Raw genomic sequence first — 143,072 nt, forward strand, 5'->3', positions numbered from 1 at the left:
ATGTAGATGTGGTGAGAAAATAGAGGGAAAGAGGGTGTATCTGGGGCACAGACCAGTGTCCTAGATTTTAGAAAATCAGATACAAAGAAAAGAAAATTTGTTTTAATAGTTAAAAATTCAAAAAGGGCTCAGGAAAAATAAGTGTAAAGAATGCATGTTCATGGACTGGGAGACTTAATGCTGTTAAGATGTCAATACTACCCAAAGCAATCTACAGAGTCAGTGTAATCCCTGTGACACTTTTTTTTTTTTTTTTTTTTTGCAGAAATAGATACATCCATCCTCAAATTCATATGGAATCTCAAGGAGCCCTGAATAGCCAAAACACTTTTGAAAAAGAACAGTCTCCCTGGGAGGTATTTGGGCCCGTGGGTGTGTTTTGGTTGCCACAATGATTGAGAAGCCCCACTGGCTTGGATGGCCAGAGATGCTGGGCACCCCACAGTGTGTGGACAGCCTGCACATGGAGAGTTGTCCCACCTCCCACGCAATTTTCCAAGACTGTCAGAAATTCTCATAGGCACAAACCCTTCTGTGCTTATCTAAGCCTAGCTGTGAACTCTATTTTACACATTGCTGTTGTTCGGTCGCTCAGTCGTGTCTGACTCTTTGCGACCTCACGGACTGCAGCACGCCAGGCTTCCCTGTCCTTCACCATCTCTTGGAGCTTGCTCAAACTCATGTCCATTGAGTCAGTGATGCCATACAACCATCTCGTAAACAGGCACAAGACATTTACATGGTTTACCATATACTGAATTTTCCTCAAGTACAACTGCTAGTTAGATTGAGAGAAGACTGCATATTGTTTTGTTGGGAGTTTTACCAAGAGCTGTTCAGAGTTTCAGAATATCATGTCACTGGTGGCGACGTTGCTCGTGGTATTTGAGTCAACACACCTGTATCAGCCTATGTTTGTGTCTGTCTGATTCATATGTAGAAGCATATGCAGAAGCATATTTGTTTAACCTTTCTTTCTAAATGTTAACTACAAAGATGAAAGATCAACAGTATTCAGATGAGTATTATCTTCCTCTTCTTAAATGCAAACTTATTCATTACATGTAGGCACAAACATCTGCCTGTTTTACTATATCTTTAGTTAAGCTGTGCCTGAGTATTTATGTATTAAAATAGAATTTGTTTTATTATAAATTACTTGTATTTATTGCTGTTTAAAGTCATACACTATTGTTACTGAAGTCACTCAGTTGTGTCCGACTCTGTGACCCCATGGACTGTAGCCTACAGGGTTCCTCGTCCATTGGATTTTCGAGGCAAGAGTACTGGAGTGGGTTGCCATTTCCTTCTCCAGGGAATCTTCCCAACCCAGGGATCGAACCCAGGCCTCCCACATTGCAGGCAGACACTTTACCATCTGTGCCACCAGGGAAGCCCTTTTTAAGTCATGAATATACATCAATTTTAGGAAATCATGTGATTATGTAGGCTACATTGTTTATGAATTTCATTTCAGTATGTTACAAATATTTTTAATAAAAAGTTAATGTTAGTCTTACAGGATTGAAACAACTGTCTTAAAATATTAAATGAACTTTTAAATACAACTGTAGAATTATAGTCTACACACACACACACACACATACACATACACATAGATACTTATGTGTCCATACACACTGCACATACAAAGCAAATCCCCTCTTATAACATAGCTTGTTATTGCAAGCAATCAGGTATAACATACATCAAATGATATACCCCAAGACATAACAACTTCCTGTGGAAAAATTGAACCTAACTTGTCTATAAATATTCTTCCTGGCCAGACTTGAATTCTTGGAATGGGACCAAACTAAAACTGTTTTGATATATATTATTAGTTTCCTAACTTAAAAGGAATCATGGCTCTTGTCCTGAAGATCTCATAGTCTACATAACACTGAATTTACATAAAACAGTATACATTACATTGTGCTATGTTACAGTAGTTGCAATTATAGTAGCGTCTTCTAATAGCTTCAGTTCCCTTTTTCTTCCAAAGTCCAGACATCAAACTGGACTGCTAGGCTGCTGTATGAAGGCATTTCGTGCCATCATGTTGTACTTTAATGACTGCAGAGGCCATGGGCATGAAAGCCCTTTCTAGACTCAAAGTTCAGAGAGCTTGGTTCCTTTGTTTTTTTCTCTCCTTCTTCCCTCCCCCCATCTGTGTTTTCCTCTGTGTCCCTCTACTCCCTCCCACTCTTTTCCATTTGCAGTGCCTCCACAGTTTGAGTCACAGGCTGCATCCGTCTTGAAGGCGTGATCATTAGTCAGGGATGCAGGGCCAGCCCTCCCCTGCTTTTCCCTGGCTGCGGAGAGCTGTGTGCAGGCGGCCCTGGCTCTCTGTGGGCACCTGGGGAGACTGCAGAGCCCGCTCCTCACAGCCTGGCTCTTCTGGAGTTGTGGCGATGATGGTGGCACCAGTGACAGCAGGAGAATTAGTGCTGGAAGCAGACTGTGGCTCTGCCGGGCAGGCAGGAGGGGCTGGGCTGCGTGGAGGCCAGGCAGGTGCACAGGTGGAACAACGGAGCAGGAATCTGCCTGCCCGGAGAAACCTCTGAACACGACCCACAGCGCAGATACTAAGCTAATTATTAAGCCTGTGGTGTTGCTAGTCCCCATGACAGCCAAGAGAAGGAGGGAGAGGCCACCCCCAGCGGTGCCTGGCCCTTAACCCTCCCTCTCTCTGCTGACGCCTCTTTCACACCCCTCCCCCAGGCCCTCTGGGGATCAGTGCCCCTGGTACTTGTTAATCTTTGCTATGAGGTAATGCTCTGGAATCCCCAGGTACTTAATTACATAAACCAGGGGACTCAGAGGAAGTAAATTGCTCTCACCATCCCATCCTACGGGCAACAAAGAAGCTAAGTCTCTTTTCCTTCCTTTCCCTAAGCTCACCAAGCTTTTCTTTTGAAACTTATGATCATCGCTCTTGTGTGTCTTCTTTAACTTAGATTTAGAGTTCAGGGCAGAACTGGGATCCGTGCTTTGTTCCCTGAAGGGGGACACAAAAGCTGAGAATGGCTGGAAGGCTGTGGCTTCCTGCCTGACAGAGATATACCCGCTTGCGCACGGGGAACCACGGACATAGGCTGGAAGGGAGAGACGCTGTTCTTCTCTGTCTCACTTCACTGTTCTGAGCCAGGTTTCTGCCTCTTCCCTATGGAAGGAATTTGGCAGCAAGGGTCAGAAAAATGAAAGTCCGGGTTTTCAACTTACTTAAGATTCCACCTCTACATAATTTCTCAAACATCAATAAAGAACTAAACGAAAGTGAAATTCTTCATCTCTATTTACTTGCTAACTAAATACGAAATGTCATGGAATCAGATCTTATATGTTTGTCAGAATTTTGTCAACTTACAGGGTAAGAGGGAAGGGAAGTGTTTAATCATGTATCAGGAAGTCTAAAACATGACGCTTTACTACCGTAAGATCCAGCAATCCCACGCTTGGTAATATATCTAGAGGAAACCATTCTTGGAAAAGATACATATACCCCAATGTTCACTGCAGCACTATTTACAATAGCCAAGACATGGAAGCAACCTAGATGTCCATCGACAGATGAATGAAGAAGATGTGGTATATTTATACAATGGAACATTACACAGCCATAAAAAAGGATGAAATCATGCCATTTGCAGTAACATGGATGGACCTAGAGATTATCATACTAAGTGAAGTAAGCCACAAGGAGAATGACAAATACATATGATATCACTTATATGTGGAACCTAAAAAAATGATGCAAATAAAATTATATACAAAACAAAAACAGACCCATGAACATAGAAAACAAACTTATGGGTAGCAAAGGGGAAAAGGAGAGAGAGCGATAAATTAGGAGCTTGGGATTAACATATACACACTACTATAGATAAAATAGATAGCCAACAAGGACCTACCATATAGCACAGGTAGCTACACTTAATATTTTGTAATAACCTATAAGGGAAAATAATCTGAAACTATACATATATATATACCCACACATAACTGAATCACTTTGCTGTACATCTGAAACTAACACAACATTGTAAATCAAATATATTTCAATAAAAATAAATTTTAAAAAGTAACAGCTAGGGCAGAGTTGAAAATTGCCAAATTTGAATTTTTTTTAATGTATGTTGTGTAAAAATAGTGATAGAAATAGTGTTCAATGGAATATTATATAGCAATTATATGGAAAATTAATATGTGCAACAGTATGGTTTAAAAAAACACAAAACATGACTCTTCAGAGGTGACTGGGTTTAGGGGTTTAAATAATGTCACTAGTTCTATCTCCCTTTTGTTGACTTGTTTGTCCTTGCGGTGGCTCCATTCTCATGTAGCCTCTTCTCATTGTGGCAAAGGGGACTCTGCCAGCAATGACTCTTATATTGTTTTCCTTGCTTGTCTTTCTCACTAGCTCCTTCAAAAGTCCCAGGACGGCTCTAATGGGCCTGGCTTAGACCAACTGTCCTTACTTGAATCAACCACTGTGGCCAGGAGGATGAAATAAGTCCTCTAACATTTAGTTCATGTTACGAGTCCAATTGTGTGGGAAGACCAGGCAAGGGATTGGCTCTCCTGTCAGGCAGAAGAGGAGCAATTCTCAAAAGGAAAATATACTGAGCAGATAAAAAATAATACAGCCATATTTTTTAAAAAATAAGTGTCAGCCTTCTTGCTTCAAAGCTAATTCTAATGAGCGAGCAATAGGGTGAAAGGGGTGCACAAAATGAAGATTTGTAAGACTAGAATTTGGCCCTTAAGAGAGCATATATTCTAGTTATTCTGGAAGCTGGTCACATTCTTTACTTAAGAATTTGAGTCAGTGTGAGTTTCTTCATTGGAAAATATTTTCTGAGTCCTTACTTAATGCTAGACATCATGCTGGATTCTCGTCTTCCAGAAATGAAAGACAAACCTCTTTCACAAAAAGCATCAATCAGGTGGGAAAGACAAGCAAGCATTTTCAACTTGAGGTCACCCATGCAATGATAGATGTGTGCACAGGTGTCATGAGAGCTCCCCACAAAAGGCACCTGTTCCACTTTAGGCTCAGAGGGGCTGGTGCATGAGCCAGAGCTAGAAACACAAGAGAGGGGTCCGATGAAGTTGGAGGGTGGGGAAGGGTCTCGCAGGTCGAGGGACTAGGGGAGTGCAGAGGCCCAGGTGTTAAGTAAGTGCTGTGGTTGAGAAGTGTAGATAGTTTGAGTAGAGAACACGAAGGGCTGCAGAGGGAGATGAATCCAAAGAGTTAAGAGGGGCCAGATCACAAATTTGAGCTTATCCCTGAAGGATTTTAAACAGGGTATGAATGTGTCCAGATCTGCAATTAAGCATGCTGCTTCTGGCAGCAGATGGAGTGAAGTGAGCCAGACTGGAGGCAGGAGGAGTAGTCAGAAGATGGCTGTGGGAGAGCACATGAGACTCGTTGAAGACTTCTGCTTGACAGAGAATGCCAGCTAATAAGAGAAGACAATTAGCAAAAGCACCATTTTGCAACCCCAGTTCAGGCAAGGATTATTATCATCAACAGATGCTAAGATATTCATATGGTCTCAAAGAATCTCTCCACTGATTATTAATTACAAAGAGGAAACCGTACCTTTGCAATAGAAAGATCTGGTGGCCATCACCTTAACCTGGAGGTCAAATTCAGCAAAGGGGGACAACTCGATGTTTTGTGCCTTCTGATGTGATGTGTTAAGAAACACAGAACATCGCCTATGCATCAAAAGTATCCTTTCTAAAGGTGTTTAATCTGAATCTAATCATAAGGAAATAATCAGACAAATCCAGAATATGGGAGATTAGCTAAGAAAACTGGCTGGAATTCTTTAAAACGTCAGCATCATGAAAAACATAAAAACAAAATGTGAAGGTTCTGGTCTAAATCAAAAGAGAGTAAGGAGACTCAACAGCCACATGTATATGTGACCCTTGATGAGATGTTTAATCAAAAACTTGAAATGGCTATAAAAGAGATTTCTGGGGACAATTGGGGAAATCTGAATACGAACCAAATGTTAGATAGTAGTTTTTTAAGGTGTGATAGGACTTCCTCTATGGCTCAGTGGGTAACGAAACTTCCTTCAGTGCTGGGAGACAGGGACGTGAGTTCGATCCCTGGGTCAGGAAGATCCCCTGGAGGAGGAAATGGCAACCCACTTCAGTATTCTTGTCCCATGGACAGAGGATCCTGGCAGACTACTGTTCACAGGCTTGCAAAGTTGGACATGACTGAGCAATAATATTTGATTTGTAATTATATCATAGCTATACAAGAGAATGCCTTCTTCTTAGGTGACGCTGAAGAACTGAGGAGTGATGTGTCTTGCAGTCTCCAACCTAATTTCAAATGGTGACAGAAAATATGTAATATATGTGTGTGTGTGTGTGTGTGTTAAACATGGATGCTCTTACATATATATGCAAGGCATGTACAAAATAAAAAAAAATATTCACCAAAATCCAACCCATCCATCAATGTCTGGCATAAACACCTTCTTTCCAAAAAACCTTTGCTCATCGCTGGAAAGTCATTCAACTAACACATTTTGAGAATTTGCAGAAAGCCAAGTGGAGGATTAGGTTCTAAGAATATTAACAATTTTTCTGTTTAGAAGAGGGATACACGAGAGTTCTTACACTATTTTTTCAGCTTTATTTGTAGATTTAAACACTATGGGAATGAAAAGGAGAATTTATCTTTGATAAAAACAAAGGCAAATTAATTTTTATTTTAAAAAAGGAGTAGAAAAAGCAGGAAAAGGAGACAAGCTGAGAGCTTGTCCCAAGACCCAAGCAGTAGGTTTGGGGGAGCAAGTTTAGAGCCAAGAGAACTACAGAAATACCGTGAATCCATCCCAGTCTGGAATAACATTGGGAGTCCACCTGCAGTGAAGTCAGGGAAGCAGCCCCTGTCAGGATTTCCAGTCCTGGTCAAAGATTATGTGATATCCTTTCATCATGAGAACAGCGGCAGCAACCACAGTAACAAGAGCACTTAAGTCACCACCCTGGGAGGCAGGGAGCCATGGAGTAGCTTTGAGGGAATGAGGTGAGCTTTTCTGAGGCTCTTTTCTGACAATGAGGAGATTGCAGCAGAAGTCCTCCAAATGCAGAGTCACAGTTAAGCTTCCTTGCTGATGCTCCGCGAAGCCATCTGAGCTAAGCCTTAAAGAGCTTTTGTCTCATCTGCCATTTTACCTTCTCAGTCCTGATTGATTTCTCCAGCCCTTTCTGACCACCCTCTCTTGAGAGTCTGTCCCACCCCAGATGAGGTCCTCTTTGACCTCTGCTCCATTAAGAGGAGCTGTGATAGCTGCCGGCTCCTGACCCGGCTGCCCCTTGACCTAATGGCAAGGCTCCTTCCCAGACTCTTGGTATTGCTTTCTATTAATAACTTTTCTTATTTTTTTCTTGTGATAAAGCTAGCACACACTTATGAGAGAAAAGTAGAAATCTCCTTCTATAGTCTGGGAAATTTTATAGAAGAAAATCTAAATTACAATTCTACCATTTCACTGACAGTCACTATTAAATTTTCTGAATGCACGAATATCTATGTATGTTGCAAAATTGATCTCTTATCATACACATTATTTTGTATTCTGATTTCTTAATAATGTATCTTGAGTACTCTCTCAGCGGGGAATGGATCAGATCACCATTCTGTAGTTTCTTTTGCAGAATTTTACAAGCATCATTTTACAGATGTCATTTTGGAGCCTCATTTTTCACAGCTTTCAATATAATGAAACACATTATGTTTTTGAGAAATATAATGTTAAAACTCAATGTTTAAATATGTTTTTATCATTATATGATAATGATATAATTATCTTCTCTATAATTAAAGATTCACTGTTTTCATACAAAGTGTTTTCTGAATGATTTTGCAACTCTGCCCATTATTTTCTGATTCTGAGGCAAGGCTGGCCTGTTACATTACCACTGGTACTGGGAAAACCCCGGATAGGGAAAGGACAAAGAAAGAAAGAGACTTGGAATTTCTCAGTTTTCGGTATCATATCATTAATGGCAGAGCTGAGATAGGCTGGAAACTGGAACCTGGGACCCTTTGCTGCAGTTCTTATACCTGGACAAATGTCTCCTCAAGCAATAGACTACAAAAAAAGTGTAAGGGACTAAAAGTAACTGTGTCCATACACAGTTGGGGCAAATTATGAACAAGATACAAAAAGACTAAAAACCCAACTGCCAACTCTGAAGTACGGCGAGCCAGAACAGGGTACTGTGCACCATACCTGCATACAGGACTACCGAAGGGGTGGGCAGACCTTCGAAGCCAACCCTCTGGCCCAGCCCATGGTTCTTCTCCTATCTGCAGCCCATTTAAGGGAGGAGCTTTCCCCTACCCTGCCCAACTCAGGGAGCAGGCAAGGGCATCTATTTCCTGTTTTTGCTTCCTCATGCTCTAGCACGAGTCCCAGTAAAGACTTGCCTGAATTTCTCATCTGGCCTCTTACCAGTTTCTATTGATTAAGGAGTTCAAGAACCCTGGTTGGTAACAGATCCACAGAACCCACTTCTGGGTGGTGTTCGTGGAATTTGTAGGATGTGTGTGTGTGTGGAGCGTGTACAGCAGGGAAGAGCCAAGTGGGAGGAGTAAGGAAATGAATTAAATATGATAGGTGTGGAGGCACATATGGTAACTACTTTGGAGATTCCATCTCTTCCTTTCTTACTAATGCCAAATAATAAGTTCTAATTTTAATGTATTGTGGATGTGTATATATGATGGAGGGGGTGGGGGAGTCATGTGGGCGGATACATTCTAGAATCTTTAAAAAACAACAATATAATTAATCATGTGTTTTTTAATGTCATTAAATTAAAACATCATAACAGTTGACAGATGGATATTCTCTGATGTCTCCAAGAAAGTACCTGAATCATTCACCAATTCAAGCATTTAATATTTTCATCCAAGAAGTTCAAACCACTTAATTCATCCTTATGGCTCCCCTGGGAAGCAAGGAGAAAAAAGAAATTATTCCCACCTCATCTTTTACATGATGTATGTCTATATACACTTTCTATTATGCACTTATCTTTACAGAAAAGGAAACCCATAAACCAAGCACACCTGTCTAAAATCACTTCTAACCCACCTTAGAATGTGCACATTCACTTGAAATTATTGCCTACATATTCCTTGTTTTCCTGTGTTTTTTCCAAATATACCCATTTCAATGACCATCACCCTTACTCTTTTAATGGCTACATAATATTCCATTTTATTGACATGTCATCACTTATTCAACCATATCTTTATTGTGAGAGCTTTAGGAGTTGTTTCTGAATTATTAAAGTATCATAAGTAATACTATCAATACATCATTGTGCAAATACTTTTTCCCTTTGTATTCTTTACTTGAATCTCACTGATGCTGGCTTTTATTATTTCACTTTTGCTATACTATAAATATATAATAGATTCTCTAAGCTTTTGGTATTTACCTAATTTCTATCAATAGTTTAGAGTTAGATAGTTTATCTAGTTTCTATCAGTGGTCTCTATCTATTTTTCTGTGTATAAAAGTCTATTCTTTTTCTTTTCTACTCTGACCAATTGCCCAATAGAAGCTAAGGATTAGCCATATAAATTTTCATAGATCTAGACTTTTTTAGAAATGTAAACTTCAATGAATTGTATTTTCCATGAATCATTTTCACATTCTGTGGTCTTCCTTTTTTTAAACTTTGTTCAGTTACAATATTTTATATTATTATTATTTCATTTTATTTTATTTTTTTGCTGCTCTTCTTAGCTTGTAGAATTTTAGTTCTCCAATGAGGGATTGAACCAGGCGCTCAGCAGTAAAAGCATAGAGTCCTAACCACTGGACAGCCAGGGAATTCCCTATCTGATATATTTTTAGATGTTAATAGCTATGTGTACAATATATAGCCAATGAGAACTTGCTGTGTGTCTCAGGAAACTCAAACAGGGACTCTGTATCAACCTAGAGGGGTGAGATGGGGAGGGAGATAGGAGGGAGGCTCAAGAGGGAAGGGATATGTGAATACCTATGGCTGATTCATGTTGAGGTGTGACAAAAAAAAACAAAATTCAGTAAAGCAATTATCCTTCAATTAAAAACTAAATAAATTTTTAAAAAGGGATTGTAACAGAATTTACTCATGGACTCTTTCCCAGTGATTTCTATTGCTCTTGGAAACCTCCATATCACCCCTCTAAGTCCTACCACTGTATCCTCTGATATTAGCAAAACAGCATTGGTTCAAGGTTGAAGTGGAACCTGGGACATCCCAGGAATGTGGCCTCCACCATAAGGAGTGTGGCTGAGAGTGGGTGGTCAGTGTCCAGGGATATTGCTACCAGCCCTCTGCTTTCCCATTTCCTTCTTTGTTCCAAAATAGTCACCATGATATCTCCGAATAAATCTCTGGCTGTCCTTTAAACCATGTGCCTAGGGGCCACAACTGGTTATTCCCAGAGCTGCCTGTGGGTCACAGGGAGAAGGGAGAAAGGAGAAAGGGAAGCGTGTTTCTGGGACTCAGACCTGCTTGCTCCAGACCATGGCAATGACACACTTGTCTCCTTTGCCTGATGTTGAACCTGAACCAGGCATTGCACATTTCCCCGGGCTTGAGGCTAGAGCCGTGAGATAGATCCTGGTTCCACACAGAAGGTTATCTTTGTGGTCACTGGAGTGTGACTCTGTGTGTGTCGCCTGTCTCTTGCATGTTAAGTATTCCCTGTTGCATGTCATGCTTGTGTCACAGCCCCTCTTCTACATCCTTGTTGGAGTATGGAGTTGTGGCATTTGGATGAATGCTTTGTCCCAGCAGCAGTGGGCAAAGAGTATGTTCAAACACTGAACCTTATTCACAGACCCAGTCATCCTGCTCAGCTGTGCTCCATCTGAATGCAGTAGGTTATCACTGCTGGAACTGAGGTCTAATTCTGCTAAGGTGTCGATAGCACATCCTGGGATGAGAATTCACAATGATGCTGGAAGGACTGGGAGGTACAGGTGGGCTTGAGAACAGGAGTCGGGGGTGGTGGGAGGAGTGTGGAAACTACCAGACAATTGTTTACCGCTGTGTTTATATAAACACATCTATAAAACTTTAAGATAAAGGGTAAAATTTTTTATATAAAAAAGGAGAAACTCATATTAACAGTCTGAATTAGAGGGCTGTAAAACCCAATGATAAGGAGATGGTGAGAGAAAGCTCTTCACACAGGAGCAGAGAGAGAAATAGCAAGAACAAGACAAAGGAGGGCAAGACCTGGGGCAAACATTGCGAAGAGAGAGTCCAGGAGGTGGGGGAAGGGGAGGCAGGACAGGACTGTTACTGGCGGGGCTGACCCCGGGCCATGTGGTACACCCAGCTAACTCTGCCGCCTAGCTCCCCACCAAGTGCTCTCTAAATACAATGCCACAAGTACCACTCCTTGTTTAATAATTTTAATTCACTTTCTTTTTAAAATTCAAGTGTCTTAACCATCCTAAGTTTCATCTTAAACAATCCTATCTGGGTAATCACAGGCTTGATATGCTACTTATATATTTTTCTGTGCGTGTGTGCTAAGTCAATTCAGTGGTGTTCAAGTCTTTGAGACCCCGTGAACTGTAGCCCTCCAGGCTCCTCTGTCCATGCATATTCTCCAGTCATTGGCAGGCGGGTTCTTTACCACTAGCCCCACCTGAGAAGCCCGTATATATTTTTATAATATATATTAAAATAAACACACAACTAGTAAAAAGGATGTATATATCTCTGAAGCACTTGAAATAATCTCAAGTATTGATTGATGGTATGCATGACATTCTTTGGAAAATCCATTCTCTTTTCACCCTGTAGCCATCATTGTCTCTTACTGGAATTATCTGAACAGCTCTGCTTGCTGGAAAATTCTTTCATTTTCCATCCCTTTCTCTGGGAAAAATCTTGATTAATTCTTCAAGTTTCAACTTGGCCTTCACTTCCCAAGGAAATACACACCCACCCCCAAACTTCGACCCCACTAGACTGGGGAAGGTTTCCCTACTATATGATCCCATAGTTCCTCTTCTTTCCTTATTCATCAGCTACACTTGTTAATATCACTTATTCTATTTTTCAGTCGTTTATTGGAGGTTACCTCTTCCAGGGCAAAGAAATAATAGCCTTTTTCAACATTCTGTTACCAGGGCCTACCACGTTGTCAAGTACATTGCAGTACTCAATAAACAGTTGTTGAATGAATCAATTCTGTCTAGCACCCATGGGCAATTCTCCCTTTTATCAAAATCTTTTCTCAGCTGACTTTCAATTTGTGAAATATTTAGATATTTAAATTTAGACGTAAAAGAACTATAAAAGTCAAGTGCATCAGTCTGTTTGTACTGTCCAACTAACCAGTGAAATGTTTCTCTGCAGAGGATCAGCCCAGAGTCTCTCAAATCACACTTACATGGTGGGGGTGTTTATTTTGCTTTACAAAATAGAGAAGTGAGTGGGGTGGTTGACAGATGTCTCTAGGGTTGTACTACTGGGTTTCAGTCCCAGTTTTCAGTTGTGTAAACTTGAGGAAGATATTTAACTTCCTATGACTCAGTTTTCCCATCTGTAAAATAGGTATACATTTACGCCTGTTTCATAAGTTTTTAAATGTTTTCAGCGTGGCACCTAGTACATAGTAAACACCCAGCAAGTTATAGTTTTCAGATGCCTTTCTCTGAATGCACTCCATTTTGTTAATATCTCTTCTGAGGTGTGTTCTTTTCAGTTGCTCAGTCATGCCAGACTCTTTGTGACCCCATGGACTGCAGCACACCAAGCTTCTCTGTCCTTCACCATCTCCTGGAGCTTGCTCAAACTCACATCCATTGAGTCGGCAATGTCATCCAACCATCTCATTCTCTGTCATCCTCGTCTCCTCCTGCCTTCAATCTTTTCCAGCATCAGGGTTTTTTCCCAGTGAGTCAGCTCTTTGCATCAGGTGGCCAAAGTACTGGAGCTTCAGCCTTAGCCTCAGTCCCTCCAATGAATATTCAGGATTGATTTCCTTTAGGATTGACTGGTTTGATCTTGTATCAAACCAGTCAATGCAGTCTTCTGAGATGCAACCAGTCAAAATTAAACCCCAAACTCTATTTAGTCTGACATGGCAAAAGTTACAAGGGGCTAATACCATACAAGATCTAGATTTTTACTAATTTCAATATAATCTAAGATTACACTTGGATAGTTTTTGTTTTTTAGCAGCTATACCATACTGTTGAGTTATATTGACTTTGCATTTGACAAAACCTTCAGACCTTTCTGTGTGAATTTCTGTCCAAATAGCACTTACCCTTTCTGTCTCTGGACAGTTGATTTTTTTTTAAGCAAATACAGAACTTTTAAATTGTTCCTGTAAGTTTTAATTTTGTTTGTTTGGACCAAGTGTTTTAGCTCATACAGATAATTTTGAAGTTTGATAACATTCTACTATATTTGTTATTATTCTTAGATCTACCTCGTCTGTAAGTTAAGTATGTCTTTTAATGTTATATTTAAATCATCCATAAAGCTGTTGAACAGAAGAGACTTTCCTGGTGGTCCAGTAGTTAAGAATCCACCTTGCAATGCAGAGGATGTGAGTTTGATCCCTGGTAGGGGAACTAAGATCCCCACTATGCCACAGAGCAACTAAGCCAGTGTGCCACAACTGCTGAATGTCACAACCATTGACCCCAAGCACTGCAACGAAAGATCTGGCATGACACAGCAAAGTTCCCATGTGCTGCAACTCAGACCCAATGCAATCAGATAAATAAATAAATATTAATACTTCTCCTCTTTAAAATTATTTTTATAAGTTATTGAATAGAAAAAGGCCAAGGAAAAATCAACATAACTTTAGTAAAGTCTCTGTGAATCAGTATCAATGAACAGCAGCATTTTTCATATGTAATCCACTCAGCCTACAAGTTCCCAACTTGTCTATAAATGTTCTATAAAGATGACCAAAATGACCACTCCTTAATAAAGATGTCTGCAAAAATTGGGCTCTAAGGAAGTTTGCTGAGGCACTGTTTATAAAGCAAAAAATAGAAAACAACCTTAAAGTCAATAAGAGGTCATTGATAAATACATTTTTTTTTGTACATACTTTCAATGGACTACTCTTTACTATTGCAAAACAAAAAAATAGAATTCTGCAGATTCATAGTTTCCAAACTTATTTTTAGCCATAGATATTGTAGAAATCTGGGGTGGTTTTCACTCTGATTTTTATTCCCTCTTCTGATTATATCACTGACTTTCTTAGGGGGAAATTTCCCTTTCTCACTGGGGTACCTTTGGTGAAACTATCTAATACAGTATCTTTTGCTTCCCTAGCCAGAGGGTGTATACCTGGCCTAACTTAGGACAGGGGAGCTGGCTCTGTCTTCTAGCACCAAAGAAAAGTTGGAACAGATGCATCATAGCAGGCATGCCCTGATCCAAACGGCTCTTAATTTCTGCTGCCAGGAGCCCAGAGAACCCTTGGCTTCTGCCCTTTCTGATTCTGATTTGTCACCTACGCTTTTGATGTCGTGAACTACCTGTTACCTTCTAATGAACTGCGTTTTTGCTTATGTTATCCAGGGTTAGTTTCTGTTGCTTGTAATTAAAAAATAATCTAACTCTAAAATCCTTAAAAAAGTTAAAGACACTTTAAAAATGCCAATACGTAAAACAAAATAAAACAACAGTGCTCTTATATGTGGGAGCTTCCCAGTTGGCTGCTTCTTGCCTGTATAGTAAATTCATATGGTTCTACAAATGCTGTGTAAAATAAGTCATCTTTCATGGATATAGAATCTTCTCTCTTTGGTGATATAAAATGTAAAGTTTTCTTCTGTCTCTATATCCTACAAGTCCTTTTTACTGTTTATTTGCTTTGTGTTTTGTTCTCTGTCCTTCATGTTAGATGCTTTTCTTAAAGGTCTGATTGACTGTTTAGCTTATATTTAAAAGCAACTCACTAAGATGATGATTAGAAATGTAAACAGGCGGGGCTTATACCTGGTTCTTCTGTTTTTAACTCTACTACTTACGTCTGAGGTTCATATTGCCTTTTCCTGAGCCTTTCTGGGGTTCTGCTGCCCAAATCGTCTTTCTTCCTTTGGCACCTTCAGTATGCACCTGCTTTCAGCTTTTTTTTTTCTCTGCCAAATCAGTTACCACTCATCCATTTATTTTTCACCTTCCAAGCATTTGTTGTCATTACTGCTCTTTTTATCTTCTCTCCTAATCACTTTATCTTTATGAATTTTCATCTTTCTTGTTCCTTTATTGTAATTTTAGTGTTTTTCAGTGGGAAGGAAGCACATAATAGTTGGGGTTATTAAACTAGAAAACTCTATCTACCTTTTCTATAATGTTCATATTTTACTTTTATAATAAAAGCAAATTAAAGGTATTTTTAACTCTAAAGTTAACAATCTTTATAACAACCTCCTATTTCCACCAATGGTCTACAAATCTGTTAATTGATTCAAAAAGGAAAGAAAAACATTTACTCTGATTTGTCCTTAACAAACTCATACTGGCTCCAACTGTTCATTTAATTACTTTCTAGGTGTTCACAGCAAGCAACTCTGTTTAACCAGGGGATTCTATTAATTGTCAATATTCACCACCAAGCTGGTAATTAGCAGAACTTACTCTTTCCTTTCATACAAGGTCAACCCTGTTTCAAGTCCTCTCTAGTTTCTCATGAATTTTTAAGGTTTATCAATAGTTACTCTGCAATCCACTTTCCAAGTCTGTCTTCTTAACATCTTAGGAAGAAATTTGTCTAGACATGGAAAGTTTTAATTATCAGTTTTGAATAAATTTTAAAAAATTAAATATATTAAAATAAATAGCTTTAATCAATTATGTTGCTTTAATTCTTTCTTTGCAATGTTTGTTCTAAATCCTTTCTGTTTAAGGATTACAGTAGACTTTTTCTGGGATGAATGCAGTGGGACCACTAGCATTCAAACACCCTTCTCATTTAAAGGAATCCAAAAGATGTGAGAGGGCTTCCCTGGTGGTCCAGTGGTTAGGACACAATGCTCGCAGTGCAGGGGGCACAAGTTCAATCCCTAGTTAGGGAATAAAATTCTACATGCTTCACGATACAGCCGAAAAAAAACCCCAAAAGATGTGGGAGACAGAACTCCACCTCCCACTGTAGAAACCAAAGGGGACAGCTCTTGTTCTCTACCAAAGGTATTAGCATGTGATCTCAGTTTGATGAGTCAGATGCTACTGCACAGGATTTTTAATATTGAGGGAGGGATGTGAAGACAGGAAAGGAGAGACTTCTATTGTTGCAATAGTAGAGAAGTGTTGAGTATTAATATGGGGAGGGGGCATCCTTTGTGACACCAACAGTGACAGCAGCCAGCGGTGGTGGTGCCAATGACGGTGGCCTTATTCTGGTGGCATAACCTTGACTGTATTTGGACGCTCCGTCTCTCTTGGTTCCTGGCTAGATTTTTATCTTGAGCTTCCCATTGACTCTGTGATCCTATACCATTCCAATGAATTTCTTTTCTGCCTAATTAGCCAGAGTTAGTATATGCTATTTGGACCAAGAGCCTTGACAAACACAGAGAAATTGGTGCTGGAAGACGGTTGTAGGCAACAGGACCTTGGGGAAATGGGTGGGAAAGGGACTATGCTGGCTGGTTACTTAAGACCGAGAGCAATAAACGTTATGTTAGTATACAGCATAGAGATGATATGTCCATGACATACCGTGGTAGAAAAATTAAAAGATAAATAAAGTCTTTGATTGTTGCTCATTTAGAAGCAACTATTTGCTCCTGCCAAACTACAGGAAAGTCAGAAAGAATTAAAGGATCGTGGATGGTGTCACTTTTTCTGTTGGATCTAGTTTACTTAAATAAAAATAAATGACAAGCTCAAATTCTTAGATTTTCAGATCATAATAGAAATGGTAACATTTTCTAAGACTGTGCCAAAAAAGAAACTCATTTCTCACAGAACAGAGGTAACTGAAAGCCAAACTCCATGAGTTGTCAAATGACCAAGTCCACTGAGTCCACAGCCTCATCAGGTCACTTATGTGAATGGGCACTGATCAAGAAAGTGCTGCCCCTCAAGAACTACAGTGGGGATCCATGTGAATGTTTGAAGAACTCATGGACCCTTGTGCCCCTAAACCTCACTGGGCACATCACCAGTCCAAGCACAATCTACCCCTTTTTTAATGAGGCTATTATTGCTTTATGTGAAGCGTCACCAAAGGGAGTTATTGAGCAGAAGGAAGCCGATTATCCTTATTCTCTACTCCCTTCCCTCCTCATTAACTCCAAACATTTGACTAAAATTAGGTACCAGCACGCTCAGGGAGGCCAATTATAAAGGATAACCTGGGATTACTGATCAGCACATACTGTAGACAAGGTGCACACACACACAAGCATCCACACACCGAGACGTGCTAATTTACAAGAAAACAGGGGAAACACACATGGGGATGGATTTTCTAAAGAGGAAAAAACCCAAAATTTTAGATTCAGGCTGAATTTATCGACAAGAATGTATTTGCTAGAAATTTGAATTTAACTTGTTGGCTTGAGTAGTTGGAAGTGTTTCTAAATATTTTCTTGGTGGGTTGCCTAAAACCTAGTCACAGTAGAAAACACTAAACAAAGCTGAGGTGTAGTAGGGTATAAAGTTGAGAACGAAATTCAAAGACCTTGAAAGACAGAAATATCAGAGTGCATTTATCATGTCCTCTTTCTGTGTCTCTAAGGTAGCCCAGAGAATGCTCATGAAGGAAGCCTTAGAGAGTGCTTTAGTGGCTATTCTAAGTAAGCCAGGAATGCCTGTGATATCTATGGCAAAGCTCCCTCCCCACTTATTTCAATTACAATGGACAGATCCTGGCTCAGCAGAGGATGTATGTTGATGCTTAATTGCTAGTGATACGGGACATAATTTCCATCTAGGGCAGCAAGGTCAGCATGATAATCAGAAGTTTCACACCTTCATGGTTTTGTTTTGTTTTGTTTTTAACCATGGGTCCTCAGTACCAAAATAAATAATTAACTAGTGGGATCTCATTTGACTTAAAATATATTTTTAAAAATAAAATTCAAAAATTTAAAAACCAGACTCGAGTCGAAAACATTTGATTCAGGCAGAGGCTCCTGCAGTGGTCACTGGCTCTGGGGTATGAAACTGTTCTCTACCCTTCGATCAGACCCTTCCAGTGCCTGGCTCCCATGCCAGCCTGGATTGCTTCTCAGTGCCATGACCTCTACCACCACCTTCAAGGGCATCAACCTCAGCAGGAGGAATAGCTCCTGGGTTTTGCAGCCTCCACAGCCTTCAGGTGGTGGATCCAGCTTTTCACTATATATATATATATATATATTTTTTTTTTTTTTTGTAATATTTATTTGAGCTTCCCAGGGTGGCTCAGACAATAAAGAATGTGCCTGCAATTCAGGTAGATTTGAGTTTGATCCCTAGGTCAGGAAGATCCCCTGGAGAAGGGCATGGCTACACACTCCAGTATTTTTGTCTGGAGAGTCCCATGGACAGAGGAGCTTGGTGGGCTACAGTCCATGAGGTTGCAAAGAGTTGGACATGACTGAATGCGACTTAGCACACACATCTCAAGAATTTTAGGGTTTTTTTTTCCCTCTGAGAAAAATGCCATTGGAATTTTAATAGGGATTGCATTGCATCTGAAGGTCATTTTAGATACTATGGACATTTTTTCTGTTTTTAAACTTATTTAACTGTACTGGGTCTTAGTTGTGGCACACTGGTTCTTCTATCTTCATTGTAGGATCTTGGGATCCTACATGTGGGATCTTGGGTTGCCGCATGCAAACTATTAGTTGTAGCCTGTGGGATCCAGTTCCCTGACCATGAATTGAACCCAGACCCCCTGCATTGGGAGTGCAGAGTCTTAGCCACTGCACCACCAAGGAAGTCCCTGGACATCTTAACAATATTCAATCTTCCAATCCATGAATATGGATGTCTTTCTATTTATTTGTGTTTTCTTTAATTTTTTAAAGCTGCATTCCGTAGCTTTCAGAGTCTACATCCTAGGACTATTTTTATCTCTCCTCTGACATGTCATTTTTCTGTCTTCACTTACCTACTCTCCTAGACTGTCACTTTTCTGGATGGCAAGGATGTTCTTAGTTCTCTCTCCTCACTGCATCTTACAGAATCTCTTGCATGTAATAGGCTCTCGATAAATGTATGTTCTGTAAATTAGAACACAAGTCATCCTGACCTAACAGGCATCAGATATTAACAGGTTCAAAATCAAACTGACTTTTTTGGTTACATGCGTGTTGGTATATATTAATAGATATCTGAGCTTCTCCATTATTTTCGCCTGAGAATTGCTAAGCATCCTGTCATGAGACTAAAATGAGCTGTCATCCCTGAGCCAGCAAAGAGAAAACTGGGCTAGAGATTTAGAAGCTGATAATTGGACTGATTATCAGAGGAGTCTTGTGGCCTCGAGTCCAGGGAGTGGAAAAGGAGCCAGGGATTTCTAACTTCAGGGCTGGCAAAAGCTAAGCAAGTAAACCAGCATCATTTGGGGGAGAATGAGGGGTGGTTTCAAGGTCCACAGCCACTGCGAGGCAGTGAAAAGACACGGCCAAGGAGCCAGGGTTTGGCTCAGACTGGCCAGGGTAACTTCCTCGGAGTGTTGGCATCTGGCTCCATTGAGGTCCTAGGGCTCTTCCTCCCCCAGTGCCACTTTTCAGGTCTTAGAGTTCAGCATCATCTTCTATTTTCTTCCCCAGTAGCCAGGTTTGTAACTTTCTGGAGGTGTTTTTCTCCCTCTCACCCAATTTCATTTAAACCACTCTTTAGCCAGCTCAATATCTCAGGTTGGCCAGCCTCTGGTCAAGCCTGTTCCTTCTGGCTGTGGTTTGTTTGATGCAGTTCTCCTTAGCCATGGCCTGGAAAGCCAGATTTGATCTTCTGAGATCATCTATCTGGCCAACTATATGTTTTTTCCTTTCCCCAGCTGTGCATTTTCCTGTGTTTTCTTTTCTAAGTCACATCTATCAATAAATGAAAATGACACAATATGGGCTTTCAAGTCATTCAGAGTGTGGGTGGGCTTGGGTCTCCCTGTGAGGGCAAGGATCACACTTGGGGATGGGAGGTAATTAGTGGGGAGTAGGTGCCTCCCGACAGCTGGGACCAAGGAGAGAGTGCAAGGATGAAGAGTCAGGCTAAGGGCGTGATAAAGCTTGAACTTCTTAACTGGAAGCAACATGGACATGGATTTGAGCTTCAAGTAGAAGAGGAAACTCTTCTCCAGGGACCATAGGGAGTCGCAGCCAATGAAGGGAGCCTGACCTGTCTGGAGAGTAAACACAGGGTAAACAAAAGGCAGAGAGGAGGATGGTGGCCGGAGATCTGACTCAGTACTTTTAAACCTCAGCTTGTCAATAATCAATATCTCAAACTTCACAAACTCCCTGGTGAACTCTGGCTTAGAGGAGGTAAAAATCTGTCTGCAGTAGCCTTCTCCACCCTAGACACTCAGGTCTTGCTCTCCCAGCAGCAGGCAGCTCTGTGCCCCCTCTAGACCCCTCTTCAAGCCAAAGCAGCTCTCAGGGATCTGGCCAAGAACATGTTCCCCTGAACCAGCTCCTGAGATGTCCTGTGTTGTGGAGATGCCGTCTCAGCCCTCGGATACTTATCTGCTACTGTATTTGGCTATAGTTTTTATAGGCTGCTCTTTCCCAGCGGCTTCTGAGAAGTAGGTCAAGGTACCCGCTTTAAGGGAGAGGTGCCAGGGGTTCAAGTCACCAGGCCTGGAGTCAGGAATCCTGACTATTTCAAGCCTCACAGCAAATCAGCTACCTGGTGTCTCAGGGACCCATTCTCCCCTCCGGTTCTCCTTCAGCCCTTCACTGGGTCTCCTGACATATTTTCCCTGAAGATGAATTCCCTGGAGCTGTCACTTTCTTCCCTCTTGCATCCCTCTGGAAGGCCCTTTAAAGCTGTTGGCCGCTCAAGGCTGGTACCCAAGCAAGATCTGCTGCAGTTGTGTGACTGATGGGGAGATGAGAAGCTTCTGCGCAGACTTGGATGAGTTGAGGAGTGGGGGTGGGGAGGGAGGGCCGTGGGAGGCTGGAGATTCAGGAAGCCGAAGCTTGGACTAAAGAATCGGCCTGTTGGCATGGAATCCTGGGTACAAGTGAGGGACCTGTGTTTTGTGTGATGGTGGGAGACTGCTTCCTGCTTCTAAGCCTGCCTTTCTCTGTTACGAAGGGCAATTTAGTCTCTGGTTCAAAAGGAAACTGGGAATTGTGGTGCTTGCTCACGGCAGAGGGGATCCTTTGAGCTGCTGCAACAAAGGACATTGTTCAGAGTGACTGTGCTAATCAGGGCAAGTTTGGCCAAAGAATAATAAGCTTTTCTAAGGCAAGTTCCTCTGGCCTGACCCAACCAGTCCCAGGAGGGTCCTGGGCTCTGAAGGCAGTGGCTGCCACAGCAGGTGCACTGCTGTTGGCCCAGGAATGGGGTGGAAAGTAGAGCAACTGCTTTGGTCTGTTCAGCCCAAGACCTTCTCCAGTCCAAACGCAAGTAATGAGGGAGGGAAATACAGATGAAGAGGAGGAGCAAATGCCAGTTAAATTGAGGAGAGGGGGCACAGGATTGAACCTGCATCCCCTGCAATGGAAGGTGGATTCTTAACCACTGGACCGCCAGGGAAGTCCTTGCTCTTCTGTTTTGACCTGTGAGCTGGAAGATTGTGTTCCAGCTTCCTTGGATGTAACATCACTACCCTAGCCTTCTACACCACCATCTTTTGCACATATTTTATCTAAACATCTTGATTATACTTCAGAGAAGCTGGGTATGGGCCAGATTCCTTCACCACTGAATGTATGGACCCAGAGGGACCTGAGTGCTCAGGCCAAAGCACCCCGGCAAAGGGTGCAGGCTGGCCAGAGTGACTCTATCCCTGGGCCCTTAGGGGCCACATACCAATGGGATCTAATTGGGAATACAGGTTGAGGGGAGGGTGAGGACCACTCCAGGCCTGGTTCAGTTATAAGAATCCAGAATCACTTTCGCAAAGGATGGTACCAACTAAAGTTGCCAGATAAAATATAGGTTGAATCTAGATTTCAGATAAAAAAATTTTTTAATATAACATGTCTCCCATATTTCATGAGACATACACTAAAAATTATTCCTTATTTATTCAATATTCAAATTTAATTGTTAAGTCTGCCAGTCTTTGATCTAACAGGGAAACCTTTGGATTGGGTGCTTAAGGCCCCAGACCACCTTTCTTGCCTCCCTTCCTACTTAGCAGCTTGTGGGTATTTAGTTCTCAGACCAGGGATTGAACTTGAACAGTGAGAGCAGTGAGAGTGCAGAGCCCTAACCACTAGACAGCTAGGGAATTCCCCTCCTTTCCTACTTCTGTTCCTCATCCTTAACTCTGTTCCAATCAGATGAAACTCCAGGCTGTGTCTCACATTCTCTCTCCCCTCTACCATCTTGACCTTTGCAAACTGTTGTCCCTCTGGCTGAAATTATTAATGTTTACATTATCTCCACATCTAATATCCTACCCATTCCTCAAAGCCCATCGTGAATGTTTTTTCCTTCCTGAAGCTCTACTCTGCTTCCTCTATGGATCTTCACCATAGTAATTACTACATTTTATTATTATTTTTGCATGTCTCCCCTCTCCTAAGCACTTTCCACTGTATAAAACAGATAAAACAGAGTTATCAGTAAATATTTGATTAAAAGAATGAATTAGCCTGAAGGCCTAAATAGGGTCTATATTGTAAAGTCTAAATAAGGTCTGTGCTATATGTCTAAATGAGATCTGTCTTCTTATGCACAATTTACCATGTTCTTCCTTGTCATGTAATATTGTATCAGCATTTGTCTTGTCATTTCTGCTAGAGATTTCACTCTAAAGGCAGACACTGCGTTTCCCACTGTGATGCGGACACCAGTGTTTAATGAATATATTTTGTGCTGCACAGATTGCAGGGGCAGGAGTCTCTCTGTGTGTTCAGACCAAGCTAGACTCCATTCTCTTGCTTCTGCCCTGGTTCAAGGGCATAAGTGACTCTCAGTAAATCTCAAAGTCACCTGACCTGATCCTAGAACTGAACAACAGAAGATGAGCTTCTTTGAGCCACCTGAGGGTCTCCGTTAAATGTGAGCTCCAGGAACCTTCTCAGAATTTCCCATGGGGCCCCTAAAACTTGCATGTGCTGCTAAGAGAGGTAAAGAGACAAAGGGACAGGTACAAAACTTGGAAATATCAAGGGAGTGGGAGAGGGTGGTGAGGCCATAGAGGAATGGGAAGCATGGGTTTGGGATACAATAGAGAGCACTGTTCCAAGAGTCCAGTGACCTGGATTCTCTCCCTGGCTCTGTCTCTGCCTTGGGTGAAAAAGGAAAGAAAAGGTATACATGAGTGCCAGTGTGTACTTATGTAGGTTTTATATTAAATTTCTAACAGCCCTGTAGGAAGCTGAGGCTCAGAGAGGGAGATAACTGGCCTATGGACACATAGCTCAGTGTACCAAGGAAAAGAACACAATTAACCTCTCACAGCCTCAGGTTCCTCTTCACTAAAATTAGAGACATGCTATCATCTTTAAGGGTCAGTTCAGTTCAGTCACTCAGTCATGTCCAACTCTTTGCGACCCCATGGATGGCAACATGCCAGGCTTCCCTGTCCATCACCAGCGAGCCTACTCAAACTCATGTCCATCAAGTCGGTGATGCCATCCAACCATCTCATCCTCTGTCATCCCCTTCACCTCCTGCCTTCAATCTTTCCCAGCATCAGGGTCTTTTCCAATGAGTCAGTTCTTCGCATCAGATGGCCGAAATATTGGAGTTTCAGCTTCAGCATCAGTCCTTCCAATGAATACTCAGGACTGATTTCCTTTAGGATGGAGTGGTTTGATCTCCTTGCAGTCCAAGGGGCTCTCAAGAGTCTTCTCCACCGCAATTCAAAAGCATCAATTCTTTGGTGCTCAGCTTTCTTTAGAATCCAACTCTCACATCCATACATGACTACTGGAAAAACCATAGCCTTGACTACACAGACATTTGTCGGCAAAGTAATGTCTCTGCTTTTCAATATGCTATCTCAGTTCAGTTCAGTTCAGTCACTCAGTCGTGTCTGACTCTTTGCAACTCCGTGAGCCGCAGTACACCAGGCCTCCCTGTCCATCACCAACTCCCAAAGTTTACTTAAACTCATGTCCATTGAGTAAGTGACGCCATCCAACCATTTCATCCTCTGTTGTCCCCTTCTCCTCCTTCCTTCAATCTCCCAGCATCAGGGGCTTTTCAAATGAGTCAGTTCTTCACATCAGGTGGCCAAAGTATTGGACTTTCAGCTTCAACATCAGTCCTTCCAATGAATATTCAGGACTGATATCCTTTAGGGTGAACTGGTTGGATCTCCTTGCAGTCCAAGGGACTCTCAAGAATCTTGCAGCACCACAGTTCAAAAGCATCAATTCTTCAGCGCTCAGCTTTCTTTGTAGTTCAACTCTCACATCCATACATGACTACTGAAACAACCATAGCCTTGACTAGATGGACCTTTGCTGGCAAAGTAATGTCTCTGCTTTTTAATATGCTGTCTAGGTTGATCAAAACTTTTCTTCCAAGGAGTAAGCGTCTTTTAATTTCATGGCTGTGGTCACCATCTGCAGTGATTTTAGAGCCCCAAAAAAGAAAGTCTGTCACTGTTTCCATTGTTTTCCCATCTATTTGCCATGAAGAGATGGGACTGGATGCCATGATCTTAGTTTTCTGAATATTGAGTTTTAAGCCAACTTTTTCACTCTTCTCTTTCACTTTCATCAAGAGGCTCTTTAGTTCTTCTTCATTCTCTGTTATAAGGGTGGTGTCATCTGTGTATCTGAGGTTATTGATATCTCTCCTGGCAATCTTGATTCCAGTTTGTGCTTCATCCAGGCTGGCATTTTGCATGATGTACTCTGCATATAAGTTAAATAAGCCGGTGACAATATACAGCCTTGACATACTCCTTTCCTGATTTGGAATCAGTCTGTCGTTTCATGTCCAGTTCTAACTATTGGTTCTTGACTTGCATACAGATTTTTCAGGAGGCAGATCAGGTGGTCTGGTATTCCCATCTCTTTAAGAATTTTCCACGGTTTGTTGTGATCCACACAGTCAAAGGCTTTGGCATAGTCAATAAAGCAGAAGTAGATGTTTTTCTGGAACTCTACTGCTCTTTCAATGATCCAACGGATCTTTAAGGGTCTCTCCTCCTTAACTTCTGTTGTTACTGTTCAGTCGCTCAGTAGTGTCCGATTCTTTGGGACCCCATGAACAGCAGCACACCAGACTTCCCTGTCCTTCACCAACTGCCTGAGCTTCCTCAAATTCATGTCCATTGAGTCGGTGACGCCATCTCCGTCATCCCCTTCTCCTCCTGCCTTCAATCTTTCCCAGCATCAGGGGAACTTCTACTAGCAGAATTTTGAGGACAAGCCCCTTCAACCATGCGGTAGATGTGAAATGGAGGCTGGGTGAGAAGCCTTAGGGAAGCCCTGAGTTAGGCTAGAATTTGTCTTCAGGCTATTGGCATGAGCCTTCTGCCCCTCTCTGTCTGAGTCCAGAGAGTGATCCCTGGGGCACAGGTAGAGAGTATCCTGGACACGGAGCATGTGAATTAACCGTGTGAATCCGGGAGAGGAAGAGCAAGTGACTTCCTGCAGCGCTTGAGGGGTAGGACGCGGTGCATTTCTTGCATTCCTGGCCCAGGAAGGACGCGATTTGGTAGTGAGCACTTGACCAGAGAGTGGCTGGGAGGGTAATAGCTAAGGGCTTGATTAGGGAACGGGGGTTTATTAAGGGGGCCAAGGGAGGGGGTGATACTCCCCCCTAATTCCTCTTCCTGGCGCCCCCTGGCTTAGCCAATGCATTCTGGATAAATTTGGGGGAGGGGCTACATCTGCAGTTTCCAGCACCCCTACTGACCCTTGGGGCCCCCGCACGTTACGACAGATCTTAGCTTTCGGCCTAAGCATTCCAACCGGAGCAGGGCGGGTCACTTCCCGTAGGGGACGCTGCCGCTGGAAAACGCTCCACCCAGCACCTGGGGGCGACAGCCTAGGAAAGGTGCTTCTAGGGATCTGGGTTTCTAGGAGGGTGGGAATTGCAGGGGGCGGGGCGGGGTGGGGTGTGGGCGGGGCAGCCAAGCAGTGACTGAGCCCGGGGGGAGGGGCAATATTAGCATAGCCCCCGCCCCTCTCGGCGCAGCCCAGCCCAGAAACCCGAGCGGAGGCCGGCCGCGCTCAGCCCGGGCTGCTGAATGGGCGCGCGGCTCCAGTCCCCTGCCCTCGCGCGTCGGGCCCCTGCTCTCGCTCCCGAACCCGGTCCGGCTCTCGCCCCGCCCGGGCCTCCGCCGCCCGCCGACATCCGCCAACCCGGCTGTGAATGAAAGGCCGGCGCCGCCGGGGGCTGGCTGCAAGCGACGCGGCCTCCGGGGAGGCGCTCGCCCCGCCAAGATGTACGGTAAGGAGGGCTTTCTGCCTCCGGGCTGGCAAACTTGCAGGACGCGGACCATTGTCCCTCTGCGGGGCCCCAGCGAGGCCAGAGTGTGCGGACTCGGTGCCCGGCTGGGCTCTTTCTGTCGCTCGGTGTGCGCGCGCCTGCGTTGGGAGGACAAAGATGCTCAGGACCGGAGACCCAGGGGTCTTTATGGTCCTTCGGGCCGCTTGTTTGAGGGCTCTGGGGCGAGTGGGCGGTGGTCCGTCGGGGTGCGGCGGGGCTCGGGGGATCCGAAGCAGCTGGGTTTTGGGGAAAGCGAGTCTCCCTTGGTGCCGAGGAGACAGGAGGTGTTGGTGAAGGTGGTCGTGTGACAGCATTTGCAGAATTAACAAAAGCAGGTTGTACTGGGGAGTTTTATGCGGGAAGCCGGTACGGAATTGCGGGGAGACGCTCACTGGCTGCCTTGTGCCGGCTTCAAGGATGTGGGAGGCGGCGCCCGCGGTGCAGAGAGCTGGCCAGAGAGCCAGTTCTGGGAGACAGGTCTCGCCGCCCCTGGATGGACCTGGCCTCTGCCCGCCCCTGCCGCCCGTGGGACCCAAGCTCCCGAACTTCCGGGTATGCCCTCGGCAGTGCTGAAGGGGAGAGACGCTGCCGAGGGTGCCAGGCAGCTCTGGCTGGCCACCTCTGTCTGTCACCCGATCTCTCTTGCCCCCTTCCACGGCCATCCCCTCAACTGACGTGCAACAGTTAGCCAGACCCTCATGATGCCCTGCTCTGCCTTAAAATTTTCCAGGAATTCCTCTGGGTTTGGCGGCAGTGTGGGTGAAGAAAAGAGCACTCGGGGTCCAAATTGCAGCCTGGAGGAATGGAGCACGGGAGACCCAGACCAGTTTAGAAATCAACTGCGTTATAGAGCCTCCAGCTGCTGTGTATGTGTCAGAGACAGACAGACAGAGACAGAGAAGAGAGAAAGGATACCCGTGGACCAAAGTCGTCAGAACTCAGGCTCTGGTAGCTATTTAGGGCCAGCAGAAGAGCTGCAGCTATGCTCAGCTCCCACCCCCGCAGCCAGGTAGGGGCTCAGGTGGCACCTGAGGGGTGAGTTGGAAGAAAAGCACATTCTGAATTTAATCCATCACCGAGTCTGCTTGGCTGCCTCACTGTGCAAACACTGAGTCACAAAGTTTGTCGGAGGCACAGGAAGCTGAGAGTGGAGTGCAGAGATGCTCAGCAGTCGGTGGGCCTCGTTATTTAGAGATACTTCACCTTATGATCAGCCTCCTCTCCTGCCCACTTTGGTCACACGTGCATTTCTGAACCTTGGGGAACATCAGCAGGTCCCTTCAGCAAGTATCCTTTCTCTCCCAATGGGCCGAGGTTGGGGAGTAGAGTGGGAGGGGATTGACTTCAGAGCATGTGCTGCTGGCCAGTGGGGACTCTGCAGAAATGGTAGCAAGGCAGTTATGTTTTATAAGCTAGAAGCTTGTGAGGTTCCCAGGAGAGAGCTATATTTTTTTACTCTCTGTTCCCCACCCCCCCCCACATTCTTTTCTGCAGAGTGAGCAGCCTAAGGCTGCAGATCACTTGACAAAAGCATGTGACTGCAGGGGCACCTGCAATGGGGAAGGAGTTAGGACAAGGCCCATCAGAGTGAGTAAGAATTAGGAATGCTAGTTCTGCTGGGTCACCTGGCAGCATTCAGTCCAAGACTGTTTGATGACTGATCCCAGGATACCTGAGCGGTGGGGGTCCCAATTTACCCCTGTTGCGTGAAGCAAGTCAAGGAAGAGTTGGATGGTACAGAAAGGTGAGCTGGGAAGCTGGCGTATCTGGGTGCTATTTTTGGATACATCATGGATTTTCAGGTCTCTTTTATAATATGTTCTTATTCCTCCAGACATAAACAGCGATGGTCCTCACCCCTGAATCATTCATAGAAAGATTATAATGAAGGAATCCTCTGGGCAGTTGCCTGCAGCAGTCTTGCCAGTGCTGGTAGGGAGATGATTACTGAGTTTTAGGGCAAAGCCTTGTCTCAGGAGTTGTGAGAGGCACCCAGTCGCCAAGGGGAGGGCTTGTTGGCCTGGATTTTAGTATTTTCTTGATGCTTATGAAAAGAAAAGGTCTACGTCATACTTTGAATCATTCTGTCCTCAGAGGCAGTCGAATGATGAAATAAGAAGTGAATAGGGAGATTGGGAAGGTGTAGAATAATAGACTTCTTATATTTGGTTCTTATTTTTCTAGTGATTTATCCAGGGTGACACAGTTATATAGAAAGGGGCAAAATGAAAATGGGGGCTTCCAAGCCCAGTACCCCTTCCCTCCCCTAATGCCCTAGGTAAGTGCTCGTTAGGAAAATGCCACCAGGGATTTCATTAACTGATGGGCAGTGAGGCCCCCGTGTGGAGCCAACAGTCACCTAATAGCTTTAGGTAAAGGTGTCCCTTGACCATGCACCTGGTTACGGGATCCATTATCAACGTGCATAACCTCACTCCCATTGCCGCCTTTCAGCTGCATGGTGATGCTGGAGATCTTCATCTCCCCTCTTGTCTCCTCCTCACTTCCCTCTGTCCTCGACATCTCAGTCTCTCTGGGTCCTCAGTTTCTCCCATCTTCTTCCTCCCATCTATGGGAGAATAAGGGTCCCTTGTCTTTGCTAAAGGACACGGTATCATCTGGGACAGAAAGGATCCTAGACCTGGCATCAGCCCATCTCAACCCACAGTCAGATCATGGCTATTTCACCTTAGACAGGTGGGTTTGTCTCTTGGAATCACATCTCTGTATTAAATGACAAGATACTCATGTATCTCCCAGTTCTGTGCAAACCTCAGGGCTGGCACCTGGATGTGACAGTGCATTATAGGAGGTTCTGCACTCACAAGGCAAATCACTCAAGAGCCTGTGCCCTTCAGGTCCTCCTGGGCCTTTGCCCGTCTCTCTTCCTCTTTGAGGCTCCTGAAGATGCGTGTTTGCAGCATCTCCCCCACCTCCCACTTTAGCACACAAGTCACCTTGACCTAGCTAACCACTCAAGCCATTGAACCGCTTCTGCTTCCCTTCACCAGACTTACCCATGCCGCTCTGAACCATCACTCATTCCTAAACCCCAGTCACTTTTTGGAAATGGCTCTCCAAGAGGTCACAGGTGACTCCCCACAATCTTGTTTATACCTATGAACATAGATTGACAAGGGACCTGGGTAAATAAAAAGCACTTTATACTTGGGTGGGAAGACTGTGGGCAAATTCTCTGCAAAAAATGGATTCCCATTAGGTTTTTCTGTGTGTGTGTTATATGTTAGAATTACGTAATTAAAAGTTTCCCTAACCCTTTCCCCGGGGATGAAGCCACAGTGGTCTTACCTGGAAGCCCCCCCACTGACCCCCCGAGGTGAGTCCAAGCTCTCTAAGAAATACTGCCCTCGGAATCAGGGCAGCTGGATATGAAGACGATTGGGATGGCTTTTCCCAGAACCCCTGTCTGGGTGGCCCCATCCCTCTAAAACTAAATCTGCCCTAACGAACCTCTCCTCACCTTTAGGTGCTGCCCCATCCCCAACACATGCCTTTCTTCAAGCTTTGTGATCCAGAAAGCTGACTGTGGGGAAAACAGCCATGACACACAGTTTCCTGTAAATGTGCCTTACAGAGCACTTGTGTGTGACTTGTGGATGGTGGGGAGACCTGCAAGGAGGGGCTGACTCCACCTGCAACACAACGGCTCACCTTTGCAGACAGCTCCATGGATCCTGCTGCTCCTCATCACAGGAGACTCCCACAACATGCACACAGGCACACATGCTCCACCCTCGTCCCCTGAATCCTGAGGTGGCCCCATGATGCAGCATATGGTTCAAGTCGGGGTTGTGAGACTGCTCCCCCCTTTCCCTCCGACCCCTGTATTCCCCTTAGGAAGGGATTCAGGATGAGTAGAGCCTATTTTCTCTCTTGTTGCTCACAGTTCAGTGATTTCAAATGGTTGCAGTTTTCTTCTTGCACATAAATAAAAACAAAAAGTTCACATCACGTTATGGAAAACCTGGAAAAGTGAGGAGGGGGAAAAAACCACCCGCAATCTTACCCACTAGAACCACCTGTTTATACTGTTCTATAAATTACCCCTGAGATTTTGTGCTTACCTGCCCTTTCTTTTCTCTTTCTCTGCCTGATCCTGGCATAGTAGCCTGGTTGTGATGGCGCCTCTGCCCCTCAGGTAACCTTGAACTTGACTTTCTGAGCCTGTCTCCTGGCTCTACAAAGTGACAATGCTTGTTTCATGGCAGGGATTAATCAGGGTCAGAGAGCTGCCCTCACTCTCTCTCTCCTTCCCTTTCTTCAGCTTTCTCTTGTCTCTCTGTTTCTTAGTTTTGAAACAGGTGCAAAAATATAATAAATGAAAACTTATGTCTCAAAGCTCAATAACGGTGCTGTTCCTGGTATAAAGAAAAGGAAAAAATCTACTTGAAAAGCATCTTTTGGGAATTCCCTGGTAATCCAATGGTTTGGACTCTGCACTTCACTGCAGGATGTGGGGGTGGGGGTAGGGACAGATTTGATCCCTGATCAGTAAACTAAGATCCTGCAAGCCAGGGCACACTGCCAAAAAAGAAAGAAAAGCATCTTTTCTGCACCCTCTCCGGTAGTCATCCAATATTTCTAGAAAACCTGGAATGCACAATAAACTATAAGCAAGTATAACTGCTTTTACTGTTTTGATATATTTTCTTTCATGCATTTGTTTATGTGGTTAGAATTATTCATTTCCTATAATCTTGTATTTTATTTTTTTCTACTTAACTTTACATATAAGCATTCCCCCAGCCCCAAGTTAACACAGAATCATTGGCTGCCATTTTTAATGTCCTGTAACAGTCCACTTAATGGACATATAATTTCCTTATTGTACATTTAAGTTATTCATAAAGATTCAGTATTATAACCCTGGGAGGAGTCCCTGGTGCCCAGGGCTTTCTCTGGACTTTGAAATATGTCCCTAACACTCCAGTGAGTTGGGGCTTCCCGCCTGGTTCAGCAGTAAAGAATCTGCCTGCAATGCAAAAACTGCAGGAGATGTGAGTTAGATCCCTGGGCTGAGAAGATCCCCTGGAGGAGGGCATGGCAACCCATTCCAGTATCCTTGCCTGGAGAATCCCATGGACAGAGGAGCCTGGCAGGCTATAGTCCATGGGGTCGCAGAGTCAGACACGGCTGAAGCGACTTAGCATGCATGCATGAACGCACACACCGATGTGTATAGGAATTTTAAAGCTTTTATATATTGTCAAATTGTTTTCAATTTGTATTGATTACACCAGCAGTTATGAGAGTACCTATCTCCTTTCACTCTCAAAAGCTTTAAAGATTGAGATTTTTTTCCTTATCTTTGTTAATTTGATAGCAGACAACATTTTAACTTGTATTCTTTATTACTAGTGAAGTTAAACACTTCCTATGTTTTCTAACCTTTTGCGTTTTAGTGAATTATCATATGAGTATGACTAGTTTATTTATTGAGGATTTAACCTTTTGTCTGTCATTTGCTTTATGCTTTGTATTTTGAAGGGAAAGAGACATGAACTGTCAAGTATTTGTGGAGTATCAACTTTATATGATACTACACAGAGCATCAAAAAGATGCCAATTCCAGTGGGCAAATGAGTTGTAAAGATCTGCAAAATATTGAACAATACAGAGACAGTTTCAGTAAAATTACACAGTTTTGCAAGGTGGAATGGAGTTACTCTTCAAATAGTCAGCCAGCAATATTTTGATTTGGAAGAGACCCCTGGGAGGTGGAGCCATTAGGAGAGCTTCAGAGGACAGCAAGCATTTGTGTGAGGTTTTGAGGGCTGTGAGGATGGGTCCCCGGGGGTGGGGGCAGGCGTGCCAGGCAGACGCAGCAGTGTCAGTGCACAGAGCCGGGGAAAGAAAAGACATATCCAGGGACAGTTAGGGGAGCTACCTGGGATTGGGCAGAGTTTAGGTGATAAAGTGTGTGATGAGAAGGAGATTTTGTCAGGATAAGGAGTTTTCACTTATCTCTATGAGCAGTAGGAGCCAGGGAAGAGTTTGAAACTGTCAAATGGCTGATTTTGCTCAACTGATGCTTTAAAGAAATGAAAACTAGGGGGCACTGTGCAGAATGTATGTGGGCGGGGAGGGGGGCGATGATGGGAAGATGAAGAAAAGAGGGAGATAGATGCTACAGCTGCAGGAGTGAGAAAGTTTTGGACCAGTTAAAACTGTGCATATGTAATAGAAGATGTTTGCCCCTTAAAAAAAGTAGTGATGGGAGTGGGTGGGTGGGAGTGGGCGCAGGTAGGGATAAGGTGAACTGAAACTTAAAAAATTCCCATGGTACATAAAATGTGGGTTATATACGAAGATATAAAAAATAGTTTGTTTATTTTGAAATAGGTGCTAAATTACCTCAAACAGTACATTTATTATAATCTAGCCAGTACTAAAGAGGATTTGGAGCATATATTTTACACATGCACACACACACACACACCTGTGCTATGATAAATAAAGAGATCAACTCAAAGAAAATCTAAGAGTAAAACAGAGGGGAAAAAGCCAGAAATAAAGTCATATCAGGGAAAAAGTACCTACCACCTAGCCCTGTTGCAAATTCAGTTTTGAGCTTCCTGTAGCTCACGAGAGAAAAGTCATTTGCAAAACTCATGGCATCTATAAAACTTTTAAAATGCAGTTGCCTAGGACAAATACAGCTTTTTGAGATGCTAAGATAAATTCCTCCCCGAGTTCCTCCTTAAGAGGAGATATTTCAAAAGTATTGGCCTAAATTCTTTTGAAAATATAGTTCCCCTCATTGGCTGTATCCCAGTTCGTAAAATATGAAAGAAAAGAAAGAAAAAGAAAGTCACTCAGTCTTTGCAACTCCATAGACTATACAGTCCATGGAATTCTCCAGGCCAGAATACTGGAGTGGGTAGCCTTTCCCTTCTCCAGGGGCTCTTCCCAACCCAAGGGTTGAACCCAGGTCTCCCATATTGCAGGCAGATTCTTTACCTGCTGAGCCACAAGGGGAGCCCTTTGTAGAGTATGAAGACTGGTCCAAATTGGAGTTGTGGGTTCTGACTCCTCCCTCAGAAATAGCCGCAGACTCTGCTCATGGCTTCCTTCCTAGTTCCGATAAGCCAGGACTTGCCGAGGCGCTTGCCCACCTTGGAAGCGGTGGATATTATTTTCTCCCTCCATGGATGAATGTCACTCCACGTGTCTTTTGAGAATTTGCTCCCTGGAGAAGCTATTCTTGCCTCTAGAGTCCATGGAAGCTGTCTATCCTTCTCATTCGCTTGCCTTACAGTAAGTCCCCTACATACGAACCTTCAAGTTGCAAACTTTCAAAGATGCAAACGTGTATCTGGTTCCAGCAAGGAACCTGAACCTGTGCCATCATGGCATGAGTTAAATTGCAGCTTTCCCTCCATCTCCTTTTGCTGAAGATCCTTCAGCTCTAGTAGCATCTCCCACCTTGTCTCCCTCCTCCAGTCAGTAACTCTTCTTGCCTGTTCACTTGAAGCCAGCTCCTGGATGCCAGCCGTTGTACTATACTACTGTACTTTTCAAGGTTCTATACTCTAAGATTTAAAATATTTATTTTTTGTGTTTGTTTTTTATGTATGTATTATTTATGTGAGAATTATTAGAAACCTATTACAATACAGTATTACATAGCCAATTGTGTTAGTTGGGTGCCTAGGCTAACTTTGTAGGACTTATGAACTTGCTCTTCGAACCAAACTCACTTGTATGTAGGGGACTTACTATATTTTAATTCACTGCACAGCCATTGAGCACAATCTAATATTCCTCTTGTCTGTGTTTCCCATAGTCCACTTCTCTTGTTCTCTACTGCATCTTTAGGGCACAGAGCACTGCCTGGTAAAGAGCAGATGCTCAAAAACCTGCTCTTTCATCCTTGTTGAATGAATGAACCCTGAGCTAGAGGTCTTTTCTAAAATTTATCTCTTTATAACTTTGTTTCCATTCATTGGCCACCACTATGTGTCAAGCAGTAGTCTAAGCACTTTTTAAGTATTTACTGATTTTTTTTTGTTGTTCAGTGGATAAGTCATTTCCGACTTTTTCTGACCCCGTGGACTGCAGCACGCCAGGCTCCTCTGTCCTCCACTATCTCCCGGAGTTTGCTAAAATACATGTCCATTGAGTTGGTGATGTTATCTAACCACCTCATCCTCTGCTGTACCCTTCTCCTTTTCCTTCAGTCTTTCCCAGAATCAGGGTCTTTTCCAATGAGTCAGCTCTTCTCACCAGATGGCCAAAGTACTGGAGCTTCAGCTTCAGCATAAGTCCTTCCAGGGTTGATTTCCAGATATTCAGGGTTGATTTCCTTTAGGATTGACTGGTTTGATCTCCTTGCAATCTGAAGGACTTTCAGTAATCTTCTCTAGCATCAGAATTTGAAAGCACTTATTGATTTTTAGTTCAGTTCAATTCAGTCGCTCAGTCGTGTCCAATTCTTTGCGACCCCATGAATTGCAGCACACCAGGCCTCCCTGTCCATCACCAACTCCCGGAGTTCACTCAAACTCATGTCCGTCGAGGTGGTGATGCCATCCAGCCATCTCATCCTCTGTCGTCCCCTTCTCCTCCTGCCCCCAATCCCTCCGAGCATCAGAGTAATCCTCCCCAAATTCTGGGGATTGGGAATTATTATTCTCATTTTAGAAATGAGAAAATTGAGATGCTGAGAGTTTTAGTGACCCACCTGTGGCTGCACACTTAGGAGACTGCACTGGGATTGGAACCTCGGCATTCCAACTGCAGACTGTGGGCTCACCCCCGCCCCCACTCCTACACTGCTGTCCCTTGAATATTCCAAATGTTTCAGAGAATATGGGTCTTTCCTTTGCAGAGCTCCCTGTACCACAGAGAGTGGTACATGTTAATCTGGGGAGCGAGGAGAGTGCACATAACAGACATGAACTCCTGAGGGGATATGCCTTCTGGTTGGTTACAGGCCAGTCAGCAGAGAAGCTGGGAGCTGTCGCTTCTGGTTGGAGCCTCTGCTTCTTGGCAGCCTGCCCACCTGCTTTATGACTGTTTACTTTGTTGGAGAGAGAAAGGGCCCCAGGAAGAGTCTGGGGACCTGGATGAGGAAAGGGCAAGTAAGAGAGGAGTCAGGAGAGTAGGTTGGTGAGAGTGGAAGACAGAAGGCAGGTGCCAGGGACGTCATGAAAAACGGGAGCATGGGCTGCCTCTCGAAAGAGAGAGAGAAGGGGATACATGTATCAGATCAGATCAGATCAGATCAGTCGCTCAGTCGTGTCCGACTCTTTTCAACCCCATGAATCACAGCACGCCAGGCCTCCCTGTCCATCACCAACTCCCGGAGTTCACTCAGACTCATGTCCATCGAGTCAGTGATGCCATCCAGCCATCTCATCCTCTGTTGTCCCCTTCTCCTCCTGCCCCCAATCCCTCCCAGCATCAGAGTCTTTTCCAATGAGTCAACTCTTCGCATGAGGTGGCCAAAGTACTGGAGTTTCAGCTTTACCATCATTCCTTCCAAAGAAATCCCAGGGCTGATCTTCAGAATGGACTGGTTGGATCTCCTTGCAGTCTTATTCACATTGAGGTTTGACAGAAAACAACAAAATTCTGTAAAGCAATTATCCTTCAATTAAAAAAATAAAATTAATGATACGAAAAAAAAAGAGAGAGAGATGGGCAGACAGGGTGGGGCTGTCAGCCAGCACTGAGTCACACATGTGCCTGCTTTGCAGTGTTCTTAACAACATGGTCCATGGTCAGGGCTTGGAGAACTGAGAAAGACTCTGGAGATTGAGACGTTCGTTCATGGGAGGAGCTTCTGCTTTTCTGATAGTTTGACCTTGAATTTAGAACTCCTTCCCTACATTTTCAGGTCCATCCAGTCTAGAACCAGCGATTGTTGCCTCTGAGAGGCGGGGTTGGAACTTGGCTGTGTGTGTGAGAGAGGGATGGTGGTCCAAGTCCCCAGTGGCCACCTGCAAGCCATAGGTCCCTAGTTCCTCTCTCTGAGCATATTCCTCCCTGATAACAATGGGGATAATTAATTTGCTTTGTATGTGCATGCTGCATGCTCAGTCACTTCAGTCATGTCCATGTCCAACCCTTTGCGGCCCCATTGACTGTAGCCCACCAGGTGCCTCTGTCCATGGGATTCTCCAGGCAAGAATTCTGGAGTGGGTTGCCATGCCCTCCTCCAGGGGATCTTCCTGACCCAGGAGTGGAACCCTCATCTCTTACGTCTCCTGCATTGACAGGCAGGTTCTTTACCAGTAGCAACACCTGAGAGAGGGGTCAAATGAGAAAATGTCGCTGTACGTGTATTTACTTTACAAAACATGATACCTATGAAGGGGGATATTATCACCATCTGAGTAATTCTTGTGGATGCTTCTGGGGCATGGCCATGCCCTCTCCAGAAACAGTGATAATCCCTGCTTACGAGGATACTTATGTCATACTTCGACTGTATTTGTTAAAACCCTTAGACAGAAGTTTTGGGTAATAAGAATACAAACCTGAGAGCTTCTGCAGAATTGGCAAGCTGAGCCCCTGACTCTGGGAAGTCTGCTTGCCAGATGGGAGCCCTGAGAGGGGACATAACACCTATTCTGTTGAGCACTTGTTTGTCTCCTAGAGGACCATCTGCAGATTGGTGGGCCATGACTGTGTCCCTCTCATCTCTGTACCAGAAAGATGAGAAAATCTCTTAGACCACAAAGAGGACAGGAATGACATCTTCATCTAAGTCCTTAGAATATGCTAAATCCTTATGCGTTACAAAACTGTAGCGATGTTTAGTCATTTTGTGCAGTATATGCACTCAGAACAACCGGTATGGTGATGGACGTCGTTACATCAGTGGCTAAGCTGGGGACACAGAAATTCGGAAGACCAATCATCTGGCCAAGGTCACGCAGCTGGGTGAAGTTCATTCTCTCCACTGTCTCCTGAGCAAGTGTTCACAGAACTGCATGCGAGATTTGTACCTGATGGCGTTGACGAGTGTCTTATGCCAAACAGTACATTTTCCCACAAGAGAATTCCAAACAGAATATTTCAGTAGCTTGTATGTAGTTTAGCTGTGGCTTTACATCTAGGAATACGGGTGCCTGGTGAGGACTTGGAAGCTCAGTGCCCTAATGCACATCCTGAATCTGCCTATAAATCTGAGAATTAAGATTTCTGGGCTCAAATGCCAACTTTTTCCTTACCCTACAGAACGACTCAGGTAAATTCAAGCACCTGGAACCAGGAGATTCGTAGCTTGGTAGGACTCCAAGCTTTATCATAACTATTCAGAAAGACTTCTCTCCATGTCCCAACTTTGTTTTTAGGTGAATGGTATGTGAAATAGCATTTATAAATTAGAACCTCTAAGGTACAAGCACATTTATAAAGATCTTGAGTGAAGATCTGTAGAAAGGCCCTGCTTGTAATAAAGTGATGCATTCCTAGCCTCACTCCTAGCCTCTCACTATTTGTGCGGGAGGTGCTCCTGGAGCTGAATCATACAGGATGGATGCTGAAAAAATTCAGAGCTCTGCAGCCTCCGCCAAGCCCTCTTTGTGTCCCCAACTGTATCTTATACTTTGCTGTTATTTTTATCATGTATTTGTCACACTAAATGTCATTTATTTCTTTACACAGTAGATCTGTGAACCTCTTGAGGACACAACCTCTATCTTAATCTTTGTTTTTCCTGGCACCTAGGGGAAATCTCTGGTATATAGTAAGAGCTCAGATATTTGCATTAAACTATAAAATAGTTATATGTATCATTCATCCAACTATACATACACATGTGGCAATCCAGGTTTCTAAGAAACCAGTGCTGGTGGGCTGAGGAATCTCCCCAAGGTCGGAGACAATAATATTTTATCATCTCACTTTGCCTTCCTGCATATATTATAATTTTGTATAGAATAAAATATTCTTTATAGAATAAAGAATATGCCAGAATATAACCACTTGGCTTTTCCTCCAGATTTTAATGGTGTTAGTCATGAGAAATAGCCACTTGGCCTACTGATGAGATGGTTAAGGCAGTTAGAGAGTCATTCCTACACATTTCTTTCTTGGTTTGTGGATCTCAGAATAAATGGTACAATCATTTTCTTCAAAAAGCAAGGTTACTTAGTGGCATAATTATGGGCAAATCTTTATTTTGATTTCCATTCATATCATCTGTGCATTATTCCTTCACAAAACATGAAAGATGAAAAGGCCTTTTGAAGCAAAAGCAATGAAATGTCTGTTTCTCATTGCTTGGAAGCACTGGCCAGAACGTTCCCAGATAAAGCACTCTGCTCCCTTGTGCTCCTTCCGTCTCAGGGCTGGAGCGCAAGGGCACCTGCAATAATTGGTGTGCTGACCTTGGCTGGGGGGCTTATACAGCAGGGTAGGAAGGGGAAAAAATACCAGCATCATCCCACTGTTTTCCTCAACCCCCGTGAGAGGCCTGGCCCTCCTAGCAGGCCTGGACCCAGGGGCTGCTAAATAAACATGTCCAGTTGTCTGTCTGTCTTGAGAAATTTCACCCCCAAAGCTATACTGTTCCCCAGCACCGCTGAGAATGTCCTATTCTCCCCCAGACAACACTGTCAGAGGAGAACAGGCCTGAGCGTTCCGGGGAGGAGTGGGTGGTGCTGGACCTGGAACAAGGCCTCCCTTCTGCTCTCTCAAGGGCATTTGTTGCCGCACTGGGAGGGAGGGTTGGCCGGCAGGGTGACTCAGGCAATGTTGCTGTGTGAATCTGGGCAAAATTCTCAACCTCCCTCATATTCTCTCATCTGTAAGTTGGGAGAGCTGGACTGGATGGTCTTTAAGGGTTTCCCAGTTCTTATGTCTGCACTGGGGTTGAGGCGACTGGTCTGTCCTATGAGTGAGACAGCAGGGACCGGGGGTGAGGGGCACACCCATAGCAGAAGATCTAAGTGGTAACTGTGTAGGCGCTATGGTCTTGGGTTCTTTATGTAACCTGGCCATGCACCCGTTTCCTCATTGATAAGACCAGGATAATGATTCCTTTGTTGTTAATTCAAACAGTGCCTGTCCTGGGGTCCTGTTGAATGAACTGATACTTGCTGACAAGTATGCTGGGGTAGGCGTGGAGAAGAGGCGTGTGTCTTCCAAGTGCTGGGCACTCTGATTCTTGCTCTGTGTGCATTCACATTTCACAAAAGCCTTACGTGGTAGATATTCTTTTCCCCTCTCCCATCTTCATATAGGGCTTCCCTGGTGGCTCAGATGGTAGAGTTTGCCTGCAATGCAGGAGACCAGGTTCAGTCTCTGGGTTGGGAAGATTCCTTAGAGAAGGAAATGGCAATCCACTCCAGTATTCTTGCCTGGAAAATCCCATGGACAGAGGAGCCTGGCAGGCTACAGTCCATGGGGTCACAAAGAGTCAGACATGACTGAACGACTAACACATGCAATCTTCAAATAAGGATAATGAAGTTCAGAGAAATTAAATGCCTTGTCCAGGGTCATCCAGCTCATTGAGTAGCATAACTAAGAAAAAACCCAAGGCTGGATTTTTTTCCAACACTTTTTACTTCTAGTCCAAATGTATTCTTATTTAAAACACCATTATTAATTGGACTACATAAAAATTTAAAACTTTGATGTACCAAAGGACACCATCAACAGAGTGATAAGGAAGCCCATGGAATGGCAACCCAGAAAATATTTGCAAATCCTGTATCTGATAAGGGAATTCTATCCAGAATATATAAAGACTGCCTACAACTCAGCAACAGAAAAACAACTTGGTTAAAAATGGGAATAGGACTTGAATAGACAAGCCGGACACAACCGAGCGACTTCACTTTCATGCATTGGAGAAGGAAATGGCAACCCACTCCAGTATTCTTGCCTGGAGAATCCCAGGGACAGAGGAGCCTGGTGGGCTGCCATCTATGGAGTCGCACAGAGTCAGACACGACTGAAGCAACTTAGCAGCAGCAGCAGCAGACATTTCTTCAAAGACAATATATAAATGGCCAACAAATACATGAAAAGATGCTCCATATCACTAATTATTAGGGAAATGCAAATCAAAACCACGATGAGATGCCACTCCACACTGATTAAGATGGCTATTATATATTTTTTTAAAAAGCGGGAAATAACAAGTGTTGATGAGTGTGTACAGAAACTGGAACCCTGTTCACTGCCAGTGGGAATGTAAAATGAAAATAATTTCCACAATGGAAAATGGTATGGCAGTTTTTGAAAAAAATTAAAAACAGAGCTACCATATGATCCAGTAATTCCATCCCTAGATATGTATCAAAAAAAGCAAAAGCAGGGCCTCAAAAAGATACAGTACACCCATGCCCACAGCAGCATCACGAGAAACAGCCAAAAGTGGAAACTAGCTAAATATATCTAGACAGATGAATGGATAAACAAAATGTAGTATGCACATTCAGTGGAATATTATTTAGCCTTGAAAAGGAAGGGAATCCTGACATGTGCCATGAAAGGGATGAACCCCAAGGATGTTGTGCTAAGTGAAGTAAACCAGTCACAAAATGACACACTCTGCGTGATTTCATTCATGTGAGATACCTAGAGCAGTCAGCTTCATGGACAGGAGGTAGGACAGAGGTCACTAGGGGCTGAGGGGATGGGGTGTGGAGAGTTGTTTAATGGGTACAGAGTTTTGCAAGCTGAAAAGAGTTCTGGAGCACAATTCATGCTGGGAAGATGACCTAGCATTGGTTACCTTGTTGCTTGGGATGTATATAAAAGAAGACTCAGCAACTAACACCATCATATTCTTGGGATCCTTAGAAAAAACTCCTCCAACTTAAGGATGTTATTAAAGTGCCATCTTTCAAAGAAAATCTATATAATATCAAGGGTATGTCTATGGCTGCATTCTTATGAAAGTAGCTAGAGAAATGATTGTCCAGTTTGGAGATTTTGTTGCAGATGATCTGTGTGTGTGCTATGTCGTATCCGAGTCAGTGTGACCCTATGGACTGTAGCCCACCAGGCTCCTCTATCCATGGGATTCTCCAGGCAAGAATACTGGAGTGGGTTGCCATTTCCTCCTCTAGGGGATCTTCCCGACCTAGGGATCGAACCTGCATCTCCTCTGTCTCCTGCATTGGCAGGTGAGTTCTTTACCAACAGTGCCACCTGGGAAGCCCACAGATGGTCTGATTTAATGGCAAATGTGTTATCCACATTGTGGAGGTATAGCTCAAGGTATGTCTCAAGGAGCTAGCCACTGTCTTTTGAGAAGTAAAACTGAGGTACCAGGAGAGGTCATATGACTGCCAGTGGAAAAAAGAGTGTCAGACATATCCCACCGAAGAAAACAAGCAGTGAATTCAGATATTGGCCCCAAATGAACCACAAAAGTTGGTGCTTGAAATTGCAGATTGATATTTGGTGGAGCTGTCTCTTACACAGGCAACACCAAATGACCTGCTCTGAGGTCAGCAGCAACAAGCTTTATTTATTTACAAAAAAAAGCTAATGCCACGCTAGAGAACCTGTCATCGATGCATGTGTACTAGCCCTGAAAGAAACCCACTAGAATACTAATAGTGGTTATTTCTGGGTGATAGGATCCCAGGTGATTTTTAAACTCTTTTAAAAACTTTTGGTATATATCTAGGGATGGAATTACTGGATCATATGGTAGCTCCGTTTTTAATTTTTTGAAAGTTTTTAAAAGAGTTTATAAGAGTTTTTAAAAGAGTCACAGATATAGAAAGCAAACTTAGGCTACCAGGGAATAAATGGGGGGGAGGAATAAATTGAGAGATTGGGATTGACATATGCAAACTATTTAAAATAGATACCTAGTAAGGACCTACTGTAGAGCACAGGGAACTCTGCTGAATACTTTGTAATGGTCCATATGGGAAAAGAATCTAAAAAAAGAGTGGATATATGTATATGTGTAACTGATTCACTTTCCTGTATACCTGAAGCTAATACAAAATTGTAAGTCAACTATGCTCCATTAAAATTGTTTTTAAATAAAATAACACATACACATACAAACCCCCTTATTTCATATTTTTCACATGTTGTATAGTAAGCATGTCTTTTAATGGCAGAACATAGATATGATCCAAAGTGTTTTTCATCATCAAAGGCCTGTGGATGGTTATCGAACATCTTCTAATTATGTTTTAGATATAATTAGGCAAGTTCAATTCAGTCACTCAGTCATGTCTGACTCTTTGCAACCCCATGGACTGCAGCATGCCAGGCTTCCCTGTCCATCACCATCTCCCAGAGCTTACTCACACACATATCCATCGAGTCAGTGATACCATCCAACCATCTCATCCTCTGTCATCCCTTTCTCCTCCTGCCTTCAATCTTTCCTAGCATCAGGGTCTTTTCCAATGTGTCAGTTTTTCGCATCAGGTGGCCAAAGGATTGGAGCTTCAGCATCAGTCCTTCTAGTGAATATTCAGGACTGATTTCCTTTAGGATGGACTGGTTGGATCTCCTCGCTGTCCAAGGGACTCTCAAGAGTCTTCTCCAAAACCACAGTTCAAAGCATCAATTCTTCGGCACTCAGATTTCTTTATAGTCCAACTTGCACATCCATACATGACTACTGGATAAACCATAGCTGTGACTAGACAGTCCTTTGTCAGCAAGTGATGTCTGTGCTTTTTAATACACTGCCTAGGTTGGTCATAGCTTTTCTTCCAAGGAGCAAGCATCTTTTAATTTCATGGCTGCAGTCACCATCTGCACTGATTTTGGAGCCCAAGAAAATAAAGTCTGTCACTATTTTCATTGTTTCCCCATCTATTTGCCATGAAATGATGGGACCAGATGCCATGATCTTAGTTTTTGAATGCTGAGTTTTAAACCAACTCTTTCACTCTCCTCTTTCACTTTCATCAAGAGGCTCTTCAGTTCTTTGCTTTCTGCCGTAAGTGTGGTGTCATCTGTATATCTGAGGTTATTGATATTTCTCCCCACAATCTTCATTCCAGCTTGTGCTTCATCCATTCCAGCATTTCGTGTGATGTACTCTTTACATAAGTTAAATAAGCAAGGTGACAATATACAGACTTGATGTACTCCTTTCCCAATTTGGAACCAGTCCATTGTTCCATGTCCAGTTCTAACTATTTCTTCTTGACCTGCATACAGATTTCTCAGGAGGCAGGTAAAGTGGTCTGGTATTCCCGTCTCTTTAAGAATTTTCCACAGTTTGTTGTGATCCACATAGTCAAAGGATTTAGGGTAGTCAATGAAGCAGAAGTAGATGTTTTTCTGGACTTCTCTTGCCTTTCCTATGATCCAATGGATGTTGGCAGTTGGATCTCTGATTAGGCAAGAATACATGCAAAAACAAATCAGGATGGGGAACACATGTATACCTGTGGCGGATTCATTTTGATATTTGGCAAAACTAATACAATTATGTAAAGTTTAAAAATAAAATAAAATTAGAAAAAAAAAAGAAAAAAAAATCAATGCTGATAGAAGTTAGAAATCAGATAGTGGTTGGGTGCAGGGGTTGGCTGAAAAAGAGAACTCTTTGGGGACATCCCAAAGTTTTGTCTCTTATTTGGGCGGTGGTTACACAAGTGTACAAACAGTTGTGGAGGCTCTCAGCACTGAACTGGGAAGATCTGTGCATCTACTGCATGTGAATTATGTTGCAATAAGACAGCAGGAAAGCCGGGGAAGGAAGAAAACAGACATGCAAACAATCGCGGGTCTGTTTTGCATCGCTGGCAGTTGGTGTGCCAGAAGACAGCCAGGGATCTGTGCCAGCCAGCACCGAGCTCTTACCCGAAGCCCAGCAGGGTCCCCAGCACCCCAGTGAAAGTGCTCATTGAGAGCTGCTAGTCAGGGCTCACACTGCTGGAAAATTCACATACTGAGTAGAGAGTAGAAGAAGCTGACCCAGGAAGTCCAGCCTGGCATTGGCAGCTGGGAGGCTGATGGAGCCGGCTGGGCAGTGGGCAGAGAGCCTATAAAAAAGAGCCATCTGGTGCAAGGCCTTTTGAGCATTGCCAATGGCATCGCTGAATCTCACTGGACCTTAAAGACAGAACACAGGCCAGCTTGACCAGGCCTGCAGCCCTGTCTCAGCATCAGCACAGACACGGCCAATGGCTAAGCAGGGCTGGGTGTTTGTGCAGGACTGATTTTTCCATTTCTTCCTTGAGGCTTCTGTGACCTCCCAGGGATGTCATTCTCCTAAAAATGCATAGCCTTTTAATAGCCTTATTATTCACCTGTTTCTTAATAATGTGCTGGCTTGTGACGTCTCTGCACAAAGATCTACATCTCCCTAGCTAAAATTGGATTTTTTTTTTCTAATGGCACATGAAAGTGGATAAAACTCAGTATCTCCTTTATAGCCCTGGGGTGAAGTGTGAAAACACTATAGTCAGATAGGCCTGGATTTGAATCCCACTATCTCAGATAACAGTTGTGTGATTTTGGGTAAGTTTTTCAACTATGCTACGATTTGTTTTGCTCATCTGTAAAATGGGGACATAGATCCCACCTCAGTGTTGTTGGGAGGATTGAATAAAATAATTCATTCAACCCTCTTAACAGTTCCAGATGCAAAGAGCGAGCTTAATGTTAGCTGATGTAGATGTTAATAGGAGAGGTCATAATACATATTTTACTATCAACAGATCCTTTTTAATGACAACATAGCAGTAACAGAGCCACCCCTCCAGAGGCAGACGGTCTGATTTAGAGAATGTAATCGCCACCCCTCATTTAGAACTTTTTAAGAAACTGTCCCTGGCCAGCTGGGTTTCTGCTTTCAGGACCCAGCCTGCTCAGCTGCTTTTTCACACTGTCTGCTTTTTGCTTCTTGCAATGTGGGCAGGCCCTGCTGGAGGGACACTCTTCTTCATGCAGGTATATACCCAGTAAGCCCGTGTGCACTCGAACTGCATCATTAAAAATGGGTCTTGGCTGTGATTGGACTGCTGCTTACATGGCAGTTTTAGTGTGGCTCAAGCTGGCACTTGTTTTAGTTTTGTTTGGTTTTTGCAGAATTCTGGTGCTTGCTCCTAATTCTGTTTTGCATTTCAGAAGTGTTGCTTCTGAAACTCCCCTCTGGCGCCAGGGTCACCCCGTGGTCCGGCTTTATCTTTTAGCAGCTCCAGGCACAGTGCCTGTTTTGTGTTCCAGCACCACTGCTCATGCTGTGACAGACTCTCTGATTATATATTTGGACTTTTGAATGATTGATCTTGGAATCTTAGCCTTTAAGAGTCTGCATCTTAAATCTGTTAGTTCATCTGTATATTTAAGGCATTCACTCTTGCTCTCAATCATTTTGGCTCCGTAACAATGAAGCTTCCTCCGGTTTCTATATTTGATACGGTGTGTTCAGTTGGAAAGATAGAGGTGAGTAACCTTATTTTTATAGGCTGCCTGGTGACCATAGTAGGAAACTGGACATATAAATATCATGGGAATGGGGAAAGCATAAATGGTAAATCCCAAGTCCTGGTGTATGGTTCTTAGCTCCAAACTTAAACTAAATCAGCAGTGAAATTTCTAACACTGTATTGTTTCCATGTAATGGATTCTACTCCCTGAGCTGTAGACCCTTTGAGGGCACGAGTTATCCATCAGAAGGCTTCTTAACCCCATAGTTTCTGTGTTCTTAGGGGAAAAAAAAAAAAAAAAGAATGCCTCAGTGTGCTGAGTTGTAGATATCCAGATGGATAAATTTCAGATGAACAAATTCTTATCATGAGCTCAGAACACCTTACAGACAGCTATGTACAAAAGCGTTATTAACCCCCACCCCACCCCACCCGCCTTGATCTCATTTATTTGGATTCACTCAGTTTTAAAGGCCCACAAAGTACTTCCTTCCATATATGTAACCAATACACTGCTTATACTGATGAAGTTTATAAAGTAAGTACCAATTAAATTATAAAATGCCAACAATGCTCTGTTAGCGGTAATTCTATCATCAAAGCTATAAAAATAGCTCCAGGGTCCTAAGGCCACAGTGGAAGCAGGTCTCAAAGCCACCTCAGAAGTTCACCCTCAGCCCCGGGGCCTGTGCTGCTGCTGATCTTGGAGGCAGCCTGGACTTCTTCAATTATTCACACCTGGTAAGGGCTGAGCCTCCAAAGCCCTGTGTTCCCATGAACCACATAGAGGCAGACCAAGCACTGTCGGTGGTGGTGTTTTTAAATCAATGTTTCATGTAATATTTCCCGATGCTTCTAAACCAGCAGTCATGGAAGCTGAGATTACCTCTTCTCTTCCCTTAATAGTCATTTAGGGAATTCCCTGGTGGTCCAATGGCTTAGACTCCGGGCTCTCAATGCAACAGAGCCTGGGTTCGATCCCTGGTCAGGAAATTAGATCCTGCATGCCTCAACTAAGACCCAGAACAACCAAACAAACAAATATTAAAAAGAAAAGTCATTCCCCACTTGGCTCATTTTATTTGAGATTCTGAGGTCAACTCTACTGAAAACCTGTCTGGAAGATCACCAGTTGAGGCCTGATTGCTGGGTCCTTTGCCTTTGCCTTTGCCTTCTCAGTTCCCACTGTTTTGTTTCCTCTCTGGACTTTTTTCACTTTTCGAAACTCACTCCCTGCCCCAAACTGCAGTGGCCCGGTGCCCTCCGGGTTCCTCACCTCCCTCTGTGATGGTGGATGCTGTGCCAAAGCCAAGAGGCCCGGCCATTTCTGTCTCTAACGTGGCTCCTAGGAAACCCCTCCACTCCCGCTTCAGCTGTCAGCTCTGTTTGGTGGCCCTCTTGTGTAAAGGAAGGGAGAGAGGCTGAGGTTAGCCTGCGTTCCTCCCACCCCATCTCTGGTCCTGCTCCCAAATGTCGTCCCTCGGCTCTGGGGCTGGTGAGACCCCCATCAGAAGCCTCTGCTTCCTCCTGATTCCCCTTTCCACTTATTTCTGCTTCACCACAGGCCAGAGACTGAATATGTGCCGCCCGCCTGCACTGCAGGCTCACCCTGTGTGACTCCCCTACATACCTAGTTCAGGGTCTTGTCTTAATCCTCTGCCAGGGCCGTCACAATCTTCGTGACTTCCTGGGCATGCCCCAACCATCTAGACACTGGAAGTAGATTCCTTATGCATTGTAAAGCACAATAAAAGGTGACCTGGTTGTTATTTAGTGTAATGACAGTCCTCCCCCTTGGCCTGGCATCCGCGGTAATCTTACCACCTGGCCCTTCCCTGACACCCCAGCTTCCCTGCATCCAGGGGCATCTCACCACCTGACCCTTGCCTGACACCCCAGCTTCCATCACACAGCCCTGGACAGACTGGTCTACTGACTTCTCTCAAAGGCTCTCCTGGACTTGGACTTGGCTCCTCTGAGCTTTTACAGATGCTGTTCCCCTTGTCTGGAAGGCCCTCCCTTCTCTTTGTCACCACCTTATCTGTTCCTCATTTCTGTTGGGCAGCACCTAAGCTGAAATGACACTTCCATCCTCTGATGTCCCAGCACACTGGCTCTCTGACTCAAGTGATACTTGTCCTTTTGTTATGGCTGCTTGAGAGCATGTCCAAGGGGATGAGGACTTGTGCATCCTGTTTTGTCTTTTTTTCTTTTCCCCATCTATGTCTAATGGACTTGGTTCATTTGTGTTGTTTGCCTGGTGTGTGCATGAATAAATGAGATGACGCCAGGTCTTTAGTCAGCTGCAGTGAGAACCAAGCTGAGCAAGTACAGAAAACGGTCCGTGTGTGTGTGTATGTGTGTTTTGAACTCTTGGATTCCATATCTTTGAACAGAAAGTGATTCCAATCAGATTTTGTGAGGAGTTTCATCCCAAAGAAAAAAATGGGAGAAACATTAAAAATTATATTTTATTTTATTTTTATATTTATTTTAAATTAGGTGAGGAGTAATATAAAATCTTTTTGTTGGGGAAGGAAATTCAAGTAAAAAGTAAAGCTTGAAATCAGAGCTTCTCAAGGACCTTTGTGCAATGATGCAAATGTTCTTTATCTACACTGTCCAATGAGGTAGCCACTAGCCAGCTGTGGCTATTGGACACATACAGTGTGGCTAGTGTGTCTGAGGAACTGAATTTTAAATTTTGTTTGATTTAAATAACCACGAGTGACTGGTGTCTCCCTCATCTCCTCATTCCACACTGGAGGTAACCTGATGACCCTGCTCTGTGTGACCTTACAGGTCTTTCTTTGTGTATCCACAGCGTATTTCACACACATATTTACACATGCACCAGTGAGGGTTTGGCCAGTGAGGGTTTCGCACACAACATCAGGGAGAGCTATCATAGTGGCGCTCTCAGCTCTGCTCTATTCATCTCAACTGCTGCACAGTGTCCATTGCATGAATGCTCCTTGGTCTATTTAGTCATTTCCCTATTGAGGTACATTTAGGTTATTCCAAACAAAGCCACCAATTCATTCATATCTGCTTCCTTGTACATATGAGCAGGTGCCAGTACTAAGAATGGGATTTCTGAGCCAAGGAGAGGAAAAGTGCTGATATTCCATCTGTGAACCTCCTAGCGCTGGTTCTCCTGGGCTGATCGTACAGGGTCAGGGTTGATATGACCTACCAACCCCCATATCTGAGACTGTTGGGGAGCCCTTGTTATTATTATTACTTTTTTGTAGGAAGCTGGAAGCTGTGTTCTAGTCTGATCTTTGTTTTCACTCCCCATGCTGAGAAGCTGAAACCTAGATTTTATCAAACAGGCTGTGATGAGCTCTGAAAATACTGAGATATTAATAACAGTTTGAAGATGACAGGCACAGACAGCATCCATCTACAAGTGAGTTCGGTGCAGACTTGGATAATCTGGAATGTTGAGTGCCTCATATTCAGTTAGATTTCCTGAACCGTGTTCGCTAGACCCATCTTGGGACACAAATATACTGATAAGATAACTTGGTTTAAAGATCTGTGTATTTGCTAGCATTTGATACTGGGTGTTGAGCAATGGGTAAAACAAAGACTCATTGTTTGATCTGTACCAGAGTCACTTTCTAAATGAGGGAAAGGAGTCCAGGCCCTAGGGATGGCTGGGAGTCAGTGACATTAAAGTGAGAAGAGAAGCCGTCGCGCACTTGTGGCGGCCACCGTTTATCTCATGCCATACTTCCCCCCCCCACCCCTCTTTTCAAAGTGTGCTGAAATAAAAGTTATTAAAGATTCCACAGCAAGTTTTTCCTCTCCCAGTAGTGATTTAAAATTCAACCCTGGAGGGGTTAGTGATAGCTGAGCTGAAATGAAAAATGGAGGAGGAAAAGGGTGAGCAGCCCATAGCATCCTTTAAATTAGAAACGTCCCATCACAGCCAGGAGTGGGAGTGATTCCCTGTGCAACAAAGAGCGGGGGAAAGGAGAGAGGAGTGAAGTGAGCCCAGAAAAGGGAGCAGAGGCTTAGAGAAAGCAGACCCTGCTCACCAGACTCTGTTGTTGTTGTCAGTCACTCAGTCGTGTCCGACTCTTTGTGACCCCATGGACTGTAGCCTGCCAGGCTCCTCTGTCCATGGGATTTCCCAGGCAGCAATACTGGAGTGGGTTGCCGTTTCCTTCTCCAGGCTTACAGACAAGCAAAATTGAGGCAAGAGGGAATTGCAAATATCCATACAGTGTTCATGGAAATGAAAATCAAGGAGAAAATTCCCTGTGGTTTGATACACCAGCAGGTCAAGCTGTTTTTCTTTTCTCCAAATCCCCTGTCCTAATTTAATCATAGTTTTCATGTGAAAGTATATGAAGTATATGAAAGTGAGTCTCTCAGTCATGTCCGACTCTTTGCGACCCCATGGACCATACAGTGCATGGAATTCTCCAGGCCAGAATACTGGAGTGGGTAGCCTTTCCCCTCTCCAGGGGATCTTCCCAACCCAGGGATGGAACCCAGGTCTCCTGCATTGTGGGTGGATTCTTTACCAGCTGAGCTATGAGGGAAGCCCTTAATTTTCATAGGTTGGCCCATACTGTGGATATAGTTTTGTGCGTATATACCTTTCTCATCCAACACTCCACTCTAGGCATTTTTCCATGCTGTCACCTGGTCTTCCAAAGTCTGCCAATAAGGTTTGCACTTAAATTATTTATTCAAATGCGTTGCAGCCAGCTGGCTAAGTTACACTGGGTTCCTTCATTTGCAGACATCATGGTGGTAGTGTATGCCTATGATTAATAGACATCAGAAAACAGAGTGCGGTGCTACAGGCTTCTCTCTGTTGTTTGCCTTCCAGATTTGTAATTGGCTTTCGGTGCGTTGATTTTACTGGGTGGTGTTCTGGCCCTAATCTACCTTCTTTCTTATGGTTGGTCCCCAACCTCTCATGTCACTGTGGTGATGTGATATTACTGACATTGTCATTCCACAGTGGCAGGAAGAGTTTCTAAGCCCATTTCCAAGACCAGTGTGGGCAGGAAGCCACCGCTGGGGGTGAGACATCCCCATTTCTATCATTAATTCCAAGTTCCGGACCCCTCCCCCCACCTTTGTGCTGTCAGTCACGGCTGTGGGTTGTTCTCACTCAGGTTTGGCCCATCTGGCTCTTCCTTTCTCTTTTGCCACTACCCATATTTCCCTATGTCTTCATTCCAGCTCCTTTAAAAGAAGAATTATTTATGTGGCTGCCCTGGGTCTTAGTTGTGGCACGAAGGATCTAGTTCCTGACCAAGGATCAAACCCGGGCCCCCTGCATTGGGAGCACAGAGTCTTAGCCACTGGACCACCAGGGAAGTCCCAGATTCGGCATCATCTGGCTCTTTCTTTCTCTTTCTTTTCCGCACCACCTGTATTTCGCTATGTCTTGGTTCCAGCTTCTTCTCTTGATGGCCTTCCTTCTTCTGTTGTCTCTAAACTCAAACTCCAGTGGTCATATTACTCTTGATTGGTCTTCCTAGAGTACACTAGTCTCATCCTCTTACGCCTCCTTTTCAACAAACCTTCAAATAATTCCCCCTTACCTAGAAGATCAAATCTGGAATCCTTACCTGGGCAGTCAGAGCTTCTTGTATCCTAAGGACTTGAGAGGCTTCTGCTTGAAACCTCTCTACCTAGTCTTGGCCATTTTCTGTCCCTGAAGAGGCAGTTCAAAGTCTCAAGTCTTAAAAATATCCATATCTCTTGACTCAAATTCTGAACATAATCCAGAAAGTGAAACAATCTGTAAGGTACACACCCTCATTTCAACCTTATATTTTTATTTTTTTAATTTTAAGTTTATTTATTTTTTAATTGAAAGATAATTGCTTTACAGAATCGTGTTGGTTTTTGCCAAACATCAACATGAATCAGTCATAGTCAACCTTATTTTTTAATAGCATGAAAATATAAATGAGATAAATGTCAAATAATATGGAAACAGTTCAGTAAATGGTTATAGATCTTCTTCCTGGAAATTTAAGCCACACTAACAATGATAGTTCTGATGACAATTCAGCAACAGGAAAAATGCTTATGAAATAGGATGAAGGGACCAGAGAGCTCACCTTTATGGAGTGCCTACTGTGTGATGGCTTCCCTGGTGGCTTAGCGGATAAAGTGTCTGCCTATAATGCGGGAGACCCAGGTTCGATCCCTAGGTCGGGAAGATCCCCTGGAGAAGGAAATGGCAACCCATTCCAATACTCTGAAAAATCCCATGGACGGAGGAGCCCGGTAGGCTACAGTCCATGGGATCGCAAAGAGTCGGACACGACCGAGCGACTTCACTTTCTACTTTCCACTGTGTACCAGCTCATGCTAGGTGCCTTGCTCATCTCCCACAGATGAAGAAATCAGTAGAGAGCTTGGATGACCTGTCTGAGGTCACACAGCTCATAGTCCCGTGCTAAGTCACTTCAGTCGTGTCTGACTCTGTGTGACCCTGTGCACTGCAGCCCACCAGGCTCCTCTGTCCACTGGATTCTCCAGGCAAGAATACTGGAGTGGGTTACCATGCCCTCCTCCAGGGGCCCCAGATATCAAACCCACATCTCTTATGTCTCCTGCATTGGCAGGTGGATTCTTTACCACTGGAACCACCTGAAAAGCCCCATGTAATCCTTTACTTAACAGTTTCTCTTGCCTGGGCTGCCCCTCCCCTGCACTTCCTTTAAGACTCTGTTGAAATTCTACCACCCCTGAGAAGTCTTCCTTAACCAACCCAGCCTAGGGAGCATGCCTTTACCTTTGAGTCACTGCTGTAACACATGAAACTTTCCTTGAGAAACGTCAAGAAAAGTACACCCAGGCTGGCTTAGATTTTATTGGCTGACTGCTCCTTTTCTCTCCAGCTAGACTGTAAGAGCCCCGAAAGCCAGACTTGTGTCTTGGGAACACTTCACATCCCCAGGAAGCCTTTGGCACAACAGGTGCCTGTGATAGGTGCTCTGTATATGTGTTGGCAAACCTTAATTCTCCCTCCATTGTAGGCAACTGAGTGTGAGGCTGGCTGGCCACCCAAAGGACTTGTGAGAGAGGCTCTTGCCTTGTCTCACGGTGTGACACCGTGCTCCCCACCCCACGAGCAGATCAGTCCTGTGTCAAGTCCCTCTACTAGTTACTGTCTCCACTCAAAGGAGGTGAACTCTGCCTTTTTTATGCGCCAGCCTTTTTTTTTTTGACAGACTTTCTGTAGTTGCAGTAAGCGGGGGCTATTCCTGTTGTAGTACCTGGGCTTCTCCTGTTGTAGCGCACAGGGTCTAGGTGGGCAGGCTCAGTATTTGTGGCAATGGGCTTAGCTGCTCTGCAGTATGTGGAATCTTCCCCGACCAGGGATCAAACTGGTGTGCCCTGCATTGGCAGGTGGATTCTTACCCACTGCACTACCAGGGAAGTCCTATATGCCACCCTCTAAAAAAACACTTCTTATTTTGAGGGCTTCCCTGGTGGTCCAGTGGTTAAGAATCTGCCTTGCACGGGTTCAATCCCTGATCCAAGAACTAAGATCCCACATGCTGCGGGCAACTGAGTCCCCGGGCCACAACTACTGAATCCTGCACACCCTAGAGCCCATGCTCCCCACAAGAGAAGCCACCGCAGTGAGAAGCCCACGCCCTGCAACTAGAGAAAGCCAGAGAATGGCAACAAAGACCCCAACGAAGACCCAGCTCAGCCATAAATAAGTTTAAAAAAACTTATTATTTTGAAATATAGATTCCTAAGTAATTGCAAAGAAATGTACAGGAAGGGCCCCCATACCTTCTACCCAGCCTCCTCCAATGTTAGCATCTTGCACAAGGATAGTTCAGTATCAATACGAGGAAACTGGTGTGGGTACAGTGCACAGAGCTGGCTCAGATTTCCCCCATCATCAGTTATACATAAATTGTATCATTTTCTGCTCAAGTACTTTTTCTTCATATCCATGCCTAACATATTCACTCTCCCTTCAAATTGTATTGCTCTGAAATCAAAGGGCCTTCCTTGTTCTGTTCCTGGCCCTGTTCGTTGCTCCCTGAGTGATCTTGGGCAAATTAATTAACCTCTCTGAGCTCTGCTTTTTCTCCCCTGAAAAATGATAATACTTCATGGGATTTTAAAAAAAAACAACTGGAAAGTGTTTAAGTTAGGCGCATAATATAATAAGCACTCAGGAACTGTCAGTGTTTTCTTTCTACCCTCTTGCTTCATGGAAAGCCCTCTTTTTGTCACAATTAAATGGGATCCTTCTCTTATAAATAATGTTCAAAATTAGCCTCCTCTGACATGTTCCAATTCCATTTCTTAGCAATCCTACTCTGTGGATGTGTAACACTTAATTAGAGTGATCCTGATTGTTTGGTCCGCATTTCTGTTGATTGTATTTTCATTTCTGTTTTTACCTATCAACAGTATATTGTATTTGAGGCCTAAGACCTCGGTGCTTTATTTTCTACAAGCCAACACGTTGAAAGAGCCTTGGTTTGGTGCCATCTACAGAACAAGGATACTTGTATCAACTGCATAGACTTTTGTAAAGAGTAAATGCATGGACGCAAGCGAGACAAGTAGGGTGGTACCTGGCACAGACCATCTGAAAACACAGTAGCTGCTGCCGTTGGTCAGAATAACCCCCAATCAGTTGTGCTTCTGCTCAGAGATTTGTCCTTGGGCATCCCAGAGGTCATGTTTGTCTTGTGGATTTGGATTTAGATTTCTTAATAGCTGTTTGTGCACTCCAAGTATAAAATGAAAACAAAAGGTTTTAAGGGCCGTTCTTGCCCTAAAATTCCACTTTATTCTATCCTGCCTTCTCTCTCCTAAGTAGGTGGCGCTAGTGGTAAAGAACCCACCTACCAATGCAGGAGACACAGGAGACCAGGGTTCGATCCTTGGGTCAGGAAGATCCCCTGGAGGAGGAAATGGCAACCCGCTCTAGTATTATTTCCTGGAGAATCCCATGGACAGAGGACCCTGGTGGGCTACAGTCCATAGGGTCACAAAGAGTCAGAAGCGACTTAGCATACCTTCTCTCTCCTAAGTTAGGGAAAAGATTTTAATAATAATTACCATATTGGTATTGATGATGATAACAGCTACTATTTTTTTTAATGCTTATTATATGCCAGGAACAGTTCTAATAACTTCACTTGTGTTACCTTATCTAGTGAGAGTTGAGTGAGTGCAAGTCGCTCAGTAGTGTCCAACTCTTTGTGACCCCATGGACCATACAGTCTATGGAATTCACCAGGCCAGAATACTGGAGTGGGTAGCCATTTCTTTCTCCAGGAGATCTTCCCAACCCAGGGATAGAACCTAGATCTCCTGCATTGAAAGCAGATTCTTTACCAGCTGAGCCACCAGGGAAGCCCAAGAACACTGGAGTAGGTAGCCTATCCTTTCTCCAGCACCTTATCTAGGCTTCACCACAAACCTCTGAAGTAGGTTCTATTGTTCCCATTTTGCAGATGAGTAGCCTGAGGCACAGAAAGCTTGAAACCCTGCCTAAATTTGCACAGCTTGTGAGAGCCAAAACTATGGTTATAAATTAGGCTGCTTGGTTCCTGAAAATAGTTGGGATACATTTTTCCTGCTGTTAGTGTTTCCAAGAGACAAGGAATGGAAAAACATTCTGTTTATTTTTATCTATTATTTGCTTGAAGTGTGATACCCAAGCCCAGGGAAGCTTACATTTAGTAAAGAATAGAAGCCCAGCTGGACATATTTCTCTGTTTTTAAATGTCCATCCTCAATTAAGATGGCAATCAGATTAGCCAAGATTGGCCAGAAAGCAGTGAGCGTATTGGAAGTGATGGAATTCGAAAAAGTCAGGCTACGGACAGCTACTGGTTGTCTGTGAATTCAGACACAGCCTGGTCCAAACTGTCTCCCCAGGGAGAATTCAGCTGCTGTTTAATTCCACTTCCAATAAAATCTGTCTGGAAACTCGGACTCTGCCTCATTCCCCAAACACGTTTGCGTCAGCACCTCCTCTTGGTCTTTCGATCCTGAATCATCCTTGGGCAAGACAACCAGGTCCTGGTGCCTAGAGATGTCCCCTCCACGGCACTGCGTCCCCTCCACGGCACTGCTGGCCTCTCAGCCACCTGGCGCCGCTTGAGTTCCTTATCACCAATAAAACCAGATCAGGCTCTCCCTGTACAATTTCTGGCTTTAATTATCGAAGGCAAATACTGTATCATTCAGAATAATGAAAAATTGGAAACAGCCATGAGGATCTGGTCAAAAGATGGAATAATAAGTAACCTCTAAAATGAGGTTCTGAAAAAATTTAGTGAGATGACAGGTACAGTATAAGAACATAGGTTTTAATGCTATACTGTATGATCCCAATTTTATGTGCATATTTTCAAAATATGCATAAACACAGAAACTAGAACAAATACATTAAAATGTTAATAATCACAAACAGTGCAATTATAAGTGATGTTTGCATTCACTTTAATTTTTTTTCCTATTTTACACTTTTATATGCATGAGCATGTATTCATTTGAAAATCTGAAATAAGGGAAAAGGGGAAAAGAGAAAAGAGAACCTTTATTATTTTCTTAAAGTTTTTCCCTTTGAAGACCTGTTGACTTTTCCTTTCATGGGTTCACCAGTACTTACCAGCTCTCTCTGCCTCAGATCTTGCCTCTTTCAGGAAGCCTTCCTGGACTCATCAAACTCCCAGAGATTTCTTCAGTTTTGGGGCTTCTTAGTCTCATTGTGAAATATCATCGACTTTAAATGTGGGTGGGTTTTATGTCCCAAACTAGAGCTTAAGTTCTTTGATGGCAGAACCTATCTATTTCAAACTTTTTCCTCTTCCCCACCCCACCCAGCAAGAATACTGTACAAAGTGCTAAAGTTCAGTTCACATCAGCTGGACACAAGACCTGGTCCTCATGGGAGGTACTTGAATCTAACGCCCCTTTCTGTCTGAACTTTGTTCTGTTTCCTCCAATTCATTTCAAAGGAGTGTCTGTGCCATTAGCCATGGGTTAAGTTTTATTGTAAATTGTTTAAAAAGAATTCAGTTTTCTTTGGTAAGGACGAGCAAGTCCAGCCCTTGCCTTTACAAGGGGATTGTGAAGCTAAGAAAATAAATATGAACTATTTTGAGCAAAAAGGCATTTTTCTTGGTGAATGGGGATAATGGCATTGATGTTTATAAAAAGGAAACCAAGGTCTAGGAGAGGAGGTGACTTCCCTGGATCTCACGCTGATCAAAGGCACCACGCATCATGCCAGCTTTCCTCAAGTCCTGCTGGGCTCCACATACTGTACTGAGGTTGGGAGGAAATGAGACCTGAGGAATTTACAGTTTATTTGGGGGTAGAAAATACAATTCACTGAAAAACAGCTTGAGCAAGCAGGAAGCAAGTAGAAGATTGTGTAGTGTAACATGGGACTGGACTTCCCTGGTGGCACGGTGATTAAGAATCAATCCTCCTGCCATTGCAGGCAACGCATGTTTGATTCCTGGTCTGGGAAGATTCTGCATGCTGGGAAGCAACAAGTCCTATGTGCCACAACTGCAGAGCCCTGCTCTAGAGCCCATGCTCTGCAGCAAGAGAAGCCACCGCAGTGAGAAGCTGGCACACCACACAAAGAGTAGCTCCCACTTTCCACAACTAGAGAAAGCCATGCTGAGAAGTGAAGATCCAGCACAGCCAAAAATAATTAATTACTTAATTTCTAAAGAAAGATAATATGGTACAAGGGGCATACAGAAGTTAGCTGGCAGAGGGGAAATAAAGCCGAGAGTTGGGGATGTTATCAATGAAGGTCTTCTAAGGAGGACTCAGCAGGAGCTGGGGTCTGCCAGCCCCTCAGCCCCACCCAGTGTGATGACTTCTAGGCCCCCAGGACACTCTTGGGGCTCTGACTCTCTAGTTTCTGCCTGGTCCCTATCACCTGAACATCCTCTCCTCCACAGTTGTGGGCCTCACCATGGTTGCATGGCCCCCCTCTGTCTGCTCCGCAAACTACCCCGTCCTTCTCACAGCTGGAGTCTGCCATGACTTCTGGCTGCTGGACAAGAGCTGTGCCAAGAGGAAGGACGTGAAGGCGGAACAACCCCCACCTTTGCAGGGCATCCCTTGTTGAATGCTAAGTGGCAGGGTTGACGTGTAATGGAATGGTGAGTCACGTTCACGGCTTGGCTGTGCAGCAAACTAAATCAAGCGAAGATTTACCTCAAAACTACCCAGAGAATGAATGGAAGCAAGGAAATGGGCCCAGTGGCATTCACAAGGACTGGATATCAGGTGTCAAGGAGCTGACCTAGCACGGCAGCTGTGGCAAAGGAGAGCGCAAGGTGGAAATGAGAAACTGTTGAGGATTTATTTTGAGGGAAAGTGATGGGAAAAAAAAAAATTAGGGGAGCCTTGTTGCAGAAATGGAGAAGGAAATGGCAACCCACTGCAGTATTCTTGCTTGGGAAATCCCATGGACAGAGGACCCTGGTGGGGGTCCATGGGACAGTCCACGGGTTTGCAAAGAGTCAGGCATGATGGAGTGCACACATACACATGAGTGCACACACACACACATTGCAGAAGAGCACATGCTGTGTGACTTTGAGCAGGGCATCTGACCTCTCTGATCCTGCTTCTTTTTTGATAAAATGAGAATAATAGTACATACCTTAGTGCTTTGTTATGAGTATTATACATACGAAAATGTTTGTGCAGTGTTTGGCCTAGTGCTTTGCACAGAGGTGGTAAACCGTGGTATTTTTTAGGTATTAAAGATCAGCATGACAGAGGCTGGATTGGCGATGAATCAATCTAAAGAATCTAATATTATATCTCAGGGGGCCTGGCAGACAATGCTGGGTTAGAAATAGGGAATTGGAGGGAAAGTGGCCTGGATGTTTAGAAGCATGATGTGCTTGGTGTTTTGAGAGCGTTTGCTTGTTTCATGCCTCCCATCACCCTAGGTAGTGAGTAAGCTCTGATCAAGGGGTCAGTTGAGTCAAAAAAACAGAATCAGGCAAGCAGAGCAAAGGAGGCCAGGGCAATGGCATGCGGGAGGTGTGAGCACACAGCTGCTGCCAGTGAGAGGTCAGAGTCCACAGACGCTGCCAGCAACCGTGAGATCTGCCGTCGCATGCTGTCAGGCAGAGAGCTGGGCCAGGGCTTATTGCTCTGGCCATGCGCCAGAGTCACAGAGGATCACCTCGGGCCCCTCCTCGGAGACAGGAGGAGATTCTGATAGCAGGCTGGACTGGAGCCAGCAAGCAGGGCTGGGGGGCTTGGGGGCCGGCAGGCAGAGGGCCAGCGGGAGGTAGGGGCAGAGTAATGGAACCCAAAGACCCCCTTCCCCCACTCACACACCTGGAGGGAGTTTGGCCCCAGCGAGCCTGGCTCTGAGCCTCAGGTGCTAACCCCAGAAGACAAGCTGGGCAGGATTCAGGAATTGAAGCCAACAGGTCTCAATAGAAACATTCCCCTAGCCCTCCCAGAACAAGGTCTTGTGAGCACCCGGGGATCTTTTGCTAAATGCCCTGTCGTTCCCTTAAAGTGAGTGAAAGTGTTAGTCGCTCAGTCATGTCTGACTTTGCAACCCCCTGGACTATAGCCCACCGGGCTCCCCCCTCCATTGGATTTCCCAGGCAAGAATACTGGAGTAGATTGCCATTCCTTTCCCTTACTGACTTTGAAATCCATGATTGCTTTTCTCCCAATCACACACTCTTTTCTTCATTCAACAGACGTATGTGACCATTCCCCACCACCTCCCCGCCACAGGTTACTCCCTGTTCAGACTCTGGGATGCACAGGGTCAAATAGGCATGTCTCCTGCTCTCCAGGAACTTACCTTCGAAGCGGGGTGAACAGAGTGTGGACACAAACAAAGGATGTTGATTGGTAAAAAATGCTATGAAGGGAAATAGGGATAGAAAATTAAAGGAGAATGGGAAATTCTCTAGTTAGGTGACACTAGGGCAAACCCTTGAGGGAAATGAGCGTGGGAGCCTGGAGGAAATACAGAGAAACCCTCCAGGTGGGTAATAGTAAGTCAAGGGCCCTGAAGCAGGATGGTGTGCAAGGAGGCCCCTGAGGTTGGGGCAGGATGAACTATAGGGAGATGACTGGGGCAGGTCTAAAGATTCTTAGAGTTTGCAAAGTTGGAGGAAGCCACTGAAATGAAGCCACTGAGTGTCATTAGACACCCTGTTAATCTCACTGATTTGATTTTTCAGTACAACCAGCTGTATATTTACTAGTGGAACTGGCCACATCATGTTTCCCTCTCTTTCTTAAAAAATAAGTATAAAAATATTAGGTAAGACAAGTCCTAGTGACAGAAAAGCATCCTTATTAAATTTACCTTTGGCCTCCATGGTTTAATCTGCCAGACCTGATCCCCAGAAAAGGGGAGAAGGCCCTAGTAGAGAGTGCTTCTCTCTTAGAAATAAAATGGCTCAGAACCTAAAAGATTCTTTTAATAGGCACTTGGCTGTGAGTTGAACTCCATATACTTCTATGTATGAACATGAAGAATAAATACCATTAGAAGCCGGACTAAAGAAATATGTATCACAATCTCTCATAACAAAGAACTGTTTTCAATTTCTTTTAAAATATCTTCTATTCTTTGGGCTTTTTTCCCCTTGGCCTGGTTGTGGCTACTTTGAAATGACCTTCTCCTGGTGGGAAGCTTTCGAGGGGTGCCTGTGGGTTCCGGTCACCTCCTGAGCTGCTGTGGCATGCAGAGGCCAGGGGTTCCTGACCGAGCCCTCTGTCTCTTTGCCTTATCAGAGAGGAGATCTCTATCTGCTGCTTTGATTACCTACCCAGGAAGCTTTCGGTGCCACTCAGGGTTTTCTGCCTTCTGACTGAGATTCCAAATCTCTTTTCTTATATGACTGATCATCTACTTTCTAAGTAGAGCAGATTTAAATTGTAAATAGCTTTGGGTTTATTTCCCTCAATGATCCTTTCTTGTGTATCTTTCCTTGAATTAGGATATGGTCAGCAAGGAAAGTTATGACCAACCTAGACAGCATATTCAAAAGCAGAGACATTACTTTGCCAACAAAGTTTCGTCTAGTCAAGGCCATGGTTTTTCCTATGGTTATGTATGGATGTGAGAATTGGACTGTGCAGAAGGCTGAGCAATGAAGAATTGATGCTTTTGAACTGTGGTGTTGGAGAAGATTCTTGAGAGTCCCTTGGACTGCAAGGAGATCCAACCAGTCCATTCTGAAGGAGATCAGCCCTGGGATTTCTTTGGAAGGAATGATGCTAAAGCTGAAACTCCAGTACTTTGGCCACCTCATGCGAAGAGTTGACTCATTGGAAAAGACTCTGATGCTGGGAGGGATTGAGGGCAAGAGGAGAAGGGGACGAAAGAGGATGAGATGGCTGGATGGCATCACCGACTCGATGGACGTGAGTTTGAGTGAACTCCGGGAGTTGGTGATGGACAGGGAGGCCTGGCGTGCTGCAATTCGTGGGGTCGCAAAGAGTCGGACACGACTGAGCGACTGATCTGATCTGATGGCTTCATAGTTGTCTACCCCATACTCTTTTGAAAGTTACTGTGATTACTTAAAAACAAACAAAAAGTGATCAACATTTTCTATACTCCCCCCACCCCAACCCCTGGCCAAAACAATGCTATTAACTTTGCTTCTTACTTTTCTTAAAACTGGGTATGTAAAGGGTTAAAAAACAAACTTTAGAGCCCAACATAGCAGAACAGTTTTCAGACACTTGTATGCTGATTTCCTCATGTAAATGCTCTCCACTACCTACATTTTACAAAGTTCAACTATTAGACGTTATTTTACTTGGCTTCAAGCCTTTATAAATGCATATGAGGAAAAATGCATAAACCCTCTGAAAGACTATTGATCAGCTACCAGCATCTCTTGAATTAGATAATCAGACAGGGATTTTGATGGAGTGGGGGCTAATAAGGGAGTAATCTGGGGTCAGTGTGAGCAGCTTGAAGTCCCCAAATGCCTTAGCTTGGAGGACCTTGGGGAACAGGCAGAGAAATGAGCAAAAGAAAGGTGAAAGGCTTTATAGGAAAGTAGTGGGTGGGGAAAACAGGAAGGAACTGACAGATGAAGTGGACAAGGCAGCCATCCTTGGGGATCTGCTCCTCCATCCTGCTCCTCCTCCCCTGAGCAATCAGGTTCTGTCTGATGCACCAGTGCTCACTGAGCGCCAGGGACCCTCAGATCTTCAGTCTGGTCTCTCCCATGAGTCTCAGCACTCCCCATGACTAACTGGATGATCCGAACTAGTTGACGCCGCTCACCTAGTCCCAGCCACCTCCGTCTCCTCCATTTCAGTTAAGGGGGTTGTGATCTCCAGTCACTGGAACAGAAAGCCCGCAGTCATGTTTCGTACCTTCCTCTTCTTCTTTCCCGCAGAACCCCTCACGTCTTGCTGATTCCTCTGATATCACCCAGTTCAGGTATCTGCCCCTCACCTGGGGCGATTCACGAAGTTCCCAGAGCTCACGGTTCATCTAGGCAAAATCTAACAGCTTCATCCTGTTGTTCAAGGCTGTGCTCAGTCTGGCCCCAGTCTGGTCTTCTGTATTTTTCCTTCTAGAAATTTAGAGGAAAAAAAGAAAAAGAGAGAAGCCAGGAAGATGTTATCATTTAATCTCCAGCCCTCTAAGAAGGTGGGAGAAGAAAATGGCAACCCATTCCAGTACTCTTGCCTGGAAAATCCCATGGATGGAGGAGCCTGATAGGCTACAGTCCATGGGGTCGCAAAGAGCTGGACATGACTGAGTGACTTCACTTTCACTTTCTTTCACTTGCCTCTAAGAAGGAACCACATCATCTTCATTTTTCATATGAGGAAACTTGGATTTAGGTTAAGTAACTTACTCAAGATGAAACAAGTAAGAAGTTAGGAGAGCTGAGGTTTCAACCTGAGCCTGCCTGACTCCAGAGCCCAAATTCTTAGCCACTGTGCTCTGGTGCCTTGCAATCTCAAAGTGTGGTCCCTGGACCAGGGCCATCAGCATCACCTGGAGCCTGGTGGGAGTGCAGAGCCTCAGGCCCCAGCCCTGGTCTGCTGAAGCAGAATCTGCATTTTAATAAGAACCCCAGATGATGAGTCTGCTCTTTACAGTTTGCAGCTGTAGAGGAGGAAAAAGTTTTCTTTGACCCTCTTAGGGTCCCTGGCTGGGTCTGAGAAGGAAGCTGACAGAGAGATAGATTAACAGGAGAGACACAGACAAATGTGATTGAATTTTCACATGTACACGGAAGCCTTCGCAAGAGAATGAAAACCCAAAAAAGTGACCGGAGTGAAGAGATTTTATACCTTTTAGGCAAAGAAACAATGCATTTGTAAAGAACTGACCTGTGGGTAGTGAAGGGTGAAGAGATAAGTGGGAGGATAGGGTTAGTTTAACAAGGTTTGTTTGCAGATTTCTCTGGTGACTTCTTAAAAATCTGCCTCCAGTTTGTCGTTGTTGTTTAGTCGCTAAAGTAAGAGAAACACTTATTTCCTGTCTTTAGGCAAAAAGAGGGGAGCTTTTTCTGCCGTTTGCTGCCACTTAATTGCTTTCAGCTCAAGACAGTTTTTTATGTCAAAGAGGCATATTTGGGATGACATCCTCTGGTTTCCTTCAAGATGCACTGCCCTAGTGGTCCTTGCCTTTCTGTACAAGCCTGGTCTAGCTCCCTAGCTAATGCATCCCTTCCCTGAAATAGTGCCTAAGAACATCAGTGTCTCTAGAGGTAGATTTGGGGGTTTCAAATCCTGCCACTTATTAACTGTGAGGCTCTAGGCAGGTAACTTAACCTTTTGGTGCCTCAACTTCCACATCTGTAAAAATGGGAATAAAAATAATACCTACCCCATGGGGTTGTAGGCTTAATGAGTTGATGCTTGTAAAGTATTTCAGCACTGTGTCTGATGCATAGGTCCATCTAGTGTGCCAATAAAGGTCCATCTAGTCAAAGCTATGGTTTTTCCAGTATCATGTATGGATGTGAGAGTTGGACTGTGAAGAAAGCTGAGCACCAAAGAATTGATGCTTTTGAACTGTGGTGTTGGAGAAGACTCTTGAGAGTCCCTTGGACTGCAAGGAGATCCAACCAGTATCCTGAAGGAAATCAGTCCTAAATATTAATTGGAAAGACTGATGCTGAAGCTGAAGCTCCAATATTTTGGCCACCTGATGCAAAGAACTGACTCATTGGAAAAGACCCTGATGCTGGGAAAGATTGAAGGCAGGAGGAGAAGGGGACGACGGAGGATGAGATGGTTGGATAGCATCCCCGAGTCAATGGACATGAGTTTGAGCAGGCTCTGGGAGTTGGTGATGGAGGGGGAAGCCTGGCATGCTGAAGTCCATGGGGTCACAAAGAGTCAGGCACGACTGAGCGACTGAACTGAACTGAACTGAACTGACACATAAGAAGTAAAGCAGCCACTGCCCTGTGACTCCTGCCCCTCATCGCCTTGTCTGTCCTCTCCTGAGAAGCCTTCTCCAACCAGCAGAGCTCAAGGTGTTTTCTCCCTTTCTAGATTCTATTGCAAATGGTCTGGGACTTCAGTCATAGGATTGTACCTTAGGGGAAAATCTTCTCTTATTATATTAATGAGAAAACTGAGTCTCAACTTGAACTCAAAACCTTTTAAACTCCAAAATTAGCACTGTTTCTGTTAATAGTGACTCTGTGGAGCATAACTGCCACCAATAACCCCTGTTTTTTGAAGAGTTGACAACAGTCACCTTGGTACCTTCTGTAGAGACAGATTAGTAATACCATTTGGATTTCTTTTCTGGTCTTGGTCTATTCAAGTATACTACTGGGCCAATTTCACTAATTTTACACTTTTAAAAAAGCGTGCATTTCATCTGATATTAAGGTGTTCCTTTTTCAACACCTTTCTCCCCTTGTATGTTCCATTTTTGTTCCTAAACTTATTATTTGGTGTATCTCTTTTTCTTTGATAACTGACCATGTGTATCTTTTGGTGTTTGCCTATGAGTATTTTCAAATAATGAGGTCGTATTTTGTGATTATTTTGCTATTTGTTTTCTGTTTCCTTAACATCTGCTCATATTTTAACTCTGAGTTTCTCTTTTCATTTTGTTACGTTTCAAACTTAATCCACTTATTTTAATTATTTTTTATATTCTAAAATAAAATCCTATATAAGACCTTAAAAAAAAAAGCACTGTTTCCAATGTACTCTGTTTACAGTAGCGTATAGCTTTCTGTTTCCATCCAGTGCATGCATGTGAAGTTGCTTGTGTCTGACTCTTTGCAACCCTTGGACTGTAGCCTGCCAGGCTCCTATGTCCATGGGATTTCCCAGGCAAGAATACTGGAGTGGGTTGCCGTGCCCTCTACTGGGGGATCTTCCTGACGCAGGGGGTCGAACCCGTGTCCCTTGCATCTCCTGCATTGGCAAGCGGGTTCTTTACCACTAGCGCCACTTGGGAAGCCCTCCCACATAGGAGGCAATACATATGCCTTGAAAAAAGAATATTAAAAGTATTCATCATGTTGCTATTTATAACAGTGAAAAATGGGGAGATGTTGATTTGAAATTTTAAATAGATTTCTTTGCCTTATGACTTTTCAGAGGCTTTAGTAAGCTTATTTGCCTGTGAATCTAAAATGGGGGATTTGGTGTGCATGGTTTCATAGATTTATTTGTCCTCAGACCCTTTTTCTGAAGAGTGCTTGTTAGTTTCCCACCACAGCTGCTCTCCTCGTGACCCTCCAACAGCCAGCCAGTCCCATGGGCTCTCTCCAGTGAGCCTCTTGCTTTATCTTTCAACAGCATTTGACTCTGGTCTGTTGTGTACGCTGGAAATATGTCATATTTGCGTTGAGGTTTGTGGAGCTGATGCTGAGGTAGGAAAATTCGGGAATGCTGACTTTGAGAAGCTGGCCGGCAGTGACTGGAGGTTCAGATCAAGTTATCACTGCAGACCCATAGGCCAGTGAGGTTAGGTCTTCTGAAGCAATGTTCTGGGACTCTCACTTCTTAGGCCTCCAGTTGTCCCTTGGCCTTGGTCACCATTACTGAGTAAGTGAATGGTGGGGAAGCTGCACTAAGATGTACCAGCCAGCATGGACCAGCTGGCAGTCTGGGAAGGGCTCTGCCGCCCAGGGCTGGGGAACGCGGAGGGAAGGGCGGCTGGTGGTGATCTGCCCTGAGTGCTTTGCAGCATAAACTCGCTTCGGTCTCACAGCAGCCCCAAGTGCTAAACCAGGACACCCGTACCCACAGAATGCCACTCCTTGTGCAACATCACATCTAGGAAGTGGCAGTGCCAGGATTTGATTTGAAACTTATGCTGTTGCCCACTTGGCCTCAACTAGCCCCTGCCCTCCAGGAGTCAGAGGCTGGAATGAAAGAGTGTACAAGAAGAAATCACTAGGGCGTAGGTCCAGTTAGTTGCTCAGTCGTGTCCGACTCTGCAATCCCATGGACTGTAGCCTCTGTCGATGGGATTCTCCAGGCAAGAATACTGGATTGGGTTGTCATTTCCTTCTCTAGGAGATCTTCCTGACCCAGGGATTGAACTCCGGTCTCCTGCACTACAGGCAGATTGTTTACCGTCTGAGCCACTGCGGAAGCCTGTAGGTCCGGAAGCACCCAGAAGCAGAGCAGCTCTGCTGACCAGGCACCTGCTCGCCTCTCTTGTTCTACAGTCTTCTCATCTCTCCCCCAAGGAGGGAAATGCCCGGGCCTCCATGTGATGGATTTCCCCTGCCTTATGGCTTCTGGGGGCCTCTGTGCTGGAAGAGGGACCCCTGCACGGAGGTTTATACCCTGAGTACCCAAAATAAGCTTGTGGTTTCTCAGACAAGTCTGGGTTTCTAACAACCGTGAGCTTGTCCTCAGTGAGAAAAGTTTGAAAATGGACTGACATTGGAGGGCTTGGGGGCTCTAATTTCTCCTTGTCTCTAGTTCTGACTCCCTTGAAGATGCACACAGATCCATGTTGCTGTTTTAGCACGCAGGGCCCGTGCTCCGGGGCATCCTAGAAGAAGTGCACTGATGGCCGCACTGGGCAGAGGGCCCAAGGGCAGGTTTCAATCCTGAGCCCCGGGGTCAGGGTCCCCCCAGGGAGCTGCCCCATCCCAAGGGATAGCCCTGGATGCCAGCCAGCTGGAGCCCTCACACCTTCTCCTCGGTGGGCAGGGAGGAGATGAGGCGACGCCAGTGCCGGTTCAGCACAGAAAGATGGAATCCAGAGGCCAGTGTGCAGCTGTGGACTGGTTCTACCATCCTCCCTGTGCCTGGGGTGGGTGAGGGACTGGGGGACACACTGGGACCCTGGTGGTCCTTTGGTATCAGAAATCTGATATCCTGCCTTTGGAGTGCCCCGTTTCCCCAGGGACACGCCCATCCCCTAACAATCTGGGAGCCCAGATTGCCCCGTTCCTTCCTCCTCCTGGTGGTGCTGCCCACCCCCATCACCTCCCAGTCCAGGTCCCCCAACTCCGCCCCCCAACCGCTTTTCTCTCCACTGTAAAGCTCTTTGTGGCTCTCTGTGTGATTAAAGTAATTCCCACTAAAGTAATTCATTCTTCTCTGAATGACCCGTAGGCTTGATTCTTCCAGGGCACCTTTGCATTTCAAGTAGAGCATTTGTACAAACAAAATTAAGCGTTAATTGGTAGAGTGAGAAGGCAATTATTTTGGAAGGGGGTGGACTTTCCAAGGCCCTTCCCTGCCGTCCCCTCCACTCCCTCAGGGGTCACTGCCTTCCTTCCCAATTCTGGGAGGGTGCAGTTGGGATATGCCAAGGGAGGTGTCTGCTGAGGATGAAAGGGAGGAAAAGAGCAGTGGTTCTAATTGAAAACTTTTTATGGTGGGACTCTAGAATCATCAACTTTTTATTTTCCCAAGGTTTGTTCTATTATCACTGATTTCTTAACACTGTCTCACAAAGGAGCTCACGTCAGTCTGTAGCTTTCTGACAATGTACATTATTCTTTCGCTCAGTCACTTCGGTCGTGCCCAATTCTTTGTGACCCCGTGGACTGCAGTCCACCAGTCTCCTCTGTCTATGGGATTTCCTAAGCAAGAATACTGGAGTGGGTTGCCATTTCCTTTTTCAGCGGATCTTCCCAACCCAGGAATCAAACCTGAGTCTCCTTTGGCTCCTGCATAGCAGGAATCTTTACCACTGAGCCACCAGGGAAGGCCACGTTATCTTAGGTTTTTGTTTTGCCCCAGACTGGTGAGAATCTCCTGTGGTGGGAGAGGGCTGGTATTGGGAACCATCGACCAGGTGGCCCCCGGAAACCCTCCAGCTCTCAAAGACCACGGCTTTCAAACACCGTGGTCTCGCTGTATTAAAGATGCATTTTCAAAGGTTAATAATTAATGGCAATGTTAATTTATCATAGTTTCACATAACATTCTATTATAGAAATGGCCCCAGGAGAGAGGATGGTAAAGGAGATTGAGGACCAGAGTGGAGAAGAAGTGGACAGAAAGCGAGAGGGTAGGGTAGGTGGAGTAACTGCTCTTCCCAGCTGAATGATCTCCCAGGACCTGGAGAAGAGTCTTGGGCTGCAGGAGGCAGTTTTATATAGTCTTGGCACACAGTGTGTGTGTGTGTGTGTGTGAGTGCACACGCATGTGCACATGCACGCACACATGTGTGCTCAATGGCCTGGCTTCCTGAACAAATTCTGATCTGCTGGCACTTATGCCTGATCCCCAAGCGAAAGACACCTAACAAGGAAGGCAATGTCTTAGAGTGGGGGCGGGGTGGGGAAACAGCAGGAAGGACCCAGGCTCTGGTGCTCTAAGGGAGGGACCCTTCTGTTTCCAGCCTGGATTTGGTTTCTCAGAAGCCGCCCAGCCTGGCCCCGGGAGGCTTAGCTCACAGGGCATTCTCGTTGCTGTTCCAGGTGTGTGCGGCTGCTGCGGTGCCCTGCGCCCCAGGTACAAAAGGCTGGTGGACAACATCTTCCCTGAGGATCCCGAGGTGGGTCGCATCTCCTGCCACCAGTGTGCCTCTCACCGTCTCACCCGATCCAGGGCCCTAGGGGCTGCCACAAGGAGAGGCGAGCCCCCCAAGATCACTCAGACACTCTGAAACCACAGCCACAGCCCTGTCAGTGACCAGAGGCAGTTGGAAACCTGAAAGCTGAGGATCTTCGGACCCCTCTGAAGGCAAGATCTGCAGAGGGCTCGGAAGTTTGTCTTGGTGCTTCCGGCTGCTGCTGAGCATCTTGCTCACTCGTCTCTCTCTGGGTGATAGTTCCTGGAGCCACTAACTCTCTGGAGGGTACTATTTCCCTGACATCAGGTGTGAGCATTTCCTTTCCTGGGTTTTGGCTCTGGAGCTCATGGTCTTCTGTGTGCTACCTCTGGTATCTGTCAGGTGTCAGGTGGGCATACAAGATGCCTGGTTTCTTGGTTTCCCCAGCCGCCACTCAACTGTCAGACTGCAATGTGGGTCATGTGGTTTCAGAAATGTCAAGGTTTGATGTACTTGACTTGCTCTCTGGAAATCGATGGCCTTTTCTTGATGGGCAGGGGTTGGGGGGGTGGTCACATTTCTAGCATCCTCTGGACAATTCCCTGAAAGCTATAGAGCTGCCTTCTTTCTGTTCACTTCTTGATTTTGGAGATCCAAAACGTTTTAATTCTGGGTTGCTTTCATTGAAGTCTTGTCATCCATTCATATACACATGCATTCACATACATATATATACATTCATGAACATATACATATAAGTATGTAAACCCATATCATATACACATGCACACATATATGTACATTTCTATCACTTACTATTTTTATTTATAGCTAGCACACTTTGGGCTAAGTTGTGAGCTCCTAGAGAGCGGGGTCTATGTTTTAATCATTTTTGTATCCCCAAAATCCACACGGTACCTGTCACATACATGATGGGCACTCTGTTAAACATTGATTAAATTGAATGATCACATACCTTTGGACTTGAACTCTTCTAGCCATCACATGGCTACAGTGAGGATGACCTGTCTTTTACAGGATGGCCTGGTGAAGACCAACATGGAGAAGCTGACCTTCTATGCCCTCTCAGCTCCTGAAAAGCTTGATCGCATTGGCGCCTACCTCTCCGAGAGGCTCATCCGTGACGTGGGTCGTCATCGATATGGGTAAGTAGTATGAGAGGGGGAGAGAGATTTTCAGAAATTATATAATATTATATTTTTAGGGCAATACTTGGGGTCCTCATGGACATGAGTTTGAGTGAACTCCGGGAGTTGGTGATGGACAGGGAGGCCTGGCGTGCTGCAATTCATGGGGTCACAAAGAGTCGGACACAACTGAGTGACTGAACTGAACTGAACTGAACTGAATGAAAAAAGTCAACTGCAGGAGAGACATGTCTGTTACCTAATGCCACGATCTGGAGTGGGGTGGATGTAAAGGGAACACTAAGATGTTTCTGGTGACACTGTTGGTGGGACAGAGGGAAAAGCAGATCCAGGGCAGTTGTTCATGTGTCCCATTGGTTCTATTCTCCACAAAGCCTTTTATATCCATCCTCTACTTTCCTCTGCTCCTACCTTTTTCCTGGTGCAGACTCCAGGTTACTGCAGTGGCCTTGGAAATAGTCTCCCTGCTTCCCATCTTTCCTGTTCTGGCCCTGCAGATCAATACTGCTAGCTATGATCTTTAAAACACAGACCCAAAGCTATACTTTCCTGGCTCCTTTAGCTTCCAATCCAAGCTCCTCAGCCTGACTTCTAAGGCCTTCCACTACCTGCCCCAATATTGCCTTTGCATGCGTCCTCAGTCACTTCAGTCATGTCCGACTGTTTGCGACCCTATGGACGACAGCACACCAGGCTCCTCTGTCCATGGGATTCTCCAGGCAAGAATACTACAGTGCATTGCCACACCTTCCTCCAGGGGATCTTCCTGACCCAGGGATCGAACCTGCATCTCCTATGTTTCCTGAATTGCAGGCGGATATTTTTTACCACTGAGCCACCAAGGAAGCCCCAAACTGCCTTTAACCCCAGCCAAACCCACCGCAACTGCCATAGCTGCTCTACACCTACTCCAGATGGACTAGCTCATGACCCCCCCACCTCACTCTCTGGCCTCTGTGCTTTTGCAGTGATCACCTCCCTGGACCCTCTCTGTCCTGCCCCCCAGCTACACCTGTCACCCCCACCACCCTCCAAGGCCCCTTCCTCCTGATGAGGAAGGTGGAGTGAGAACCAGAGGGGAAAGTCTGCACTGTGCTGACAGTGTATAGAGGTCCACCCTCCACAGGACCCACCAGCCACCCTTACATCAAGCTATCCCTGATAGAAAAACAAGACTGAAAACAATTCATTTCTATGATCCCTTTCTATTAATATAATAAAATTAGGTTAACATGCTCAATAAAAAGGGCATGAATATACTGAACATGCTGATTATATAAATCGCCTTGACATATTATAAAGCAGGCTCAAGCAAGTACAATAAAAATATCTTTATCCTAGATTGAACCTGAAACTAATATGCAAGCGATGACATTAAACATTTAATACTAATTTTGCCTGCCCTCTCTGCACTGATGGTTCTCTCAGTAAAAAATGTCCTGTAGCCAGCAGAGCCACTTAGAAGCATTCCACTGCCCTCAGAACTATCACTCAAAATTGGCATCATTCTGTTAAAAATAGCCATTGCAGCGTCTAAGTATTTAAAGCCTTGATGGCCTCACTGGAGGCTTTAATCATAAACACTGGGAGAAGAGAAATCTGTTAGATCTGTTCTCTGGGTCTCTTTCTGCCTCTTCCCCGAGTTTCCTTACCCAGCTCCACACTCATCACCATTGTCCTAACCACTGATGGCAGCTTTGGAGTAGCAAAATATTCACCTACAGACAGGTGAGATGGTGTGAGGAGCTGTCTCCCTACCATCATCCAGGTGTTTGTGTTCTCATATACATGAGAACTTTGGGTGTTGGACCGAGTGGTAGAAACACCCTCCTCTACAGGCATGTGTTTAGCGTCAGGGGTGATAACTCAATGTGGGCGGAGAGAGAATAAGATAAGAATTTCAAGGTATTTCTCCTTGGTGGGGGCTACAATTAACAGTGAGATGCAGAGCAACTAAAAGCAAGAATTCCTCCTATTTTCCTCCTTTCAGTTCAGCCCAATTGCTAGAACACCCCTAGAAACTGAAGAGCAAGGGAGGTAACAGCAGTTGTGGGTGAGACTCGGGATTGACTGACAGTGTCCCCAGAGCAATGACCATGTGTAGAAGGCCACATTAGAATCTGTCGGGTTGGGACTTCCCTGGTGGTCCAGTGGCTAAGACTCCAAGCTCCCAGTACAGGGGGCCCAGGGTTTGATCCCTGGTCAGGGAACTACATCCCACATGCTGCAACTAAGAGTTTGAACACCATAACTAAAAAAAAATCCCAAATGTCACAGTGAGGATCCAAGATCCTGTGTGCTACAACTCAGACCTGGTGCAGCCAAATAAATCAATTTTTTAAAAATTATTTTAAAAAATGAATCATCAGGTTCCCCAGTGACTGGAGGATGGAGACCCCTATGCCAAAAGAGTTGGGCTACTTCCCCAGGAGCCTGGGCCTGGTACTGACTTAGTGGGGCTCCCAAGAGATACACAGTCCCCAGAGGGACTCTGAACCCTGTTAGAGAGTGGAGCTGACCCTGCAGACAGAGATTTTGCAGATTCCTACCAGACAGGAAGGTTCATCCTTCCCTCTCTTGTCTGATGTCAACCCCTGCTTCTGGGCTCCTAAAACCAGGAAGTTTCTGTTCGGTAGGGAGAACTTGACTGCATACATTCAGACTGCCGAGAATGAGAGGTTCTTTGTCAAGGCTGCCACCCTCTGAGTGATTCTCAGTTGACGACTGGCCCAGCTAAAGTTGCCCCCTCTCTCTGCTGGCTGGTCCCCATCTCTGACCCTGGATCTGCACTCCTTTCCAACCAAGTCTGGTTCCCAGACCTTGCGTGCTGGCTCCTCCTTTCCCAGAGGGTCCTAAGGCCACTCCTTGCTGAAAAGAGGTGTTCAAGCAGCAAGTGTGAGAGTGTTAGTAGCTCAGTTGTGTCCGACTCTTTTCAACCCCATGGACTGTAGCCCACCAGGCTCCTTTTCCATGGAATTCTCCAGGAAAGAATACTGGAGTGGGTTGCCATTTTCTGCTCCCAGGGATCCTCCCCCAGGGAGTGAACCTGGGGCTCCTGCATTGCAGGCAGATTCTTTGCCATCCCAGCCACCAGAGAAGCAGAAGCAGCTGCCTATTCTAGAACTCAATTCAAGGAATTTCCTGCCTCTCCCCAAGCACCAGGCCCCCTGCGTCTTTTTCTCAGTTGTTATAACTCACCTTCTGCTTTGGTTGGCCCATGACCCTGAGTTCCTGTTGTTGTAACCTACTAACTGACCACTCCTGACCTCGGTTACTGCCCATGAACTCCAGTCCATCCCAGATTCCTTGATTTCTGCTGGGAAGCCCTACTAGTGGATCCAAGACCCTTGGTCATCCCCTGCTGCTGTGGTCTGTGCCCTGTTCTTGCCTTCGCCCCTAGGCCCCTGCTGTAGATTAGTCTTCACCACCTTCGACCTTCCCCACCCTGCTCCAACAACCCAGTCAGGTCCATTTCTCAGACCCCTTTCAGGATCCCAAGTTCAGATTAGATCTCTGCTAAGACTGTCCTGCTCAGTGAACATCACCCTGAGAAGACTGTGCTCTCTCCCTTTGAGAATATGGATTTAAAGCATAGGATGTACCCAGGAAGGTTATTGTCAGATAGGACCAAAGCAGTGAGCATTAGACTAGGAGGTTCCAAGATCCCACTAACTTCTAGTCTTCTAAGATACTTTGAAAAGTTTAAGTTCTCAATTACAGTCCTTCCATCCCTGCATGCTAAATCGCTTTTATTAGCCCTCATGCCACTCAAAATATAATAAATGGGGCTCACACCCCATGGATGGCATCAAGTACAGTCTCGTCCCCAGATCTTGTAACAGAGCAAGAATCTTAGAGACTGAGGCAATGGAATAATCAGCCTGAGCTGGGAGGCTATAGCCTCCTGGGAAGTTCTGGGCCTCAGAGACAAAGACACTTGCTCCTTGGAAGAAAAGCTATGACAAACCTAGACAGTGTATTAAAAAGCAGAGACATCACTTTGCCAACAAAGGTCCATATAGTCAAAGTTTTCCCAGTAGTCATGTACGGATGTGAGAGCTGGACCATAAAGAAAGCTGAGCACCGAAGAATTGATGCTTTTGAACTGTGATGCTGCTGGAGAAGACTCTTGAGAGTCCCTTGGACTGTAAGGAGATCCAACCAGTCTATCCTAAAGGAAATCAACCCTGAATATTCATTGAGAGGACTGATGCTGAAGCTGAGGCTCCAATACTTTGGCCACCTGATGCAAAGAACCGACTCATTAGAAAAGACCCTGATGCTGGGAAAGATTGAGAGCATGAGGAGAAGGGGACGACAGTGGATGAGAATGTTGGATGGCATCACCGACTCAGTGGACATGAGTTTGAGCAAACTCCAGGAGATAGTGAAGGACAGGGAAGCCTGGCGTGCTGCAGTCCACGGGGTCGCAGAGAGTCAGACACGACTGAGCAACTGAACAACAGAGGTCCCCCACCTGGGCTTCCCAGGTGGTGCTAGTGGTGAAGAACCTGCCTGCCAATGCAGGAGACCTAAGAGAACTTCTCTGGTTCAATCCCTGGGTTGGGAAGACCCCTGGAGAAAGAAATGGCAACCTGCTCCAATATTCTTGCCTGGAGAATTCCATGGACAGAGGAGCCTGGTGGGCTACAATCCATGGGGTCACACAGAGTCAGACACAACTGAAGTGACTTAGCACACAGCATGTACATATTCAAATAACAAGGCTTTAGAACTTCCCCAGTGGTCCAGTGATTAAGGCTCTGTCTTCCAAAGCCAAGAGTTCAAGTTTAACCCCTGGTCGGGGAGCTAAGATCCCACATACCTCTTGGCCAAAAAGCCAAAACATGAAACAGAAGCAATATTGTAACAAATTCAATGAAGACTTCAAAAATGATCCACGTCAAAAGAAAACAAAAATCTTCAAGAAAAAGAAGGGGCCTTAAACTTCATTTACTTTTCAGTTTCACTTCTACCATAATTTTCACTTTCCATCAAAATTTCCACTCCTGGTAATTAGATAATTTTTTTTTTTCTTTTTCCTGGCTAGCAAAGGACCGTCTTCCTTATCAGGATTTTCTGGGAATTTTTTACAGGAAAAGGAAAAGCAGCAATCTAAGCTTTGGGGTTTGGGAGGCCTTCTAGTTTCTTCTCTTGCCAAACCCCACCCCATCCCTTCCTTTCCCTCATTTAAACTCTGTAAAATAATGGTGAAACCCTTCATATTGAAGGACGCTGGGATGATTCATGTTATGTCTGACTCTTTGTGACTCCCATGGACCATAGCCCGCCAGGCTCTTCTATCCATGGAATTTTTTAAGCAAGAATACTGGAGTGGGTTGCCATTTCCTACTCCAGGGAATCCGCCCAACCCAGGAATTGAACCTGCACCTCTTGCATCTCCTGCATTGGCAGGCGGATTCTTTACCACTGTGTCACCTGGCATGTTCTGGGATGATTCATAGAAGAAGAGAATTCCATGCTGCTGCCTGCTCCCATTTCCCAGCTGCCGTGTTTCACTGCCAGAATGTGTCCATGTTTCCCTGCCAGCTCTTTGGAAGGGCCCCACCCCAGGCTGCTGCCTCAACCCTGCAAGAGTCAGCCTGCTTCATGACCTACACGGTGGACCCAGCGTGTGCCAGGCTTGGGTCTGCAAGATCTTAAGATTTTAATAACTTAAGATACTAGTGTAAGAGGGTTCCCTTTTCTCCACACCCTCTCCAGCATTTATTATTTGTAGACTTTTGGATCGCAGCCATTCTGACTGGTGTGAAATGGTATCTCATAGTGGTTTTGATTTGCATTTCTCTGATAATGAGTGATGTTGAGCATCTTTTCATGTGATGCTTGGGGCTGGTGCACTGGGACGACCCAGAGGGATGGTATGGGGAGGGAGGAGGGAGGAGGGTTCAGGATGGGGAACACATGTAAAGAAAAAAAAAAAAAAAAAGATACTAGTATCTTAAGCTCTTTTCAACTTTTACTTATGTGTTTATTTTGGCATGGGTAGGATCTTAGTTCTCCCACCAGGGATTGAGCCTGCGCCCCCTGCAGTGAACTCTGGAGTCTTAACCACTGGGCTGCCAGGGAGGGCCTCAGAATAAATCTTTTAATTCGTTCCCTATTATACACACGGCCTATAAATCTGACGCTGGGCAGCTTCTTGAAGAGAGGCCTTTTCCTACTTGCTTTAACTTACAGGCCTCAGCCTGACTCCTCAGCACCCCGGTAGGTTTGGAGTTGTCCATTCTCTCTGTCTGGCCTGCATTTTGTTTATATCAGGAAGTACTTTTCTGTTCCATGTGGTTTGGCTCTGCGGGTAGAGGGATCACCGCCCTGTAATAGGCACGTGAGCCACGCTCCTCATCCATGGAGTCTCAAGTGACTCCCCCTCCTGCAGGATGGGGTCAGGTTCAGCCCTTACTTCTCTTGCCTGTGAGTTGCTTTGGATTGCTCAGGATTCGCTTTTATTTGTGCCCTCAGGTTTCTAAAGCACTCCTAAATCTGATTATCAGATACTTGTGTTATTTAGACATAAAGAGACTTAAATATACTGGCTCCAGCAGTAGAAGAAATCAACCCTGAATATTCATTGGAAGGACTGATGCTGAAGCTGAAGCCCCAATACTTTGGCCACCTGATGCAAACAGCTGACTCAGAAAAGACCCTGATGCTAGGAAAGATTAAGGGCAGGAGAAGAAGGGGGTGACAGAAGATGAGATGGTTGGAAGGCATCATCGACTCAATGGACATGAGTATGAGCAAGCTCCAGGAGATGGTGAAGGACAGAGATGCCTGGCGTGCTGCAGTCCATGGAATTGCAAAGAATCAGACACGACAGAGCGACTGAAAAACCACCAGCAGTAAAGAAGTATTTTTTTCTCTCTCTCAAGCAATAATCCAGTCTGGGCCAGTGGGCTGTGCTCCACAAGGTCATCTGGGGCTTTCACCTCTTGCCATCCAGTTGCTCCCACTCCACAATCAGCAGGAAGAGAGAAGAGAGGACTCAGAGGACAGGGCAAGCCTGTTTTTCAAGCAAGTGATGCTCGACACTGCTTGCATCACTCCCCCTCATTTTAAGGGCAATGTTTAAGTCATGTGGCCTCACCTAGCAGCAGGAGAGGCTGGGAAATGTTCCCAGTGAGCAGCTGCAGTTCAGATAAACTTCTAAATAAGCAGTGAGAAGGGCAAAAATAGTTTCCAGGGGAGACATCTAGCCTTCTGCCCCAGACACCTAAGTCCTTAATGAAAACTATAACATTTTTAACCAGGTTAGTTTTGCTGAGGCTCCCTTATTAGAAGTTAAAAATAACCTTTTTCTGTGTATGTCTGCCTTGCTTTCTTTAGAATGCAAATGCTTTGTAAGTGGAGGATGTATCTTTCCTGACGTGCCTTACCTGACCGTATGCTCGTTATGTCACTATCATGGAATAAATGCTGGGTTTGAGTTTAGGCATGCATCCCTAATTCTCAATAGGAATTTGATTTGTGGCATTTTTCTTGGGATTTAAGAGAGGCATTGAAGAAGATAACAATTAGGGGTTGTCCTACAAAGGCTAGCCTGGAAAGGATTGGGTATTTTTACTTTTTCAATGTAATTTAATTATTATTATTATTTTTTTTGGTCATGCCATGCTGCTTGTGGGAATCTTAGTTCCCTGACCAGAGATTGAACCTAGGCCCTGAGAAGTGAAAGTGCAGAGTCCTAACCCCTGGACTGCCAGGGGATTCCCAGGACTGGGTATTTTTAGCACAGAGAAGAGAAGAACATGGTAAAATAGATTGTTGTTATCAAGTGGTTAAAGGGCTGGCAGGTAGCAGAAGGTTCAGTCCTCTTTTTTGCTGCTTCTGAAAGTAGAATTGTAAATAAAGGATGGAGGTTATTAGGGCTTGCTTGCTTTTCTTTCTGCTCAAATTTCCTCGTGAAATGGTATGCCTTGTCTCTCATATTCTTTGTGTGTAAAATAAGGGGCTTGATGAATCCATCTCTAGGCTCCCTTGCAGCTCTGCTTCATTCTGCTTCTCAGTGCTGGGCTGGAGTGGGCGCTTGATGGAACAGCCGTCCAGACATGGCAACCTGGGAAGAGCTCTATTAGCTGGATGCTGCCCAGGTGGTCACTGCACTGCCATCGAGGTTGTCCCAGACATGTGGTGCAGGTGATTGAGTGATGAGGCTGAGTACTTTGTGATGAGTACTGAGTACTCAGCATGAGGCTGAGCAATGGCGGTGGTGCTGCTTTCCCCAGATACGTGTGCATCGCCATGGAGGCGCTGGACCAACTGCTCATGGCCTGTCACTGCCAGAGCATCAACCTCTTCGTGGAGAGTTTCCTCAAGATGGTGGCCAAGCTGCTTGAGTCGGAGAAACCCAATCTGCAGATCCTCGGCACCAACTCGGTAAGGAGGTCCGAGGGGCCCTGGAGAGTGGGCATGGTGGGGAGAGCGGGGCAGAACTTCTGGGTCAGCTTTGTTATGATCCATTCCTATTTGTTTTCTGATTTTTAAAAATGATTTTTCCCTTAAATAATTATAGGTGGGGCCCCAATAGATATTAAAGTAGAAAGGGGGGGTATTCCTTTGAGAGCAGGCGGTGGCCAGCGCCCTCGAAGCTTGGCCCCTGACTCCACAGGGCATACTTTGAAAGCTGTCCAGGTTGTGCTTCTTTCAAAGATAAAATAAATTGATGTTCACAGGACAGAGGCATCAGATAAGTGGAAAGATCACGGGGAAGCAGGAAGCAGGGCTTCTGGCTTAGTTCTGCCCTTTCCTAGCTGGGTAACCTCGAGAAGGTTATCTTTCATGAGCCTGGCTTTTCACTGATACCATGAGCGGATTGAACTCAGTCCAAGCTTTGTAACATAACTTATCCCTGAACAAGTGGCTGCTATCTGCTTCTGGCGTGTGGAGAGAAGAACTATCAGTTGTGTCAAGAATTCCCAACTTTGAAGGGATAGTTTGAGAGTTTGGAATGGGCATGTACACACTGCTGTGTTTAAAATAGGTAACCAAGAAGGACCTACTATATGGCACGTGGAACTCTGCTTGATGTTATGTGGCAGCCTGGATGGGAGGGGAATTTGGGAGAGAATGGATACAGGTATATGTATGGCTGAGTCCCTTTGCTGTTCACCTGAAACACTGTTAATCAGCTATACCCTGATACAAAATAAAAAGTTTAAAACAACAACAAAAAAGAGCTCCCAACTTCCTAAGCATCTGTCCTCCTTGAATATCCCAGTTGCTTTCTTCAACTTCTTGCTCTCTCTCTCAGTTCCTCTCCCTTCAGGGAATACTTTCAGCTCTAAGCCTTCAAGCAGCTTGGTGTTGAAAGCCCTAACATGCAACTATTTTACAGATATCACCAGGGAAAAAAAGGAAAGTTTAAGGTTTGTGGTCTTAGCCTTCCCAACCTGACTTCTGAGTTTTTATTGCACAGGTCACAACTGCTTTCCTCTTCTAAAATTGATTTAACCAGAAGATAGTCTTTCAACTCTTCTTTCAAAGACCAAAACTAATCACCTATTCCCCTCTTTCCTCTCTCTGTGAACCAGCTGCCTTTGACAAATTACATATACAGCAGCAAGGGTAAAGTCTTTTGTCACGTTACCCTGGCAACAGCTTCAGATACCGTTTCACTTGCCCTGTTTAAGATAACTATAGTCTGGAAAAGAACATCTAAATGGAAGATAAACCAGTCATCGATGCGTCCACAGGGCATCTCCCCAGGGGGAGATATAGAAGCAGGTGGCTGCCAGCCCCAGAGTTCCCTGAAGCACATCCTGGCCCCTGGTAGGCATTTTATTAGCAACAGCCTTGAAAATTCCAGGTCCTGCAAATTCCTCGATTCCTCATCACAGTGAATCACTGCATTAGCAAGAGAGCAGTTGACTAATGATTAGTGTACTGCAGACAGTGGAGATTATATAAGGACAGATGATTATAAGTAAGTCAGATAATTGCAGGAGGTTCAGAGTTCAGCTTCAGAGGCAGCCTTTGCTAGCAGAAAGATGCTCTTTCCAGCTTTCCAAGCCTGAGACTTCTCTGTTTCTTCCTTCTTTCTTAATGGATATTTATCCAGCCTGTGCTTGACTACCCCAAGGGTTGAAGCTGTGCTGACATTAGTCACCAAAAAAAATCTGATTTTGCTAATACTATTCCTGCATATCATACGCAGTATAGTTTTTTAAGTTTATTTGATACCTTTAAGTCTTTAATGAGAATATCTGAACTTGAGGTGATGTTGAGGGACAGGTGACAGGAGATGATGGAGCCAACTAAGCTCAACTATTTGCTTAGAGATTTACTTCTGTGCACCTGCCTTATTGCCTGGTGGGTCCAAATGTAAGTTCTGGGAACAGTGCACTGATCATGTGCCCTGACTTTTGAGGTCACTCTAAGGATAAACTGAAAATATTAAATATGAAAATGCCGAGGTTATTTACATAAACGATCTAATATATGAACCTCGTATAAATAACAAAATACTATGAAGGATCACAAAGGTCCATCTAGTCAAGGCTATGGTTTTTCCAGTAGTCATGTATGGATGTGAAAGTTGGACTGTGAAGAAAGCTGAGCGCCAAAGAATTGATGCTTTTGAACTGTGGTGTTGGAGAAGACTCTTTTTTTTTTATTTTGTATTTTTTTTAATTTAAATTTATTTATTTTAATTAGAGGCTAATTACTTTACAATATTGTATTGGTTTTGCCATACATCAACATGAATCTGCCACGGGTCTTGAGAGTCCCTTGGACTGCAAGGAGATCCAACCAGTCCATTCTAAAGGAGATCAGTCCTGGGTGTTCATTGGAAGGACTGATGCTGAAGCTGAAACTCCAATACTTTGGCCACCTCATGTGAAGAGTTAACTCATTGGAAAAGACTCTGTTGCTGGGAGGGATTGGGGGCAGGAGGAGAAGGGGACAACAGAGGATGAGATGGCTGGATGGCATCACCGATTCGATGAACATGAGTTTGAGTGAACTCCGGGAGTTGGTGATGGACAGGGAGGCCTGGCGTGCTGTGATTCATTGGGTCACAAAGAGTCAAACACGACTGAGCGACTGAACTGAACTGAACTGAACTGAACTGATGAAGGATCATGGATTTAAAGTTTGTACTTTCATCCCTACCTCACAGCATATATAAAAATTAACTCAAGGACTTCCCTGGTGGCCCAGTGGTGGGAGTCCGCCTTGCAATGCAGGAGATGTAGGTTCAGTCCTGGGTCCGGGAAGATTCCAAATGCCCTCTGGTCACAACTAAGACCCAATGCAGCCAAATAAACAAATAAAAATTTTTTTTAAAAATTAACTCAAAATAGATCAAAGACCTAAATATAAGAGTTAAACTTATAGAACTTTAGAAGAAATATATGGGTCTATCTTTATGGTCTTGAATTTTGCAATGGATTCTTAGATATGATAGTAAAAACAAAAGCAACAAAAGAAAAAATAAATGAATTTGACTTCTTCAAAATTAAAAACTTTTGTGCATCAAAGGACACTACAGAACAAAAGACAACTACAGAATGAGAGAAAATGTTTGTGATTCTCATATACAATAAGGGCTCAGTAACCAGAATATATGAAAAACTCTTACAACTCAACAACAAAAAGAAAACCCAATTAAAAATTGGGCAAAGGACTTGAATAGACATTTCTCCAAAGAAGATATACAAATGTCCAGAAAGCACATGAACTGATGCTCAGCATCACTAATTATGACAGAAATGCAAGTCAGAAATCATAGAGAGATACTTCTTCACACCCACTAGGTTGTTTATATATTTTTAAAATCCTATAAAAAGCCGTGTTGGTGAGGATATGTAGAAATCGGAACCCTGGTACCTTGCTAGCCGGGCTGTAAAACAGTGTAGACACTGTGGAAAACAGTTTAGTGGTTCCTCCAAAAGTTAAACATATAGGATTACCATATGACTCAGCATTTCTCCCTAGATATGTACCAAAGAGAACAGAAAACAGACACTCAAACAAATACTTGATTACCAATGTTTCTGGCAGCACAGTTCATAGTAGCCAGAAGGTGGACACAACCAGAAGGTCACATATTGTATTTCCATTTCAATGAGATACCAGAATAGGTGACTCCATAGAGACAGAAAGCAGATTAGTGTTTGCCGGGGGCTGGGGTGGGTGGGGGGACAGGAATAGAAAGTGACTGATTGATGACCAGGATGTGGGTTTCCTTTGGGGTTCTGCTTTAGTTGCAAAACATTGTGAATGTATTGAGCGCTACTGAATTTTGCACTTTAAAAGGGTTCACTTTTTGTTTTGTGAATTTTACCCAAATTTTTAAAAATTGTGCTTTCATCTCAGATTGTGGCATACAGCCCTTTGTGTTCACACTGCACCCCAGCCTGAAGGCAAGCACACTCAGAGGCAGCACAGAAGCCAGTCCCTTGGGAGGGGAGGGAAGCTCTTGAAGCATGTCGGGGTGATGTGGGACCCGGTTGCGGTGGGGGGCGGGGGAGTCTCTCTTTCCGGTAAAGCAGAGGGGCTGTGACTTGCCTGGAGGCTCTGTGAATGTGAAAGTCGCTCAGTCATGTCCGACTCTTTGCAACCCCATGGACTGTAGCCCACCAGGCTTCTCTGTCCATGGAATTCTCCAGGCAAGAAGACTAGAGTGGGTTGCCATTCCCTTCTCCAGGGTATCTTCCCAACTCAGGGATTGAACCCGGGTCTCCTGCATCGCAGGCAGATTCTTTACCATCTGAGCCACTAAGATACCACCCTCCCCGCTTCAAGACCTCACCTCTCAGACGCCTTCCCTTCCCTCTACCCAGGGTCAGCTCGTTCTGAGGCTCCCTTTCTTGGCCTCCCCGCCAGACCCAGCAGGAACCAGGCTCCTGTCCACCTGCTGCAGCCATGCTCTGCCTTCTGCACCCAAATGCCCCACTCAGAGAACCGCCCTCAGAAAACCACCTGATGTGAGGATTGGGGCATCTACAGAAGCATGCTTTAAATTTTGACTTGGCTTTCAGGGCAGCTCCTTATCCATTCTTTGACCACCGCCTTCTCTCATCTTCTCAGTGGTCACTAGAGACCTTCTGTTGTCTCCTCAAGCACCATCCTGAATCTGCTTCCTCAGTCTCAGAGATGGTCTTGCCTTCTTCTGTTCACTGAGAAAACTATCTGCTGGGGGTCCCTCAACTTGTATCCATCTTTTTCTTCCCCAAAGGCTCCCTTCTCCTCAGGAATCTCCCTACATCCATTATTTTTCTCTCCATGTCTCCACTCTTCCCCCTTTTCTCATTCCTTCCCTTAGTCTAAATATAAGTTCAAGTCTCTTCCATTATAAAACGAAAGAAACAAAACAAACACGGGAAAGAAAACTGAAACAATTCACATTCTGCATAACCGCAGAGTACCTTTAGCTCACCTGACAAAACTTGCCATCATTCCCTGATTTTAAAAAATTCTTTGATTCAAATTAAAATTTCCCTCATAGTCCCCACATTGTCTTGTATTGCTGTCTGTCAGATCAGGATTCAGTATAGATCACGTGTTTATTTTGTTTTCTGTGTCTCTTATGTCTCTCAACCTGTCCCAACCCCTCTCCCGTCCCTCTTCATTTTTCATGGTATTGGCCAGGTCATCACTTTGTAGAACGTCCCACATTCTGGATTTGTCTGATTATCTCCTTGTGGTGTTCTTCCTTTTGCTCTCTTGTCTCCTATACTTCCCACAGACTAGAATTTGGCCTGAATGTTTGATTGGATGCAGTTAAAAACTTTGGGGCATAACGCTTCATGGAGAGTGCTGGGCACTGAGCATCTAAAAGAGGCAGGAGTGTCCGGGAGCCCACTTTTATGGATGCGAAGTGCCATCCCAAGTTAGGGTGGTTACAGCCAGCTCTCCCAGTTGTAAAAGTTTGTGTGTGTGTGTGTCTTTGCACTTAGAAATCTCTGGAAACCATGCAAACAACCCAGTCTTCACTCAACTTCCAGCTGATGTTTCTATCTCCGGTGGCATTTCTCCCCATTGATTGCACCTTCTTCAAACTCCCTTGACTTCCTGGCCCTGTCACCCCAGCTCTTCCCACCTGGCCCATCTTTCTTAGTTTCTATGGTTGGCTGAATAATGGTCCCCTACCTGTATCCACATCCTGATCACTGACACCCACGAATGTACCTTAGATGACAGAAGGGACTTGGCAGGTTTGATCAAGTTAAGGATCTTGTGATAAGGAGATTCTCCATGTGCTCCCATCTTTCTAAGAGGGAGGCAGGAGGATCAGAGTCAGACAGTAGATCAGGAATAGAGAGAAAGAAATTTGAAGATGCTCCTCTGCTGCCCATGAAGATGGTGGAAGGGGACTATAAGCCAAAGAATGTGGGTGGCTTCTGGAAGCCAGGAAAGTCAAGGAAACAGATGCTCTCCTGGAAGCGTCCAGAAGGAATGAAACCCTGCAGACCCATTTGAGACTTTTTTTTTTAATTTATTTTTATTTTTGGCTGTATTGGGTCTTCAGTGCTGCGTGCAGGCTCTCTCTAGTTGCGGCAAGTGGGGCCTACTCTCTAGTTGCTGTGCTCGGGCTTCTCACTGTGTCGGCTCCCCTGGTTGCAGAGCACAGGCTCTAAGGCGCACTGGCTCAGTAGTCATTGCACACTGGCGTAGTTGCCCTGTGGCATGTGGGATCTTCCTGGACCAGGGATCTAACCTGAGTTAAGGTGGATTCTTAAACACTGGACCACTAGGGAAGCCCCCATTTTAGACTTCTGACCTCCAGAACTGTAAAGTAATAAATTTGTGTTGCATTAGGCCACTAAATCGTGGTATTTATTACAGCACTAAATTATTACGGCAGCAATAGGAAACTAATACAGTTTCCTTCAGTGATTCTTTTCTTCCACGTCGTCCTGAAATGTCTGTGGTCTCCAAGGTTACTGCTATATCCTCTTCTCTGTGTGCTCCCTCTGGACAATGTAATCAATTCTTGTGGTTTTAACTGTCACCTATAGACTAGAAATTCTCTTGTCTCCCACACCAGGGTAGAAATCAGCACTGCTAAAAACCAGCAGGCTAGAAGTGGGTTCCATGAAGGGAGGTGGGGGCAGAACTGTGATGCTGGGGGAACGGCTCAGGTCACAGGGGTCAGCCCAAGCAAATGATGGGGGTTTCAGAGCAGAAGCAGCCTGGGCTTCCCTGGGTCTGTACTTCCCGAGTGTAGGCCTTGGAGGCTGGCTAGCACATGGGGCAACTTGGGACCAGAGAGGTCACCTTTTCGGGCAGCAACACTGGGCTTTCCCAGGAGTTTTTAAAACCACCGTCAGTTTTGCAAAGAATCTTGAAGGAGGAAAGCTGTACTATGGGTAGACAGGGGAGGGTGTCCTAGGGCTTCCCAAGTGGTGTTAGTGGTAAAGAACCTACCTGCCAATTCAGGAGATGTAAGAGACATGAGTTCAATCCCTAGGTCGGGAAGATCCCCTGGAGAAGGAAATGGCTACCCACTCCAGTATTTTTGCCTGGAGAATCCCATGAACAGAGGAGCCTGGTGGGACAGTCCACAGGGTCACAAAGAGTTAGACACGAATGCAGTGACTTAGCACACATGCACACAGGAGAGGGTGTCCTAGGTGGAGGGACTCACCTTGGCCAGCAGTCAGGCAATTTGCAGGGCACCAACATGTCACAGTAGGACTGTTCCTTTGGCTTTAAGGAAAACTTCTCCCAGGACTAGCTATAAACAAAAGCAAATGGGAGAATGGATAGGGGATGTTAAAATCAAACTGTGTGGTTCTACTGGGTATATACCCTGAGGAAACCATAATTGAAAAAGACCCATCTACCTCAATGTTCAATGAAGCACTATTTGCAATAGCTAGGACATGGAAGCAACCTAGATGTCCATTGACAGATGAATGGGTAAGGAAGTTGTGGTACATATACACAGTGGAATATTACTCAGCTATAAAAAGGAATGCATTTGAGTCAGTTCTAATGAGGGGGATGAACCTGGAGCCTATTCTACAGAGTGAAGGAAGTCAGAAAGAGAAAGACAAATATTATATATTAATATGTATATATATATATATGGAATCTAGAAAGATAGTACTGATGATCCTACTCACAGGGCAGCAAAGGAAACACAGACATAAAGAACAGACTTTTGGACACAGTGGGAGAAGAGTGTGGGATGATTTGAGAAAATAGCACTGAAACATACGCATCACCATGTGTAAAATAGATAGCCAGTGGGAGTTCGCTATATGACGCAGGGAACCCAAAGCTGGTGCTCTCTGACAACCTAGAGGGGTGGGATGCAGGGGGAGATTGGTAGGGGGTTCAAGAGGGATGGGACATATATATACCTATGGCCAATTCATATTGACGTATGGCTGAAACCATCACAATATTGTAAAGTAATTAGCCTCTAATTTAAAAAAAGGAAAGTGAGGTTTATGCGATCTTTTCCAACTAGGGTTCATCTTAGTGCAGCAGAACAACTTTCTTCTTATGAAGGTGAACAGAGGAAAAGGCCTGCAGTCCTAGATCCACCAAAGAGTTGGGGTTTCTCTATACCCAGTATTTTAAACCATGGTTCTGTTGTTGACAGCAGGAAATTGTGTGGCTCAGAATAGCCAACTACAGAAGAGAGGAGACTGGCTTGTGCTTGGAGAGACTTGGCTAGCGCCGAAGTAAGGCCAACCAGCAGCTAGCTCAGCTTCCATTTTACAGTCCCAGGGAGGGCTGGTTTTGCAATGTCAATATTTGGAGTTTGCTTTCTCTCTATTGACCCAACCCCTTAGTAACTCTCAGTTTTCATTCAACTGTGGCTCTTTCCTGCCTGTGCCAGAGGGTGGGTGAGCAACTCCTGCAAGCATAGCACCCTTTGTTGTGTATGAAGAGCTGAAACTTTGATCATGAAAGGGTGGCTCTAGCAGTGCCCATGGCCTTTAAAGTGTCACATCTTCACAGTCTCCAGTTTGTTGCTATGGAGACCTTCCTCATCATGACAATGTCTTTAAAAAATAAAACAAAAAACCCTACATTATTATTTCACAATCTTATGCATTAGATAAGTAGCATTTTAATGTAAGCCATTCTTAAGGTATGAACTAGCGGTGATCAGCATGAAGTAGACAGGAAGTTCCGGCTGTTTCAGGCATTTAAAAACATTAGTGGGTCACACAAGTACAGGGGCCCGGTGAACCACGATTACCAAAGTTTCCATTTTGGCCTCCTCTCATCAGCCCTGGAGGACTCAGGAGCAGCTTAAGGTGGGCTCTCTTGGAGCAGTAGCCATGGGGATACTCAGGCCAGCATTCCCTGACCACGTCATCTCTGTTGTCCAACTTTCAGACTCAGGTAAGGGAAGCTCCTCCTATCAGGCTACCAAACCAAAGGTTCCCAAGGATGCTCAGAGATCCTGGTACCAAAAAGTGGCTGTTTTATTAGCCCTCATGCCACTCAAAATATAATAAATGGGGCTCACACCCTGAGGATGGCATCAAGTACAGTCTCGTCCCCAGATCTTGTAACAGAGCAAGAATCTTAGAGACTGAGGCAATGGAATAATCAGCCTGAGCTGGGAGGCTGTAGCCTCCTGGGAAGTTCTGGGCCTCAGAGACAGAGACACTTGCTCCTTGGAAGAAAAGCTATGACAAACCTAGACAGTGTATTAAAGAGCAGAGACATCACTTTGCCAACAAAGGTCCATATAGTCAAAGTTTTCCCAGTAGTCATGTACGGATGTGAGAGTTGGACCATAAAGAAAGCTGAGCACCGAAGAATTGATGCTTTTGAACTGTGATGCTGGAGAAGATTCTTGGGAGTCCCTTGGACTGTAAGGAGATCCAACCAGTCTATCCTAAAGGAAATCAACCCTGAATATTCACTGAGAGGACTGATGCTGAAGCTGAGGCTCCAATACTTTGGCCACCTGATGCAAAGAACCGACTCATTAGAAAAGACCCTGATGCTGGGAAAGATTGAGAGCATGAGGAGAAGGGGACGACAGCGGATGAGAATGTTGGATGGCATCACCGACTCAGTGGACATGAGTTTGAGCAAACTCCAGGAGATAGTGAAGGACAGGGAAGCCTGGCGTGCTGCAGTCCATGGGGTCGCAGAGAGTCAGACACGACTGAGCAACTGAACAACAAAGGTCCCCCACCTGGGCTTCCCAGGTGGTGCTAGTGGTAAAGAACCCACCTGCCAACGCAGGAGACACAAGAAATGGGAGCCTGATACCTGGGTTGGGAGGATCCCCTGGAGAAGGTAGTGACAACCCGCTCCAGTATTCTTGCCTGGAGAATCCCTGTGGACAGAGGAGCCTGGTGTACTACAGCCCATGGGGTCGCAGAGTTGGACACGACTGAAGTGACTTGGTTTACACAAGGTCCTCTCCAGCAGTGTCATTCTCTGCCCGTTCCCCCTGACAGCTGCCCCCATCCCCAAAGCAACAGTCCTGGGTCATTTGGTCTGAGGCACTAGAGGAAGCCAGGATCAAGAGCAAAGCTGGAGGTTTTCTGGGCAGAGCTCTGCTGGAGAGACCTGCAGTGAGGCCTCTGTGTTGATACCCGGGTTTTTCCTGCAGGACCCTGGGCAGTTATGTAACATTTGTGGGTCTGGGTCTCTTTGTCTTCAAAGTGAGAATAATAATCTCTCTCTAAATTAGAGTCATTTTACGAAATGAAATAGCTGATGCATATAAAATGCTTAGGGTAGTACCTGATACATGTATGTTCTAAACATCATTGCTATTAGCGCATCGACTCCCACACCAGTGACCATGAAGTCTGGTTATTCATTCTCCTGATATATATTTGGATCTACACAGTCAATATATATTTAGGACCAGGTCTTTTTTTTTTTAAGTTATTATTATTTTTTTAAATTTTGGCTGTGCTGGGTCTTCATTGCGCTGCTCAGGGTTTTCCTGTTGCGGAGCTCGGGCTCTGAAGTGCACAGGCTCAGTGGTTGCTTGCAGGTGGGCTAGTTGCTCCAGGGCATGTGGGATCTTAGTTCCCCAACCAGGGAGCAAACCAGTGTCCCCTGCACTGGAAGCCGAATTCTTAACCACTGGACCACCAGGGAAGTCTCAGGGACCTAGTCTTCCTTTAACAATTTCTCCTTCTTTATTACTGGCCTCTTTTCTTCTTCAGTCTTAATTATTTTCAAAGGCACACACTCTTGCATACACAGTCTTATCTTAAACTGCCTTATCATATTTGAAGTAGATGGAGGATCAGTAAAAGAAAGAACCATAATAAATGAAGACTGGGCTGCTTATTCCTCACATGGAAAGACCAAGACATAAGAGGAGACAAATGTCTCACTCAGAGGTCCTCCTACCAGTTAGAGGCAGATCTGTAATTAGAACCACATAGCTGCATGCCTCCTCTCACTTGATGGACCAAGCCAGGCTTCTGATTTGGGGAGTGAAGCCTGGGACCATCTCCATGGTGGTTAAGAGCAGCGATGCACTCGTATTTAGCTCCAACCTCTGTATCAACTCTGGTAGCTCAGCTGGCAAAGAATCTGCCTGCAATGCAGGAGAAAGAAAGAAAGTAAAGTGGCTCAGTCGTGTCCGACTCTTTGCGACTCCATGGACTGTAGCCTACCAGACTCCTCCGTCCATAGGATTCTCCAGGCAAGAATACTGGAGTGGGTTGCCATTTCCTTCTCTAGGGGATCTTCTCAACCCAGGGACTGAACCCAGGTCTCCCACATTACAGGCAGACAGTTTACCCTCTGAGCCACCAGGACCCGGTTCAATTCCTGGGTCAGGAAGATCCACTAGAGAAGGGATAGGCTACCCACTCCAGTATTCTTGTGCTTCCCTGGTAGCTCAGCTGGTAAAGAATCTGCCCACAATGTCGGAGACCTGGGTTGCATCCCTGGGTTGGGAAGATCCCCTGGAGAAGGAATTGGCTACCCACTCCAGTATTCTGGCCTGGAGAATGCCGTGGACCATACAGTCACAAAAAGTCAGACATAACTGAGCGACTTTCCCTCACTCTGTATCAGCCTGACTTTGTGTTCTAGCCTGCAGGGTTTAGGAAGATCACTTAGCCAAACAGCAGCTTTATCATTGTTTCTGGAACTCCTGAACTTAAGTTGAATCGATGATCTTGTGATCACATGGATTACTTCTTCTGCATTACCACATCAATAAATCAAGCAATATCATTTGGATTTATTGCTAATAGCAGAATAATCACTTCCAAATACATATATACATTTTAGATGTATCTTTGAAGGAAAGATTTCCTTATTTGCTTTGCATGTTGAGATATTTGAGTCAGCAGAAAATAAATGCGTATTTATTATTGCAAGAACAAAACACCATAATAATTAAGAAGGCTTGTGCGTTGCTAATTTTCATCCCCAAAAGAGTTATTACCAACTTTTAAGTATTTAAATGGGGAAAACAGGTTGACGATACTGAATATTGTGAGAATGTACTAACTAGATAATTTTAGTAATAACAGTATGTCCTTTTTGAACCAACAAAGGTTTGTAAAAATTGAATAATAGTACAAGGCAGAATAATGGAGAATATAGTCTAAATCAAATCTGTTTAGAGTTGTTTGTGGTACTTAGCAAAATAAGCTGTAAGAATTATATTTCATTTTGGGTAATTTAACTCCACTCAGTCTGTGACTCTCGCTTCTCTCTGGGGCTCAGTAGAAATCAAGTCCCTATTTAGAACTGCAAATTCGCAGCACGGCGATGGCAGAAGGGATCTAGCAGCTGAGAATGCTGAGCAAGATTTAATGAACTGAAATGGCACACCTTCAACACGCACTCAAAATTTTCATAATAAAACGTAGTTACGGTTTCTAATCAAAGTTCAGATTTGCCCTGGTTTCCCAGAATGTCTTCTAGAGTGGTGCTCTATAAGCTTTAGGATTGGCTTTTGCTCAGTTGCAGCTTTGCTCCACAAAGCCTCTCAGCCTGTGTGTTTTGGGCAGCTCTGGACGTTAATGGGAACAGGAGTTTAAGTGACGGAGCTCCCCTTTTCTCTTCCATTCTCTGCTCACCTAGCAGGGAAGGGCCAGGGATTCCTGTCTCATGTAGACAAGAAAGGGGAGCAGAATTTGGCACTCAGATCTCCAGAATCTGGTTCTCAAATCTCACAGTGTGCTCTGGGAAGCAGACTAGAGCTGGATCCAGGGGTGTGTGTGTTTCCCGAGATGTGTTATCCTGTGGCTTTCCTATGGCAAAGGGTTTGGGGACACCAAGTGCCAGAGCCCAAAGGTGGGGAGCATGGCTGGTCACCTTCCTGTCATTTCTCCCTCTCCCCTCCCACACACAGTTTGTGAAGTTCGCCAACATTGAGGAGGACACCCCGTCCTACCATCGGAGCTACGATTTCTTCGTGTCTCGCTTCAGTGAGATGTGCCACTCCAGCCACGAGGACTTGGAGATCAAGACTAAGTGAGTATGAGGCAGGAGCATCAGTGGGTCCCCAGAGCTCCCAGCCCGGACTGCGTGTCTAATTTTACTGCATTTACCACAGCTCTGGTGTTGTTGGCAGGGAAAATGTTCCCAGTGGGACTTAGGCGAGTGCATGGGCAGAGTTGTGCTCCCAGTACCTGCTTTCTAAAGGAATAGCCTCAAGGGACAGAATACAGAGTGAGGTGTAAGGTCATGGTCCTCTGAGCCCAATCTGAGAGCCAGCCACTCACACACACACACACACACACAAACACCCATGCTCTCTTTTGTTCAGAAGTGCATGCACTTACACACCCCAGAAATATTCCCACTTACCACTCTCCATCAAAATAGTATGTTAGTGTTAGTCACTTAGTAGTGTCTGACTCTTTGCAACCCTATGGATTGTAACCTGCCAGGTTCCTCTGTCCGTTGGATTCTCCAAGCAAGAATACTGAAATGGGTTGCCATTCCTTTTTTCAGGGGATCTTCCTGACCCAGGGATTGAATCTGGGTCTCCTGCAATGCAGGCGGATTCTTTACTGTCTGAGCCACTAGGGAAGCCCACAAATATACACCCAAAAATAAAAAGCCAAAGTCCTCACATTGGCCAATCCCTGCTGCCCTCCTGACTTCATCTCATCCCGTCTCCTACTGCACATTCCCCTTCAGCCACACAGGCTTCCCTGCTGCCTTGGAAACACACCAGGGACATTCCTGCCACAGGGCCTTTGCACTGTCTGTTCTTCTGCCTGAAATGCTTCTTGTGTGGATCTGTACAGCTCACTCCTTCACCTCTTCCAGGCTTTGCTCAAATATCCCCTTGTCAACAACGTCTTCCCCTGAAAATTCCCACGTACCCCATCCCTTTCTCCCTCACCCTGCTCTGTTTTTATTTTCCCTTCAAACATGTTTCATCATTTGCATATGTCTCTCATTCATTGTCTATCTCTCCCCACTAGAATGTCAGCTCTGTGAGGTCAGGAATCAGTTTCATTCACTGAAGCATGCCAAGTGCCCGGAGAGCAGAAGGCACTCAAGAAATACTTGTTGAATAAGTGAATGAAGGAGTAAGTGCTTCTCAGATGAACATCTTAAATGACAGAGCACACTTTTACACACACACACGCACACACACTCACACAAAAATACTTCACTCACAGAAATAGACTTGTTGACATAGAAATTAAATCCCTTAAATAACATCACAGAGAAATTCACACAAATATAGGCTGACACAGATAGACAAATCACGACACAGCATCAGGCCGATGAAGCAGTACGTTGGTGCTTTGTGCCAAGCATCGTCCTTGGAACTGAGAGGTGCAAAGGATGAAAAGTAAACCCCTGCCTATGAAGAGTATGTATCACGTCTGGGAGGTGATATGAAACCAAGGAAAAGGAAGAGGGAGGAAGGAAAAGGGCTGAGCCATTCATCTGACAAAGCTTCAGGAGTCGGAGGAGGCAGGGGCTGGGAGGCTGAGGCTGGGTGGCCAACACGCCCACAGGAGAGCAGTTCTCCATGGCTTTTTTCCGGAACTCAGCTGCTGGCTCCTTCCTGCATCATGTCAGCACCCCAAGGGACCCGGAGTGCCAGATGATGTGTGATGGCAGGGTCAGGGAGCCCCGTGTGCCCTTAATGACAGCTTGCAAACCATGGCTGATGTTCTGGGATGGAGGAACATCAGGACGCCAACCCCTCCATCCCCCAGGCTGCCAGTTCCCAAAGCTTCTGAGCCTCAGGACTGCTCTGGGGCAGGACCCGTGTGACTGGCTGGCAATATCCCGGCTCCCCAGTCTCCCCTCTCTGGAACCAGCCGGGAGGTCCCTGGGGCTGTGCTGCTGCAGTGCCTCTGTGAGGCCGGTGGGGGTCAGGGGAGGAAGGAGTCCCCCTGTTCCCACAGCAGCCAGCTCACTCCAGATGGCTGTGAAGAGACAGAAGCAGGTGAGGAAGAGGCAGAGCGGTAACCAGGTGTGACTGTAAGGGATGCTGATCACACAGGCAGAGCCCTGCTTTGGGAAAGGGAGGGGAGGGGACACTTCTCATGCCGCTCTACACACACACACACACACACACACAATCACATACATGCACACCATCACACTATACACAATTGCATATACAACCACACACATACATACAATGACATCCACACACACAACACAAACCCACGAGTCATTTTGTGTTAGTCACGCAGTCATGTTGGACTCTTTGGGACCCCATGGACTGTAGCCCTCCAGGCTCCTCTGTCCATGGAATTCTCCAGGCAAGAATACTGAGGTGGGTTTCCATGCCCATCTCTAGGGGATCTTCCTGACCCAGGGATTGAACCTGGGTCTCCTGCATGGCAGGCAGATTCTTTACTGTGTGAGCCACCAGGGAAGCCCACACACAATCACACACCCACACACGTACAACCGTGCACATATACACAGTCCACAGGAGGAGGGGAGAAGGCACAGTCACACCATGTCCTGATGGCGTGGACAGCAAAGGAACACTGGGAGAAGGGCGCTGAGGTTTGCTCCTGACAGCTGGGTAGTGCCCTCAGCACCCACAGCCTGGCACCTGCCACCCATGGAAGGGAGGCTGAGGGGTGAGAAGTGATTCTCCCTTCCTCTTGTCTCCCATCCATAACCTCCCTGCATCCCTTCTCCAGGAGCTCACTCCTGGTCCTTTGCAGCCTTTGCAGAGCGCAGAGCTCCCTTCTAAGAACTATCCTTGGGTCTTGTAAATAGGGGTGTGGGGTGTGTGTGTGTGTGTGTGTGTGTGTAATCCCCTTGGGTTCACACTCTCTAGGTCCCCTGCATGCAGGCAGACCTCCACTGAGCCCATTACAAGGAGCAGTTAAGAAGCTGCTTCTCCTTCAGGCCCAGTCAGTCAGCACCGGGTGCCATGGAATGAAATGTGTTCATGTGTGTAAGGGATTCTGGGGAAATTGAAAGAGTGAATAAAAATTAATTCATAGTCATGAAGAACGAAACCCTGAGTAGAAAATTTTCCACCTCCCAGGCCTGGTTTCCCTGCCAGCCAGACTCTCTTGGGTGGGACAGGAGTCCAGCATGTCTGGGATTTATTTCTGTACTGCACGAGGGAGAACCTTTAACCTGAAGCCAACAATAGTTTAACAGAACTGTATTCCAGTTAATTTTTTCTCCTGAAAGCCTCAGCTCAGAGTGCTGACTGGGGGTCAGGATGAGAGTAGCTGAGTGTTTGCCCAGGGAATCTGTGTCCATTGCCAGCAGCCTAACTGGTCCTGGGCCAAGGCATCTTGGTGCATTAGGCAAATCCCACTACCCATTTATGTTCTCTGGGTTAAAAAGCTCAGCATAGCACCCTGGTGCGCATGTGCTCAGCCTCTCAGTTGTGTCCGACTCTTTGCAACCCCATGGACTATAGCCCGCCAGGCTCCTCTGTCCGTGGGATTCTCCAGGCAAGAATACTGGAGTGGGTAGCCATTCCCTTCTCCAGGGCATCTTCCCGACCCAGGGATTGAACCTTGGCAACAGCACTTAAAACCGAAGTTGAAGTTACAAATGGCAACTAAATGTTTAGAAAAACGGCTCAACTCCAATAAGGGGTACAGGAGTTGAAATGGCTATAAGATGTGAGGATTTTTCTGAGCTACAAAGTTAGAGCAGTTGTTTAAAATGAAATCCCCAGTGCTGAGGCAGAAACGGTGAGGACAGCCATCTCCTGCAGCTTGTGCGATGGGGGTGGGGGAGGAATCTGGCAAAACTGGGAGCCTTTTATTTCTTATCTTTAGACTCAGTAATTCCATTCACAGCGATGATTTGGAATGTAGTAAAGTCGGACTTGGCTTAGCAACTCCAACTGTGCAATTCAACAACAACAAAGTACTTTATATAAGGATGTCCACTGTAGCATTATTACAGAAGCAAATTTACAAACAACCAATGACCAATAGGAGACTAGTTTAGAAAGTTCTTATAACAGTGTATCAAGTAACCATTCAACATGTTTGTGAGTTTATGATATAGGAAAATGCTTGTAATAGAATGCTATGGGTGAAAAAAGCCAATACAAATTAGATATGCAGCAGGTTCTTTATTCTATTACATATTATACACAGAAGAAAAGCAGGACACCAAAATGCCAGTGATAATTATCTTTAAGTGGTGATGGCGGGGGATAAATCATCTTTGCACTTTTCTATAATTAGCATGTATTATGTTATAATCTGGAGAAGTCAATGGCACCCCACTCCAGTACTTTTGCCTGGAAAATCCCATGGACGGAGGAGCCTGGTAGGCTGCAGTCCATGGGGTCGCAAAGAGTCAGACACGACTGAGCAACTTGACTTTCACTTTTCACTTTCATGCACTGGAGAAGGAAATGGCAACCCACTCCAGTGTTCTTGCCTGGAGAATCCCAGGGATGGGAGAGCCTGGTTGGCTGCTGTCTATGGGGTCGCACAGAGTCGGACATGACTGAAGTGACTTAGCAGCAGCAGCAGCAGCATGTTATAATCAGAAAAAGGTTTGGTTAAAAAAAGGAACCTCAGGATGAAATAAACAGCCAGGAAAAAGGGCCCCCCTTGCAGAGCCGTCCTGTCACCTGGGTCAGCACAGTGGATACTCAGTTCAGTGCAGTTCAGTTGCTCAGTCATGTCCAACTCTTAGCGATCCCATGGACTGCAGCACACCAGGCTTCCCTGTTCATCACCACCTCCCGGAGCTTGCTCAAACTCATGTCCATTGAGTCAGTGATGCCATCCAACCATCTATCCTCTGTCATCCCCTTCTCCTCCTGCCTTCAATCTTTCCCAGCATCAGGGTCTTTTCCAGTGAGTCAGTTCTTCGAATCAGGTGACCAAAGTATTGGAGTTTCAGCTTTAGCATCAGTCCTTCCAGTGAATATTCAGGACTGATATCCTTTAGGATTGACCAGTTTGATCTCCTTGCAGTCCAAGGGACTCTCAAGAGTTTTCTCCAACGCCACAGTTCAAAAGCATCAATTCTTTGGCTCTCGGCTTTCTTTATAGTCCAACTCTTCACATCCATACATGACTACTGGGAAAACCATAGCTTTGACTAGATGGACCTTTGTCAGCAAAGTAATATCTCTGCTTTTTAATATGTTGCCTAGGTTGGTCATAGCTTTTCTCCCAAGAAGCAAGCATCTTTTAATTTCATGGCTTCAGTCACCATCTACAGTGAATTTGGAGCAAAAAAAAAATAGTCCTTCACTGTTTCCACTCTTTCCCCATCTATTTGCCATGAAGTGATGGGACTGGATGCCATGATCTTACTCTTCTGAACGTTGGGTTTTAAGCCAACTTTTTCACTCTCCTCTTTCACTTTCATCAAGAGGCTCTTTAGTTCTTTTTCACTTTTTGCCATAAGGGTGGTGTCATCTGCATGTCTGAGGTTATTGATATGTCTCCCAGCAGTCTTGATCCAGCTTGTGCTTCATGCAGCCCAGCATTTCACATGATGTACTCTGAATATAAGTTAAATAAGAAGGGTGACAATATACAGCCTTGATGTACTCCTTTCTCAATTTGGAACCAGTCCATTGTTCCATATCTGGTTCTAACTGTTGCTTCTTGACCTGCACACAGATTTCTCAGGAGGCAGGTAAGGTGGTCTGGTATTCCCATCTCTTGAAGAATTTTCCACAGTTTGTTGTGATCCAAACAGTCAAAGGCTTTGGCACAGTCAATAAAGCAGAAATAGATGTTTTTCTGGAACTCTCTTACTTTTTCCATGATCCAGCAGATGTTGGCAATTTGATCTCTGGTTCCTCTGCCTTTTCTAAATCCAGCTTGAACATCTGGAATTTCACAGTTCACGTACTGTTGAATCCTGGCTTGGGGAATTTGAGCATTACTTTGCTAGTGTGTGAGATGAGTGCAATTGTGTGGTAGTTTGAACATTTTTTAGCATTGCCCTTCTTTGGCATTGGAATGAAAACTGACCTTTTTCGGTCCTGTGACCACTGCTGAGTTTTCTAAATTTGCTGGCATGTTGAGTGCAGCACTTTCACAGCATCATCTTTTAGGATTTGAAATAGCTGAACTGGAATTCCATCACCTCCACTAGCTTTGTTTATAGTGATGTTTCCTAAGGCCCACTTGACTTCACATTCCAGTATGTCTGGCTCTAGGTGCGTGATCACACCATTGTGGTTATCTGGGTCATGAAGATCTTTTTTGTATAGTTCTTCTGTGTATTATTACCACCTCTTAATATTGCCCTGCTTCATTTTGTACTCCAAGGCCAAATTTGCCTGTGACTCCAGGTATCTCTTGATTTCCTACTTTTGCATTCCAGTTCAGTTCAGTTCAGTTGCTCAGTTGTGTTTGACTCTTTGTGACCCCATGAATCACAGCACACCAGGCCTCCCTGTCCATCACCAACTCCCAGAGTTCACTCAAACTCATGTCCATGGAGTCGGTGATGCCATCCAGCCATCTCATCCTCTGTCGTCCCCTTCTCCTCCTGCCCCCAATCCCTCCCAGCATCAGAGTCTTTTCCAATGAGTCAACTCTTCGCATGAGGTGGCCAAAGTACTGGAGTTTCAGCTTCAGCATCATTCCTTCCAAAGAAATCCCAGGGCTGATCTCCTTCAGAATGGACTGGTTGGATCTCCTTGCAGTCCAAGGGACTCTCAAGAATCTTCTCCAACACCACAGTTTAAAAGCATCAGTTCTTCTGTGGGCTCAGCCTTCTTCACAGTCCAACTCTCACATCCATACATGACCACAGGAAAAACCATAGCCTTGACTAGACAAACTTTTGTTCATCTAACAAAGTAATGTCTCTGCTTTTTAATATGCTATCTAGGTTGGTCATAACTTTCCTTCCAAGGAGTGTCTTTTAATTTCATGGCTGCAATCACCACCTGCAGTGATTTTGGAGCCCCAAAAAATAAAGTCTGACACTGTTTCCACTGTTTCCCCATCTATTTCCCATGAAGTGATGGGACTGGATGCCATGATCTTCGTTTTCTGAATGTTGAGCTTTAAGCCAACTTTTTCACTCTCCACTTTCACTTTCATCAAGAGGCTTTTTAGTTCCTCTTCACTTACTGCCATAAGGGTGGTGTCATCTGCATATCTGAGGTGATTGATATTTCTCCCGGCAATCTTGATTCCAGCTTGTGTTTCTTCCAGTCCAGCGTTTCTCATGATGTACTCTGCATATAAGTTAAATAAACAGGGTGACAATATACAGCCTTGATGTACTCCTTTTCCTATTTGGAACCAGTCTGTTGTTCCATGTCCAGTTCTAACTGTTGCTTCCTGACCTGCATACAAATTTCTCAAGAGGCAGATCAGGTGGTCTGGTATTCCCATCTCTTTCAGTTTTTTGCATTCCAGTCCCCTATAATGAAAAGGATATCTTTTTATAACTTTTGCATTCCAGTCCCCTATAATGAAAAGGATATCTTTTTATAACTTTTGCATTCCAGTCCCCTATAATGAAAAGGATATCTTTTTTTGGTGTTAGTTCTAGTCTTGTAGGTCTTCATAGAACTGTTCAACTTCAGTTTCTTCAGCATTACTGGTCGGGGCATAAACTTGGATTACTGTGATATTGAGTGGTTTGCCTTGGAAATGAACAGAGATCATTCTGTTGTTTTTGAGATTGCATCCAAGTACTGAATTTCAGACTCTTATTGACTATGATGGCTACTCCATTGCTTCCCTTGTGGCTCAGCTGGTAAGGAATTCGCCTACAATGGAGACCTGGGTTTGATCCCTGGGTTGGGAAGATCCCCTGAAGAAGGGAAAGGCTACTCACTTCAGTATTCTGGCCTGGAGAATTCCATGGGGTCACAAAGAGTGGGACTTGACTGAGTGACTTTCACTTTCATTGGAGACTGGATCTGTGCAAAAGGGGTCCCCTGTATGCTGTTATTCATGTGTCCTCTGATTTCTCAGCCAGCTTAGTCCCAGCCAAGACCCCCTTGTGCCCGAGAGCCTGACAGCTCTGTGCCTCCTCCTCCAGATCCCTTCCCCCTGTAAGTTGCCCTCAGCCCTATTTTCTGCCTTGTCAGTTCTTGGCAGCCCTTTGGGCTCTTATATCTCAGTCTCAAGGTGGAGAAAACCCAGCTGGGTACTAAGAAGCCTGGAGAAAACTGGCACCCTAGAGATGAAACCTGGGTGGTACAGGGCAAGGGCAGTCTAGGAATCTCCAAGACAAGCTGGAAGACATGGCTTTCAGGCAGCCAGCCAGGAGGCCCAGTCACACAAAGAGTAGAAGGTGGGCTTCCCTCTGCCTTTATGGGCATCTGTAAACCCCTCGCTGTGCTCCCCTCCTTGTCACAGAAGCTGGACTTACCAAGGTTTGCAGATGCCATGGCCCCTGTCTCCCTTTTCTTTACAGAATCCGAATGTCGGGCATCAAAGGTCTACAAGGGGTGGTGAGGAAGACGGTGAATGACGAGCTGCAGGCCAATATCTGGGACCCACAGCACATGGACAAGATCGTGCCGTCGCTGCTTTTCAACCTGCAACACGTGGAGGAGGCAGAGAGGTGAGCAGGCAAGGGAGCGGCTTGCATGGCCACTCTGCAGCCCTCTCAGGGTGCTCGGCAACCATACACCTGGGGCCGGTTGGTAAAACCCAGCTTCAAGGCCAGGGATCTTGGCGTTTGTGGCCTGTTCTGCAGCGCATCCAAAGCTGGTTCCTTGGGAACGTTGGCTCTGGCCTTCTGCCAGCCCTCTGTACCCCTTAAGGTCTGCGTTCCTGAAGGAAAAGCAGGGATGGTGCTGGGCTCCCTGGGGTGAGTGTGTGCTAAACATAAAGAACCAAGAGTTGGATTTCCTCGGTCTTTCAAGAAGCAGCAGAACAAGGAGGTTTTTAAATGCCAAAAGAACCCGATGGTGGGAGTTAGGGCAAGAGGAGAAGCAGGTGGCCGAGGATGAGATGGTTAGATGGCATCACTGACTCAATGGACGTGAGTTTGAGCAAACTCCGGGAGATAGTGAAGGACAGAGGAGCCTAGTGTGCTGCAGTTGATGGTGTTGCAAAGAGTCAGACTGGGCTTAGCAACTGAACAACATGATTCAATTTGCTGAGGAGGGCCCTTCTTCTCCCTCACTTCCTAATGGTGTTTCAGGTCCTTAAAAAATGCCCACCAGCCAGCAGCCACTTGACATGAACTCCAGATATTAGATTTTAATCTGGGAACCCCCAGACATGAATTCATCTTGCTCATGCCACTTGCTCTTCCCCTCTGTGAAATGGGATAGAGAGAAAGGTTCCTGGTGCTGTCCACCTCCGCTGTGCATGACAACCAAGTGAAGATGATCTGAGTTCCCCACTTTCTTTCCATTGATACTGCGTAAATAGAGCTGGTTGGGAAATTTAGTATGCCCTCTGGTGGTGGTTCCTGGAATAGCATTATCTCTGACAAGCTCCTTGGTGGTCTCAGGATGAGGAATCCTGGGACTCCTGACCAGATCTGAGCCCACTCCCTGTGACTCGGGTACCACGAGTCACACCCAAGCCAGCACCCGTTTTTCCCTCCTGAGCCTTTCTTTTTTTCCCTCCTGCTTTTTGCCCACTCTCCTCTCTCCCCTTTGCTTTTGCTTTGTCCAACTCTGCTTGCATCCCTCTCTTCTTATCTCATCTCTTGTCCCTTCCAAAGCCTTGGGGGCGTGGAGATACGTGTGGTCTGCACCTCCCCAGGTCCATGGTGCTCAAAGCACCTTCCTTCCCACAGAGACCCATCAGGCCTGTCCCTAGGGTGTCCAGAAAAAGAACTTTATCCGTCTTCCCACCATCTTCCTCCACTCTGGGCTTCCTTACCCCATTTAACTTCTGAGAGCCTAGCCACCTCCCTGTGACCTCGCACAGCCTACATCAAGTTCCTACTTGTCCTCCTGGGTCTGTTTACATGAGGGAAGCACAGAAAGCCTGCACAAAGCTGACTCTCAGACTGTGCATTCCATCCTTCTTCACCCACGGGCTGTGTGTTTCCGCAGCCGGTCCCCCTCCCCTCTCCAAGCACCAGAGAAGGAGAAAGAGAACCCGGCAGAGCTAGCTGAGAGGTGCCTACGGGAACTGCTGGGCCGGGCTGCCTTTGGCAACATCAAAAACGCCATCAAGCCTGTTCTCATGTGAGTGTTCCCCTTCCTCGCCCCCCCGGCCTCCAGCTTTGAACCGTTTCAGGTCCGGCACCTCCTTACTAACTCGGGAGGAGGGGCCTGTCACAGTTGAGGGGCTGCGGCCAAGTTGGTCCCTTCTCTGTGCCCACGTTCTTCTGCACTGTGGCATCGAAAACTACCACGTAGTGGCCAAGCACAGTTTTGGGGAGACGAGTTGGCAGGAGGAGTCCCAAGGCTAAAGGAAGGCACTCGGCTTCATTCCTGAGTCCACAGCCACAGCCCCTGTTCTCAGCTTCTCGTGCTTCTCTCACTGGCACCTGAAAGCCCTTGCTACTTACCTGGAAGCTTCGAGAGGGACTGGGTCTCTCAGGACGGGTTATGTTCCCACCAAGCTTCTCCTCCTCCTTTGCGTCACGTGCATTTCATAGTTACTCTCCACGTTTTTTCCCTCACAGCCATCTGGATAATCATTCTCTTTGGGAACCCAAGGTGTTCGCCATCCGTTGCTTTAAAATCATCATGTACTCAATTCAGGTATGATGGTTCTCCAGGTTCATCTTGTCCCCTTGGCCAAGGGTATCCCTGGGAGTAGGATGGTGCACACCTGGAGAAAACCAGCCCCTAGTCGTCTGAACTGGTGCTGCTTGACCTAGTCGTGGAGAAGGACTGGTTTAAAACATTTTATTTCTAATATGTCACAGACTTATACTTTATAAAACACAAAAAGAATTCCTAGAAAAAGTAAGTGAAAACCTCATGCTAAATACAAGCCCACAGACCGTAACTGGCTGCCATGGCTTTGTCAGATTGCTTACTCAACACTTACTTTCAATTTCTGTCCTTAGCTCAATGTAAATGGGCATCAGACAGATCTTGAATTGGCACCAGACCATGGGCCACACTTTGAGCAGCACTGGACTAAACCATGTGACTGCTTGTGGCACTTACTTTAAGATTTGGCACCTGGGGGAAATGAAAAGGAAGACAGTATTTTTAAACTGACTTTTGACCCACTTGAAGTGCAAGGGCCCAGGAAATACGTGGAAATCCAAGTCTTCATTGGGATTTGACTCAGCTCCTTCTTGGACCAAGAAGTGGGGAGAGATTCAGGAAGAGGAGCCAGGGTATCTGGGCGCCACCTCTAGTGCCCGCTAGCTTTGGGACCTCACTTTTTGTCCACACAACTTTGGGTCCTCCTGGAGGGCTCAGAGGCCACGTGGGGGGTTGCTGTTTGGGGACCAGCACGTCTTCCTCCCCCCCAGCCGCAGCACTCCCACCTGGTTATCCAGCAGCTCCTGAGCCACCTGGATGCCAACAGCCGCAGCGCGGCCACGGTGCGAGCGGGCATCGTGGAGGTCCTGTCAGAAGCTGCCGTCATCGCCGCCACCGGCTCTGTGGGTAAGGCGGGATCTTGAGCGGAATGGGGGCTGGAAACCCCCTCAAGGACGAAGAACTGCCCTTAGCGGTGAGCTGTCCCTCCTTCCAGAAAAGGGCAAGGGTAGAGAGGTGTCAGAGCGGTTATCCTCAGGAGGAGAAATCAGCCGGGGAAGGTGGGGGGGGCAGAGGAAGCCCCTGGCTGGAAGTGGGCCTGGGCTTGCCCGGTAAGCCTGGGCAGGGGACAATGAGCCAGGAGTGCCAGCCCCAGATGTCAGGTCTCCCACCTGCTGCGCTCAGGGCCCACGGTGCTGGAGATGTTCAACACTCTGCTGAGGCAGCTGCGGCTCAGTATCGACTACGTTCTGACCGGGAGCTACGACGGGGCCATCAGCCTCGGCACCAAGATCATCAAGGAACACGAAGAGCGCATGTTCCAGGAGGCAGTCATCAAGACCATAGGTGGGCCCCGGGAGAGGTGGGGCCCGGGAGGGCTCCCGGGCCAGACCTGCTGAAGGAGGGGCAGATGGGCGATCCCCATTCCCCCAAGGATGTTAGTCCCTGGTGTTGTAGGTTTGTCATCCACTCAACGTTGCGTTAGGGCTTCCCTGGTAGCTCAGCTGGTAAAGAATCCGCCTACAATGCAGGAGACCTGGGTTCGATCCCTGGGTTGGGGAAGATCCCCTGGAGAAGGTCATGGCAGCCCATTCCAGTATTCTTGCCTGGAGAATCCCCATGGACAGAGGAGCCTGGAGGGCTGCCGTCCACGGGGTCGAAAAGAGTCAGACACAGCTGAGCGACTAAGCACGCATACTCGCACTTCGTGTTAATGCGCGGACACTGGAAGAAGTGGAGTTAGCCCACAGTGCACGCAGCTCACAGCGTCCCTGGGGCCAGGCCTGAGTTAGATCACAGAACAATGTCCCTGGGTTTCTCAGCCTGGAGTTCAGATCAGAGGCTAAGAGAGGCGAACTCTTCTTGCACCCCAGTCCCCATTAGGCCTGCCTGATCCTTCCACGTTTGAGCGATTGGAGGGGTTCAGTTCAGTTCAGTTCAGTTCCTCAGTCGAGTCCGACTCTTTGTGATCCCATGAACCACAGCACACCAGGCCTCACTGTCCATCACCAGCTCCTGGAGTTCACCCAAACTCGTGTCCATTGAGTCGGTGATGCCATCCAACCATCTCATCTTCTGTTGTCCCCTTCTTCTCCTGCTCTCAATCTTCCCCAGCATCAGGGTCTTTTCAAATGAGTCAGCTCTTCGCATGAGGTGGCCAAAGTATTGGAGGGGAGGTGACAGAAAGAAAGACAAAAGGAAGGAAAGAGGACAGGGAGAAAGCTATGGGTATGCACATGGATACTCTGAAGTCCACACGTGATTGTAAGGGCTCAGAGTCTCCCTGTTCCTGTGCCACTGGAGCGTCCCCTCTAGGTCCCACACCTTCACCACAGCCACGGGAATAACAGGTCAAGGGACAGGAGCCTGGAAGAGTCAGCTGGCACTCCTCACAATTGTCTGTTAGGCTGAAAGGCTGAGCAGGGACCCCCCGCGGCTGCCGGCCTTACCAGAGCCAACCCTCTCCTCTGTCATTTCCCCGCAGGCTCCTTTGCCAGCACATTGCCTACTTACCAGCGCTCCGAGGTGATCCTCTTCATCATGAGCAAGGTTCCGCTGCCTTCCCTGCACCACCCCATGGAGACGGGGAGGACTGGGTGAGTCTACCCTGCCTTCTTCTCCCTTCTTGGATTCCACCGACTCCCCTTCCCACGTTTCTGGGCTCTCTCCCTTCTCCACCTCAACTTTCCTAGTTCTGCCCTTACATATATTCTCTCATTCTGCTCTCAGATCCCTCCACAGCCTCTCGTGGGCCTTTGGATCCTAAGTAACTCCACTGACTGTCCCATCAGTAACAATCGCCCACCTTGAGGGGTGTGTGTGCGCTAAGTCGCTTCCGTCATGTGCTACTCTTTGTGACCCCATGGACTGTAGCCCACCAGGCTTCTCTGTCCATGGAGATTCTCCAGGCAAGAATACTGGAGTGGGTTGCCATGCTCTTCTCCAGGGGATCTTCCCGACCCAGGGATTGAACCTGCATCTCTTTATGTCTCCTGCGCTGACAGGCTGGTTCTTTACCACTAGCTGGTCAGCGTCCTTCCTCTGGAAGTCACTGTCCTGGGTAGCCCAACAAGTTTAGCCTCATGGAGAATCTAATCACAAGAAAGAACTGGGCACACAAGTGTGGGGTTTTCTGTATCTGTACCACCATCCTGGTGATCATCTGTATCTCTGATCTATAGGGAGAACAGGAACCGACTGACCCAGATTATGCTGCTGAAATCCCTCCTTCAGGTAAGCCTCTCTCGTCCCTGTTCCTGCTCTGCCTCTGCAGGAGGCAGCTCCTTCCAAGGGACCAAGATAAGGCTACCACTTTCTGTTGTGCAGGTTGCACACTGCACAAACATGCCCAGCCAAAGGGGTGAGTGGGGGACTGAATCTAACCTGTGTACCACTCACTAGGCAGGCTGGGAACCCACAAGACGGGGTTATCCAGAGCAGGCAGGACACCTGTTTCTAACTTTCACAAAGGTACCTTCTCAGCTACTGATGGTCTTGTCACTCAAGCCTTATCTCTGTATTGAGATGGAATCTACTGGTCCCTGCCCTTTCTCCTTCCAAGTAACTCACCAGGTCCCCTCCACCTGTTTCTCCCTTGGCATTTATGCCCACCTCAGTCTCCCAGTCACCATCTTTCCCTTTATCAGTTTTTTGAAAATAATAACTATAATTATTTTAGGTAATTTAATTTTAAAATTATTAAAAAAAATTTTTTTGGCCATGCAATGTGGCTTGCAAGATTTTAGTTCCCTCACCAGGGATTGAACCCGGGACCCAAAAGTGAAAGTGCCAAGTGCTAACTAACCACTGGACCACCAGGGAATCTCCACCCCCACCCTCCACTTAGCAATATTTTTGCATTTGTCTTCTTTCCATCTTTGCAGCCATCACTGGAGCCTAGATTTATTGTTCTCAAATGCCATTCCCGTGACCAACTTGTTTAATATATAGAGTCCCTAGAGACTTTGAACCATCAGTTTGAGTGAGGTCCTAGAATGTGTATTTGTTAACAAGTGCCTCAGGTATTTTTGTGAACAGCCCTGGCCTAAATTCTGGACATTTCACAACTAGATTACTCTCTTGGTTTCTCCCTCCCTCCTTGCTGCTGCTGCTGCTGCTGCTAAGTCGCTTCAGTCGTGTCCAACTCTGTGCGACCCCATAGACAGCAGCCCACCAGGCTTCCCCTTCCCTGAGATTCTCCAGGCAAGAACACTGGAGTGGGTTGCCATTTCCTTCTCCAAAGCATGAAAGTGAAAAATGAAAGTGAAGTCACTCAGTCGTGTCCGACTCCTAGTGACCCCATGGACTGCAGCCTACCAGGTTCCTCCATCCATGGCATTTGCCAGGCAAGAGTACTGGAGCGGGTTGCCATTGCCTTCTCCCCCTCCCTCCTTACCTATCTTAAATTCAACCAAGAAGAATTTTCTAGAAATGTTGTTCCTCATGGATTGCTCCTTGTTAAAGAGTCGATCTCAGTTTCCAATTGATGTACATCCAGATGTCAAACTTCTCAGATTGAAATTGGAAGGCCCTCCATACCTATTCCCTCCCTAGAACCTCCATGTCACCCCTCAACCTGTCTCTGTGCTAACCATGCTAGCCGGCACAGCCCCCTTGCTCCTGATCCCCTCGCTTCCGTGCCCCCTTCCCAGCCCACACCTTTCATGTCACCCCTTATTATAAAGGCTTTTCCTACTGACACCCACATCTGGCTACCTCCTTGGTCTATGTATTCCTGCCATTTCTTTGCTGAGTTTACCCTCGTTAATTTGTACCCAGCATCTTACCAAGGTGATGGTTGGGGACACACCTTAAATACATCCCCCTTCAGTGAACACTGATGCCACCAGGCTTTACCAGAGCCTCAAGGGCCTGCTGAATCATCAAAGGCATTGTTTTGCAATATGGACTTAACAATAAATCTGTTTGGCTGCTTTTTGACAACATCAGGGATGAGATATCTCAGTATGCCAACAGGCTTTAATCCAAAGACCACCATCATGGCCTAGCTAGAAGAGGTGTAAACAAACTCTCTGACTGTGACTATGTCTGTGGGTTCTAATTCGTCAGCCCAGCTGTAAGTTCTTCTACTATCTCTCCTTTACTTTGTGGCTGTCCATGCTCCTGATGAAGTGTGTTTATGGTGAACGTTCACCGTGTATGCCTTAATGGGTTGGAACTTTAGGTTCAGATACTCTCTGGCTTCTTGCTCCCCTCCAGTGCTCATCCTCTGGCTTGCTTTTAGCAGCTTAATGTCCCTGAATACTGTCCCCATCTGCTCAGCTACACTGATCTGAGCAGGTCGCCTCAGTAGATGTTGAAGGTGCCTACGGTGCCTACGGTGAAGGACAGGGGGGAACTGGACTGGGAGATGTTTAGAGAAGATGGATGCTCGGGACCCAGCTCCTGCTGTCTGCTTCTCCATCTCCTCACTGCTGCCAGGAGGACCGGTGTTCCTAGGCATGCGATCCCAGGCTCCCTTGCAGGTATCCACTGGCTTCCAGAGCAACAACATGATGTCAGCTTTGCCCAGCAACTTCCTTGACCGCCTTCTCTCTACCGCCCTCATGGAGGACGCAGAGATCCGTCTCTTCGTTCTAGAGATTCTCATCAGTTTCATTGATCGTCATGGCAACCGTCACAAGTTCTCTACCATCAGGTGAACTTAGGGTCTCCCCACCCCCGCAATTTGATATGTGATGGGGGAGAAGGCTCCCATTAGGATCTCACCCTCAGGTGGGAGGACAATGCAGATCTTCAGTGGGGACCCCTCACCAGGGAGTTGACCATGGACATGGACCCAGGGTTCTTTCAAGGGAAGGAGACTGAAAGGGGGCTTATGTCTAAGGGAGCAAGGGAGGGAGTGGAGATTTGGGAGATAAAGAGCAGGTACTCACAGGAGCTCTTTGGTAGGAAGGGAAGAAGAGGATGCAGGGTTATCAGTAGAGTGGGGGCTGAAAGGGAGGAAAGAAAGTGAGGAAGAAGGTAATCTGGATCAGTATTTAAGAAAAAATGAGACAGGAGCTTGAGAACTTGAGAGAAAGTGGCGATCAGGCTAAGAACCAGGGTGGGAGGACACAGGGAGACATTGATACAACTAAGGACGGGGGCAGGGCCCAGTGATACCACGAGAGCCCTGCTGGCCTCACACCAGGGCTCAGGTGACCCCTCACTTCCCCTCGCAGCACCCTCAATGACATCTCTGTCCTGAAGCTGAAAGTGGACAAGTGCTCCCGGCAGGACACCATCTTCATGAAGAAGGTTAGCAAGCGTGACCTCAAGACACAGTGAAACCTGGGTGGGTCAGGCCCTGTGGACCCCAGCCTTCCAGCCCCCAAGTCACCACTGGCCATGCCTAAAAAGCCCACTTCCTCCTCTCTGACTATGATTAGTCACGATGACCAGCCGACTCCTCTAGGGGATCAAGCCCCCAGGTCATACTCATCCCAAGCCAGAGGAGGACCATCGCTTGACCATCTTCCCCTGTGTTTGGGCAGCAGCTTTTGTTGTTAGTTTCACTGGCCCCACCTTCCCTAAGCACATATTACTGCCTGTACTCCATTCCGCTGGGGTCTGCTTTAAAGGTATCCTGTCCCTGAGGGCAGAGAGAGGGGTACAGGAGGAAGGAGGTGGAGCTACATCACCCACTTCAGACTGCTCTTCCACGCCCCCGGCCCCTCCTGTCCCCATCCACCATGGCCTTGCTCCCACCCTCACCCACTTCTCCAGCACTCCCAGCAGCTCTACAGACACATCTACCTGAGCTGTAAGGAGGAAACGAACATACATAAGCACTACGAGGCGCTCTACGGCCTGCTGGCACTCATCAGCATCGAGCTGGCCAACGAGGAGGTGGTGGTGGACCTCATCCGCCTGGTGCTGGCCGTCCAGGTGGGGCCTGGTGTGGGCAGGACACAGAGGTTGGGGTCAGGGGAGGGGACCTGTCTGGGCAAGCTCTAATGAGAGTGCCGAGTGGCCGCTGTTTTAACTACTGTGTTTTGGAGCCCAGGTATGGTGCGCCCTTAGTTGGCCATTCCTCTGAAGACTACAAACCATGGTCCTGCCAGGGTAACCACCAAAGTATGCTGAATTCATGGATTTGACCCATCCTCAGACTAAAGGAGATCCAGGGAACAGGATCTTTCAAAAACATCACTCACCCCTAGTATTTCAGGTCTCTTGCAAGGTCTGAATGAGACTTCATGGATTACCAAGAGAGCCTGGTGCTGTGCTTAGTCGCTCAGTCCAACTCTCGTGACGCTATGGACTGTAGCCCGCCAGACTCCTCTGTCCATGGAGATTCTCTAGGCAAGAATACTGGAGTGGGTTGCCATGCTCTCCTCCAGGCGATCTTCCCAACCCAGGGATCAAACCCAGGTCTCCCTCATTGTAGGCAGATTCTTTACCATCTTAGTCACCAGGGAAGCCCAAGAATACTGGAGTGGGTAGCCTATCCCTTTTCCAGGGGATCTTCCCAACCCAGGAATTGAACTGGGGTCTCCTGCATTGCCAGTGGATTCTTTACCAGCTGAGCTACCAGGGAAGCAGTGATCCCCAAACAAACTTGTTTGTCTAAATGTCACCTGGTTCCCAAAACTGGCTGTGCTTTCAGAATTGCCTTAAACACTTATTAAAAATATATAATCCCCGTACTGTACCCAAGCTCGGGGACCTAGAGATTCAACAAGCCCCCGTCATGACTCAGGCAGCCATTGTGGCACCAGATAGGGTTTAGACTTCCAAGGTCTGCCCAGGTAAAAGTACACTCCCCAGGATGCTAAGAATGGGAGCAGATTCTTAAGACCTCAAAGGCCAGGGTCTGCAGGGTCCTGAGCTAAGTGGGCATCATATTCTGAATGGTGGTGAACCTGGGAATTCTGTCAGGGAGACTCCTTAGCTACCTGCTTGATGTGCTAAATCCTGCAAGACCAACCCAGATGCTATGATAGTCTTCATTCTAGAATGTGAGATTCCTCTGTGTCCCAGCCCCTAGTAATTCTCATAGCTTTGTCAATTTAACGTGTGAATCCAACATAGCAAACCAATCCAGTCCTCCAAGAATTATCAGAGGTCTGTAGTGAAGGAAGCAGCATCCTTGAAGTGGAGATTCACGAGGGTTTGGACAGTCAAGATTGCTACAGCTGGAACTGCGAAGTCAGGCATTGAGGTTATCGCCTCTCCACTCGAGTATTTATGGGCATCCAGCTCATGGATTGTTCTAGGGACCGTTTGCTTCAGTGACTTCTGTCCCCCAGAAGGTTAAGGGACAAATGCAGGGAGAGACTTCATCTAGAGTGGTGGGTCATCTCTAAGGGAGGTTGGGAGAGGTTGGTGGAGAGTGGGCACCCACATGGGTTGTTCCCTGTCTTGTCCCAGGATGTGGCCCAGGTCAATGAAGAGAACCTGCCTGTTTACAACCGCTGTGCCCTCTACGCACTGGGCGCCGCCTACCTGAACCTTATCAGCCAACTCACGACAGTGCCTGCCTTCTGCCAGCACATCCATGAGGTTGGTGTCCTTATGACCCCAAGAGCTCAGGAAGCCTTTGACTTGGGGTTTCCCCAGAAAACCTTTTGCTGAATTGTACGAGCTCTGTGCTTAGTCCAGGCATGAGAACTAATGATGAGAAATTCCCAGCAGAGCATCTCCTGCTGCAGGACATGACATAGCAGGGTGGGATCCGACATAGTCAGTGTCCTGTACCTCTTCCCAGCCTGCTACCTGTGCCCCCTGTACTTCCTGCCCCTCTATGCCCCCCTCACTCCCAGAAGCACACATGTACACACCTCTCGGGTCATCTGGTACTGAAACTACTTTTAAGAAATGTTTTTGTTGTGAAAGTTTTCAAATATCAAAAAAGCAGTGTGAGTAGCCAGTGTACATCCACACAGCTATCACACAGATTAAACACTTATAAAGGTTTTTCCACATTTGCTTCATCTGTCTCTTTTTCTTTTCCTTTGCTGAAATATGCTTAAACAGACCTTGGTTATCACGTCATTTCACCTCTAAATATATCAGTATTCATATCTAAAAAAATATGGACACCTTCTTGCTCAATTGCTATGCTATTTACATAATGAAAGTATTAATTAAATGACTGATTATGCCTTGGTATTATCTAATAGCCAGTCTACAATCCAATGTGCTCAGTTATTGCAAAAAGACATTTAAAAACATACTGAACTGTGTATAGGTAGAATGATATCATATGTAGGATTAACTTTAAAATACACCAGCAGAACAAAAGTAAACAAGAAAGCCTAGGTCTCGGCTAACCTGACCGGCTGGGGGGCATGGAGGAAGGTGCTACAGCAGCTTTGCTGAGCCAAAGACCAGCCTGAACGAAGCAGGACCTTGCCAGCCGTGGGCTGATCCAGGAGGATTGGAAGAGCAACGCTGACGTCCTCTTCAGTACAAACAGTCGCCTCATGGCTTCCTCACCTCCTGCGTGTACTTTGATGCCAACTGTCCTCCCACTTCTCACCATCTTAATAGCTGTCACTTTTCTTGTCAAAAATTTGCAAAGGATGATGAGGGAAACTCACTGTGTCACTTTCCATCAGGATGCTTTGCGGTGCCTCTGGGTTTGGGGAACAGTGCGATCTGTGCTTCCTCTCTCGTGTGTAAACAGAAAACAGGAATAGGTCATGGGAGCAAGACACTGGACTCTCCTGGGAGCAAAGTCCCCTGCCTTTGGCGGACATTTAGTGCGTGTGTGTCACTAGAGACAGCTTGAGCAGTCCTCCTGGGCTTCCTGAGCTGCCCCGAGGTCCTGGTTGGTCTGAGTTTCTCCCCCAGCTCTGGGTGCTCTGCCAGGGACTGCGTGGGAGGAAGGAAGTGCTCTGTTGGGGCGGGAGCTCTTTCCTTGGCCCATTTGCATCTCCCTCTCCCCACTGAACTCAGCTCTTTTCTCCATTCCTCCCAAACCTCAGGTGATAGAGACCAGGAAGAAAGAGGCCCCATACATGCTTCCGGAGGATGTGTTTGTGGAGAGGCCTAGGTAAGGATCACAGCGGGGACATGGTCAAGGAAACACCCAGGGCATCTGAGGAAGAAAGTGGGTGATCTGAGGCCAGGGACTTGGGCTTCTGTGGGCTCACAGGCAGAAAATGGACCCTGCCTGTGACGCAGAAGTCCTGGGTCAAATTTAATCCCCCTCACGTGACCATGATCCCCGCCTTGCGCAATCTCAGCGTGCTGTACGATCGAGTATGGGATAGAGCCTCTGGGTACTTTGGCCAAGCCCAGGGGAACACATCCTGGAGAAGCCACTCCACCAATCCAAGCGGCCTTCTCAGACTGTAGTCTGTGGGCCAGTGTCACTTCAATATCAGGGGAACTCAAGGAAAAGATATTCTGAAAAAGCAAAATATCCCACAATAGAGGATGGCTTTATAAATTATGGCCTGTCCATACCATTAGACAACTGGTAGCCCACCTACAATGTTTTGGAAGAGTAGTTCATGTGAAATAGTCACTGCATAATAGGTGAGTAAAATAAGTCCTGGAACAGGACTGTGGAGGGTAGGGGAATGTTTGCATGTGTGCATAAATGTGTATGACTGAGGGAACCTACACAAAATGTGGATATGGTTCTCTCTGGGAAGTGGGACTGCAGGTGGTTTTTTTTTTTTCCTTTCTCTCCTCTGTCATTTTGTATAATAAGTGTTACCTTGCTACAACTTGCAGGATCTCAGTTCCCTGACCAGGGATTGAACCCAGGCCACAGCAGTGAAAGCCTGGAATCCCAGCCACTGGGCCCCAAGGGCACTCCCTTGAGCATTACATTTATAATAAGGAAGGGCCCCGGAAATCGGCCTGGTCGCCCAGGGCTCTCAAGTGCCTCTCCCCGCTCTCTGTCTCCCAGGCTGACTCACAACCTTGACGGAGTGGTGATTGAGCTGCTCTTCCGCCAGAGCAAGATCAGTGAAGTCCTGGGCGGCAGCGGTTACAATGCCGACAGGCTCTGCGTGCCCTACATCCCTCAGCTGACAGGTAGGAGCTCTGCTCAAGCACTTTCAAGCCTGCCTCTGGCTTTTCTTGGCCAGGTAAGGGCCGGAATGGAAGGGGCCTGTGAGCCCTTCTGTCACCTTCCACAGCGACTTGGATGTCACACTGGGACTCCATGGTGAGATCCTCATCATCCCCACCTCTGCCCCTCAGTGCAGAGTCCTTGAGAATAACTGGCCCACGAGATAGCCTGGCTTGTGCATGGGAGACGGCCCCACTGTGCTGTAAAGAGCGCCCATGGACTACAGAGTCAGAGACCCAGTTCTCTGCAACTTCCCTCCTGAAAATTCTTAACTGAGTCCCTTGGCATCTCTGAGTCTCAGTTGCCTTGGCTGTAAAATAGGAATGTTAACAATACCTGCCTTAGAGGGAAGAGGCAAATGTCCATAGGAGCAAATGCTACGCAAATGACAGTTGCTGGAGCTATTAGCAGGCGATGCCCATGCTTTCTGGTCATAAGCAGCTTCTTTGTGCTCATCAATGATTGCAAAATCTTAGCCCTAAAGAGCAAAACTCACCAGCCTAAGAGGGGCAGAGAAGTCTCGCAGCCCTCTATAAACTCCAGCTGTAGCCCCCAGGGTATAAATCCCTTTGAGCCCTCCAAGGACCCAGCCAAGCCAGGAGGGGTTGGAGGAGGGCGGCAAGGTGGGAGATGGTGCTGGAGGCGTGCTTCTGGCTCCCTCTCCAGGGCTGGGGGACTCTAGCTTCCAGGCTTCTCTTTTCCCAGATGAGGATCGCTTATCCAAGAGGAAGAGCATTGGAGAGACCATTTCCCTGCAGGTGGAGGTGGAATCGAGGAACAGCCCAGAGAAGGAGGAGGTGAGTATCCCCTTCTTGATCTGCTGTCCTGGAGAAGCTCAGCATCCCTGGGGGAGGGGACCAGTTCTGCCTCTTTGGCAGGTGGTCAGACACTCCATGATCCAGGCACCCTTAACTGCACTACGTATTTAAGGGAAGGTAAATTTCTCAAGTAAGCCCTGTTTTCTTTCTGACTCTCATCATATATGTCCTAGACATTTCCATCCATCTGGAAAAAGTAATTGAACCTCCATACACTCCCATTAGGACGTTCTAAAAACCAGTCTTGAAAGGTTTGCTGGTTGTCATCCCCCATTCACGATGGAGGTGAACCTGATCTGTGTTGGAAATTGGAAGGCCTTACAGAGAGGATGAAGGCAAAAATAGCTTTCACAATGTCTCTTCCAGATATGTCAAGAAAAGTGCTTTTGAAGAGAAAGGTATAGCTTAAAGATCGCTCTTTCTTCTATCATCTCTTAAGGGCTGTGAATATCTAATTTCTGTTTAAATTAACATGTATCTCTTCTGCCATTATTACTTCTGCCTCATAAAATAAAGCAGATGTACCCACAAGTAAGAAAGAATAAGGAGTCATAGTGGAAATACCAAATTTATTCCCTCAAATGAGAAAGAAACAGGGGCAGAGCAGAGAGGAAGGAGAAAGGCCTCTCAAGGGAGCAGAAGCTGCAGGACACAGTATACTTGTTTTTCTTATAGTTTTTTTGTTGGGGTGTAGTTGATTTACAATGTTGTATTTGTTTCTGCTGTACAGCAAAGTTAATCAGTTGTGCATATGCATACATCCACTCTTTTTTAGATTCTTTTCCCATACAGGCCTTTACAGAGAATTGAGTGTAGTTCCCATGCTACACTATTTTCTATTTCATAAATAGTGGTGTGTATATGTCAGTTCCAATCTCCCAATTTATCCCCTCCCCACAGTACAGATGCTCTTAATGGCGACTCTGTCAATTAAGGGCTCCCCTGTGGCTCAGCTGGTAAAGAATCCACCTGCAATGCAGGAGACCTGGGTTCGATCCCTGAGTTGGGAAGATCTGCTGGAGAAGGGAAAGGTTACCCACTCCAGTATTCTGGCCTGGAGAATTCCATGGACTGTATAATCATGGGGCGACCAAGAATTGGACACGACTGAGTGGCTCTCACACTTCACTGCCAATTAAGGGAATTAATAGAGATGAGGGAACTTAGCAAGAAGTGAGGAGGACACACATCTGGATGGAATTGGGACCAGAAGATGCACAGGGTCCTTCAGCACGAACAGCCTGGCAGAGCCATGGAGGGCAGCTTGGACACCCAGCCTCTCCCCAGTGGGCTTGGGGCAAAGACAAATCAATGGGGTCAAGATCAAGCCTCCCCCAACCATGCCCTCAGCCATTCCTTCAACTCCTCAGTTACCAGGGCAGACCTCCAGGACTGGGCTTTTCGAGGCTTGTCTGGAAGCTTCCCCTGGAAGGAAGCAAGCTCTGACTCAGGCTAATTGAAGAAGCGGAATGAGGTTGAGCCAGGTGTCCTCCAAGGCCCTTCCGGTTCTGCAGGGCGGGAAGCCTCACACATGTTAGGACCACAGTGTAGTTGGCTGATGTCCCCTCCGTAGTTATAATTCTTCCTTCCTGAGAGTCAAGAGACCCTTAGAAATGGATAAATAAAGTAAATCAGCAGAAGGAAGAGAAATGCTCCCCTGGGTACACAGCCACCTGCTCCCTGCTGGCCTCCTTGTCATTGACACGGGTTCCTCCCCCTCTTTGAGAGTCAGCTCAGTCCAGAGATGGCTAAGTAGCTAGAGCAGGGGTGTGGGGGCCCCCACCCTCTGCCATGCTTTTCCACTTCCTTTTCCATTTTTACTCTGAAGACTCATTCACTCTGAAGGTTTATTCTTTGTCTCTCCATCCACCCATCCATCCGCTGCCAGTACTGTCCAACATCAGATATTCACAGGTGAGGTGGTAGGGAACCATGCGGTAGTGAGGGAGTAAAGGAAGACCGATCACTGGGTAAGGACAGGTAGAGAGAAGCTGATGGAGGAGGTGGGCCACAAGCCAGGTCTACAAGCCAGCCCACCATGCCCCTTCCCCATGCCTCCAGAGTCCCTCAGTGACTTTCTGTAACCCTCAAATACCAGGCTCATAGGAGGTGATCAACAGATGCTGGTTTGGTCAAATTCCCAACCCAGTGCCTGGCATTCAGAGCCATTTGGAGTCAGGAGTGCCTGGCCGTTTCGTCTCCCCTCCCGTCTGGCTGGTCTATATTCAGTCTCCCCCATGCTATCTCACTCATCTCCATGTCTTCGCTAGTATGGAATCCCATGTTGCAATCACCCTTCCTCTCCACCTCCACAGTCATGAATCTCCCTTTCTTCAGTACCAGCTTGTGGTCCACCTCCTCCATCAGCTTCTCTCTACCCGCCCTTACCCTGTGATCTGTCTTCATTTTCTCTCCCACTACCGCATGGTTCCCTGTCACCACCTGATGTTGGTCAGCACTGACAGTGGATGGATGGGTGAATGGATGGATGAATGTACATACAAAGAATAAACCTTCAGAGTGAATGAGTCTTCAAAGTAAAACGATTGCTCTCTATGATAACATATTTTGCAGTTGCAATTGAGTGACTCGCCGAGAATCCTACACATATGTCGTTGTGAAAGTCACTCAGTCGTGTCCGACTTTGCGACCCCGTGGACTATACAGTCCATGGAATTCTCCAGGCCAGAATACTGGCGTGGGTAGCCTTTCCCTACTCCAGGGCATCTTCCCAATCCAGGAATTGAACCCAGGTCTCCTGCATTGCAGATGATTCTTTACCAGCTGAGCCACAAGGGAACAAAAATGTTAGTCAGTTTTTGAAATTTTCATATGAGATTATATTTGCTAACCGCTTTCTCTTGTATCGAATATTTTCTGTGACGTTTTTCTGAAGACTTGTTTGAATTACAGTTTTCTTCCCAGGGGACTTAAGCAGACCCTCTGGGAGGAGGGAGGGGAGAGGGAAGGGACAGTGAGTTCTTTCAGGTAAGACTTGTGGCTCTTGAGGAACTAGCCTCCATCGCTCACTGCTCCCCTTTAGTTAGCAGGTCTGTGCCTGCTCAGAGGCACAGAGCTTCCAGAGACCCTGGTAAGAATGTGGGTGTCCTAAGGGAGTTTCTGCCCGTTGGGACAGTCTTCTGAGAAGTGAAGGGGCTACCTTCACTGCCTCCTTCCTCCCCCCCTCCACCTTCCTGAGCATTCTGTGCACTTCTGTCCCTTCTCCCCCAGCGAGTGCCTGCCGAGGAGATCACCTACGAGACACTGAAGAAGGCCATTGGTGAGTGGGAGGCCCCCAGGGAGAGGCATGTGGGGCTGGGTTCTGGGGTGTGTGTGGGTGTGCTTGGACCTGTCTGCTGCCCTCCCAAGCATGGTTCACACGGATGTCAGGGAAGAGGCTGGCAGTTTCCTCTAAACTCTTCACAGCTACCGAAGCTGCAATTAAAAGTCCCTGTCTCTTAACAGGGGTCAGTGTCCTATGCCAGGAACCTTTCTTCTACTGACAGTTGCCATTAAAAGTAGCTGGTTGAGGGTTATGGCCAATCAGACAGGTGAAAAAGGAATTTTAATGTCAAAGTATAAATACTTTGAGAATTTTTTTGGTGGCGTATGATACAAAAGAGCAAGTTGATCAATGAAAGCTATTAAGACCAAATCCTATTAATATTTAATAATGGCAGTGGATTTTAAAATGCAGTATTATTACCTCATCTGAATTATTGGATCTCGAAGTATCCTGAATTAGAGAATTTTTCTGCTGATAACAAATGTTTATTTTTCTCATCATTCATGGTATTCTTTCTGAATGTTTCACTGCTCTGTCTTTTTAAGCTGGGCATGATGAACATATTTCATACCTTTCTCTCTCTCTCTTTTTTCATTTTTGAGGCCACGAGGAATATGTAGAAGCCTTAAACTAAATGGCCTCAGACTGCTCTGCCACAGGGGTTTTTCACTGGCTTTTCCATTGTTGATGTCCCTTTTCATGTTACCCCTAAAATACTTCCTGCTCCAGAAGCTTAGTTTAAGAGTCCCAGTGGCAGATATGTTAGTTAATGTTATTGTGGTAATAATTTCACAATACATATCTGTATCAAATCATAACGTCTGGTGCTTTAAAATTATACCATGCTATATATCAGTTAACTCTTGACAAAGATGGAAACATTTTATTTAAAGTCTCAAAGGAGGGGGAATGTACAATACATTTACGTGAGTGGGGAAGTGAATCATCATTTTGAAAAATAAAATTCTGAATAGGACAAACCAAAAAAAAAAAAAGAGAGAGAGAGAGAAAGTCCCCGTAGCAAGTGCAGCTACATGGAGCTTTAGCCCCGATTAAGGGTCTACTTAACTAGTGCTCAGACTCTTAGGGAAGGGGGCTGAGCCCTCGGGCAGAATCAGGAAAGGGTCCAGCCCTCCTGGGGCCAAGTGATGGCACCGCACCCTCCGTGCCACCCTGCCCCTCGTCAGCAGAGGGGAAAGCTGGTGGCCATCTGGGGCCGCAACAGCGGGCAGGACCCGCATGCTGACCCGGCTCTCCGCCACAGTGGACAGCGTGGCCGTTGAGGAGCAGGAGCGGGAACGGCGGCGACAGGTGGTGGAGAAGTTCCAGAAGGCGCCCTTTGAGGAGATCGCAGCGCACTGTGGGGCCCGGGTAAGTGAGGTGGAACAGGGCCCATCCCAGGACCAACTGGACACAGGATGTGTGTCCAGGGCAGGACTGAGTTTCTAGGAGATCACCAGACACTAGGGTTTAGAGCCTAACACTGCATTGATTCCCCACGAACCAAAAGCCTATCAGTCATACACCCCTTCAGACGTCACAATTTTCATGTAAGGGAGAAATCCTGACCTCAGCGCCTCCTGTACTGAACAGATTATAATAATCATCATCATCAGAGGAAGAACATAAATAGCACTCACTCTTCACCAGAGCTTCTTCCATTGATCAGCTTATCTCCTTCTCATGATAACTCTGTGAGGTTGCCATTAGGACTGTCACATTATGGAGTGATGACAGGAGGGGCTGTGGCACAGGAAAGAAGGCCAGCACTAGCTACTGGGCCACTTCCAACTGGGGGACACTGGTGGGTAGAAAGGAACAGCCTGGCCGTGGAAAAGAAATTTAAATGAGAGGGCACCAGACAAGCAAAAGGACAGTCTGATGTCTCTGGGTAAGGGAGGAGTGCAAACATTTCTTGACAATGATAGACCAGGATTTGTTAGACCCAGGGTCCATCTTAGTAACAATGAAACATAAGTGTAAATGTCTGAAGTCTACAGATAACATACTTTATTGTACATTTTCCTCCCCATAAAAATACATGTAACTTTCTAATATATGTATTTCTAATATATATCCATATATTCAAACCTCTCATATGTTTTAATAGTTATAGTAATATGCATTATGGTATATACAAATATAAATAAGTATAATACAGATTTTTCTGGGTCTATATTATACTAAGTTCTTGTCCTATCTCAAGAGGTGCCTATTTTGTAAGCTCAGAGTTGAGTGCAGTCTCACTCTTTGTGTCTATGGGCTTCGTTGGAGCCAGAGAGGACCAGAGAGAGTGTCTTCCCTAACACACCAGCTTTGCACAGCTGCTCCTTGGGAGTTAAGGAAAGAGCTGGAACCAGCTCTGAACCTCCAGACTCTGCCCAACAGGCCCTGTTGCCTCACCTGGAGGAGCTAAGGGCCCTTCCAGAACTGCTGCTGAAGTCCTTTCTGGGGTTGCCTGGCCCCTGTGCTGTCCCCGGCAGGCCTTTGCTGGGCCCCTCTGTCTGATCTGAACTCACTGTTAAGGTCCACTGATAAGCGCTGGAAACAAGCTCACAGCAGTTTCTTTCCTAAGATTGCAGCTGCCCCGTACCTACAGTGCATGCTGGACCGGTAGGCTTGGGAGTCAAGGTGTGGGGAGCCCCCAGTTCACTTTCTTCTCTGTTTGTTTCTAGGCATCACTGCTGCAGAGCAAACTCAATCAGATCTTTGAAATCACTATCCGGTAAGTGGCATCCCTGGGCAGGGGGTGCCCACCTCTGTGGCCCAGTTGTAGGTACCCCTCCCCCCAAGTCCTCCTTTCACACCTGTCTTTAGCCCTCCCTGCCCCCAGCCTCTGTCTCCAGGGCTCGGCCACCAGCTCTCCCCAGGTAAGGAAAAGGAGACTGAAGGGAGAAAGAGACAGCTCAGTGAACCCTGGAAAAGAGCCAGGGGTCTTAGTGTCCCAAGCTAGTACTTTTACTTTCTAAAGCAACAGTCACTATAGAACCAGCAATGAAGCTTGACTTCAAGCTGAAGATTCTAGAACAGCTTGAAACCTTGGAACCCACGGAGTGACAAAATCTCTGGTCCCTATTCAAAGAGAAATCAATCAGCTGCTCTGTGGCACAAGGTGGGACCCTTGGACCCCTTCCTCATGTCTTTCTCTTCCATGTGTTTCTGCCCCAGGCCCCCTCCAAGCCCATCAGGAACCATCACGGCAGCCTATGGCCAGCCTCAGAACCACTCGATCCCTGTCTATGAGATGAAGTTTCCCGATCTCTGCGTATACTGAATTCAAGACACAGCTTCTCCGAGGGGCAGGGTCTGAGGGAGGAGCTTGCCTTCACGCCCATCCCTATGACATGGAAATCTAACTGGGATCTCAGAGAATAAGCACCTTGGACAGCAGCACCTCCCGAGTGAAGCAAGGTGGAGCCCCGGGCCCCCTCATCTCCTACGGGCCCCTCCCCTCCCTGCTTCCTCCTTGTCTTCCCTGAGGGAGATCCGGCCACCTGCCCCCCTCTGGGGCCAATAAGCATACCACCTGTGCCCTTTGTCTCCTCTGTGTCAGCCTGGGGCCAAAAGTGAGGGGGCAGAGGGGAGGTTCTCCAGAGAGAGGCTGAGGTCCTAGGAAGCTGTGCTTAACATAGTGACTGATGGCTTTCACGTGGAGTTTGGGGGGGTGAGGTGAGGGGGTGGTCCTGGGCAGGGAGCAGCACAGTTCCCATTTCCCCAGGAGGAAACTAGATGGAGACACAGGAAGCTGAAGATGTGATAAGGAGGAAGCGAGGCCGGCTCCTCCTGCAAAGCAGTGGCATGTGGGAGCTGGAAAACAGGGCACTGATCTCCTCCAGAGCATCCTCTCCTCCTCCCCCATTTGAGGGACCAAAGGCCTCCAAATCTTTAATGTCTCTTCCACTCCCTGGCTCACCCTGCACCTCTCCTTGGTTCTTTCTAACGTTGGTTAATATTGAGCCCTTATAACAGGAGCTGGGGTAGATACCCCATGGCGGGGGTGGGGGGCAGCAGAGGATGAAGCTGCTGATAGAGGGGGCTCCTGCTCCCCAACTGCTGGCCTCCTGTAGGGGAGCAGCAGGCAGAAGTGGGCAAGTCTGTCCCCCTCTGTAGCGTCTCCCCTCCTTCGTCCAGAGGGATGTTCTCCCGAATTGATTCTCTCTCTTTGATGCCTTTCTTCCTGAAGATCCCAATGTGAGCCACCTCTGGCGGAACCTCCCCTGGGCCTCTTCCTGGGGAAGCACCCTCTGGCCCAGGGGAGCACTTTGCTTCTTTTCCAGTCTACCCTCCTATAACTTTTGAGCTGATATGACTCATAGGAAGGGGAGAATGGTCAAATGATTCCTCCCTGGAGAAACTGCTTTTGAAAAGAGGGAGAGTGAGTAGATTTCTTGACCCAAAGGAACCCCTTTTGACAGCTTTAGACAGCATGGGGTGGGGTCAGAAGCAGGCCATTTCTGCTAAGGAGAGGGCAGTCTTCTCGAGACCCCCTCGGATCACACCCCTGTGTGTGGCCCAGCACAGGTGCACTGTGAGAGCCTGGTTATCAGAACAGAGAGGTGTATTTGCCCAAACCAGGAGACTCTGAACCTAGGTACTTTCTCACTGCATGTGCAGTAAACTTGTTGGATAGGGGGGCTGTCTGACCCTCATTCCTGTAGTTTTCTGCCTTGATCGCTGCCTCTGTGCTGCAAGCCTGCAACTTCCAGAGGGTCTACACGACTCTGGGGCCAAGGGGGGCTGGCCCCTGCTCCCACCATGGCCTTTGGCTCTGCGATATGGCTTTTGGCTAATGCTCAACCCAACTTTACAAGCATGGACTGAGATCTCTCTTTAATATCTCTTCATTAAGAAACCAAGATTAAAATAACTAGAAACAAACCTGAAGACAAGTAACCTTTGGAAGACATGTTGGAGAAAATCTAAATCTTGAAACACAATCATGTCTTCACTGGCTCTTCCCCTGCTCAGCTTTGACATGAGGCCCTATTTCTCTTTCATGATTCTCTGACTGTGGGGTCCACCCCATGCCGTCTGTACTCTGAGCCCCGCCTGGGGGTCCTGGCTCTGGGACTTGGGAGTCATTCTTAGAGCCTCCTTCTAGTACCAGCCCCAGAACCAGAGACCTCCAGGTCCGTCTACTGTCTCTCCCTCATCCCCACCCTGGGAACAGAGTGAAGGAAAAGGTGCAGGATGTCCGTCTTCATACACTCCACTGCTGTTTCCTGTCTGAAACAGCTTTCTCTTTATGCCATCGCTGCCTAGCAGAGATGTGCTGCTTTTGGAGACCTGGCTGCATCTTGAGCGGCCCTCTTCTCAGTTTCAATTTAAAGTCACACTCAGTGAAATACTGTCTTGCCTGCTGACGTGCTGTAGAATCTGGCTTCTGGCCAAAGATGCCTCGGAATCAGAAAGTTTAAGATGAACATTAATTCAAACAATTCAATGATAAATTAAGCAGTCTCCTTCACCTTCTCCTGGCCCTCCCAAGCCCAGGGAGAGAAGCCAAGCAGAGAATGGTGGGTAGCCAGGCCTTCAGCCTAGCATCACTCTTCCTGCCTTCCAAACCCTATGGGATCTAGTGACACTGTGTCAAGTGACCAGCCCTCTTTGCTACCCTTCTGTGTTACGATTTTGAGTTAGCAAAGCCATCCAAACCAGTTGCCCCCCCAAACCACTGAAGACTCATCTTCATGGGCAAGGAGTAGGGCCCATTGGCTCGAATACTGACAGAACCCAGTAGCACGGATATACTGGGGATTTGGAAGTTCACTGAACTTGGTTGAGTCACATGAGTGTGTCAGAAGCAGCTGGGAGGAGAGCCCCAGTGTGACCCTGGAGGCTCCTTCTGGTTTTCCTTGCAAAGGGATCCACCATGGCCTGTGCCTGTTCCCATTTTCCTCTTTCTGAAAAGTAGAAATAAGTGATTTCTTGACTTCTGAACACCTCCTCCCCAGAGGAGGAGCCTGGGTGGATCAGAAGAAGAAATAGAAAAGTCCTCAGACATTCTCCTCTGTCCAGCCCTCCACCTCAAGCATCAGTATAGACGAATGAGCAGTGAAATGGCAGGGCTGGGACCATCTACAGTGCCTGAAGTGCAGGGGTCATGGAGGCGCTGCCCTTTGCCCTGGTGTTCTCAGTCCCAAAGGGTATGTTCCAACTGGCTTAAGGATCAGGACAGCCTTGCAGTTGCTTTGATGCCTAGAAGGCCAGACCTCTTGGCTTCACCTTGGGCCCCTGGGTCAGGAAAACTTCCAGATACTATTCCATTGTCCCTGGGTAGAAAGTGTCTCATTGAGAAGTGAGGCTAATTCTCCCAATTCCTTTTCATGACCATGAAGTGGCAGCTGGCCAGTTGGGGCTTATGGGAAAAGACTAGACCTGAGCTGTTAGACTGAATATTAAGTTTGACGGTAGAGAGGGAGGGAGGCTCCTCAAGGCAGGCCACATCCAATTCTCTGGACCCACAGACCCTGGAAGACAGCTTGTGGTGAAACAAGATATCTGTCTTATGTCTGGGGAGAAGGCTTAGGGCAGCGTGTTACTTCTTCATCTCATGACCCTAGAAATCTTCTAGTTAAAATGCCCTTTATCCCAAATCTGGCCTAGGACGGAAGTCTGCAGAAGAACGGTGGTGGTGTGGCCTGCCAGCTGGGGGAGCGGGGAAGGGGACACAGGCCTGTGAGAGGGCTCTGTGGTCTATTTTCCATTCTGTCTTTTATCACCACCAGGTTGACCAAGTCTTTTCTCCTTCAGGGGACCTTGGGGCCCCAGCCCAACACCGTCCCCTTTTGAGCTCTTCCTCCATGGCTGTTGATTCTGGCGTATGGAGTGCAGAGCTGTAAATCCACAAATGCTGCAGCGTTACTCTTACATTATAACATGTCTGTGTCCACTTAAGACCTTCATGACCTGGTTGAGTGTGTGTGTGCCCATGCGTGTGCATGTGTGTATAATGTAGTTCATAGTTGACAATGTTTGTATATAATTGCTGATGTATTTATATGTGAGTGCAGAATTAGTGCCTGTGGAAGTTTTCTGTATTTTGAACTCATTGAATCAAATTTGAAGGAAGGGGAAGGAGGATTGGGGTGGGGGGCGTTCGGTATGTAGGAAGAAGGACTCCTAGCAAGATTATTCTTTAGGACTATTAGTTGTGAATTCCCAGTGACCTTTTCAAATAAATGTTAATGTTGTCACTGCACAGATGTGTGTTTGATTTCTTTAAAGTAAATGGTTTTTTGAGATGCAAACAGGATCTGAAAATACCACCAGCATTAACCACTGACATTTAGCCACCCCCACCTACCATTACTTTACTTGCCTTGAACAGAAGGGGAATAAGTGAAAGCATGCTACCAAGATGTAAACAGGAGGCCCAGGATTCCCAGCATGGGAGCATCCTCAGATGGGAAGGCCTGGGACATTGCTTCATTACAGCGACTAGGATACAACCCCATTTCATAGAACCCACATTGAGGGAGACTTTATCTTGAGTCTGGCTTTCTTGTTCCCTTTATATCAGGACTTCCCAGGTGCAATCCAGTTTTAATTGTGAATGTCCATATCAAAATATGGAGGTAAATATGGACGTGCCATACAGAAATATTGCCCAGCCGGTTTTGATCTGTATCATCCATTGATGCAGTTGACACAGCGACGTGCATCTCTGTGTATGCACTCTGTGAACGTGTGACTACAAACCAGTGGCCCCAACTTTGTGAAAACATCTTGGGGACATAAGAAACACAACCCCTGGCCTCTGCCCTCATGGAGCTTCTTTTCCTTGAAAGAAAAGAGCACAATATGTGTGTGCAGTAAGAAACTTGCCATCCGAGCTGGACGGCACGCTCTCCAGTGCAGAGGGGCCGAACACAACCCCTGGCCTCTGCCCTCATGGAGCTTAGTTTCCTTGAAAGAAAAGAGCACAATATGTGTGTGCAGTAAGAAACTTGCCATCCGAGCTGGACGGCACGCTCTCCAGTGCAGAGGGGCCGAACACAACCCCTGGCCTCTGCCCTCATGGAGCTTAGTTTCCTTGAAAGAAAAGAGCACAATATGTGTGTGCAGTAAGAAACTTGCCATCCGAGCTGGACGACACACTCTCCAGTGCAGAGGGGCTGACTGCAGAAACCCTGAAAATGAACAGGCTTGGCTGCAAAACACCCCATCTTTCCCAGTAGAAGTGGACTTGAGCCTGGATTCATGTTGAAAACAGTGTAACATTCAAAATAGAGGGGAATGGTGGAGAATTCCAGGCAGAGGATGGAGGAGGATGGAAGAAGTGATAAAACCAGGGAAGTGGAGTTTGGTAAGGAGAGTCAAACTCATACAAGAGAAGAGCTCTTGTATGTGTCATGCCCAGTTGTTTGGAATTGATGGAAGAGTGGGGGCGGGGTGATTGTATCTTGAGCCAACTACTGTGGAGAAAGCAAGATTTTGTATATATACATTAATATGAAGAATGTGTACAATGGATTGGGGAAAAAGCAACTGGAGACCAGGATACCAGTTGGTTAGGAAGCTATTAGGCTAGTTGAGGCCTGAGTGAGAGCACTGAGCATGAAGAGAAGGCTGACGCTGGGCAACCTAGGGAGGAGAGAGCTTGGGCATGACAAGCAGGTCAAGACAGACTTCAGTCTTGAGCCCCCGAGGCTGGAAGAAGCATCTGTGCATACTGTATTTCTACAGATGTGTTTCCATGGGTATATGTCTATGTGGGTGAGACCCTGTAAGTTTGAGAGTATCTGAGGGTAGCCTGGGAGAGCAGTCAAATCTGAACCATACCAACCCTCAGGTCTCACATTCAGCCTCTCAGTGATGAAAAGATGACCTCTCCAGTTTCTCATTAACCCTCACACAGTACTCATAATAGGAAGGAATGAGAGAACTAAACTTTGGAGACGTTCAGAGACTTGCCTAAGTTCTCACAGACTGCTAGATCCACGTAGGCATTAACCACAGCGTCCTACCTCGGAGCCCAGACACCTCCCAGTTCCCGTGGGGGCTCATCTGTGTCCCACTGGCTCTTGGACTTCGGTGGGAACCAGGGTAATAGGAGGAATCCTGTCTTTTGGAGGAATCATCAGCTGGCTGATCAGTCTTTTCGCACTCAATGGAGAGTGGGAAATGCAGCACACTGAGCCATCACCTTATTTGACCTCTAGAAGACCCATTTGCTAGGGGCGGGGAGGAAGTACCCTTTCCTTTGATTCTCAGTATATCCTGTTAAACATACCAACACGTAGTCACATGGAAACCACTATCGCCCCTCCAATATGTACTGCCCTTTACTTGATGGAAATGCGTTTTTAATTCACCCAGTCAATATTCGTGAAACTTGAAAGGTTTTATTTCTTAACTACAGACAGCTTTAAGAGTCGGGATACCTGGCGCCATCACTGCCTGGGCGAATCCTCACCCAGGCTGTGAGGCGGCAGGAGGGCAGAAGAGAGGCCTTCGGGGTCAACTTTCCGCGGAGAGGCCCCTGCCCGCTGCGCCCTCACTGGCCCTTCTTGTGGGCGTTCTTGATGATGGCGTTTTTGAACAGCGTGACAAGGGGCGTTTGGCTCTTCTCGGAGGTCATGAACCCGCCGTAGCGCTTGTCCTTGGGCGGGCTGCCCCAGCGGAAGTGTTCCATCTTATAGGGCCCCGAGTCCTTCTTCTCGGCCGCCTCAGCCTCCGCCTCCGCCACCAGGCCATATTCCAGCTCAGCCCGGGCGGCCGCACTCTCAGCCTGGGCCTCGGGGCCGCGCGCCTGCTCGAGCCTCTCCCCGGTCACCTCCCTCTTGAATTCGAGGGGAAAGGCCTGGGCCGACTCGTCCTCGGCGCCGTTGGGGTACACCTTCACCGGGCGCCGCTTCTTGCCCACCGGCTTGCCCCAGCGGAAGTGTTCCATGGAGTAAGAACGCTTGTCCTCGCGCGGACCCGTCTCGGCGTCATCGCCGCGGGGCCCGGGGCCTTCGCCCACCGCCACTTCCTCCTCGCGCTTCTGGGCCGCGCCCCCAACTCCGCTGCTGCTGCTGCTACCATTCCGACGGCCGAAGCGGTCCCAGCGGAAATGGCCCATGACGTACTTCCGGGGGTTCTCAGTCAGCGGCTGCTCGTCGCCGTTGCCGGGGAACACCGGCGTCTCGGCGGAGAGGTCGGGCTTGCAGGCCCGGATGCACGCCTGCGGGAGAGCGGCGAGCGCGTCAGGCCCCGCCCACTCCAGGCCGCGGCGTTTCCCCGCCCCTCAAGCGCGCCGCCTGAGCCTTCCACTCCCTCCGCACGTGCGGGGTGGCCCACTGGGCTAACTGCGGAGGATATCTGCCCACTCCCACCGCTGAGGATACCCAGACGTCTAAAGACTCAGCTCGGACAGCGCCTTTTTTGTCCGCTGGGCTCCTGGTACCCCTGCCCGGCAGCTATAACAAAATCCCCGTCCCACTCGATGGTGTACTTGCGTTGTAGCTTTGTGGGTAGTCTATTCAGTAGTCGTGGCTCATGGGCTTAGTCGCTTGTCAGCATGTGGGATCTTCCCAGACCAGGGATGGAGGCCCTGTTCCCTGAATTGGCAGGCGGATTCTTAACCACTGGATCACCAGGGAAGTCCCCATCTCTGCTTTGGAGTGACATGGCTCAGACGGTAAAGCATATGCCTACAACGCGGGAGACCTGGGTCCGATCCCTGGGTCGGGAAGATCCCCTGGGGAAGGAAATGGCAACCCACTCCAGTATTCTTGCCTGGAAAATCCCATGGACGGTTCACGGGGTCGCAAAGAGTCGGACACGACTGAGTAACTTCACTTTGTGGGTAGGGTAACCACCCTAAACTTTATAAGCCAGATATATAGGAATTCGTCAATAAATGACAGGTGGGTGGGAGTTGTGAGCACTTAATGAATAGTGAGTAAATAAATATGGTTCAGTTTGAGTCTGGGAAGGGCATTGGGTTGAAATTTGGGAGAAGTCTGGCTTCCAGGGCTTGTAGTTTCAATAATGCGTCAGCTGTACCCCAGTGGTCTGCAAACTTACCTCATGCCCTCCGCTAGCCATCTCCCTCCAAACTTGCCCACACCCATCTGGAATTTTCCCTTGTTCTTTCAGGTCTTGCGAGCTGATCCTGTCTTTTCCTCAATGAGCTTAGGGAGGAGGCGACTCACTTCCCTGTGACTTTCTAACTGAATGGAAGGATAGGAAGTCAGGATTATTTCTATCACAGAGGTCATGGAGTCCTGTACATGGAGCCCTGTCTTCTTTCTGTGACTAGACAACTGTGGCACACATTTGCTTAGGAAAACGACCTTGAGGCTGCAGCCTTGAGTTTTCAGTTATTCGGGACAACAAAAGAGGAAAAAGAAGGATCCCACCCACTCTGTTGAGTTGGGAACTTCATACTCCAGGAATTTAGAATTATAACACTGCAGAATAGTAACAGTGGAAAACAAAAATTATCTCATACTTCTCTCCCCTGGACACATAATGATACACAATTTCTCAGAGAGGAGAAAAGAAGTTGGTAAGGTTCCACAGCCCATTGACAGAACTGGGACTGGGACTAGAACCCACAGACTCTGACCACAGCCAGTGCTTCTTCCCTGGTGAGCTCTCAACAGGCAAGACTGTGCAGTGGGTGTCTCCAAACAAGAGTGTCTTGGGTCTCTCTGAAACAGAGCTCACAGGATTCCTGGGCTCTTTACTTCTATTTTATATTCTACATGTAACCTGCTCTGTTTTTGAGAAAGTCTTTCTCCATGTTAACTCAGCTTCTCTACTGACAAAACACACAGAATGCAGTGATGTGCATTCCACCCTCGCCAGGCAGGTACAGGCAGTAGGCTGGAACTCAGTCATGGCCACCAGAAGTGTTTCTTGTAGCCTTGAGTTGGTATTGTTCCTCATTTATACTTCCCAATACAAATAAATAATAACAAATACGCACGCAAGCTATGATGACCTAGAGGGAGTTCCAGCCTGGCACAAAGGGCTTTGAGATGCTATGGAAAGGCTGCAGAAGGTCAGTCCTCGAGAAGCAGGAGGTATTTGGCACCAGTTAGTGGAAAATAGCACCTGAGTTTTTCCTTCTAGAGCCGGTTTGTGGTATCTTCCTGACTTTGTAACTGGTAGCAGATATAAGGAAAGAAAAATGGAATGGAAATGGAAAGTGATATGAAGTTATCTAAAAAGGAATAATTTCAAGGCTAAAAGATTGAAAGAATAGGTAAGGTCAGTCAAGGGAGCAATTATGGTTATTACTATGATTAGTATTGTTTATTTTAATAGCACTATCTCTAAATAGTTTAAAAGGAGTGGATCTCTATACAAGAAGACAGGGCAGGAAGTAAAGAAAATCAAGAAGACAGTATGGACCAGACCCATCTCCCTGAAGCTGCTTCCTCCCTTCCTTGGCCCAATTCTCACTTCACCCTAGAGGTCTATTCCTGTGCTTGATTGAGTTAGCCATATCTCTGAAAATGAATCTCCCCTTTTGCATGCTCCTTTCTTTGTGCTGTCCCCACCCCAGTACCATCTGATACCCAAATCAAGATGGCGGCCACAGCCCACGTACCAGCAGGTTACTTTCCGTGGTGAGGTCCTGACACTGGCTGCTCTCCAGGCACCAACCACGCACTTCCATGGAGGCCTGAAGCAGCAAGGCCAGCAGCAGGGCGCCCGAACGACTGCTGCACAGTCTCGGCATCTTCCAGGCAGGCTGAGGCTCTGCAGAGGCAAACAAGGTGAGTGGGACCCCTGCAAGGAGCAGAACAATGTTGGCCACTCATCAGGAAGGACCATGAGCCAACATTAACAATACTCTCATTTGTGGAGCTCAAGGCTTTTTGAGGACAAGAGCAGCTCAAGGAGCAGGTTGGTGTGCAGGGTGGTCGTGTGAGTTGTAATAGAGAGGAGGGCAGTGGGACCTGGGTAAACTGCACAATTTTCCCTTTATCTCCTATTAAAAATTAAACCCCAAAGGATGTTAGGGCTGGAAGATATTTTAGGGATCATTTGGTATGACCCCTTATTTGAGAGATGAGGAAACTGAGACAGAGAGAGACAATGACTTGGGTTTTTCACAATGAGGTATGGCCAAGTTCTGAGCTTTTCTATTTCCCCATCTTCAGGAAACTAAAGTTCTAACACTCCAGATGCAAGGAGTAACTTGGGAAAGACAAAGGACTGTGAAACTCCTGCTCAAGATGGTCTACTCCTGTCCACCAGGATTCTATTATTCCTCAGAAACTCTACTTCCTATGAATAGTAGGTTTGCATAATGGCAAATGAAACCTCTGTCCAACTGAGCCAAAACCTCAGCCAACCCAGTTTGATGTCCTGTACATAAATCACTCAGGGAATCACTATTTCCCAGACCCCTGTGACTTTGGAGATTTATTTTTAAAGTAGACCCCCATTTAAAACTAGTTCATCTCCTGAGTGTGGTATATGTCAGACCTCGTCTTGTTCTCTGAGTCTCTCACAGGTAGCCTGAAATAGCTGGACTTGAAGATGCTGTTGGTGTGGAAAGGAAGGACATGATCACACAGAGCAGAAGGGAACTACATCACATCATGAACTCCTGCCAAAGACACTTTCTCAGAGAAATCAGAAAACACCACTGGGCAGATGCTTAATTAAAGAGGTCCAGATGCAGTAAAAGGGAGAATCAATGCTGCCTTTTGCCCGCTGTGCCCAACATTTTCCCCATCCTTCTAGCTTTCATACTGCCCTGCCACCCCTCACAAGGTCTCCCCTCCAAAATGCCCCTAAGCTCTGTTACCATGCACTCCACAGTCAAATGCAGATCTTTTCAACCCAGCAGTTATGGAAGAAATCTAATTAGATAAGAAAAGAAATTTATATTAAGGTGTAGATGACTAATTGTCTCTCCTGATTTAAAAATATTTGCCCAAAGGAATCTCCTATCTGTGAAGGCATGGGCCAAATCTTTTTTAATAGGGACAGCTTTGGAAGTGAAATTTCCCCCTGGTTCTCATTGTCTGCTTCAGGAAGCCACTTCCTTCTCTCTGTCCCACCCCACTCCTTTTCCCAAAAGCTGAGCTGAAAGGGCTCCCTTCTGAATGGTTGCCAAGCACAGCCCGAGTGTTTTCAGAGCAGCCATTAGATGGTGCTGGTAGCCAGTGAGCTGGCCTATCTGCATCACAGGGTAACTAGGAGAACATTGGTCAACCTGGTGTCCTGTTGTGACCGAGGACAGGATGCTCCTGTTGTAGACTTTTGGTGCTCCAGTTCAAGTACAAAGCCTGAATTTGATGGACAAGGTAATTTATGTTAAATCTCTGAGACCACACAGCACATTTTGGTCAGAAAAAAATGCCCAAGTTTAAAAGAGAAGCAGAAAAGTGGTAGTTTTATATTACTATGTTGTTGTTGTTGTTATTGTTTAGTCACTAAGTTGTGTCCAACTCTTGCAAACTCATGGACTGTAGCCCCTCAGGCTCCTCTGTCTATAGAATTCTCCAGGCAAGAATAACTAAAGTGGGTTGCCATGCCCTCCTCCAGGGAATCTTCCCAATCCAGGGATCCAACCCAAGTCTCCTGCATCTCCTGCATTGGCAATTGGGTTGTTTTTTTTTTTTTAACCCAAGGCAATGGCAACCCACTCCAGTACTCTTGCCTGGCAAATCCCATGGACAGAGGAGCCTGGTAGGCTGCAGTCCATGGGGTCCCTAAGAGTCAGACACGACTGAGCGACTTCACTTTCGCTTTTCACTTTCATGCATTGGAGAAGGAAATGGCAACCCACTCCAGTATTCTTGGCTGGAGAATCCCAGGGATGGGGGAGCCTGGTGGGCTGCCATCTATGGGGTCGCACCGAGTCGGACACGACTGAAGTGACTTAGCAGCAGCAGCAGCAGCCATCTAGGAAGCCTTATATACTATGGACAAGTGTAAAATAGCATCTTAGTAGAGAAGAAAGTAAGGAGAAGGCAATGGCGCCCCACTCCATTACTCTTGCCTGGAAAATCCCAGGGACGGGGGAGCCTGGTGGGCTGCCATCTATGGGGTCGCACAGAGTCAGACACGACTGAAGCAACTTAGCAGCAGCAGCAGAGAAGAAAGTAAAGTCATACAGGTCTGACAATCCCCTCAACTATATTTCAATTCTTCTCAAAATTGGCCATTCTGGGATGACTTCGATTTTCTAAAAACCTACCTCATGATATCAGACCTTCCTGAAAAGTCTCAGACAGTGTTTCCTCACTTGCCCCATGGGCTATATAATACAATACGATAACATCCTCACTCCCCACCTCTCAGAGCTGCAATCTTCTGCTAAAAAATTAGGTAGCTTCCTGAAAGCAACTTATCTTCTTTCTGCTCATGTATATTTTGTATTTTTCTACAATAAACAAATATTACATTGTCATGTTTTTAAAGCAATAAAGTAATAGGTAGATGTCAAATGTGCTTTTTGTAAGTAAGGAGTGTCGAATAATTGAAAGCTTGGAAAAATAAATATAAACTTGTAATTTGCTAATCTTGACATTAACTTTATAATAGAATTACACTCATTAGGAATTTGTATGTGTTGATGAATTCTCTATGAGCTAAACAAAACATTTTGTTTTATTTAATTTCATTTTTAATATTCTTTTCCATTATGGTTTATCACATGATATTGAATACAGTAGGACCTTGTTGTTTAATCCATCCTATATATAATAGTTTGCCTCTGCTAATCCCACACTCCCAGTCCTTCTGTCCCCCACCCCCCTCTAAAATTGCACACTGGCCATGCCAGTCTGTAAAGATTAGAGGAACAGAGATGCAGAGTTTTGTCCTGGCACCATGATACACACCCATCAAGTCCGAAAACAATGTCAAAGGAATATTACATTATTAAATAAGCCATGATCTATAGATCTTAAGACAAGTGCTTCTTCCAGCACTTCTGTGAGAACCATCAGCTCCCCTTTATACACGAAGAATTTGGGGGATCCAAATGCTCTGCAGACTCTCCCTCCCTCACTGGGAACCCACCTTGCCTGAGCCTGCGTCTTGTCTGAGCTTCCATCGCCTCCTACGGCTGCTGCTGCCGCCCTGCGCTCTAAGGTCTGCGGGATTGGAGGTCCGTTCTGCGGTCCTATTGAGAGCAGGGTGGTTCAGGACCGTGGACAGTTCCCATCCGGGCCACCTCTTTTTAACACCAGCAGCTCATGTAGAGCAGACGGTGTCATTCTCTTAAGCGCAGCCACGTCGGGGGCGCTAAGGTGGGCAGGGAAACGATGTTTCAGAAATCTGAATTCAAAGAAGTCTGGAACGCAGGGAGTTTGTTGTCACTTTTAGCCTCTTCTCTTCTGCCCCCGTTTCCAACATCAATTTACGCTAGAGTATATGGTATCTTTTAAGAAGTGACACCTACCCGGCAAATCAGAAGTCCCAAAAGACTGGGTCTCCTGGAATCTCCCCAGAATACGGGTAGGACTCCTCAGGAGTCCCTCTCCCCGGGACAGACGCGGCCGCCAGCTCCTGAAAGGCACCACTTTCAGCGTCGCTGCGGCTCTCCGGCCGTCCAGAGAGGCCGGTCCTCGCCGCTCCGCTGCCAGCGGCTTCCCACGCCGCGCCCAGCACAGAAAGTTTTCAAAGAATTCAGGACGGCGGCAAGACAAAGGATGCCTTTGAGATCGGAGCTGGGCGACAGCATCCCGAGGCCCCCGGAGCAGGGGATCCGGGGATAAGATTGAGGTTCCCCGCCGCTGCGCCCTTACCTGTCACGGGGAAGCTGCCTCGGGCGGCTCCCGCTGCGCCGGGGCGAGGATGTTCAGCGGCCTCTCGGTCACTTTTCTTCCCTTCGTTCTCTTCCGTCGCGCCGTCTTGTCCCACTCGCTCTCCGCGGTCTTTATATACTTGCGGGGCCCGCCCGGGTGGGCGCTAGACGTTGAGTGGACTTCCCGGCAGCTGCAACGTAACAGGCAACTCCCCCGTCCATAGGAAGCGGGGAGCCGTGGGGGCGCGGGAGGGGGTTTCCAGGTAGGGGCTGGGCTGGAGAGCAGACGTGCCCGGAAAGGGGTCTGGATCTCTGTCCCCTGGAGGCTGGAATTAACACTCTCTTGCTGAAGGACACACCTGGCAGCCGTCAGGAAAGAACTTAATTAAGGATGGTTTTGGGTCTCCAGTTAGGGTGAGCGGGAGGCTTAGCACCCCGGTGTGGGGCTGGCCTGGCCGGGCTGGCTGAGATCATTAACGAGAGGGCAAAGTTACCTGTGTGCCTGCTTGGGCTGGCATCTGCCTCTTTCGCATTTGGAGGTAAATATCACCACCCAGGGAGTGCGTCTGTGATGCCTCAGATTTCCCCAACGTTTGGAAACTGTGATGAGAAAATGTCAGGAGCCGTCACAATCCCTCTGTTACAGGTTGGAGGGCCCCAATGTCAAGCCAAGGAGGCAAGAATGGCACTCAAACCTGCAGTGGAAGAGTCTCTACCCTAACCTGGAGTAAAGAACCAAAAGCAAATTGTGGGAAGCAGTGGGGGTGAGCAGGAGTGCTGGAACTAAACTGAACTTCAGAAAGGTTCTTGCTTAATGTGTCATTTGCAGGACATTTCTTTATTCCCAGATGCTCTTTTGGACTCCAGGACACCCTTGAGAATTTCTGGTTGGCAACATTGGCTTTATACTAGGAATCCTTTTCTTTGGGGTCACAAGAGAGATTCACGCTCCTTAACAGTTAAATAAGGTATTATTACCTGGCCTTGGCCTCTTTCCAGGGTCATCTCTTACCTCTTGTATCCTGGCACTTTGACCATTCACAACATTCCCATTCCCATAAACACTATTTTCTCAAGCCATCACCTCTTTATCTATGGTATTCCCTCCTAAAACACCCTTTCTCCTTCCAACCACCTGGGAAAATTAGACTCTTGCATTAAGATTTAGCTTATCCATCATCACCAGTTCCCTGAAGGTCTCCTTGGTCAGTTGTCCTTCCAAGGCATGAAACATGATCATGTCTGTTTTCCAGAGAAGCCCACACTCATCTCATCTGTGTATGTAGCTTGCACAGCTGGAACAAATTCCACTCTGTTTTCCATCTTTCCTCTTCCAGCCACTCCTGCCCCACCCCTGCCACTGCCAGGCTTATGAGCCCTCTCAATTAGAGATTCTCATTTTTCTCTGTACTATTTTTATAACTTTAAGAGGCAGCTGACGGTAGAAAAAGAGCCAGACCGGGAAAAGTTCAGATTGACCCAGCTTCTGTCCTGCTCTGTCAGTTGGGTTCTTAATTACATGCAGCAGAACCAACTTCAGGGGATGTAAACTGACAGACCATTGAATCACATTTAGAATCACTGGGAAGGCTGGGCAACCAGGATCCAAAAATGGGCAGAGAAAAAGGGTGGCTGGAATCATGGCCACTGGTCGGATCCAATGAGAAAGACAAACAGACCACTACTGGGAACAAGAGGCCACAAGTCAGGCATTGGACACAGATGTCACTTCTATGTCCAGGTTGATGTGATGTGATGTAATGTGAAGTCGCTCAGTCGTGCCCGACTCTTTGTGACCCCATGGATAGTAGCCTGCACCAAGCTCTTCCATCCATGGGATTTTCAAGGCAAGAGTACTGGAGTGGGTTGCCATTTCCTTCTCCAGGGAATCTTCCCAACCCAGGGATCGAACCCAGGTCTCAGGTCTCTCACATTGTAGACAGACGCTTTACTGTCTGAGCCACCAGGTTGCTGCTGCTGCTGCTGCTAAGTCGCTTCAGTCGTGTTCAACTCTGTGCGACCCCATAGATGGCAGCCCACCAGGCTCTGCCATCCCTGGGATTCTCCAGGCAAGAACACTGGAGTGGGTTGCCATTTCCTTCTTCAATGCATGAAAGTGAAAAGTGAAAGGGAAGTCGCTCAGTCATGTTCGACTCTTAGAGACCCCATGGACTGCAGCCTACCAGGCTCCTCCGTCCGTGGGATTTTCCAGGCAAGAGTACTAGAGTGGGGTGCCATTGCTATTCCCATTTTGACTGATGTCACCAGAAAGGATGTCACCGCCCTTGCTTCATTGTATCACTAGCTCCTCTTTGAAAGCCTGGAGCAGGTGCTTCTGATTATCTGAGATGATAATATGATTTACCCCTCTCTTTCCTGATAAGGTGGTAAATCACATTGTTGATTTTTAGTGTTGTACCTACCATGCATTCCTGTTCTATGAGCCCAATTTGATTATGATGTGCTATCATTATGTAGCATTGGGTTCAGTTTACTAATATTTTATCTAATATTTTTGCATCTATGTTTATGAGATCAACCTGTAATTTTCCTTTCTTGTAAGATTCCTGTTAGATTTTGGTGTCAAAATTATGCTGTCTTTCTAAAACAAGTTGGAAATCCCTCCACTGACTCCCATTTTTTCTAATTTAATAGAAGACTTTGTATACAATGGTGTTTATCTCTTCCTTAAATGTTTTCCCAAACATTTGTTTTGTTAGTGGTCCCATCTAGGTCTTTAAGGTTGCTTGTTTGTTGAATGGTTTTAAACTACAGATTCAATTATTTAAATAACACTATTCCAATTGTCTATTTCTCTTTGTGTAAGTTTAGTACTTCTAGGTATTTGTCCATTTCACTTAAATTTTTAAAATATTTTGGCTTGAAATTTTTATTATATCTTCTTATTATCATCTTAGTATCTATGGAATCTCTAGGTCCTCTTTTATCTCTAATACTGGTAATTTATTAATATGTCTTCTCTCTTTTATATTTATTTTATTAAGGCTTACAATTTTATTAGTATTTTTAAAGAATGAATTTCAATGTTGATGATATTCTGTTACATTTACTTTTTTCTATTTTCAAAATTTCTACTTTATTATAATTTCTTACCTTCTAATTTCTAATTAACTACTCTTTCTATTCTCTTGAGTTGGATATTATAAATAAATGTTTTTACTTAGATAATTGATATTCAACCTTCCTATTCTTTTTGACGTGTGTATTCATGGCTATAAATTTCTAAGTATAGCTCCAGTTGCATCTCACAAGTTTTGATATATCATATTTTTATTGCCATTTAGTTTAAAATATTTTGTTTTCATTGAAATATCTTAATTGACCTGTAGATTATTGAGAAGTGCTCTGTTTAACTTTCAAACATTGGGGGTTTTTTAGATCTGTTTTGAAACTACATTTTAGCATAATTCCTCTGTGGTCAAAGAACATACTTTGCTTCTAGTCCCTTGAAATTCAGGGAGCTGCTTAATGGATGAACATATGGTCCGTTTTGATTAATGCTTTGTGTAAACTTCAGAAGAATATGTATTATATGATTGCTCAAATATTCTATATCCTTTCTATACCTATATTCTTTCTGATTATTTATCATCTTAATTCATTAGTTACTAATAGATATATGTTTTTTAAGTCTCCCCATTAATCTTGTGAATTTAACTACTTCTACTTTTGATCCTGGCTTTAAAAAAAAACTCTTTCCAGAAATGTAATGGTGAATAGGAGCAGTGGTGGAGGGTAATATAGGACCTAGGGTAGAGATGGCAGAGAGTTACTAGAACATGGTTGCATGCTGATGGGAATAATAGTAAAGAAGGGAAAACTGATGCTGCAGATGAGAGTCAGAAAAACCAAGTGATCCAAGTCTTAAGTAGAGTGAGGTTCAGAGGAAGAACCTGGCCTCCCAACAGTGGAATGCTTTCCTCTTCCAAAATAGAATATAGACACAGGAGACTTGTAAGAAAAGCCATGGGAAGATGATTGATTCTGTACCAAAGACTTTACCTTTTAACCCAGAATTTCATGAGGAAGTATCTGACAGTTATCCTAAATGCTGTCTAAGACTATTCACACAACGTTCATAATAGCAATGAAATGAAATACACTAAACATCTAGGGTGTAATTATAAAAACAGTAGCATATACTTATAAAAATTATAGTAAAGCTATGCAATGGAGTACTTTGCAGTTATTCAAAACAAAGTAGATGTTTAGACAAAAAATAACTACTGTATGTTGAAGGGAGGAAACATGATAAAGCATAAATATACAGTTGACCCTTTGCTGCACAGGTCCCCTTATACTCCTATTTTTTTAAGTAAATATGTACTACTGTCCTACATGATCATGGTTAGACCATGGCAGTGGGACAGCAGATAGGGGTAGCTAACTGTGGAACTTGAACATCTGTGGATTTTGGTATCTGAGTGGGTCCTGGAACCAATTGTCCATGGAAATGGAGGGAATGATTGTAAATACAGAGACATAGAAATAGAGAAAAAAATTAAAAGATACCAGAGTGTTAATAATGATTGTTCTGGTTATTTAATACTAGATCACAACCTACCCCCAAAACTTGATGGGTTTTTCTTGTTTGTTTGTTTGTTTTTGCTAAGGCCCAATTTTATTTATTTATTTGGTTTTAACATTTTGGCCACGTGGCACGTGGGACCTTCCCTGACCAGGGATTGAACCCTCATGCCCTGCATTGGAAGTGCAGAGTCTTAATGACTGAACCTCCAAGGAAGTCCAATGTGATGGCTTTAAACAACATTTATTTTGCTCACAAATCTGCACTATGGCCAAGGTTTGGCAGGGCCAACACATCCCTGCTCTACTTGGCATCAGCTTGGGCAGCTCAAAGCCTGGCTTCTATAAATCATCTGAAGCCACTCACTCACATAACTGGTTCCTGACTGGGAAGACTCAGCTCGGGGCAAGGAGAGCTGGGGATCCTCAGACATTTCTATCTCCATGCAGTCTGGCCATATGACCTCTTCAGCATGCCTTAGGGGAGCTAGACTGCTTCCACAGAGCCTCAAGCTCCCAAGCATGCATCAGGAGGTGACTTGCTCTGCTGGCTAGAGGGAGTTAGCAAGGGCTTCCCCAAGAAGGGGATGCTGAGGTGGGTTGAGTCTTGATACAGTCTGTCACCGGGATGAAGACAGGAAAGTCATTCCAGGCAGAAGGAACAGCATGTGCAAAGGCCTCAAGGCAGGAAAAGCCTTATGTTCACAGAATGCTGGTACAGGTGGTAGAGGGAGAGAGGGAAAAGACTGGAAACAGAGGCCAGAGGCAAGGAGCTGGGGACCATTCAGCGACTGGGTCAAAGGAGCTGCAGGACCAGCTTTCTGTGGCAGTGAGGAGGATGATCAGAGGAGTGGGAGCCTGGAGCCAGCAGGGGATGATCCAGAGTCCAGTGCTCTGCTCCAGGGCCTGGGGACCAGTCCAGCCAGCAGTGGGAGCAGTGGGGCAGAAGAATCGACAGAGGCAGCTTCATGAAATACTTAAGAGGTGGCATCAGTGTCAGGTGAGAAGTCATGGACACTCTCCCCATCTGAGGTCACATGGATGGCACAATGTGGTGTCAAGGTTAAGAACACAGGTCTGGGGAGCTGAGCCCAGCTGATCAACATGATTACAGATGTGCAGCTCGCCATCTTCGCCAAATGCTGGGCGTGTCGCTCTTCCTGCTTGTCGTTCTCTATCACCACGTGGCCATCAACAATCCCAAGAAGCAGGAATGAAAGTGGCGCTTTCTCTGCCCCCAGGGTTCCAGGACATAGTCTGAGGCAAGATGGGAGGGTGTGAGGGGCCTTCACACTTCACTTCATCCCTTCTACCCATCACAACATACAGAGCAACTCCACCTGGATTTTTCCAAACAACTTTTATTTCCTGAAAGTCTTCCTTAACCCTATGGAACAAGAAGCTGCCACTGAATAGGACCCAGTATAGGGGCTACTTTCTTTTCTACTCCCCCAACAAATATAAAAATATAGATGTGTGTGTGTGTGTGTGGTGCCAAAAAAGAAAAAAAAAAAAAAAAGAGCACAGCTCTGAAGCCAGAACGACTGGTCCTAATTCTGTTCGCCCACTGCCTAGCTGTGGGTGGCTCGGAGCAAATTCCCAGCTTCTCTGTATTAGGTGTCCTATCTGCAAAATGAGAGAAATGACTGCTTCCGCCCATGTGGCTGTCATGTGGCTGAAAAGAGGTGATACACGTAAAGATGATAGAGCAGGGCCTGGCACTAGTTAGCCCTTATCCTTATTATCATGGAAGCGCTGGTGACAAGAGAAACTGCCTGGGTGGGAGGAAGGAGGGAGGAGGCGGGAGGGAGGGAGAGAGGGGAAGAGGGAAGGAAGAAGGGAAGGAGCGAAAGATGGAAGGAGACCGGAGCCGACATGAGTCTTTGGCGGAGAGCAGATGTGTTGTTCAGAGGGCTTGCGGTGAGGATTCCTGGGGCGGGATGATGCGTCTACACCTGGCTGTGGGCATAGGGCCAGGGCTCCTCTCGTCACCCCAGCTTCTCACCTCTGAGGGTTTAATTGGAAAAGCGATGTCACCAGGGTGTGAGTGCGTAACAGAGACAGGTGTGGAGGCAGCCTCCGCGGGGAGAGGAAGGGCTGGACGGAAGGCAGCAAGCTCCGGGTGCCAAGAGCCCGTCATGGGAGGGGGCACAAGGAGGATGGCCTGGTCCCCCCAGCCTCCAGGCCCCCGGGGCCAGGCAATAGGGATCATTTCACTGGGGAAAAGAAGACTCTGGGACAAGGCTTGCATTTCGAAAACTCTGGGGCAAGCACCAACTCAAGCCTGGAGGGTCAGAGTGACTCCCACCTCCATCCTGGCTGCCCTTCTTCACTTTCACTCCAAGTCTATGCTCCAAGTCGCAGTGGGCAAGCCAAGGAGGCTGCCAGTCCCATCTCGAGTCAGAACCACTGTGCCTTCTCAGGGCTCCTTGGGCCCATCTGGGGTCTCTGCCGGAGGGAGCACTTCATTCCTGCTATAGTCTGGGTCACGGGGTGGGGGTGGGGGTGGGGGTGGGCCTCAGGACCACTCAGCTAGTGCCTCTGGCCTGCAAGGAGACAGTTCCCAAACCAGTGTATGAGAAGTTCCTGGCAAGTGTGCCTGGTCAGAACTGGTGCTCAAGAGTTATTTGCAGAGAGAAGGCTGGAAGCAGTGCCTGAGGAAGGGAGTCCCTCTGAAGCCTAAGTTTGCAGAAGCTCACAATCCTCTAAAGCACTCTCCAGACCTCTTCTGTAGGCTACGCGAACCTGAACCTGAGAGGTGGTCTCCCTCCTCACAATGTGTCTGGATTAGAAATAGCCCCGCACCTGCCCCTTCATGAACATGTCTGGTGGGGACAGCAGGAAGAAGCTCAACCCTCCCTGGCTATAGCAGCTCAGGGCACACGGACCGCTTTGGAGTGACTCTGGTGCCCCATGATTCCCCTTTCAGAGCTAAGAAGAGAGGACACCAAGTGTGTTATGGGTGCCAGGGAGGGGGGCCTCCTAGTGAGACAGCAAAGCAGAGGTGGATCCTCAGTGAGGGAAACAGGGATGGGAGGGGGGATGAATGGGGGCAGGAAACAGGATCCGGCCCAACCCCGGCCCTGCAGAGAGGAGGGCCCATGGGAAGCACACAGTAGGGCGGGGGTGGGGGGTGGGGAGTGGTGGTGAGCAGGCTTTGGGCAGGGGCTCTCTGCCCTCCAGCTGTGGAGGAGGGAAGGGAGGACACACTGCGGAGAGAGCCTGGAGAGGAAGAGACAAGCTGAAGGGCCCCAGGGAGGAAGGGTCAGAAAAGGGCCAAGCCCGGGCCTTGGATCTGACTGGATGCTGGGCAGAGGATGAGAGGAGGAAGTCAGGCAGGATTTAGGCATGGCGCTGGGGGAGTGGACCAGGAGGACCAGAAGAGGGTGGGGTCAGGTGGGGAATGGCTGAGACACCATGACTGTGAAGCAGCTGCTGTTCAACATGCCCTCTGCCCAGTGCCAGGCCCCCAGTGGGCGCTCACACGGGGCTTCCCGGGAGGTGGGGCTTGGAGAGTCAAGCTGGGGGCCTCATTCATTTAAGGAATGTTTATAGACCCCTCTGTGTACCAGGAGAGATCCAGCTTATGTTCCCAAGAAGACTTCAGTTCTAAAGGGAAGTCAATAATGAAGTAGTCCACAAATAATTTCAAGTTGTGATAAATACATATTCTTGTCTGGAAACCCATAGACAAATAAGCCTGGCAGGCTACAGTCCATGGGGTCACAAAAGAGTGGGACATGACTTAGTAACTAAACAACAACAACAATGATAAAGACTATGAAGGAAGGGGAGGGGAAAGCCTTCGTAGCAGAAGGAAGCCTGTGCAAAGGCCCTGGGGCAGAGAAGAGAAGGGGTTCCTGGTACTGCTGGAGAGGAAGCAGGGAAAGGGAGCAATCCCTGGAATGAGGGACACAAGGGGCGAGGCCTTGGAGGCTGTGAAGGTGGTCAGATGACAACTTAGATTTTATGCCAAGCACAGAGGACAACCATTTCTGGGTTTTAAACAACGGAATGACAGGATCCAGTACAATTTCTTGAAAAGACAGCTTTTAGGGATCGAGAACCAATCAGAGAGCAAGCAACCAATGGCGTCTTGGGAGGGGGGGTCAGAATCAATAGTACTTGGAGCAGATGTGGAAATGAAGCAAAGGAGGGGGTGGGGTTAAACATGGTTCAAAGATTTCTGGCTTGAGCAGCTAGATGAGGTGTGGGGCCATTCAGTGATCTGGAGAAGCCTAAAGGGGCAGTTTGGTTTGGAGGGAGAAACCATGAGCCCTGTGACCTTGGGCAAGTTATTCAAATTCTTTGAGTTTCTCTGCTGCTGCTGCTGCTAAGTTGCTTCAGTCGTGTCCGACTCTGTACGACCCCATAGATGGCAGCCCACCAGGCTCCGCCGTCCCTGGGATTCTCCAGCAAGAACACTGGACTGGGTTGCTATTTCCTTCTCCAATGCAGGAAAGTGAAAAGTGAAAGTGAAGTCGCTCAGTCATGGGCACCTCCAAAGCTTCAGCCCACAGTGCTTAAGACTCATGAGCAGGGACTTTCCTGGTGGTCAGGTGGTTAAGAATCTATCATCCAATGCGGGGGACGAAAGTT

At 46.3% G+C, this 143,072-nt stretch overlaps 2 protein-coding genes and 1 pseudogene across 9 annotated transcripts; 2 read left to right on the forward strand and 1 right to left on the reverse strand.

The window, feature by feature from the left end:
* Positions 1 to 26,321: 26,321 nt before the first annotated feature.
* EFR3B (EFR3 homolog B) lies at positions 26,322 to 120,748 on the forward strand. Of its 5 annotated transcripts, none has more exons than XM_086325869.1 (23): positions 26,322 to 26,574; positions 68,858 to 68,934; positions 69,970 to 70,097; positions 78,347 to 78,497; positions 91,387 to 91,508; positions 99,864 to 100,013; positions 101,467 to 101,601; positions 102,045 to 102,123; positions 102,852 to 102,987; positions 103,264 to 103,425; positions 104,564 to 104,675; positions 105,261 to 105,312; positions 107,565 to 107,737; positions 108,264 to 108,339; positions 108,808 to 108,969; positions 110,455 to 110,586; positions 112,014 to 112,081; positions 112,949 to 113,076; positions 113,819 to 113,910; positions 117,163 to 117,211; positions 118,482 to 118,588; positions 119,893 to 119,942; positions 120,386 to 120,748. In XM_086325869.1, exons 1-23 carry the CDS (start codon positions 26,568 to 26,570, stop codon positions 120,489 to 120,491), a joined length of 2,454 nt encoding a protein of 817 aa, XP_086181995.1. In that variant the 5' UTR covers positions 26,322 to 26,567; the 3' UTR covers positions 120,492 to 120,748. The 5 variants fall into 5 exon arrangements, with proteins under 5 accessions (XP_086181995.1, XP_086181996.1, XP_086181997.1 ...); XM_086325870.1 differs by having other exon boundaries at positions 26,324 to 26,574; positions 102,879 to 102,987; XM_086325871.1 differs by having other exon boundaries at positions 26,324 to 26,574; positions 102,882 to 102,987.
* Positions 120,749 to 126,544: 5,796 nt separating this feature from the next.
* Positions 126,545 to 134,430, reverse strand: POMC (proopiomelanocortin). Of its 3 annotated transcripts, XM_086325874.1 has the most exons (4): positions 133,927 to 134,430; positions 133,199 to 133,301; positions 129,765 to 129,916; positions 126,545 to 127,385 (listed from the first exon to the last, which is right to left on the reverse strand). In XM_086325874.1, exons 2-4 carry the CDS (start codon positions 133,230 to 133,232, stop codon positions 126,717 to 126,719), a joined length of 855 nt encoding a protein of 284 aa, XP_086182000.1. In that variant the 5' UTR covers positions 133,233 to 133,301; positions 133,927 to 134,430; the 3' UTR covers positions 126,545 to 126,716. The 3 variants fall into 3 exon arrangements, with proteins under 3 accessions (XP_086182000.1, XP_086182002.1, XP_086182003.1); XM_086325876.1 differs by lacking the exon at positions 133,199 to 133,301 and having other exon boundaries at positions 133,927 to 134,086; XM_086325877.1 differs by lacking the exon at positions 133,199 to 133,301 and having other exon boundaries at positions 129,765 to 129,946; positions 133,927 to 134,067.
* Positions 134,431 to 139,577: 5,147 nt separating this feature from the next.
* LOC147362841 (dolichyl-diphosphooligosaccharide--protein glycosyltransferase subunit 4-like) lies at positions 139,578 to 139,949 on the forward strand (annotated as a pseudogene). Its single transcript, XR_015135688.1, has one exon. The product of XR_015135688.1 is annotated as a dolichyl-diphosphooligosaccharide--protein glycosyltransferase subunit 4-like (transcript).
* Positions 139,950 to 143,072: the final 3,123 nt, after the last annotated feature.

Source organism: Bos grunniens, chromosome 11, assembly GCF_055505025.1.
Source record: "Bos grunniens cultivar Pamir isolate PY7600 chromosome 11, Bosgru_T2T1.0, whole genome shotgun sequence".
In the NCBI taxonomy this organism is placed as follows: domain Eukaryota; kingdom Metazoa; phylum Chordata; class Mammalia; order Artiodactyla; family Bovidae; genus Bos; species Bos grunniens.

Bases quoted from the DNA above. Each gene is read 5' to 3' on its own strand.
- POMC (XM_086325874.1), bottom strand. From the start codon at position 133,232: ATGGAAGCTCAGACAAGACGCAGGCTCAGGCAAG. The intron at 129,917-133,198 runs GTGGGTTCCCAG...TTGCCTCTGCAG, and splicing joins AAGACGCAGGCTCAGGCAAG to AGCCTCAGCCTGCCTGGAAG. The intron at 127,386-129,764 runs GTACGTGGGCTG...GCTCTCCCGCAG, and splicing joins CCACGGAAAGTAACCTGCTG to GCGTGCATCCGGGCCTGCAA.
- EFR3B (XM_086325869.1), top strand. The intron at 100,014-101,466 runs GTGAGCAGGCAA...GTGTTTCCGCAG, and splicing joins CACGTGGAGGAGGCAGAGAG to CCGGTCCCCCTCCCCTCTCC. The intron at 113,077-113,818 runs GTAGGAGCTCTG...CTCTTTTCCCAG, and splicing joins CTACATCCCTCAGCTGACAG to ATGAGGATCGCTTATCCAAG.